Below are 141,108 nucleotides of genomic sequence, written 5' to 3'. Positions count from 1 at the left end.
ACCTCATTAACCATAACTGCCTCTAAATTAACCCTTAAGACTCAATCAACCATAACTGCCCCTAGTAAGTCCAAGCAAAACCAACCTAAATCATCAGCCTTAGAAATGAGAAACAGAGAATCAATCTATGATGCAAAAGATTACACAAATGCAGCAGTTTGGGAGTTTTCTTGGGAAGCCGTTACCTGATCGTGATTCATCAGAGAGGCTACCAATAAGTTACAGAACAAAATAAGACACAATCAGAACCTTGTGTCAAAAATACCTTCATCCTGCACTATCCAGTAGACAATACGATGTTTAGGAATATATAATATATTCAGAAGGTGAGTCCAAAAAAACAATTTATGCCAGCCTGAACATATGAACCGGAAACCCACCAGAGTCCAAGTGTCTTCAGAAAACTGTAATAGCCATACATGTTCCTGTCTTGCAGATTTATTTTATCACATCTGAGCCCATCCACAGCACATTAAAACTTACCCGCAAGCTATTGAATGGAAAGTAGAATCTATTATAATTTCAGGCCCTAGCAGCTAGAGCTCCTGGCTTTAAAAAGCAAAGTTTGGCCCTCTGCCATTTTGAAGACACTCGGTTCATGTCTACAGACCAGAGATACGGATTCTAAACTTCTGCTTTGGGACTGCTGGCCTAATGCGCAGAGATTTACTGCCTAGGTTGGACAGATACATAGTTTGCTTTGACATCCCAACCAGTGCTCTCCCATATTAGGTCTGTAGTGGTGACCATGTGTTCACATGCAAGTGCAGGAGAAATGGCTCAGAATCCTGAAAAAAAAGCTAAAGTAACAAAACCAGAGAGAGAGAGGCAGTTAATACAAGTGGAAGGGCAAAAAGCAGATGAAGGAAGACAAGAGGGAGCCCAACACGAGAGAGGGGCTATTGCAAGGTCCAAGAGAACATGGAAAACCAAAACATACAACACGGATAAGCAAATCATAAAAGAGGGAATAAACATATGGGACATAGTACAAAATACAAAGTGTAAACAAAGACAGGCTAATCTTTAAACAGACACTAATAAAACCTAAGACGGGTGTGTTAATTGTCTTAAAGGGCAACACCAACCATTTTTTACTAAAATATATATTTAAAGTTCATGTTTTGTATGTTTTCAGACAGCTGTATGTTAGCCATTTGTACATGTTCTAGGGCGTTTAACTTAGGCCCTTTTTTTGGATGATTGAAAGAGGTAAAGCTTGGCGCTGTTTCCAGTTGCAGTGGTGTCGTATAAGCGGATTAAGCTCCCTCTAAGGGTCCTCACTTCGGCAGCAGCTTCTCTAGCAGCCACTGTGACTAATGTATATGTAGCAACATCTTCGCTAAGTTACTGTTCAGCAGTGTCAGTCCACGCTGCCTGACAGCTGTCAAATGTATACATTAGGTTTACACACACTGTAGTATGATGGCCGAAGTGTCCCTTTAATTAACTCTGTTAAATGACAAATGGTCTGCCTTTGCAGTCCACTATTTGGCAGGTAGGGAATTGGGCTTAACTTCTGGACCTGTCCTAGAGAGTAGTATTCACTAAATGAACAGCTTGTAGCAAAACGAAATTAATTTTCTACAACTACTAACAGCTTGTGTTTTGTTTTTTAATGTTTTTACCAATAAGTGTAATTCGTTTAAGAGAAAGTGACTATATGACCGTTTAGAAGCATTGATCTGTGGCAATGGATGGCAGAACTAAAATATATCTAGTTTCCTGCCCTGGTGTTATACCTTGGCTTCACCTACCACAGCCCTACAGCCACATCAAGGCATAATAATAACATAGCAAACGAGGAGAACAAACTTAATATGGAGGAATAGCTATATAGTTCCTGGGAATAGGAGTGGGCTAATGGGGGGGGTGAAATCCCCCTGGGCCAGTCCAAATTTTCAAACAAGGCTGGTCCAACAGAAGATGCAGGAGCATAGCTGGGTCACGTTTATTTGAGCCCCTGGTAATAGTGTGTGAGCAGCCGTAAAGAAAGGCCCTGGGAAGGTATGATAGAATAAGTGTAAGTGTGTATGTGTTAGAGCGAGTGTGTGTGCTAGTGTCCGTTATGGGGGGGGGCACTCGGCTTTACCTGCTCTTTGGACCCGAAGGTCAGCACCCTGCACAGGAAGTTAAAATAGCTGCTCCCATGCTATAGGTGTAAGGTAGGCTGATACAAATGCATTGTGAGGTATGAGATAAATTTCTATCTGACATGTTTACTGAATGGACAATTAATAGTAGGTTATATATGTTCTTTTTCCAAACACAGTTTTGCTTAAATAAAGGAATAAAACAAAAACATATGTCTCTAATTTGAGCACTCTGTGCCTTCTATGGCATAAATCCTGGAGTGTAATAGAAGCATGTTTGTTTAGTAAGATAAGGCACAGCATAGCTTTCTCTGTCCAATGACCAACAAAAGCTTATAGCAGCAATTGGTCTAATTTCTGTCTGTTGCCATGGTAAATTAATTACATGAGGGCTTTGTCCCTTGTGTTCATTCTATTCATAAATTCATTCTTATTTATTTCTGCAATCAACCTGAGCATTATTCTTCTAGGCACATATTTATCAAGGATGCTAATAATCTTCATATTTAGATTAATGCCATTTGCAGTGTAGCATTATGAATATATATATATATATATATATATATATATATATATATATATATATATACACACACACACACACACACACACTGGCTTCCGAAGGGGGGATGTGAGGGGTACTTGCCCCCCCCCCCCGGAATTCAAAGAGGCCCACTGGAGCCAGCAGGGGAGGGAGAAACAGTAGGATGTTTAGAGTAGGTTAACTAGACATAGAGACAGAAAAACACCTGGTAGTCGGCAAAAAAACCCCAAACTTTTATTAATTATGTACACCCCTTTGCTGTCAGAGTGGTTTAGTCTGCTCTCTTCCTCTCCCTCTTGCTGGTCTCCTCCCCTGTACTCGCCTTTACTCTGGTAGCTGCTGGTTCGTAGACACGGTTCCCGCTTGAGACACAGTTTGTAGGCCACATACACAAGGTAGTTTTATTTTAAACATGTATTGCTAATACTTCAGCCCCCACAAATGATAAGCATCATGGAAAAGTAAGTACAAGTTCTTTTTAAGTTAGTTTTTATATCATAATGGATTGGCACCACACCTGCTGTGGAATGCGCATCTCATGATTCTCAGCTATCCATTTAGTTGATCATGACAAATGAAATAACAACACTTTGAGTGCCAACTGTTACCACAACTGAAAATTACCAAGTAGTACCTCAAAATGTCACTTTACACAACACAACATTAACGTTCATTATTAATTAGTAATAGGAATAGTAGCTGGTAGCTGTAAATTTTATAGCAAGACAGGCTTCATATTTTGCATAATCTTCTTTACTTATTACCTCCAGCAGCAAAAGAGTTAACAAAAACCAATAAGAAACAACCAATCAAACACAAGCACAGGCTATATCAGTCTCAGCAAACTGTAGCTCCTCCTCTTTCTTTGCTGCTTGCCTCCAAAGGAGAGAACTTTCCATGTATGCCATTATTAATTAGATGTTTAGATTTTACTTTTTTTCTTACTATCTAATATATATATATATATCTAATATATATATATATATTTTTATTATTATTATTTTTTTTCATTTCTTATAGCATTGTTTCTATTATTTTGGGTACAGTTTTATTCTGTGTCCTTTGTCATTCATTTATTGTTCTATTTTAAGTTGTGTTATTTTGTACCTATTTGTTTTATATTGCACCTTTTCCTCTTATGTGCTCCGCTAACCTCACTGCCTTACCTTTGCCAGCCTCTTTTCTTAGGAGCTCGTCTCCCTCTGTCCTCGACCGGTGGTACTGCTTCACCGGACCAAGTGCTCTTCCCCCTTCTCGTCTTTCCTGCCGCCGCGGCTCTTCCGTCTAGCGGTGAGGTTTTTCTTTCCCCTCTTCCCTCCGTGTCGGCACCACTGTCCCTTCCGTGTCACACGGCGCGGCTGTTGGTCTCGGGCCGCGGTCTCATTTGCGCTTGTTTTCTCGTCACTGCGCTGCGCATTTTATCCGTTTCTTGATCCCATTTGAGGCTTGTCTGCCACCTTGCGTTCCCATTTTTGTCTACAATATATAGCTTATTTACACTGCTTGTCTCTATGCTTGGGTGAACCTCTTTTGTGCCTGCATGTGTCTAGGCCTTGGCCTAGATTTCACCAGAGGTTAACTCAGGTTTTACCTCCTCTCCTATTAGGGGGTGATCCCTCTACAATACCGTGGCTGCTTGCTATTGCTCAGCCTGGGTGAACCCCACGTATTTCTCAGGGGTGAACCCCCAATATACAACAGTTAACCCCTTTTTTCTGTTTGTGTTTTTCTATCACAGAATCACATTCGAGTAATATGGCTGATGAATCCAACATGCAGATTCCTGCCGCTTTTCAGGCCTGGCTCCGCTCTGCCTTGGCTGCCTCTCTGCCCGGCGCCCTGGCGGAAGCTCAATCCTCTCGTCCTGATCAGCCCCTTTCCTCCCCAGCCCGGGGTGAGGGATCTGAGACTACCGCCTCTCTCTCCTCAGCAGACCCGGAGGGCTCACGCAAACGGGTTTGGGCTGATGCCCCCTCCACTGCAGACAGGGGCAAGACCCCCCTGAAGAAGGCTAGGAGGGTGACTCTTCACTCTGCTCAGGAGCCTGATGTCTCGCCATTGAATGATTTGGCCGCAGAGTATGAAATCCTTGAATACCGTGCAGGTTCCTCGGGCTTGGCCTCTCCACCTATTGTTGCTCCAGGGCGTGATTCCGCCCTGGAACATCCCAGACCCTCTGAGACGGTCCAGGATCAACCTTTCGAAGTCACGGATGATGCTGGCGTTCCCCTATTCGACCCAAGAGCCTTACGCCATCCACGTTCAGCGGAGTGGACTCCTCCCACCCACATCGCTGAATTTCTCAAGTTCTGGCTTCGTCGCCCGCTCGACAAAGAGGTTCGCCAGAGGCTCCAGTCAGAGTGTCCGCGCCCTACCATCCCTGCCAAGGTGTCAAATACTCCAGAATTTGACCAAACCTTCGTGACCTTCCTATCGAGGAATGGCAAGGAACCCCGCAAAGGGATCGAGCTAGGTTTGCAGGCTGCTCAGGACAAGCTCCTGGATGTGTCGGGTCCATTGACTCAAATTTTCCAAATGGCTGATGAGGCGCTGGCCGATGGCTCCCCGCTAGACCCAAACCTGGTTCGTGAGTGGGTTCAAAGGGCCATTTGTTTACTGGGAAACGCCAACTGCGCGATTTCGACTGAACGTCGCAAAGCGGCTCTGTTTAAGATGGATGCAAAACTGGCAGAGCTGGCACCCAAAGAGTTGGGCCCCGACGCCAACGGCCTATTGTTCGGTGACCGCTTTTTCAAAGATCTGAATCAACATGTTGACATGTTCACATCCCCCAGGGCTGGTCGGCAGAGGGGTCGTGCCGCCAGCAGAGCTGCCTCGTTTGGCGCCAGACCCAGCTTCCCGGATGCTTCCACAACCTACCGTGCGCAGTACCGCTACCCGTTTCCACGAGGTGCTAACAGAGGACGAGGCTACACGTCCTTCCGATGGAGGTCATCGGCAGGTAAGCCTTGTTTCAGTTCTCCCTCATATCCCTGTTGCGGGTCGCCTGGCTCATTTTTCCCATGTGTGGTCCTTCCTCACCTCAGATCCCTGGATCTTTCAGACCGTCGTGGGTTTTTGTCCCGAGTTCTTTTCGGAACTTGCCAGCTCTCCCCTCCTTCTTTCCCCAAGCTTTATCGCAACGCAGTGGCCTTAGTGCTTTCAGAGCTTACCTGCGCGACAAAGGGGTGATTGAACAGGTGTCGGCCCCTCCTTGTTTCCTCAGCAACGTTTTTCTCGTGCGCAAGAAGTCTGGCGAGTTTGGCCCGTCATCAATCTGCGCTCTCGCACGTAGTGTACAGGCACTTCAAGATGGAGGGCATCCATCTTTTGCGCGTCATTCTCAGGGAAAACGGTTTACCCGCCTCAACCTGAAGGGGACTTATTTTACGGTGCCCATATAGCAGCTTGGTCAGAGCGGCTGTGGCAGTTCACATGCCTTCCCTTCGGGCTCTGTTCCATCATCTATCTCGCCGACGTGCTACTCATGGCTCACAACGCGAATACTCCGGAACACTTCCCTCACGGTCCAGCTCCTTCAGGACCTGGGGTTCATCATCAACGGAGCGAAGTCGATCCTGGTTCCCACTCAGTCCATTCGATTCTTCGGCTTTACCATGGATTCTGTGGCGTCAGTGCACAGGCTGCCTCCATCCAGGGTCCTGACCATCAAGAAGGAGATTCGGTGTCTGCTCAGATGGCCCCTGGTTTCTCTGTGACCTCGCCAGGGTGATATGCCTGCTCTACGCATCCATTCAGGCCATCTTCCCGGGTCCGTTGCATTACAGGGCTCTCCAGCGTCTGAAGATGCGACACCTTCGTGAATCGCTTTACTAAGACCGTGCGATTTCCCCTGTCGGACAAGGCCCGGTTGGAGCTTCGGTGGTGGTTGGTTCACATGGATGCCTGGAATGGCCGAGTCATTTTCGGGTCAGCCCCAGATTTCGTCCTCGATTCGGACGCCAGTCTTGGTGGCTGGGGAGCGGCGAGGCGGTGACCGGGGTCTCTGGACCCTCGAGGAGCATGATTTACACATCAACTGCCTGGAGTTGATTGCCGGGACTTTCGCGGTGCGCAGCTTCACGAAGAACCTTACCCACTGTTCCCTTGTTCTTCGCATGGACAACTTGTCCGCTGTACGTTATATCAATCGCCTTGGAGGTCCCAGGTCCAAGCTCCTTACGGAGCTTACCAAGGACCTTTATCAATACTACCTGGACAACCATTTGTCCATACGGGCGGAGTACCTTCGCGGCAAAGACTGGTAGAGCACTGGTTCTCTCGCTACTGGAGGGATGCGAGCGACTGGCGTCTCCTTCGCAGTGTGTTGCAGTCCCTTCACCTCCACTTAGACCTTTTCGCGTCCCAGGCCAACAGACAGACGTTTTCTTCAGCTGGCTGCCAGATCCCCTCTCCCTAGCAGTAGACGCGTTCTTACAGACGTGGCCTCCCCAGGGAGCTTATGCCTTTCCTCCCTTCGCAATGATCCTCGGGACTCTCCACACTCGCAGCAGACAGGGAGTGACGAAAGTTTTGGTGACTCCGCTTTGGCGGTCTCAGTCTTGGTTCCCTCTGTTGTTGGAGATGTCGTGCGTGGATCCCCTGATCCTTCCCGCGTCATGGGGCCTGCTTCTGGATCCGGAGGGGAATCCTCATCCCCTCGTTCTCTAGGACAGGTTGCTCCTTGTAGCCTGGACTGTTTCAGGGGATCCTGGAATGTGTCAGGCTTATTGGCAACGGCTCGAGATCTGCTCTGGGGGTCCTGGCACCAGGTTCCGCTCGGCCATCTCTGCGGCTCATGTTCCGGTGCAGGGCCTCGGGGTTGGGAAAGACCCTTCGGTTTGTTGCCTGCTTCGCGGCATTCGTGCCTCGCGTCCCCCGACCGCTCGTTACACAGGCTTCTGGGATGTTTCCCTGGTTCTGTTTTTGGAGGGTTGGCCGGATAATGATCGCCTGTGCGTGAAAACAGCGCTTCTTTTATGCCTCGTGTCTTTCAGGCGGGTGTCAGCAGCGGATTGGTCTCTGGAATCCCCGTTCCGCGCTTTTTACTTCTGTGCCAGTACGCACACGGCTTTCTCTCTTCTTTTGGGGCGTTAAAAATGCAAAATATGAAGCATCCTGTCATGCTATAAAATTGGGGATTAATCTAGCCTTGGTGTAGAATTAAACAGGAGGCGAGTATCCCCCTTTGTTACGTTACGTTACGTTTTTCCCTACCCTTGTTGTGTGGTTTCGTTTTTTGTGTGTGTTTGGAGTGTTGCATTTTGGGCTTGAGTTATGTGGGTTCTCTTCTCATTTTCACTGTTTCCAAATGTTCATTTATTTCATGCCTGGTTTGTTTTTCCAGTTTGCCTTGTGCTCTCATTCTGTGTTTCTCTTTTCAGGTCGCCCTTCCGCAACGTAGATTGCTAGCTGCGGGGTGTTGAAGTTTTCCTTCCGTTTCGATGGAACATGTTCCGGTCTTGTTCGGTTCCCGTTCGGTATCTCCGCATAGAAAGAGGAGGAGCTACAGTTTGCTGAGACTGATATAGCCTGTGCTTGTGTTTGATTGGTTGTTTCTTATTGTTTTTTTGTTAACTCTTTTGCTGCTGGAGGTAATCAGTAAAGAAGGTTATGCAAAATACTCGCCTCCTGTCTTTAATAACATTTAGATTCATTCTACACCAAGGCTAGATCAATCCCCAATTGTTCTTGGGAAGAAGGATACAATAAGTCCCAAGTACGAACACTAACTGTTGTTGAATGCATCTACAATAAAATTCAGCTATATTGCTGGCTGACCTTCAGGGGAATTGTAGTTATACACTGATGTAGTGTTAATCAGAAATGGTAGCTGCGCAGTCTGAGTTGCTGGCTTGACACACAATCCTCGGGAGACACAGTCTTTGCAAACTATTTGTAAAGACTAAACTGTGTAATGGGCCCTGGTGGCCTTTGACGTATACAATTATGATACCAGCAACAGAGATAACATTCCTGCTGTAGTTTTAGCACAAGTACAAAGAGACTTTTCAGTGCTTAAATTGTCAACAAAAAAATGTATTTGAATTTTCCTTGTACTCACCATAAGCATAACATGGTATGTATACGTATATTTTTATTGTTACCTCTGAAGAAGCACCCGCAGGGGTTGGACATATGTTGTTGTTAGATATATATTTTATCAACTTGTGCTTTTTGTGATTCTATGATATATTTTTAGAAAAGAGATTAAATTGTATTTAACATATACCTGGACAAGGATTTAGACAATCCCAACAGTGAGAAGGGTCAGGTGTAGGCAGGTATAGTAATATAGTAGGCAGGTGAGTGTAGGGCTGCAACAACTAATCGATAAAATCGATAATAATCGATAATGAAATTCGTTGCCAACGAATTTCATTATCGATTAGTTGAATCGATTATTTTCGATTATAAAATGAGGATTTTTTCAGAGCAAACGCTCTGAAAAATACCCCTCATTATATAATCCGTTTCAGTGACTCACAGCAGCAGCTCCTACTTACCAGTCCCTCCCTGTAATCACTGTGACAACTGGCCCCGCCCCTTCCTTCTCCCAGAAGGCCAGAACCACATGGCTGTGACACTCATCTCACTGTAAGTATAAAATTAATATTTGGGCTTCTGAAAGTTAGGGGGGGTGGGGGTTAATTTAGGGGCAGTTATGGTTAATGGGGTGTTTAGGGTTAATTTAGGGGCAGTTATGGTTAATGGGGTGTTTAGGGACAGTTATGGTTAATAGGGTGTTTAGGGTTAATTTAGGGGCAGCTATGGTTAATGGGGTGTTTAGGGTTAATTTTGGAGCAGCTGTGGTTAATGGGGTGTTTGGGGTTAATTTGAGGCAGTTGTGGTTAATGGTGTGTTTAGGGTTAATTTAGGGGCTGTTGTGGTTGACAGGGTCTTTAGGGTTAATTTAGGGGATGCTGTGGTTAATGGGGTGTTTAGGGTTAATTTAGGGGCAGTTATGGTTAATGGGGTGTTTAGGGTTAATTTAGGGTAGTTGTTTTGATGGGGTATTTAGAGTTAATTTAGGGGTAGTTATGGTTAATGGGGTGATGAGGACTGAGGGTTAATTTAATACAGTTAACTTAAGGTGCAGTTAGAGATAAAGGGGGGCAGACTAAAGGGAATCTAAATCCTGGGGGCAGTAAAGATTAACCCAGTACTTATTTATAAAAGTATGGTGTCAGTGTGCTGTGAACGGATCTGTGACTCTATGAGGGGACTATGAGATATGGGGTATATGTGGAGTGGTATATGTGGGAGGCAGCGTGGAGTGGTATATGTGGAGTGGTAAATGTGGGAGGCAGTGTGGAGTGGTATTTGTGGGAGGCAGCGTGGAGTGGTATATGTGGGAGGCAGCGTGGAATGGCATATGTGGGAGGCAGCGTGGAGTGGCATATGTGGGAGGCAGCGTGGAATGGTATATGTGGAGTGGTATATGTGGGAGGCAGCGTGGAATGGTATATGTGGAGTGGTATATGTGGGAGGCAGCGTGGAGTGGTATATGTGGGAGGCAGCGTGGAGTGGCATATGTGGGAGGTAGCGTGGAGTGGCATATGTGGGAAGCAGCGTGGAGTGGTATATGTGGGAGGCAGCGTGGAATGGTATATGTGGAGTGGTATATGTGGGAGGCAGCGTGGAATGGTATATGTGGAGTGGTATATGTGGGAGGCAGCGTGGAGTAGTACATGTGGGAGGCAGCGTGGAGTGGCATATGTGGGAGGCAGCGTGGCATGTCTGGGAGGCAGCGTGGAGTGGTATATGTGGGAGGCGGTGTGGCAAGCCTGGGCTCAAATGTGCATAAATTGGGGGGGCTGGTTGGGAAATAAAGACAAGAAATGCATTTTATCAAAGTTTTTTTTTATTCTGCTGTTTGTATTTAACATCATTTGTTTATTAAATTATTTTAAATAAATGAAAAATTTACATTCATTTTTTTTATCCGATTAATCGATTAATCGACAAAATAATCGGCCAACTAATCGATTATGAAAATAATCGTTAGTTGCAGCCCTAGGTGAGTGTAATAGGCAAAGCACAGATGGATCCAGATACCTATATAGATAAACTGCAGGCAGGGATCACTAATAAAATACATTGGATGCCTAGGGTTAATACAGGACGGATGGACAGACATAGAGAGGTTCGGTACTCTAAACTGGTTATCATAAAAGCCAAAGGTCTGTTCACGAAGCAGGTAGTCAGACAAGCCAGGTACGGTGCACAAAAAGATCAACAGAACAGAATCATAAAGCATGGGAGTAGTCAGGGAAGCAAAGCGTCAAATATTGCCAATCAGAGTCTCAAAGAATAAGACTGTTTCACTGAACCACAACAGGGTACCTGAGAACTGCAGTTCCTGACTTTTATGGTGACGTGTATGTGTATATATATATATATATATTTATATATATATAAACACACACTCACTGGCCACCTTGCTAGCACCTGGTTGGTCCCTCTTTTGACTTCAAAACTGCTTAATTCTTTGCGCCATACGCATCTACATGCCTAAATGCATTGAGTTACTGCCATGTGATTGGCTAAATAGCTATTTGTTTGTATCTGATTAGCTATTCGTGGGTATCAGGTGTCCCTAATAAAGTGGGCAGTATATATATATAGTATCTCACAAAAGTGAGTACACCCCTCACATTTTTGTAAATATTTTATTATATCTTTTCATGTGACATTACTGAAGAAATAACACAATGCTACAATGTAAAGTAGTGAGTTTACAGCCTGTATAACAGTGTAAACGTGCTGTCCCCTCAAAATAACTCAACACACAGCCATTAGTGTCTAAAACTTGGCAACAAAAGAGAGTACCTCCCTAAGTGGAAATGTCCAAATTGTCGAGTGTCAATATTTTGTGTGGCCACCAATATTTTCCAGGACTGCCTTAACTCTTTTGGGCATGGCGTTCACCAGAGCTTCACAAATGACAACATCACGGAGCTGGTGGATGTTAGAGACTTTGCGCTCCCCCACCTTCCATTTGAGGATGCCCCACAGATGTTACGTCTGGAGACATGCTTGTCCAGTTGATCACCTTTACCCTCAGCTTCTTTAGCAAGGCAGTGGTCGTCTTGGAGGTGTGTTTGGGGTCGTTATCATGTTGGAATACTGCTCTGTGGGCCAGTCTCCGAAGGGAGGGGATCATGCTCTGCTTTAGTATGTCACAGAGCATTTGCTATGAAAAAAACCTTTTTATAATCAATAAAAATCGATTCGACCAATCGATAATGAAAATCATTGTCAACGATTTTTATTATTGATTATTATCGATTTTATCGATTAGTTGTTGTAGCAAATATATTGATGCACACCCATAATGTACTCTGAACTCAACTAGCATGATTAAACATTTACCTGAAGGAAGAAATTCCTGACATAATGTATACATGAAATGTGGTGCTGCTCCCCTGCCCTGAGATTAAGCACACTGAGTCAGAAACCCAGTAAGTACTTTTAATCTCCAGAGTCTCCAGTGACAGATCAGCCATAAACTATTTTCTAGGGAAAAGGATAGCAACAGCAAGTGGGAGATGGGAAGCATACCAAGGACTACACCAGACAACGTTTTGGCGGGAGTGGGTGCGTTCTCGAAATGCGTGTACTTGCAACACTTGATCCCACCAAATTTTTAGAAAGCCTGGAAGGTCACTGTTGCTAGGTGGCAATCCTTTTAACTAGACGAAATGATGTTTGCAGATCATGGGTTCCTGTAAACCCTATTTTGTTCCCCGGGAGGTTTGATACCTAGCAACAGGTAGTGGGAGAATAGCAGACACCTGGTGGTTGCTTTCATAAAGGTGATCCTGTCCAGATCTAAAGGACTCTAGTCATGTTTGATGAAGCACCCCATGAAGAATGGCCTCTAAAGAAAAAGGTCTTGATACTGGCTGAGGACACGGCCATAAATATTCAGCCCCTTATAGAGTTGGTTTAAGCGGGCGGGTAAAGGGGCGAGAGGTAATAAGGAGCTGACCTGGTTCCTGACAGAGTTGAGCTGTCCTCTTGAGACATGATCAGAGACAAGACACTAGACAGAGAGTCTCATCTTCTGAATCCCTAAGTCTAACTCTATAGGACGTGAAGAAAAGTCTTTGTGTGTTCTTGGGTGAGCCTCGGATCATGAGTTAGGGTGAGCTTTGATGTCCCTGCTGGGAAGGCGAGGGCTAAGAGGCAAGGAAGTTTAATTGAAAGAGAGCGAAGGGAAACAGAAGAATTATCTATCTGGCATAGGACAGTAATAAGAGGATCAATATCCCAAGCAGAGGGGTAACAGGGACTTACTCATCTGGAGAAAAGCTGCAACTCTAAGGAGCTTGAGGTAGAGACAGAAACATAAACCCCCAACATGGATGGAGCCAGACCCGAATTGAACTTCTGGGCTACAAAATCGAGAGCTGGTTGTATACAATGGATACATTGAATACAATAAAAAACAAGATGTCCAAGCAGTAAATTTGTCAGTAAAATTAAAAATCACATAGCAAACTGAAACAAAAGACGAAGAGGGCCCTGTTCTTGCAAGTTTACAATCTAGTTGACGGTGGTACAGCATAACTTCTATATACCACCATCAATGTTTGTTTCATTATATATAGAGGTAGGAGTTATGCTGTACCACCGTCAATGTCTGCCTCAGTATATAATGATAGCAGTTATCCTGTACCACTGTCAATGCCTGCCTCAATATATAATGATAGCAGTTATGCTGTTACACTGTCAATGGCTGTCTCAGTGTACAGTGATAGTAGTTATGCTGTTCCACTGTAATGGCTGTCTCAGTATATAATGATAGCAGTAATGCTGTACTGCCATCAATATATGGCTGTGGATAGTGACAGTAGTTATGCTATTCCACTGTAATGTCTGGCTCATTGTATAGTGAGGAGAGTTATGCTGTTCCACTGTAATGTCTGCCTTGGTATAAAATAATAGCAGTTATGCTGTACCACCACCAATGCCTTACTCAGTATATAGTGATAGTGCTGAATTTTTACTTTGTTTTGTGTACTAATTGGTCATTATTATTCTAGCAGCAACCCGAGAAACTGAATTGAAAGTCGCTTGATTGGAAAGATTGCAGATTTCCTTTTGTCATTGGCATACTACCCTTGTGTCATTTTTTTGAGTGAAAAGTTTCATTTTTTATTTTGTGTTGCCATTTGTTTATCCTCTTTTCTATTTCTGGTTTTGTATCTTTGTACAGAAAAACCGTAAATAAAATGCCATTGATGATGTGTGTGCAGTTCAAGCAGTCTCAGTGATTGGAGTAGGCAGCCATCCATTAGAGGTTGCTGAAATAAACAGATATCATTACTGCCAGTTACGTGAGTACCTTTGGTCCATTATTAAATTTGGTTACCGGTATGCTCTTTTCTCCCGGTCCTACATTGAAATAGTTAAGAAGTTAATAATTATGTTAAATAGACATTCAATATGAGCTAAAGTTAAGGGTACTCAATTTGACTCTTGCAAACTCACATTTGTGCCAACTCACATGCACTTGCAATAGACATACTTCTCTCACAAGAAGGGCTGAACTGGTGCTGCACAATGCACATTTAACCATGGTAGCTGCTTTATACAGGCCCAGTTTGATACATAAAAAAATAGGAGTATTATTTGCCTACTTTGGTGCACCCTTGATTACCACAAGGAAATGTTATCATTTAATTTAATGTTTGGAATTGTTTATGCAGGTGTGTTCATCGTAACTCCTTCAGTATGGAGGAGAAATGCCTTCTAAAAGTAGTAACCATCACAAGTATCATAGTTTTTGCATGTAGAAGGTATAGTCCTGCTCAAAGAAATTGACCCATCTTAATATATACGGTAATGAATGTATTGAGAATGTTCAGTTTTCCATTTTTGTGAATATATCTAAGTATTGGCGCATTGCCTGCTCTCTGTAGAGAACAAAGCTTGTTAGAGAGAAATATGGAAAAACAGGGGAAAGTCCTTTTTGTCTAAGCAATAGTTGGAATGCATTCAAAACTGCAACCAATATCTCTAGAGGGAGTTATGAAAGAGGTATTCCTATAAGTGGAAACATGTGTTTCCTAAGTCTGTAAAACACACAAATAAAATAAGGAAAAAATTATGAAAGAAATGTGGTGCAGAAAAGATGATTATGTCAAATAAAGCAAGTCTTGATAATTTTTCTTTCTTTACAGAAAAATAGTTGGGTACACAATTTGTTTTACCAGTTCTCCCCTGTGTCAATAATCACACAAACAGGTGTATTTCTAAGGGATATGCAACCTGAGAAAACACATGGGAGGTCTATTCACTAAACAGCGAGTGAATGCAAGTGATCAAAAAGTATACCTTTGTAGCTGCCGGTTGGACCAAAATCCAAGTTTACAAATTTACCAATGCTAATCCATATTTGCAAAATCCTGTAGGAGGCACAGAACTCAACCTTTACCTCCCCTTACTCCCAACCCTGGTGAACTAGGAAAATACCCTCAGGTGACAGCCCATTGGCAAGGGGGGTTGTTAAAAACAGTAACCCCTTGGAGAGGCATGGATCCCATCTGGTACAACTCCCAGTATATAGTACTGCCACTAAAGATAATCTTCATAAATACCGGTGTTTGTATATATATATATATATATATATATATATATATATATATATATATATAAATATAAATGTTTTGTGCGAAAAAATGAAACCCAGCATACCATTTCCTATGAACTAACCCAAAGTGTATATGCACACTACATACTTTGGCATATTCTGGCCTAAACTCACTAGCCTAGGTCCAGGGGGCAGCAACTGCTCTGCTGTGTTACCAAGTGCAGATCAACCTATTCAGCAGTCAGATCTCCAGTGTCCTGCTGCCTCATGGGCCTGCTGATCTTCCTTTTTATCCTTTACATTTGCATTATAAAGGTCTGTATATAGCCAGCACAAGCTCCGTAGCACCTCGTACCGTGTTGTGTCCTGCCCTAGGCAGCAACCCCCTTAAATGTTTCACTGGCTTCATATACAAACAGCCCTGGGCGTACACAGGGTGTTAAGTGGAAGGTTTCCTCCCTAATTGGTGCTTAAGGTGCTCTGGTGCATTAGATTCTACCCATACTTGAGCACAACATCAATTTAACTGTTTTGAAGCTTGATTATTCTAGCAGAGCTGGAGGACATGTCTGGGATCCCTTTTCCTGAACTAATTTAACCTTAGCTCTTGGCACTAAACCAGCAGGGAAAATATGTCTGAGCAATGCTTACATTTTTATATGACTATGTGCTCATGGAAATTACATTCTCTCTTCTCCAAGGTTTGCATTTAGAAGCTATTAAAGGACATTATTACGTAAACATTCTATCTAACAGTATATACGATACAAAAAAAATTCTTGAAGAAGGTTAATGAATGGTAAAGGAAAAAATGTAACAATACTATTTATGTACTATTTATAAATATAGTATCCATCTGGTAGACATCTATATGTCCGACGTGACGGACAGGATATAAAGGGTGTATTGACACCTGCCAAAGGGTCCTGGCATAAATCAGACCCATCTTAAGGCTCTAGCCAACACGTGAGGCTTTTAATGAAACAAAATGATTCTAATACATTATCATTTCATTATTATGAATTGTGAATTTTAAAATTATACAGTTGTGTATATCACCTGGCAGAATCTCTGCATATTCCATGTGCCATGCTTGGGAGGTTGACATAATCTAGTGTAATGTTCTGGTGACACTGTTTGCACTGTGTTTCATTAACTGCTTTTCACAATGCAGAAAAGCCGCTTGCCTTGTAAGGCAATCTCTGCTACAGCCTGTGTGGTGAATAGCTATATCAGGGGTCGACAAATTTGGTTTGGATCTAGGAGCCAGCCAAAAAAGTTTTTTTTTCTTCCACAATCATGTTTTTATTTTCCATGGTGCCTGTGGTTTGTCGAGCCTTGCCTTACTCTAACATACATTTACACACTCTAACACTGTACAGTAACAGACACTAGCATTCTTACATTCATGTACACACATGCTAACACCATACACTAATACACAAACTCTAACACTAAATGCTGACATGCACATTCATGCGAATGCCATACTGTAACATAAACAACACCATACACCCTAGCACCACACATATGGGCTAACATTATACAAATATAAAATGACACACTCTTAACACTATGGACACATACACACTGAATTTGACACACACATATACACACACAAACACATTGATACTACTGTATACACACTCAAATAATATACATACTATACATATACACACTGACTCTGACACTACAGTATACATACCGCTGCCTATCTTCTGCCATCGTGAATATGGCACCCTATGTATTCCTGCGGGGGCGCAGTGAGGCGAATGTTGGGAGTCACCCAGCAGGGTCACGTAGCCTCACAGCACCCACCACAACATGCCCCAGCAGGAGAGCATAAGGTGCCGGATTCATGATGGCAGCCCTGAAAAAACCTGAGATTTGTCGAGCTATATAATAATCTGTTATATTTGGTTACACTCAAGTATTTGGAATTTAGACACAATTGTTTGTCTTTCTACTTTCCTTGGCTTTTGTGGACACAGGAGCACAGGCCATAGGGCTCATTGGCAAATGACTCGTGGACCAGTGGCTTTTATGTCTCTCATATGTCTCTCAGACTTTTATGCCTCTCATACTTTCTTGACGGCTAGCATAACTATAGACTAACTGTATTTATCCATCTGGCACATGCACAGGACTGATGCAAGGATTTTTTTCACCTTAGGCAAAATCTAATTTTTCTACCCCTTGTATTCTGTCACCTTTGGGCACGCCCTAGGGGGAGGGGTCATGTGAGCACCCAGTTGACAGCGCATAGGTCTCCAGTCCTCCTCAGTTACAAAATGGAGCAGCTGGAGCAAGGAGGACTTATGAACATAAAAAAGCAGAAGTTCAGGTATAGCTCAAATAAATATAGCACAAAAATTATACAAAGAGAGAGATGCGTACAACGGAAGTTGTATACGCGTATTGCGTAGATGTCCCCCGCCGGCCCAGCAAGACACCCGGGAGTCTGCTCTGGTAAGTCGGGGGGGGGCAGAGTGGCAGCATATCTCGGGGGTGGGAGGATAGGACAGTGGCAGCATATCTCGGGGGGGGACAGTGGCAGCATATCTCGGGGGGGAGGAGGACAGTGGCAGCATATCTCGGGGGGGAGGAGGACAGTGGCAGCATATCTCGGGGGGGGGGAGTGGCAGCATATCTCGGGGGGGACAGAGTGGCAGCATGTTTTTTTGGTGCTTTTTTAAAGAAAAAAACTTTTGCTTTAAAAAAGCACCAAACTTTTAGGGTGCGGCCTATATACGGGGGCGGCCTATATCCGAGCCAATACGGTATTTGCAAATGTTGATATGACCCTTTTGATAATAGAAACACCTCTTAATGTAGAGTTCAACAAAGAATTTGATACATAGTAGAAATTAATTTGCTTGCCACACAAGATGATAATTGGAGTTTATGGAACACAGTGGATGTGAATTCAAATGCTATGTGATAGCACCCTCTATTGACAGGATTATGGATTGCATTTTTTTTGTGGGAAGCCAAAGAACATACTATATACTTTTTCAGGTAAACTGGGATTCTGGTTATATATCTGCTATGTATCATCTTGTTCTCACCTAGGATGTTACAGGATTTGATACACAATTCGAACCAAGTACCAGTATTTAAGAAGTTACTGCTAGAAAATTTAGATTTTATAATGTTTTTCCACCAAGGGAGCTATCTGGTTAGTCTTTAAGATAATGGCACTCTGTAAGTCCCAGAATATTGTGTTCTACAACTTTTCTCGATACCATGCAAATCATCAGGCCTTGCGGGCATCAGGATTTCTAAAAATTATAGCAGAATTTTAATAATATTTGTATTATGTTCTGAATTCTGTAAAAATATCTATCTTTTTGTATCTCAAATGCAATGGAGGGCTGGCCACTTATAACGCATGGACAACCCCAGCCAAATTGAGCAGCAACCGATTTGTGGAATATTTTTTAATAACATATTTACTGGACATTATAATTAATAATTGTTTCCTAACAATTACATTGTTTTTTCATGCAAGTGGATATAAGATTCCAGGGAATTCTCCCTGTACATTTTTCATTTTTCCAAATCCCTAGCTTTTGTGGCTGAAAACATCTTTTGTTCAGGTCTGCCTTGTTATGGGGTACCCACCTTCAACTAGGTCCACCTATTGTATAATGTATTGTTATAATTTGTAATATAATTATTATATATTTTTGTAACATATCAAGATCCTTGTGATTATTCCTTCCATTAAGTTATTTCTTCATTCTTGTGCAAAAAAAAATAGTAAGGCAGCCAATGAAAAAAAGCACAGATTTTAATATAAAATAATAAAGTACCAAGTGTCAACAAAATGCTGCAAAAATCACCTATTAAAAACAGCAATGATGAACAAGTCAGCAACGCGTTTCACCTCTAGGCTAGCCATATAATACTATAATACTAAAACAGGCAACTTATACGGTATTTGCTCAAATATAGGCCGCACTCTCCCCCCCCACACTTTAAGTCTTTAAAGTGGGGGTGCGGCCTATATTCGAGGTCCGACGCCCAGGACATGCAGTCCCGGGCGCCGGGCAGGCAGCGGGGTTAGGATACAGATCCCCCGCAGCGGTGCAGGGGACCTGCATCCTACTCTCTGATACACTGAGACAACCTCCCCTGCCAGCAAGATGCGTTTTACCTCTGCCCCCAAGACTTACCGGAGCAGACTCCCGGGTGTCTTGCGGGGCCGGCGGGGGGCATCTACGCAATACGCGTATACAACTTCCGGTTGTATACGCGTATTGCGTAGATGCTGCCCGCCGGCCCCGCAAGACACCCAGGAGTCTGCTCCGGTAAGTCGGGGGGGGCAGAGTGGCAGCATATCTCGGGGGGAGGAGGAGGACAGTGGCAGCATATCTCGGGGGGAGGACAGTGGCAGCATATCTCGGGGGGGGCGACAGTGGCAGCATATCTCGGGGGGGACGACAGTGGCAGCATATCTCGGGGGGGGGGACATTGGCAGCATATCTCGGGGGGGGGGACATTGGCAGCATATCTCGGGGGGGAGGACAGTGGCAGCATATCTCTTTAAAAAAGCACCAAACTTTTAGGGTGCTGCCTATATACGGGGGCGGCCTATATCCGAGCCAATACGGTATATACACAAAATGTCCTCAATTATACCAATAATTAGATTCCATTGTGTGGATTGGTCCTCCAAGGCTTCTGTTTTACTCCAGCAGTGGTGGCTAGGGGATATCATGTTTCTTCAATTTCTTGCAATGGCCGAACGTCGACTTAAGGTAAAAAGCGATATGTATGATAGAATGGCTACTGCTATTCAGCCAGTGGTGGTGTGGTAACCGGATCATTCTCCAGACTTCTTTTTTAAGTATCTGTTTTGATAAGTATCATTTGCTTATTGCCAAAATGATAGTTTTACAGACTTTCCAGGGACAATAAAATAGTTTAAAATATTATTCATCTTTTTGTAATTATTATTTTTGTTATGTGGCATATTACAAAAGCATACATTTAATCATAAGCAATTTAATAAATTCAGTTAATACAATTACTCTAGTCATAAGTTCAAGAAAGAGTAATTTCATCTTTTATCCTTTAATCACCCCTATACAGGGCTGCGTTTAACACAAGATAAAAGGGACAGCTACCTTGGGCCCAGACTTACCATATGGGTTTGTTCATTGGTCGCCTCAGCACTTACCAGGGACTAGAGCTCTGTAAAGCATACATAGAGTCTACAGCTCTGTAAAGCATACATTTACACTACTGATTCTTTGAGGTTTTTCACTGCCTGATGTATGTTGCAGAGCACCAAGATATGGCAGCGAGCAGCATGAGAGGTGCACAAACCCCAAAGAAAAAGTCACTAGTGTGGAGGTCTGTGTTGATGTCAGTACTATACCACCAGCAGGTACGCCTGAGTTGAGGAGGGCACTATGACTAAAGATGGCCCAGCCATTATATCATATTAGAATCCCAACACAATTACAGGTTGATCTAATTTCTTGAACAAATTGCTTTGTTTTAATAGGATTTCCTCTTTGCCCTAAATGACCACTGGCCTAGTGGTAAAAGGCCAACTTGTGTGCAACCCTATTTATACTTACTTCTAACTGTTATATAACTTAAATGTGGCATAAATAATGTTACAGTTCATACACACATGGGCGTAGGAACCGGGGGACAAATCCCTTCCCACAGGAAACTCGCCTCTGGTGCAGCTGCGAGGGGGCACACATCCGCCCCATCAGCAGCCGCAGTCTGCAGGACCAAAATGTGCCCCCCTAATCGAAATGCTGTACGCCACCCAGGCGGAGGAGAGAGAGGGGCGTGGAGTGGTCACTCATGAAAGAGTTTTCAGCAACTGCTCGGCGCCCTTCTGTCTCCTCCGCTCCCCGCTACCACCCACCTCCCCGCTGCCCTGACTGCGGTGGTGGGAGCGCCAGGCCTCTGTCTTGGTGCCAGTACTTCACGCTGAGTACCTGAATATGACGTCATATCCCGGCGCTCAGCAGTAAAGCGACAAGCACCGCGACAGAGCAGCGAGACAGAAGCTTCGCTCTCTCACACCACAGGACTTCAGCAAGGTAAGTGAACTACAAAGGGGAGGAAAGGGGGTAGATAATGAGATGGGGTAGATAGTAAGAAACGGGGTAGTAAGAATATTGAAATAAGTAAAGAGTGAGAATGAGCGAATGGATGATTTATTATGTGGATGAATTGTGTGACAGAGTGAGAGAATTAATGAATTCATGTGTTGATGCATTGTGTGAATGAGTGAGAGAATAAATAATTGTGTGAATGAATTGTGTGAATTAGTGAAAGTGAGCGACTGTAAAAGTGTTTGTGTGTATCATAGATGTTTATTACTATTCCAATAAAATGTAAAACTCAATACAAATTATTTTTACTACTCATATATATACATTTTATTGTGTTTAGTGCAGACACTTCAAATTTGTATTTCTTGATATGTATACAAAAGTACAGGTCATGAATAAAAAATATGTGTATGTTAACCATGCTGAATGACATACTTTGATCTTATTGGTAAAGATAAAAGCAGTAGGTTATGTCATGACATATGGGACAAACAGCAGCAAAAAAGAAAAGCTATAATGCTGTGTCTTAACCAAAAATTACTTGAGTCTGTGCCAATCTGATCTACTTGATTCATATTTCTCAATACATAGTTTAACACTGTTGCAATGGTCCCTTTTATCAAAAGATGTGGTATCTTGTTTTAAGCTATTACAACTACCGTATTTGCTTGATTATAAGACGAGGTTTTGTTCAGAGCAAATGCTGAGCGGCTTTTTGCACCGGCGAAAAAGCGGGAAGCAGCGGAGGTTGTCTATGCGCATCTCGCATACCTTCCCTGGCAGCCGGCCAACATCCCCTCGATGGACGCAGACTACCCCTCCTAAAGCTGGCACTTCCGCTAAGGCTTCTATGACGGCGCACCCTCCTCCCGCTGCCCCCACCAGACAGCAGGGAGTCAAAAGCACTGGTAAGTCGGGAGGGGGGTGTTATATGTGGGGGCATAAGGCTTTTATGTCATATGCATTTTAACCCCCTTTATTCTACTCTGCCTTCAGAAATGCATTTTAACCCCCTTTATGCCACTCTGCCTTCAGAAATGCATTTTAACCCCTATATGCCACTCTGCTTCCAGAAATGCCTTTTAACCCCCTATATGCCACTCTGTCCCATGATATGCCTTTTAACCCCCTATATGCCAGAGTGGCATATAGGGGGTATTTGGCATGTCTGGAGGCAGAGTGGCATATAGGAGGGTATAAGGCACATCAGGCAGGCAGAGTGGCATATTGGGGGGTATAAGGCATTTCTAGGGGCAGATGTGTATAACTGGGGGGCAGATTGGCAAATAAAAGGAAATAAAAACCAAAAAATATTTTTCTCAATCCTAGCTTTTATTAAATATGAAGAAATAGTTTACATGAATTAATATTTACTAGTAAAACTTTAGGGTCATCTTATATTGAGGCTTTCTTTTTTTCCTAAATTAATATTCAGATTTTGGGGGGTCGTCTTATAATCAAGTAAATACGGTAATTTCCATCAAAGCATCTGGGATGCTATAAAGAGATACACTGATCAGCCATAGCATTATGACCACCTGCCTAATATTGTGTAGGTCTCCCTTTTGCCACCAAAACAGCCCTGACCCATCCAGGCATGGACTCCACTAGACCTCTAAAGGTGTGCTGTAGTATCTGTCTCCAGGACGTTAGCAGCAAATCCTTTAAGTCCTGTAAGTTATGAGGTGGGGCCTTCATGGATCACAATTGTTTGTCCAGCATAGCCCACAGATGCTCCATTGGATTGAGATCTGGGTACTTTGGAGGCCAAGTCAACACATTGAACTCGTTGTTTTCCTCAAACCATCCCTGAACCATTTTTGCTTTGTGGTAGAGCACATTATCCTGCTGAAAGAAGCCAATGCCATCAGGGTATACTGTGTCCATGGAATGATGTACATGGTCTGCAACAATGCTTAGGTATGTGGTACGTGTAACATCCATATAAATGTCAGGACCCAAGGTTTCCCAGCAGGACATTGCCCAAAGCATCACACTGCCTCTGCCGGCTTGCCTTCTTCCCATAGTGCATCCTGGTGGCATGTGTCCTCCAGGTAAGCAATGCCAACGCACCCAGCTATTCTTGTGATATAAAAGGAAAAATGATTCATCTTCCATTGCTCTGTGGTCCAGTTCTTATGCTCAAGTGTCCATTGTAGGCACTTTCGGCAGTGGACAGGGGTCGGGATGGGCACCCTGACTGGTCATAGTGCTCCATGTGTAAAAAACTGGGATGCACTGTGTGTTCTGAGATCTTCCTATCAAAACCAACATTTACCTTTTCAGCAATTTGACCTACAGTAGCTCAACTGTTGGATTTACCACATGGGCCAGCCTTCACCCCCCATGTGCATCAATGAGCCTTGGCCGCCCATGACCCTGTCACTGGTTCACCACTTTTCCTTCCTTGGACCACTTTTGATAGGTGCTGACCGCAGCAGACTGGGAACACCCCACAGGAGCTGCAGTTTTGGAGATGCTCTGACCCAGTTATCTAGCTATCACAATTTGACCCTTGTCAAAGTCGCTCAGATCCTTACATCCATTTTTCCTGTTTCCAGCACATCAATTTTGAGGACGAAATGTCCACTTGTTGCCTAATATATCCCACCCACTGACAGGTGCCATGATAACAAGATCAGTTTTACTCACTTCACCTGTCAGTGGTCATAATGTTATGGCTGATTGGTGTATTTCTATGTTCCTTAATGTCATTTGTTGCAGTGGGGTATTTTTTTGTCACACAGTTCTTAGTTGCAGTACTGGAAGGTCTCCAACAGGAGGAATAACGTATCGCTCCTGCCTTAGTAACCTCAGAATAATTTCCTCACGGGATTCAGGCCACCGGTAAATGATGGTGTTTCTTAGCCAAACAGGCACATCTTCCTGTAAAATAAAAATAAAAAGCAAAAACAAAGCAAAGTGTTCTCTTTAGATACTAATGCAGTATGTGTATTTTAATATTGCTAATTTGGAAAAACAAACAAACTTATCTAATCTTCAAATAGTAGGGAACCATATGGCTTTAAATATCCCTTAAGAGAAGAATTTAGATAAAGGCCATTGGTTGCCTCCTTTCTGCTTTTGCATTATCTTATTACTGTTCTTATTTATGATTACTCTTCATCTTCTTATATATTTTTTATATATGGGTCAAGCCTCCTGTATAAAATGTACCAAAATGCAATTTTAACTGGCACCCACACACTGTGGGAAAAAGTAAAGGAACAGTCATGCCATTTTATAGAACTCTTCCTTTAGCTGAAAAATGTTAAGCTGTCTAACTTGGTTATACCACTTTTAGCTTGATGGTCCTCTTAGTCTGTTTAAAAGGCTAGTGTGCTACTGGATGGATGGATGCCTGCAACTGTCAATGACGCTAGAGAAAGCCATCACAAGTGTGTACCCTCAATGGCTGTGGAAATGTGTGCAGCATTGTTTGTGCCTACGTTGACCTGGTGATGTCTTCCGCCTTGAGATAGCAGCCACTAGGAAACTAAACTATCTGTGTCTCTGAGTGTATCACAGCTCATTTCTGTCATTGAAGCGGATTAGTGAGGCAAACATTTAAAACGTTATTGTCCCCACTAAGATATAGCCGGTGCATTGTTCCCTTCGCAGCAGGGTCCAAGACTAAGCAAAGATGGCAATGTCATGTGAGTCTAGACAATGCATTTTTTACAGATGTTTTGTATTATGACTTACCTCACAAGCATTAGGAAACAGGACAGGAATGAATCTGAAGTTCATGCTACCTTGGTTAATGAATTCAATTTGCATCTGCACGAAATGTTTAAACAATTAAAACATTATATTTTCAAATACAAATCTAAATGTTCTAAATGCAAACCACCAATTCATATAAGTGCATGGCAAGTTGGTAGTCCTATTATTGGTTATGTTGACAACCCGGCTGTTGTTGCCTATACCAACGCCATAGGAAGCACCATTTCTAGATGTACCATATTCCATATTGAAATCCTACTGTTTCCATGTTGAGGCTAAACTTGCCTGTTTTGAGGTGCCTTATCAATGTTAGCCATAATGTTTTTTTCTATGTGTAGCCATGAGGTGGGTGGACTTATGTCTTAACAAATTGGTCCTTGGGAAAACAATATGGCACAGCTTGAATGTGCTATTCATTAAATGGAAAGTTCATCCCTGATAAATCATTTTAAGCTATGAGTTTCAGGCAAGTTTACATGATCTTTGGTAGTTATCAGAAAGCAGAGACATATTCATATTGCTTACCATTCTATGGATGTATCTGGCATGCAAACCATGGTTATCTGTGATGGGAGATGCATTTTCATCCACGTCCATCTTATACTGTGGGCTGATCGCTATTATTATAAGGGTGTTAGCCTATTGGGAAAAAGATATGGATTGATTACCATCAATTATAGCAATGAATGTGCAAGGATAAGTGCTAGATAAAATACAGATAAGACATGTTATATAAAATATTCAGACATTTAGACACACAGTTTGCTTTTTTCAGTTAGCTGTAATGGATGGTAGAGTCATTTTAGAAGAATAATACTGATGATAGTTCTTCATATCATTAGACACGATTGCCAGTGCCTCATATTGGCAATCATCTCAAACAAACATGTCAGTTATGCAAAATGTATGGAACAAAGCGAATGATTGGGGTTGTGAAACCAATCGAATCATGTGGAGCATGTCCAGTAGCACCCTCAACTTAATGCTGCCTCAGCTCTAAGCCAAGAAAATCAGGTCCCCCAACAAAATCTGCAGCTAGATGTTCCTCTCATATGTGGCATGGTTCAGATTTACAAGACTTAAATTGCCTTTTGGCTAAGATGAAATGAGTACCTGTGAGACGGGGAGAATGCTTGACCATCTGGCCTTAAGTGTTAAAATGCATTGAAGCCCAGGGTATATTTTACCAGGGCCAGTGTTAGTTAGTATAGCATTGACCAAAATGTCTTGCTATGTCCCCTTCAGCATACCAAGACATACCAGGGCAAGGAGAAGCCCTGAGGAAAACCTCCCCAGACACCACACAAAGGCTCACTTGGCTCAGGGATGGTCTTCTTCAGGGCCTCTCCTTTCCCTGGGAACACAGGGAAACTTTCTCTTCCCCCAACAGTCTCTCTGATTATCAGGCATCAGGGGTTTTTAATGCCCAGCACCTCTGCCTGATGCCGGCCCCATAGGAATCCCGGACAAGATCCTGCAGACTTCTAGCCTCCTGGAAAAGCCAGCATGGAATTTCCACAGAATGGGAGAACGGAGCATTGGCCCACCCTGCTCTCCAATTGCTCCACCCCAGGGACCCATATTTACAATCTGGATAGCACCTGTACCCAAATGCCACACTAAGAATTTCCCTGGGGTTTACACTGTCACAGTATTTAGAATGCAATGTCGTAAAAGTCACTGCTGTCCATAGTATATTCCATGGCAGTAGTGTGGTCCCAAAAAGAAGATTGGGAATCCAGGCCCACTGTGGCTGTAACTGCTGGCACCCTTGCTTAATCCCATGACCGGATGCCCAACACCCTAGTCTTTGGGGAAAAAGGCTCATAGAGATAATGTTCAAATGAGATTGAGATTGCCTGCCCCTCAAGGGAGTAAATTACTTACATTAGTTAGGTTCCCTTCCATCCAGCTAATGATGTCCACACCTTGTAATGATCTCTGAAGTATGTCAATCTAAGAGAAGACAACAAAAACACAGTATGGGTTGTTGAACATAAGGTGAGATAATCAACATAACAGTGTCTGAAATATGTAATCAAATTACATCAATGCTATTTGTATGCCATGTGTGCTTAATCTATATTCAAATATAATCTTTCCACTTGATATTTGAGACATCGGCGCTACAGTCGCAAGACACATTGGTTTCAGGGTTTTCTAAATTAAGCACAGATGGAATGTTCAGGAATATGAATAATACAAAATGTTTAAAATCTGGATTGTTACCAATTTACCAATTTTTATTTTGTAACTATTTAGAATGCCCATAACAGTAGGACAGAAAACTTTGGAAACCTAGGCCTCATTAAAATATATTTACTCACTGCTGTCTTGAACCCATTGGCACAAAGAAAATGTGCAAATCGCAAAACCTCATCCCGAGTGTCCATGGAGTAGGTGATGAAGACCTGACCTATAACATAACACTAAACTGTTACCATCAATAAAAAATAAGGCCACCAAATGCTCATTTCAGAAGGAAATGTCACTTAATTAAGCACATGTCAAGCTAAACAGAGTCTATTTAAGATCATTACTACACATTTCATTGTTGTCTTTACTAACTTTATGGTTGTACAACTCAGTTGTAGGTCAAGGAAGCATCCAGACCCTGCATTTTGTACATACACACTGCTGGTACCAGGCCGGACACTTTTATGAAGCGTTCCGGAGCAGGATAACCAGTTTTTTGAGAGCCACATTTCTTTGTGTGCGTATTTAGGAGCAATGCAGTGATCAATCCAAAAGGATCAGTATAAAAGAGCACAAAGATTTTTGTAGTAGCGGTAAAATCTTAAGCGCCCTGGCTGTCCAGCTACTGGAATTTGTTCAGCCTTTACAGGTATTAAGTAGGATAATGTACACGGTTCAATATCAAACTCATTTTAGAATGGATAGTAAGAAAATGTTGATGCACATACGCTGCTCTTCTGGTAAAGCACTTGGTCTAAGTTCTGTCCTTGGATCAGGTCTTGGGTTTGGTCCATCACGAGGCCATTGATGATCATTGCGGAAATTGTTACCATGATATGGGACAGCCCCTACAGGTACAGTATTCCCTCGCATTGATCGTCTGAAGAGTAATAAAGTTTTATTTAAATTTGGATGTACTCTTTGAGACCCATTCAGCCATTCAGCATGCTTTGCTCTCACCAATCATATGCTTTGTATTTCTACATATGACCTGTCTGTTAGTCTGCATGAGCTGGTGATTGGTTGGTGGGTTATCACGTGAGTTCTTGTACAGACCTACAGTAAGATTCTATATAGACCTAGCCAGGGCAGCATCTTAGGCAACATACATTTTCATTTAAAAAATGAAGATCCCTATCATTCCCTATATTAGAAACACTGTATAGTGGTTAGTAGCCTCTTATGCCAATGACTACTGAGCCATTGCTAAGGGGGGAAATTCCACAGGGCGCACATTATTTGTTGTCTACAATTGCAGACACTCAATTTATCGAAACCCTACTCTACTAAGAGACATGGGATGCATGAAATGTACATCTACATGTGCACGTTGAGCTTATCACTTACATGTAACATGACTTTCATTTTTGCATCATCTTTCTCATTCCTCTGAGCATTGGTTCCTACCTTAGCAAGCACCTGCTACTTTATACATAAGCTTGGGCATTGCACATGGTTAAAGATATATCTATAAATACATGATTTTTACAATATTTTATGTTCAAATATTTTTTTGCACATACCCAATGACTGGTTGCCGAATTGTCAAACAGCGGATGGGTTGAGGCGTAACTGGGTGGACATATGGTTGTTGAGGTGGATAGTAGTTCACAGCTATGAAGTAGAATACAACAAATATTAGACCACAGCCTATGGATTGTAATAAATTCATTATAAGTAAACATATTATGCAATTAGTGTGATAGAATGTGGATTAATGTTGTAACCTGGGATCATATAACCGTCTTTTGTTTGAAACACGACACAAGTTTGTATTTCTGATAAAAACAGTCTTTTTTTTTTAAATAGGTCTGGGAAACAAAACAATTTAAATAAAGAAAATGAAAGAAGTGTCTTACTGTTCTGAGCACTAACTAGTTGATTATAGTTAGGTGGCTTATCTGCTGCCAACAAAAACAAAAGAAATTAAATCACAGATCTTTTTCTTCTCAGCAGGCTTTTTGGAGAGAAATGCAGTCTCGCTTGTCTGCTTGTGCCCTCTCTTTTTGAATCCATCACAGAGAAATGTAGTAGCCGCCTTCTTCTGACCCTTCCTTCTCTCCAAACACTCCACCCCAGGAACCCAAATTAAATTACAGAATGTACTTTGTCTTGCCTGAAACAAAACATTCTCCCTGGGGCCATCACACCATCGACTGCACTGCACTAACAATGCCCTGCTTTCTGTCACAATGTGTATTAATGTGTATTAACCCCAGTGATAAAGTCCAGCCAAAAGCATCCAGTAAGCACATGGAATTCCCACAAAACCAGTCTAGCCATGGTGAAATGGTAAATCTCATTATCAGGTTAGTTCCCAATTTGGTGTTAAACCAAATATAAAAATATAACACAAAGGTTTGTCTACATTAACAGATATTTAATAAGATACAAAACCACAGTAACATACAATAGAGTGACAGCCCAACATACAACGCAACACTTTCCAAGACTAACCTGCAACCTAAAGGCCCAACATAACCCAGCACACCACAGATTGCCCCATCCATGCAGGATGGTGGGCAGAGAGAGACTGAACTAAGATTTTGCATTCGACAGGAGACATGTAATACAGGAAAAGTTCAACTGGCAAAAACATTGACAACAATACTTGTTATGTCACCACACCCACGATGAAGCAGATGATAACCAATGTAATGTTGGTACCCACTTCACTTTATTTTTGCATTCTCTAATGTTGGTACCCACCTGGCTTGTTTGCCGTCAAAAAGTTGTAATTATTTCTGCAACCCTGAACTGATGAAAGTGTGTCTGGTTGCTCCAACTGATTGAGACCCATCATATCTTGGTGCTGATGGCTGTATTCGGTGGCCCCAGTAGGCTGATGCATCTGCTGTCCGTTTTCCATGGAATTATGAGATGGAATTGATCCCAAACTGATGCCATCAAATCTATTGGCAAAATTGTGACCTTCTGGAGAGAACTGTTGTTCATCATTCTCCTCTGGAATACTCATGCTCATTTTAAATAACCTTGAAGAAAATGTGTGGTTTTGTCAGACAAAACATATAGAAAGAGTCTACACAGTCGCTAACCAAATGAAAGAAAAAAAGAATGGGGGCAGGAGTTTAGAGTGAGATGGAGAAAAAACTGATGGTGAGAAAGGACGCTTCACTAAATGTAACAGTTTGTTTTAATTTGTCAATTCTGACAGAGCACACAGAGCAATTGCTCCAGGGCCTTGGCATTTTTTAGAACATCATCTGTATAATTAACTTTCCATACCAATGATTTCAAACTTAAAACTTAAGCCACTAGCTGCATTATAAATGTTATAACCAACATTACAGTAGTCACAGTGGTCACAGCTGCAATGGGGCCCTTGCCTCTAGGGTGCCCAGTGCGACCCCTTGTTCCTGCCTCCTCATACCAGTTCAAAACAGTTTAGAAAGGGCCCTTCCAACCTGGAGCCTTGTGGGCCCTTCCTAAACTTTTTTGAACCGGCTCGGGGAGACAGGAGCGAATCGGGGTCATGGGACGTCACATGCCACAGGAGATAAAGCAATGTAAATATATCCTGATTGAAATAAACTAGTGTTTAATGCACTTTGCTACAAAGACCCGTGAGTGCCCAGTTTTCTTTGGTTACATATATATATATATATACACACACATATATATGGATGTTTAGGTGTGTATGAGCATTTATGTGAAGTGGGCAGGGGCGGGCTGGGCAGGGGGGCAATTGCCCCCCAGGCCGCCCGAAATCTAATCTAAACGGCCGCTGGGTGCTGATGTCGCCGGCCGTTGCTACTATAATACTTTTTTTTTTTTACTTACTTACTATGGCAAGCCGATCCTTTAAAAAAAGGTATTAAAGCAGCGCCGGCCGGCAGCATTAGCACCCAGCGGCCGTATGCGATGGCCGCCTGGTGATGGGAGCCAGGGCCGGCCCTATAATGGGGCAGACTGGGGCAATTGCCCCAGGCGGCACTTTAGAAGGGGCGGCACTTTGCCGCCCCAAGCGCTTTTTTTTTTTTTTTTGAAACGGAGGAGAGAGAGAGGGGCACCAAGTGGTTTTCGCTTACCCGCTCGGCCCCCCCCTCTCTCTCTCCTCTGCGGCGAGTCTCCCTGTTCGGTCCCGGTGCCGGTTTGTAATGCAGAGCGCCGGAAGTGACGTCAATTTCCGGCGCTCAGCATTACAAGCCGGCACCGTGGCAGAGCAGGGAGACTCGCCGAAGGACTCTTTAAAGGTAAGCACCAGGGGGGGGGGCGTCGGTGAAGTTTAAAATGCCGCCCCCCCCGGCGTCGGCGGGGGGGGGCGGCATTTTAAACTTCGCCCCAGGCGGCGTTAAGTCTTCGGCCGGCCCTGATGGGAGCAGTGCCAGCGTGAGGGTTGAAAGCTCCGCCCCCTCGCACGGAGCTTTCACCCCTCACGCTGCTCCCATCACTATGCGGCCAATCCAATCTAAACGGCCGATGCGTGCTGCTGATGCCGCCGGCCGGCGCTACTTTAATTTTTTTTTTTATTTAATATGGCAAGCCAGATTGGCTTGCCATAATAAATTAAAAAAAAAAAAGTATTAAAGAAGCTCCGGCCGGCGGCATCAGCAGCACGCATCGGCCATTTAGATTAGATTGGCCGCCTAGTGATGATGGGAGCAGCGTCAGGGGTAAAAGCTCCGCCCCCTTGCGCTCAGACTGCTGGAGCACCGGATGTTAGTGACACAAAGTAGAAACGGCAGTCTGCAGCTACCAGGAGACCTAGACGAAGAAGTGGAAGAAGTACAAGGTTATTAAACCAATCTTTGTACGAATTATATATTATTCTTTTGTATTTGTGAAAAAAAAAAAAAAAGGTAATGTCACCACTAACATACCACTTTCATTCATCAACAACGTGTGTCACCAATTAGCCCCTCCCAGTGTCACCTCTGTCCCCTTTCAGCTCCCCATGTCATTGCTGTCCCCCATCAGCCCCAACCAGTGTCACCTCTGTCCCCAATCAGCCCCCCATGTCATTACTGTCCCCATTCAGCTCTCCAGTGTCACCTCTGTCCCCAATCAGCCCCTCCCAGTGTCACCGCTGTCCCCTTTCAGCTCCCCATGTCATTGCTGTCCCCCATCAGCCCCAACCAGTGTCACCTCTGTCCCCAATCAGCCCCAACCAGTGTCACCTCTGTCCCCAATCATACCCTCCCGGTGTCACCTCTGTCCACAATCAGCCCCTCCCAGTGTCATTACTATCCCCATTCAGCTCCTCACTGTCACCTCTGTCCCCATTCAGCCCCCCATGTCATTACTGTCCCCATTCAGCTCTCCAGTGTCACCTCTGTACCCATTCAGCCCCCATGTCATTGCTGTCCCCATTCAGCTCACCAGTATCACCTCTGTCCCCAATCAGCCCCTCCCAGTGTCACCTCTGTCCCCTTTCAGCCCCCCATGTCATTACTGTCCCCATTCAGCTCTCCAGTGTCACCTCTGTCCCCATTCAGCCCCCCATGTCATTACTGTCTCCATTCAGCTATCCAGTGTCACCTCTGTCCCCATTCAGCCCCCATGTCATTGCTGTCCACATTCAGCTCTCCAGTGTCACCTCTGTCCCCATTCAGCCCCCCATGTCATTACTGTCCACATTCAGCTCCCATGTGTCAGCTCTGTCCCCAATCAGCTGTTCCAGGGAATTAATATTTGAGAGTGTATGGGCCCACTTGATCCTGGTAGGGTACTCATATTAGCCTTAAAAACACTTTCCCTGCTGCTGTGTACTATACGTCCCATAATTCTCAGCCAGTATCATGGGGGACATTTACCTGGCTGAGCATCAGGGGGACATTAGGTTTTGCGTTTTTTTTTACCAACCTTTGTTGCTATTAAATTTACTTATGTTAAACCACATTTGAATCATATTTGTATTTTTATAATCAATATGCGTTAGAAAATCAGGAAAAGATGGGCTGATTCGGTGGCACAATGGGCCACTTGACTTGACTTGCCCCCCAGGCCTTAGGCTGCCAGCCCTCCCCTGGAAGTGGGTGAAATGGAGTGAGTGTTAGAATGAATATTTATGTGTGTTTATGTGTGTGTTAGTGAGTAATTTGTGTAAGTGTGTTTACATATGTGTGCCAGAGTTATGTTGGAAGGGGGGCAAGGGGCAAAAGAAGGTACAGACAAGTTGTGAAGTTGGGGGGCCCAGGAGCAATTTTCGCACCAGGGCCCTGTGGTTTCTAGTTATGCCCCTGGTTATAACAGCAGTGAGTAATTTGTGTAAGTGTGTTTACATATGTGTGCCAGAGTTATGTTGGAAGGGGGGCAAGGGGCAAAAGAAGGTACAGACAAGTTGTGAAGTTGGGGGGCCTGGGAGCAATTTTCGCACCAGGGCCCTGTGGTTTCTAGTTATGCCCCTGGTTATAACAGCAGTGAATTTATGATGTTCCTATTAGGGGATAACAATTATTTTCATATGGTTGCCCTCATGTGGATCCAGATTCATCTTGGACCCCTATCAACCTGCCAGACTCTGTTCTACTTACTGTAAGGGTTTAGTATGTTGCACCCCCTCCCTGCTGCTAACTCAGTGTCAAGTACTGCCTGCAAGTCGTTCCCAACTCTCCTCCCTACGAACCAGTTAGGATCTAACAGACAGTTTCAGCTACTGGGCGACAAGGGTTGTGTTTAGCCCAGGAACTGAGTTGAGGAGCAGGAAAGACAACAAAGGCATAGGGGGGATTCTGATGAATTTGTTAAAAACACATTAATTTAAAGCTATTGTATTCCTTAACCCCTTCGCGACCTTTGCCGGTTCAGGACCGTCATGACAAGAAGGTCACTAAATGACCTTTGACGGTCCTGAACCGTCAAAAAGTTAAATAAGCTTAGAAAGTGATCAAGGATCACTTTCTTCGCTTAAACGGCCTTGCTGCAATGCCTCGATGTCGAGGCATTCAGCAAGGCCGAGATCGGCATCGGGGGCCATGTCTGGCCCCTCCCCGGGGCGTCAACAGCCGCCATACATTGTATGGCGGCGGACGCCCGTTTTAAAAGCGTTTAGGAGGCGATCAACGATCGCCTCCTAAACTTAAATGGTGTCGCTGGAATGCCTCGATCAGGAGGCATCCAGCGACACCAAACACTTACCTTTAGGTGGGCTGTGACCGCTCCGGAGAGCGGTCACAGCCGCAGCTGCCGGTGATCTTCGCCATCAAGTAAGATGGCGGCGGCCCGGGAACTACAACAATAAAGACGAAAAAGTTCGCTAGAGGGTCTCCAGACCCTCTAGAGAACTGGCTCCACTTGCTGGTTGAAAACAGGTACTGCATTCAACCATGCAAGTCAATGGAGCCCAGCTTTCTAATCACTATGTGATTAGTAAAATATTCAAAAAAAAAATAAAAAAATGGAAAAAAAAAAAAAATGTGCTAACATTTAAAAATAATTATGCAGTGATGTCACTAGATGAACCATCCAGTACCAGCACAATGTGTAAAAAAAAATATAAAAAAAGTATTAAAAAAATAAAAAAATAAAGTTTATTATTTTGAGCAAGTGCTAAAATTTCTCAAAAATCTCAGAGTTAAAATAAAAGCACTTCAAATACCCAAGGGGTGTCTAATATATAAAAAAAATGGCTGATGGGGTAAATTGGAGTGGCCTAGCTCACAGATAGGGCATAGGTACAGACTGACCAAAATGGAGAAAAAAAGCGCACTTCCCAAATGTGGCATTTTAAATCTGAAACAACCCGACAAACCCATGCATGTCGGGTATCACTGCACTCAGGAGATGTTCCTGAACACATATTGGGGGGTTGTTTGACAGTGACATATACCAGAACCTGTATATCTATAACTAAAGTACAATTTGTGTGAAAAAAAATTACTATTACAAAGTTTGACAAAGTGTAGTTCTATAATTGGTGCATGGAAAGGGTTAAAATAACAGCATTCGGAATACCCTGGGGTGTCTAGTTTTCCAAAATATATGGTTTGAATGGGTTAAATTGAGTTAACCGGCTTCAAAGATATTCCAAAGAAGAGATGGAGGCAGAATGACCAAATGACCACCTGGATTACGCATGCCCCAAAAGTAGCCTTTTACCAGCCAAACAATCTGACAAACCCATGCATGTGGGGTATCGCTGTACTCAGGAGATGTTCCTGAACACACATTGGGGTGTTGTTTGATAGTGGCATATACCAGAACCTGTATATCTATAACTAAAGTACAATTTGTGTGGAAAAAAAAATAAAAAAAATTACTATTACAAAGTTTGACAAAGTGTAGTTGTATAATTGGTGCATGGAAAGGGTTAAAATAACAGCATTTGGAATACCCTGGGGTGTCTAGTTTTCAAAAATATATGGTTTGAGGGGGTTAAATTGAGTTAACCGGCTTCAAAGATCTTCCAAAGAGGAGATGGAGGCAGACTGACCAGATTTGTTAAAAAAGATTTGGAAATCATAAAACGCTGCTTGTACTTATTGCCCTATAACGTACAAAAAACAGCAAAAAAACATAAAAACATTGGGTATCTCTAAACTCAGGACAAGTAGTAGAATCTATTTAGCTAGTTTTTTTACTTGCTTTTTTAGGTGAGTAAAAGATTTTTCAAATAAAAGTCATAAAATGTCTTTTTTTTCAATTTTTCACCATGTTTTTTTTATTTTTTTTTATAGTAAATAAGATGATACGATCAAAATAATGGTATCTGAAGAAAGCCCATCTTGTCCTGAAAAAAACAATATATAACTTATGTGGGTACACTAAATGGGTGAGGAGAAAATTACACCTGAACACAAGCACCACAAAAGTGTCAAAACAGCCTCGGTCCCACAGGGTAGAAAACGAAAAATGAGCCCGGTCCTTAAGGGGTTAAAGTGCATATGACGGCTGGAGTGTCCCTTTAGGAAAGTGGCAGATACTCTGACATTCACTCTTCACCTTCATTCTCTGTTCCTTTTCTTTCATTATCTATCGGGTGAAAATGAAAGTTCTGACTACAAACTATGTTACTGTTTTTTTTCACAAACGAGAGAAATGTGTCTCTGAGGGTCACTCGAGCTTGTGTGTTGTTGCTAGATTCAAACAGTCCTATAATACACATATACTTAAAAGTGTGTTACATATCCTTTGATCGCAGATATGCTAACAACACTTCCGGTATTGAGCTCCTACGCACACACAGTATAACTCCTAAACATAGCTTTTACCCGAGTTAGACACACTAGGGAGAAAACCTTACAGATTAAAACTACACATATAATATATAGATATTATGTCAGAGACGTGACTGTTTTCATGGTACTAACCTTGTGGTGAAATATTCCTAAATCCTGCAGTTCTCACAATCTGTGTTGTTTCTACGTATGTCTGGACTGTGGCAGCTGAAGCAGGAAGTAAAGCTGTTTTTCGACATCATGCAAATATTATGTAAATAGTTTCCTCCCTGTATATGGTGATAACATCATAAAACTGGAGGCAGAAGGAGTGAATGGGCGTGCATCTACCTGTACAGACAATGCATAGGTTGCTAGCCTATGAGCACACATGCATCTGCACGTTGATTCATCTACACAAAAGAGAGGGAAGATGTATTTACAATGAAGTCAGAAGAGTGTGACATTTATTGGTTTTATAACGCCCAAAAATTTATGACATTACAATCGCTTTAGAACTTGTAGTGTTTAAACAAACCGATAACTAAATCGAAGAAAAACTCAAAATGTTTCCCTACAGCTAGTAAAGCTGCGTGGACACGGGCACATTTATGTAGTGCCTACTATACTACGAACAAAACATTAGGCTTGTCGAGATAACCAAACGCCCGTGCTTCTGTAGGGTAGGGCTGGCAAGGAGGGCACAATGGCTACTCGGATTTTTTTTTGTGTGTGTGTGTGTGTTTTAAAATAACATTTAATTTTCTATTGTGCTATGAATGAGATCCTCTGCTCTATTAAACATTTTAAACTGGTGTCTCACCCTAAGATATTTGTGACTAAAAACTATACTAATGCAATCTTAACCGAAGGATCCTAGATAATTAAAACTTACGTTTAATGCCCTAAGACATTGGCTTCTGTTATTTCATTTTCTTGTTGCTGCCTCACGGAAACAGTTTGGTCCTTGTTGCTATGGAGATAGCCTTGATTCTGCTCTAAGGAACATTGTATTGTCTCAAACAAAACATCCATAATCTTTTTATGTCTTTTAACACAACACAACAATGAACAAGCACTATGCAAACTCAAAATACTTCTTGGTCTAACACATAAAGTACACTATATGGCCATATGTATGTGTATGTGTATGTGTATGTGTATGTGGACACCTGACCATCACACCTATATGAGCTTGTTGGACATCCCATTCTAAAACCATGGGCATTAATATGGAGTCCCCCCACCCCCTTGCAGCTATAACAGCCTTTACTGTTCTGGGAAGGCTTTCCACAAGATTTTGGAGCGTTTCTATGGGAACTTTTGCCCTGTTCATCCAGTAGAGCATTTGAAGGGCCAGGCACTGATGTTGGATGAGAAGGCCTGGCTCACAATCTCCATTCCAGTTCATTCCAAAGGTGTTCGATGGGGTTGAGGTCAGGGCTGTGTGCGGCCAGTCAAGTTCTTCCAGGCTTCACTAAATGTAACAGTTTGTCTTAGTTTGTCAATTCTGACAAATTGCTCCAGGGCCTCTGTGTTTTTTTTTAGAACACCCTCTGTATACTTACCTTTCCATACCAACGACTTCAAAGTTAAGCCAATAGCTTAATTATAAATGTTATAACCAATAGCGTAACTACAGGGGTCACAGTGGTTGCAGCTGCCAAGTGGGCCCAGTGCAACCCCTACATCATGGGACAGGAATTTGCAAAATTAATCAAAAATCCATTTTAATCTAAATTAAATAGAAATAATAAGTGTATTATATTAAACAATGTTTATTATAATACACTTATTATTTCTATTTATTTTAGATTAAAATTGATTTTTAATTAATTTTGCAATTTTGTTTTGTGCATGGGGGTTCACGTGCGCATGTGCTCCAAAGGAGGAGCCTCCACTGCGATAGTCTGTCTGTAATAGAGTGTGAGAGCTGCAGTTTATGGTTGGTGAATGTAAAATAATGCACTTAAGATGTGACAATGTAAAGGCAAAATAAAGTATTCAGGGGGTAATTATTTCTGAGGGGTTAAAGGTAGGTGGGCAACATAGCAAAGCAGTCGAAAGCTGTGCTGGGTTGTATAGCTAGAGATATTAGTAGCAGTCCTAACATAGAATATTGTGTACAGAGGGGATGTGATTGAAATATTTAAATATATATAGGGATTCAACAAAGTCCAAGAGGAAAGTATATTTTTATATTGATTAGATATATATTAATAATCCTCCAGTTTCCATTCCTGTATTTGTTTCCTCATTCGGTTGCATTTACAAAACAATTTTAGGTAATAGCAACTAGAGGTACCTTTAGTTATGGTAAAAAGAATCTTACCCTTATTATGAAGTGCAGTGATTTTTGGATTTCTGGAAGTCATTATAAGGTCCCAATCATATCCCCTTTAATAATATTTAAAAACCACTTCCAGCTTCCTTACCTTTCTAGGGAGGGAAAGACTCTTCTTCTGATAGTGTGATCGTGATTTCGTTTTCTGTCCATTGCTTTATTGTACATGGTGGATCGGTGATTCTCATAGCCTTTGGCTACAGACTTTTTGGCAATAATATACTCTATCACTAACTAATTTTCTACACTGGTAAAATGAACAAATCAAAATGAATAGCTGAATCCCCTTCTTCAAAGCAGGTGGTTCATTCAAGGCACCAAAATTCTAAACTCTGGAAAGACTATGTTTCAATGGACTTAACACAACTAGAATGTCTCTAGGTAGAACCCAATGCTATTCTATGACTAATATTCTGAAGGACATCAGAACTGACATCAGGATTTAGCCAAGATTTAAAATGTATTTCCAAAATACTAAGATGAATTAAAATTATTTACATGGGTTATTTTCCCCCCAAGCGTCAATTCCATACTGGTCTTCGGACAGGTCGTGTCCAAAATGCCTAGCTGCAAATGCTGACTTGTATCAATGCTTCTGGTCCTGTCTTTTTCTTTTTGGAAGGTCTTGCAGTGTGGGTCACAAAATTATTAACTTTTGGTTTACAGCCAGAATCAGCTCTCTCTGGAATTCACTTGGGGCCAGCACAAACATCACCAAAGAGAGATTACAGTGTGATCTCAGTAGCAAAAACAACATTTTACAAATTCTAGCGCCAACCGTAAGGGGAGTTCAAATAAGTTATTCCACTTGATTCAAATGGATTGGGTAGAGGCCTCTCTATCCAAGGAGGCTAGAACCAAAAACCTTATATTACATCATCAGGCACCAAATCAGGAATGTAAATCCACAATATGTATAAAATACTTCATGTTATGCTTCTCAAACTTTAATTAAACCAATGTATTTTACAGAAACCGGGGACCTCCTACAACCAAACCCAGTTCTCAAAGCACTCCCATAATTAAGCATTAAGCTTTAAACTGACCAATAGGGATGACTGACAGGGCAACAATGGATGGGGAAAAGGGGAATTGGGGGTTGGTAAGGGATAGGAATAAGGAGGGAAGACGTTCACTAGTTACATTTAAGTTTTTATTTGTCATTTGTTCATTTTTCTTTTGCCTAAACATTGTCATGGATGCGCTACATTTTGCTGGGTCCTTGGACCTGGATAATCTTTAATGTATATAACCCTTTATATACTATGACTGTAGGTTATAAATCTTGTTATTTTGTGTTCCTTTTCTTTTTAGAAAAAATATTTTAAAAATAAAAAAAGTGAATTGATCTTTGCAATCACTTTTTAGTTATGTCAAATTTAAGAAAAATGTCTGAAACAGCATTTTGCTGTAAATGCAGCTAACAAAATAATCTGGAATTTGAATGTGAGGCAAGTTAATTCAAAAATGTTTCAGAGATAATTAAAGAACAGCATTCAACTAGGTCAACAGAACAGCAACCTATTCTCATGTTCACAAAAAAGTTGTCTTGCTGTCACCAAGTGTTACCAAGAGTGTCTTGTTGAGTTGGGTTGAGTTTAAATGAAGCTCAGCTGCGCTGCCGTCATGGGGAACTTGTTGGTCAATCAAGGTGGCCAGTCCTGTTGAGATTCATAACCTTCTGTGTCAAGGGTGTTCCTCACAGTTGGCAGCACAATTGACTTTAGCTTGTAAAGAGGTTTCTCATTTTCAGTCAAGTCGTCCTAAGCAACTAGGCTCTACTGTCAAGTCTATGCAACTCACAAAGCCGTAATAATGTCTTATTTTTTAACCCAGCAACACTGGCTCTGTGTCAGATGGCTTATCAGAAGAAGTGATACATAAGCTAATATTATGGAAAATAGGTGAATTGCCTTTAGGAGACCAGCTTTCATAACTGATACTTCTCCTTAACAGACTTGATAACAAAAACTTCCAAGAGAGCCACACATTTTTTTAAAAATCGCAAGTTAATAACAATAACAAAAAAATCAAAATAAAGATGTAAAATGCTCAGATTTAATTACTAAATTAATAAAGTTAAAGAGTTTTCCATGAAAATTTGCAAAGAAATTATAACAGGAAATTAGTCAAGATCTTAAATTTGATAACATGATTGGGAACAAAACAAAAAGCAAACGTAAAGGACCTTTTTGTTAAACACAGTATGGTACAAAGAGACACTTTCTTTGTGCACTCCCCATGAAATGCATAGTGCATAGTTATTCCACTGGAGAACTTCTAAACATGATTAGAAGTAAGTTTCAGTATCAGTACATAACATTAAAGAGACTCATTTTACATCAGTAAATGATACATAGAAAAAAAGTAACTGGTTACTCTTAATAGTGAGTGATTTACTGAGATAACATACCAGGGTATTTAAACTAACCGGGAAAGTAGAAATAAACAAACACTAAAAAACCCCAACTATTAGCATATGTATCTACAGGAACAAAACATCATTTCCCCCCATTATGTATTCCCATTAATAAATGCTAAAGTCAGTTTGGCTGTTAATATCAAAGATACAGCAAACATTGATTGAAGATACTGATACTCTTTCCAATTTTCTTTGTTTTTTTTTATAAAATATAGCTTTTAACAGAGAGGCATGTTAGATTCTGTGGTACTGTTAACCATTTTCAGGTGCCATTTTGTGTGAAGCTTATTAAACAAAATGGCTACCACAGCACACTGGGTTTACATTCTAGTATATTTTAAATCTAGGGAAATGAAAAAGTGCAAGAAATTTATGAATAAGAAATGTCTTTCTTGGCCCAACAATTACCACACAAAATATTTTCCACATTTTCACAGTTTTCAGTTTGAGACCATTGTTCCTTTTTTTTTAAGTATGTGGTAATAATCCAAAATTCTCTCAAAATTCAGTATGTCTTTTCACAGAGAATGATTTCAAATGATTTAGCATTTTTGGAATTATAATTCTGTTTGTCAGTCTTAAATAAAAAGTGCAAAAAACATGGATAAGAAAAAATTAGTATAAGCATAATTCTCAGATTTGCAATGTTTTCTTGTTTTGTTTGAGAATTGTTTGATTTCGTCACTTCTTACAAGTAAGGAAGGGCACAGGTTGTAATTAAAAAATCGGCGCCTATGTGTAAGCACGGATGTATGTACAATATGTACTGGATGTTTTTTTGTATGTACAATTTCACTTATTTATAGGCACATGTACAGAAAGCAGAACAAAAAAATGCATTTATATTATAAATAAAATGGTAGCTAGAGGGCAGCTTTCTAAACGGATACTTGTGTATGGTCAATAAAAGATGGGTTAAATCACAGGGGTTTTGTATGTAATAAAAACAAAAGCTAAACAAATGGAAAGCTCTAATTTGGGGAATTGGCACAAAGTTAATATTTACAGTGAATAGAGGTTCTGCAGTTTACATAACAACAATATAATGCGTTATCAAAGTCTTTGCTTGAGTAAAGTAAAGTTGTTTGTTTCCACCTCTTTTTATTTTATTTTCTCTGAAAAGAGGACCTTCAAATAATTATAGTAAGTGGTCAAGAAAGATTTTTTTCCTGGAAGTGTTTAATTTCACATCTGTGTGCAGTTTGCACTGGAAGAAACAGCAGTCCTTAACGTGGAAGTGAATTCTAAGGATTGAACCCAAAGTGGTGGATACGCAGGCAGGACTTTACAGGTTGTCCCCGGGTTGGTACTGGGGTTCAGTGGCAGTAAAGTAGTCTTCCAGGAAACTCTGTAGATACTCAAAAGTAGGACGCTCTTCTGGGTCCTTTTTCCAGCAGTTAAGCATGAGCTCATGCAGTGAATTGGGACAGTCCTGTGGACACGGCATTCTATACCCACGCTCCACTTGCTCCAATACCTCACGGTTATTCATACCTAGAAAGGAAAAATAACTTGTTATTGAAAGTTAGTTTTACAGAGAAATTCAAATCTTGTGAATGTACAAGTCAGTATTAGGCTTGTCTACAGCAGGGCTAGGTTACAAAATGTTGCACAGAATTGCAAGCAAATGTATAGATCATAAGAAAAAAAATGTCATAAACTGGGCTTTTAGAGGGCCTTCTATGTAGTATTATAGTGGTAAAATAATTATAATATAACTAATAATTACAATATTAATAATAGTGATATTATAAAAATGTTTTACCTCCATTTACTTTCCTCTAATTAGTCCCTCTAGGGGAAACAAAGGGACACTGCCCCCCCCATACATGGGGTGGAAAGGCAATAGCGAAGACCACACTCAATTTTAATATTGCAGTGCCCAGGCTACCCCAAATGACAACCACCACCAAGACATGCCTAGTCGGTCCAAGCTCTCTATACACCACTGCTAGAAAATGTAAAACATACCTCCTGTTTTCACTGCGCTAGTAGTACTGAGGTCTATTTGTTAAATAAAGAACATAATGCACTAATCATTATAATAGAGCAAGCAGAGACATGGAACAGGGGAATGTGTAACACACAAATACGGCACGTATCAGTAGACCTTTTGTTATTGCTGTTACTAGCTCAAGGTGAGAGAATTTCCACACTTACCTGGATAGGGAACTCTTCCCTTTGTCACTAGCTCTGTCAGTAAAATACCAAAGGACCATACATCAGATTTTATTGTAAACCTTCCATACAGTGCTGCTTCTGGGGCTGTCCATTTTATGGGGAACTTTGCACCTATGGACAAAACAAACATAAATATTAGTTCTACAGGTATGTTCTAAGTGGTGCAGTGTTATTTTATTTTATGACTTCCGTCATGTTTCAGGTAATACGTACTTTCATGCTATCATTATCTTGACAGTATGTGCAAACACATGTCATGGCTATTAGTACCCATCAAGCAGTCTTATGGACCTGATTGACTATTTACACAGCATTAACTCGCGCGTAGATTAACAGTTACCCAACAATTACCCCTAAGTAAAACATAGAAAAATAATTAAAATAAATACTGGGGGAAATCCCAATGAACAGTTAACCAGGGGAAACTGGCATGTCCTCTCCTCACCCATGTGCGGGGTGGTATTAATATTAACAGAGGCCGCTGATACGCCTTAGCCATGGGATGCCTGTGTCCCCTTAGATGTAATAAGCCCCGATCCCACAGCACATGAGAAGAGACTAGGAGTCTTGGAACTCCTTAGTTTATTTTACAATGTACAACTGTGTAGGCATTTGACAACATGCTCATTTGTACTTGAAAACGGATTGCACTTGACTGTTTGTGAATAAACCCCTAAATTTATGTGTTTTCCGGACTTGTTTTAGACGGGTGTTTTTAAAGTAACAGAACATCCAAATTCAAATGGTTATGATGCATAGGTGACAGAAGCTTTAATGAATTCTTGGAATGATGGCTGCTGTGCATTGAGAATACAATGAGTTTTAATCTAATATTTTTAAGTGTTTTCACCATAATATATACGTTGTATGCATTATTGAGAGGAGGAATGAATGTAGGTTTATATGGTGTACCCTGAAAGAACTAGCAGCTTTTCTATATAGTTTATATATAGGTGTCACATCGTTATCTATGGACATATACACAAACATGTTTTTTGTGTAAGTCATTCCTTTTTCATTCAATTTCTCGCAACAACATCTTTAAATATTAAAATCTAGAACTAATCCTAGAGCTGAAAGACAAACTGTCTATCGCTGCACTGATACAAAAGCTAATCTTACAATGCACAGGAAAGTAACAAACACCATCTGTCAGTGGCAGACGGTGGGGTCCTACGTGGCAAATACAAAGACACATTTAATGTTCACATGCTGCAATGAGGTGTGAGCTGGAACATTTAACCCTGCAATTACTAATATCCAATTTCATAAGAAAAATACCAATTAAACATTCTATTACTTGGCATAAAACACACTAAACATCAAACATAAATTCCATGAGCAATGTATTTATTGTTAGAAAGTAACCATGATTATTTACTGCTTAATTATCACCGGCCCACGATGACAGCCAAGGATTGCCAACTTTCAGTAATTTGCTGCCAGTCAATAAAGAAGTGTCAGGAGCATGCAAAGAACATTTGCATTGCCTTTGGCAAATCTGGAATTCCTGCAGTGAGGGGGTGTGCAGTTGGCATTCTCCGTGCCTTGCGCAAGTCAATAGTGATCTACCGATGGCGTGCATGAGGGCCACCTTGTCCAGTTGACAGCTGCAGCCACTATCTCTGTTGTAGAAGTGTTCCACAATGTGCGTGCAAGCCTCTTAAAGGGGATGCTTCCACATGATCATGTGATCCCCTTTAATTAGGACATCCCCTATTAAATGCAACCTGCCCCTTACTATTTGCTCGATATATTGTACTAAAGCGTGTTCTTGCTATTGTTCTGATTGAACTTCTGTATTAGTGACCCTGCTTGTCCTGTCGTTCATGAACCTTGCTGCCAGCCCTGTCCTACTGTTCGACTGTCCTTCTGTGCCACAGGCCTCCTAGCATTTTGGACTCCACACGCCTAAAGTCCTCACAGGAAGTAATACATAAAAAAATATTCATTAGCAAAATAAGGTATGTTGAAACCTCTTAATCACTTATAAAAGTTTAGTTAGAAATGGAATTCTGTGGTGCTGCAGGTAGGCCTGTGGGTGACCACACTGTGGTGCAAAGTAGTAGAGGGCACAGAGATAACAGGGAAACTATTTTCTTAACTTTCTACCTATGGGTTTGCTAGAAAATTGACTATTACATTTTTCTGGTTGAACAACATACTATACCACATACGTACTTGATATGAAGACAATGTCCAGCATTAAATGTGAAAATGAAAAGCAGACTAATAGCATCACTTCATAGTGACATCATGTGATGAAGTAATAATGTTGAAGGGGAAGAGATGAGATGTGACAGTGCTAGCCTTGGTGGCATGGTGATATATCTAGTCTAGCATGCTAAACTTAAGCCCTGTAGTCTAGCTGATGTTTATTCTTAATATTCTGGTCTAAAATGGAGGTATAGGCATTAGTTCCTCATATCCAATAGTGTATCATATCTCACATTCTTTCCTCAACATTACAAAATCATGATACCATTATGAAGCTTTGTGATGTCACCTGACTGCTTAACCAGAGAATACTGAGCTTGCTGAAAGGGACAGATTTTTAAATGCTACAAAAATAGGATAAAGGTAAAAGATTGCCTGGTTGATTGTTGGCGGGCGTTCCACTCAGGGGAGCGGGACTACACCTGCTATTCTGCCCCGCATCGCACTTATTCTAGGATAGACCTTATCCTTATGGAATACTATCACTTGGGCCTTGCTGAGCAATGCTCTATTGCGGTGTCTACAATTTCGGATCACTCCCCAGTGACTCTGCGTCTCCGGGCTTGCCTTTATCGGCCCACTGTCACCTCTTGGCGTCTGAATGATTCCCTACTTTCTGAAGCTGCCTTTGTTCAGGAGGTATCCGATCAATTAGCGTTGTATTTCCGGGATCATGTTGACTCGGAGGTGGCTTTGCCCACGGTGTGGGAAGCTCACAAATGCACCGTTAGGGGCCTATTTATTGGTAAGGCTTCAGCCCGCAAGAAACTTCGAACCCGTGAGATCGCGGACCTCACTCAGAGGATAGCCGTCCTGGAGACGCTTCACAAGCGCTCTTGTGATGAACACACCTACCTGGAATTGAACGACCTGCGACGTCGTTTAACATCGCTGCTTAACCAGGATATTCAGCGGACGTTCCTCCGTACCCGTTCCCTTTTTTATGAGCACGGTAATAAGAGTGGGCGGCTACTGGCCCGGGCCATGCGTGCCAAACAACAGTCGTTGTTCATTAGTAGGATTAAAACGCCCGAGGGCCTTACGTCCTGCTTACCCTCTGACATCGCCGACTCCTTCTGTCGATACTATCGTTCACTGTACAACCTTCCCGTCGATACGGAGGGTGCAAGTCGGATGCCTCTCATACGCGCTTACTTGGAGGAACACGTGCGCCGTAAATTAACTGCGGACCAGTCCGCGGCATTGGAGGGGGAGATTGGGGAGGAGGAGGTGTGGGCGGCGGTGAAGTCGATGGCGGCCGGGAAGGCTCCGGGTCCGGATGGCCTCCCCCTCCGCTACTACCGCACGTTTTGGGGGCAGTTGGGGGTTCCTTTCACGAAGCTCCTTAACGCGTTGCGGCTGGGGGAGCTCCTGCACCCCCATTCTCTGATGGCCACAATCACTGTCTTGCCGAAGGAGGGTAAAGATCCGCTGCTCTGCCAAAGTTATAGGCCCATTTCCCTTTTGAACTGCGACTTGAAAATCTTCGCAAAAGTGCTGGCCACTAGGCTGCAGGGGGTGCTGGGCTCTCTGATCCATCCTGACCAGTCGGGCTTCATGACGGGGAGGGAGGGACGAGATGGGACCTATCGAGCTCTTAACACGATTCACCTGGCTCGCTCGACCGGACAGAAAATTCTCCTCTTGTCTACTGACGCGGAGAAGGCGTTCGATAGGGTCGCTTGGGACTTTATGTTCCAGACCCTACGCGCCATGGGATTCGGGCAGGCCTGGCTCCACTGGATAATGGCGCTGTACTCATCCCCTTCGGCGTGTCTACGACTGAATGGGGCCCTCACGGCCTCTTTCCCCATCCACAATGGGACGCGGCAGGGCTGCCCCCTGTCTCCGCTTCTCTTCGCTGTCTCTCTTGAACCTTTTTTGGAGGCAATCAGGAACAATCCTAGCATCCGCGGTCTGATCTGTTCTGGCCGCGAGTACAAGGTCTCTGCCTACGCGGATGATTTGTTATTCACGATCTCCCAGCCTGTCGTTTCCCTTCCCCACATCCACGCTGCACTGCGGACCTATGGATCCCTCTCCCATTTTAAGATTAATACCGATAAATCGGAGGTTCTGGACGTGTCTCTGTCGGCGGCTGAATCCCGCGCTGTATGCGCTTCATTTCCCTACAGGTGGTGTCCGGACCATCTTAAGTATCTAGGGGTGCAACTTCCCAGGGATCTTGCGTCAATCTACAGGGTAAACTTTCCCCGACTTCTCCAACAGTTACGCGCCGATCTTGCTCGATGGAACTTCCCTCATTTCTCTTGGCACGGGCGGGTCAGTGTGATCAAAATGAATGTCCTCCCGAGAGTCCTGTATCTTTTTCAGACCCTGCCGATTGTCGTCCCAAAGTCTTTTTTCTTGGACTTACGTGCGCTAGTGACGCGATATGTTTGGAGGGGCAGTCGTCCTAGGCTCAGTTACATGCTGCTAACGCGCCCGAAAGATAGAGGGGGTCTTTCTCTGCCCGACTTCATTGGCTACTATCGTGCTGCCCATTTATTGCGTTTCCTTGAGTGGAGATTCCGTCCGGCCTCCAAGCTTTGGGTGGCAATGGAACAGTCTGATACGCGTATACCCCTCGAGGGCAGCTTGGGGCTCCGCCCCGAGGCGCTTCAGTCCTCCCTCAGTCTGAACCCCTTTGTGCAGGCGACCTGGGGGGTGTGGCGGAGGCGGTGTGTTAGCGGCGCTCTCTCCTCCTTTCCGTCGCCGCTTACTCCACTTGCTGGCAACCCGGACTTTGCCCCGGGTATGGAGGTCGGTTATCTTCCAACGTTGGGACTGCCCCGTGACGCCACAGTTTCGACCGTCTGGGATGGTGATGCCCCTGTGGCTTTTGACCATGTTAGTCCTACCATTCAGGGCACCCTGGTACAACGCTTTCGCTACGCCCAGATGGCGAGATATGTACGGTCTCTCCCAGGCAAACATCATGTTACTCGGCCCCTCACCCCGTTCGAACAGCTTGCTGGCCGGGATCGCCTCCTTAGAGGTGGGATCTCTGCAATTTACCGCCTTCTTCTGGAAGTGGACTCTTTGGTTCCTCCGGCGTTTATGGGGAAGTGGGAGGCTGAGCTTGGTGCGGTGCTTACAGCTCAGGAGTGGGAGAAGATTTGCGTCTTGGCGCACAAATGTTCTATTGCGTCGCGGTACCAAGAAACCGCTTATAAACTGATGTCTCGTTGGTATAGGACTCCGGTTGCTATCAGTAGGGTTATGCCGGGGAGTGATCCGCTTTGTTGGAGGTGTGGGGTGGAGAGGGGCACTTACCTGCACATCTGGTGGAGCTGCTCTCGACTTCAGCCCTACTGGACTGGGATATTTCGCTGTCTGGAGGAGGTGACGGGTGAGCCGCTTCGGCCTTCTCCGGGACTGGGCCTCCTTCTTCACTCGGAGCGCTCCTTGGGGCTGATGAAGCGTTCTGTCCTTCGCCACCTTCTCAATGCGGCTCGCAGCCTCATCCCCCTTTATTGGAAACGTTCTGAGGTTCCCTCGTTGCGCCAATGGGTCACTCGTGTGGAGGAGATTCGGGGCTTGGAGGAGATGGTACATCTGGCTTCGGACAGGATGGAGTCGTATACTGCGGTGTGGGCTAGCTGGTTGTCCTTCCAATCTTCTCCCGTTTTGGCCTCCCTGCTTCGGGAGTGATCGCCCACTGGGCGTTTGGGTGTTTTTCCCTCCCCTCTGCCATACTTCTTGCTATTGCACTTCTTCCCTCCCGTGTTTACTGTTCCTTATCCCCTTGCCGTTCCTTCCCCCCCGTCTCCCTTCCCCTCCCCCTTCCTCCCTCATTCTTGTTCGTGTCGGTCTGTTCCTGTTATCGTTTTCATGTGGGTCTCTCACGGAGGCACGCGGCACCTTGCCAACGCGGTCTGACTGACCTTGCCCTCACTCCGCATTGCTTCTCAACCGAGCGCTACTCAGACTTGTGTAAACATGCTGTGATAGAATATTGCCGCTGCTCTTAAGATCTCGACTTTTTGTCTGCCCCATTACCCCACCCTCATTAATATGTCTTTCCCCCTATTGTCTTGATGTATTATGTTTATCCATGTTTTCAAAAATTTTCAATAAAACTTTAATTCACCTAAAGGTAAAAGATTTTCTGCAGATTTGTTTCTTCCGAGCTCATGAGGAGACGTAATCCACCCACACATGCCCTGGTAGTAATGGAGATACAAGCCCGGTCATTACAAATCATGCAGTGGAGTCGCCTCTCCATCCTCATGCTAACACGAAAAGTGTGAAGTATCCCACTAAATTCCACCATACATGGGATTAGGGTAAGGGATTTAAGGATTTTAGTATGCCATAAAGGGGGGTGGAAACACATACAAAAAGGAGTAGAGATTAACTCCATATTGATATTTTGTGTGTATATGTGGACTGAAACACATTGCAAATGCAAATAATAAGTTTCATACATTATATCACCCTGAAATCAAGTCTCACGTGTCACAATTCTCACGAGTCCTAAATGTCATCTCATTGTGGACTGGAACAGGGCCGGACTGGGACTGAAAAGCAGCCCTGGAAAAATTTGGAGACCAGCCCCATATAGTATATCTCACGGTGAAGCTCTTATACCCACACGCACCCCTTATACACACCCGAGTCACACTATGTGCCATTCTTTTTATCTCATTATTTGTATTAAAATGCCAGAAAGCAAAAGTGTTAAAAAGCCCTAATAAATGAAATACATTACACATAATGGGATCAAAACATTTACTGCTGCCAACATTTTTAGATGAAAGAGTTCCATTTTAACACTGATCACATTATTCTTCACGATATTCTGGTAAGAAACTTTTATTTCTTTATTAATTCATGTAGACTATTTTTTCCATATTTAATAAAAGCTATGATTGAGACATGTTTGGTTTTTATTTCCTTTCATTTGACCACCTACCCCCGAGTTATGCACCTCTGCCCCCAGGCTTGCCACTCTGCCCCCCTGATATGCCTTCTAACCCCCTATATGCCACTCTGCCTCCAGAAATGCCTTATACCCCCTATATACCACCCTATATGCCATATAGGGGGTTAAAAGGCATATCATGGGACAGAGTGGCATATAGTGGGTATAAGGCATTCCTGGAGGCAGAGTGGCATGAACGGGGTTAAAAGGCATATCATGGGGCACTCTGCCTCCAGAAAAGCCTTATGCCCCCCTATATGCCACTCTGCCTCCCTGATATGCTTTATACCCTCCTATATGCCACTCTGTTCCATGATATGCCTTTTAATCCCCTATATGCCACTGTGCCTCCAGAAATGCCTTTTACTCCCTATGTCACTCTGCCTCCAGAAATGCCTTATACCCCCCATATGCCACTCTGCCTCCCTGATATGCCTCAACCCTCCTATATGCCCCTCTGCCCCGTGATATGCCTTTTAACCCCCTTTTTGCCACTCCACCTCCAGATATGTCTTTTGACCCCCTATATGTCACTCTGCATCCAGAAATGCCTTATACCCCTATATGCAACTCTGTCCCATGATATGCCTTCTAACCCCCTATATGCCACTCTGCCATATAGGGGGTTAAAAGGCATATCATGGGACAGAGTGGCATATAGGGGGGTATAAGGCATTTCTGGAGGCAGAGTGGCATAAAGGGGGTTAAAAGGCATATCATGGGGCACTCTGCCTTCAGAAAAGCCTTATGCCCCCTATATGCCACTCTGCCTCCCCAATATGCTTTATACCCTCCTATATGCCCCTCTGCCCCATGACATCCCTTTTAACTCCCTTTATGCCACTCTGCCTCAAGATATGCCATTGACCCCCTCTATGTCACTCTGCATCCAGAAATGCCTTTTACCCCTATATGCCACGCTGGCATATAGGGGGTTAAAAGGCATATCATCAGACAGAGTGGCATATAGGGGGTATAAGGCATTTCTGGAGGCAGAGTGGCATAAAGGGGGTGAAAAGGCATATCATGGGGCACCCTGCCTCCAGAAAAGCCTTATACCCCTCTATATGCCACTCTGCCTCCCTGATATGCCTCAACCCTCCTATATGCCACTCTGTCCCATGATATGCCTTCTAACCCCCTATATGCCACTCTGCCATATAGGAGGTTAAAAGGCATATCATGGGACATTTTTGTTTACTTTATATGGCAAGCCGATCCAGCTTGCCATATTAAATAAAAAATAATATATGCCACTCTGTCCCATGATATGCCTTCTAACCCCCTATATGCCACTCTGCCATTTAGGGGGTTAAAAGGCATATCATAGGACAGAGTGGCATATAGGGGGTATAAGGCATTTCTGGAGGCAGAGTGGCATGAAGGGGGTTAAAAGGCATATCATGGGGCACTCTGCCTCCAGAAAAGCCTTATGCCCCCTATATGCCACTCTGCCTCCCCGATATGCTTTATACCCTCCTATATGTTCCTCTGCCCCATGATGTACCTTTTAACCCCCTTTATGCCACTCTGCCTCCAGATATGCCTTTTGACCCCCTATGTGTCACTCTGCATCCAGAAATGCCTTATACCCCTATATGCAACTCTGGCATATAGGGGGTTAAAAGGCATATCATGGGACAGAGTGGCATATAGGGGGATATAAGGCATTTCTGGAGGCAGAGTGGCATATAGGGGGACACACTTACATACACACACATGCCGATTTTTTTTGTTTTTAACAAATACAAAAAACATTATACAGTACAAAAAATACATTATTTTACTCACCTTCTACTTCTCTTGACTTCTTGGCAGCTGCACACCGTTCTCCTCTATGCTGACAGGATGCCACTGACCTGACATCCGGTGCTGCAGCAGTGCGAGGGGGCGGAGCTTCCACCTCACGCTGCTCCCATCACTATGCAGCCATCAGACTGCTGGGAATGTAATCTAAACGGCCGGTGCGTGCTGATGCCGCCGGCCGGAGCTACTTTAACATTTTTTTTTTATTTATATGGTAAGCTGGATCGGCTTGCCATATAAAGTAAAAAAAAAGTATTAAAGCAGCGCCGGCCAGCGGCATCAGCACGCATCGGCCGTTCAGATTACATTCCCAGCAATCTGATGGCCGCATAGTGATGGGAGCAGCGTGAGGGGTGAAAGGTCAGTGCGAGGGGGCGGAGCTTTCACCCCTCACACTGCTCCCATCGCTAGACGGCCATTGCACCCAGCGGCCGCTTTGATTAGATTTCGGGCAGCCTGGGGGCAGCTCAGCGGCTGTCTTCAAGGTAAGTCTGCCGGCCGCCCAGCCCACGGACCTTCCGGCCCACCGGGAAATTTCCCGGTATCCCGGTGGGCCAGTCCGGCCCTGGACTGGAAATACGTCTTGATAAAGGCTGCAAGGGTTGTCCAAAAGGAATGGCAACTATTTTGGATTAAAGTCCTCAGAGCACCAGTTATTTTGTATAATCGAGCTTTACCATCCAACAAGTAGATACATAGATTTCTAAGCTAACCGGTCAGGGCCTTTCACATATTCTCTGGTTCTGTAAAGTTGACAAGCACCTTCACTTTTTCAATTCTTTATCTGAATGTCAGAATGTGCTGGAACTGACATACAAGATGAGACACAAAGACAGAGTCTAGCAGCATAATCGCTTAACTGCCTGCAGCTGCACATTTCTGTATCCTGGCACTTAATCAGAGAGACAATTCAAGAGATTACTTCTTCCGTGTTATCAAAAAGCGGCAAGACAACAGGAGGAAAACTGTTTACGAACCGCTGATATGCTATGCATTTAACCCCTTAATGACAAAGCCTGTACATGTACGGGCTCAAAATGCATTGTTTTCAATGGGTTTAGGGACCGCCCATTGTCCTTAAGGGGTTAATCACAGTTTCATTCTGAAAACAGGCTGCAGTTCCTCCTGGAGTTTAAGAGTCTTTGAGATTTCAGAATTCCAGTTTCACAGTAGTTAGGTAATTTGTATTTTTTCAGATCACCTATGGAAGGGTTATTTTTTTTGCTTGGACTTGCAAAGACATTCTCAAAAGATTGGCAGTGGTGGACAAGCTAGTATTATGCCACATGACAAATGTCAATGTAAAGAACAATATAAAAAGACACATTATCCATTTCATATTACATATATATGAAAATTAAATTGTGATGATGACCTTACCTTGCCTTGCTGTGTACTCATTGTCTTCAATCAACCTTGCAAGTCCAAAATCAGCAATTTTGCAAATTAGACCATTGCCAACCAAAATGTTTGCTGACCGTAAATCTCTGTGTATGTAGTTCATTCGTTCAATGTATGCCATGCCTGCAGCCACCTGTACACAGAAAGCAACTTTCTTAGAACAAATAATCAAAACTCAGAGAAGTAGCAAATATTTTGTATGTAACTCTACCTGTGCAGCCATATCTACTAAATTAGGCAACTTCAACGCTCTTCCTTCCCCATCTTTCAGAAAATCCAGCAAACTTCCTGCAACAGAATAACACTTTATTATCATTATTATTACTATTATTATTTATGGACTTCACCTTCCCTTTTAAAATCATATCAAAGTGATTATTTACCGCCTTACCATTGCTCCCTAATGGTTTCTACCATAATATCCCACACAGATAAAGTGTCTGGTTTACTATTTATGGATCTAAAGGGTTCTATATACTGTTATAAAGCATATTAAAGAAAAGCCGCAAACAACACATAATAGAATTCAGCTAAAAAAAAACTATGCTACAAGCTCATTGTCCCGGTGTCATTACATTGAAACCTATTTAAAATGAAGAAAACAAAAATGTAATCCACTGCTAAAAACACATGCTCGAGGGGAACAAGCAGGACCTAATGTACATAGGGTCTGGTGGAGCTTCAGGTCCATGGTTGTTGGAGGTCAGTACCAACAGTATGAAAGTGTGTTGCTTCCCACAGGACACCACCATATCTCATCATATCAAGATTATATTAAACAAAATGCACACTGATAGGAATACAGATTTTATATACCCCAAGGAAAATGTATGGTGAAATAGTAGGTATGCTTCAGAATTCACAGAGACAGGTTCCTTGCATACCCATTACCCATACATTCTAAGCAGGCTAATTTTTTCTACAAAAAAAAAAAAAAAGTATACCGTCTGTTTTGGACTATGATGTCATTACGTATTTAGATTGTTTTCTTTTGAAAAAAAATGAGTTTGCAGCAGCAGGAACAGTGGGCATTTGGACAGTGTATGTTCTACGCCATCCTATTTAATCACATAAATCGAACACAACAAAGACATTTTTCTATCACTGCTAGCTTTTGTGTTTCATGACAATTAAGTGTTTCCAGAGGCATGTGTTTGTTAAAAGGGCATTTGAAATGAAAAATGAATGGCGTGGTGCGCCCTGACCTTTGCTCATATATTCTGTGACAATGTAGATGGGCTCCTCTGACACCACGGCATAGAGTTGCACAAGTTTGTCATGTTTCAGTTTCTTCATAATCTGAGCTTCCTCCAAGAAGGACTCTGGAGACATGGTTCCTGGCTTCAGGGTCTTTATCGCCACCTTGGTGTTTCCGTTCCATGTACCTGCGAGCAGGGAAACTCATTTTAAATCTATATTAGCAGGTAACATGATTTAAGGCCAAATAAATAAAGCCCATGCCATTGGTTGGTGTATTCTGAAATATTGTGGTATTTTTTTCTGTAATAAAAAAAAAACATGTCTGCCAAAGCACACTTGAACTACATCTCTAATGCTCCTTATAATATAACAGAAAACGCAAGCAATGGGCAGACTAGACGGGTTCTTTGATCAGCCATCAAATTTGCAGTTTCCATTTATATGATGAAACGTGGCAAACTACATCTCAAGTTATAACCTTACTTAGATAATAGGATTTATAAATATGTATATTTTTTATATATTACAATTTGGTTTATAATCTGTATATCTAATGCACTGCATACATTATATAATGGTCCAATGGAATATATATCCAAATCCCCTGCCAGATACACATAGAAGTGTGCATTAGCTGTAACTATACAATAAACTATACTTCTATTCACTGAAAAAGTATTAGGAAGCCCTTGCAAAATCTTTTATATATATATATATATATATATATATATATATATATATATATATATATAAAGTCCAATAAACAAGTAATAAACAAGACTGAAACGTTGACTTGAAAACAGAAGTTGTTTGTGTGGTTATTTGGAAAGTCCCTGAAGTGCCGGTAACTATTTTTGGACTTTATATATATATATATATATATATATATATATGTGGCACAGGATTTAGTGAAACACGTATGATACTGTGTTTGCTAAACTATATGCCTGGTATTTAGTGCATTAACAGTTAAAGAATCCTGGTTCAGGGACTATACCCCACTGTGCCTATAATGCAGTTATATGTTCTAGACACATTATTATTGTATTTATTGATTTATATAGCAGTTATATTCCACAGCACATGTTATATTACTAAACTCTTATAATAGCATCACCACCAATGGCATGGGTTTGCTTTACTGGCTAACATGCACCACATCTAAAGCATTGGACACATACAACACAACAGGAAAGGTCAAACAGTTGTGACAGCAAAAACAAACACCACACACATTCATTGTTACACAGTAAAGAAGAAGAAAACTACAATTACAGGACAGAATTACGTACAGAAACTTCAGTTTAGAAAGTAAGCAATTAAATAAATAGGCCAAATAGACCAGACATTTACTAAAGGAACATTAAATTAAAATATTTCAAGGAACATTAATGATTAAAAATGAAAACACTCTTATAAATTGATCAAATCAGTCCTGTGATAATTTGTATTTGAGTTTAAAAGCTAAATCATTTGAAATGTATGTTAAGAATGTAGACGTAAACTCATTGTTATATCCAGCAATGTATAAAACAATGTTGAGAATTACCCCTCATTAATTTTGTGTTTAATAACATTGTGTGGTTAAAATAGCACATCTGATTATAGTACATCTAGAGATACTTAATTTACAAAACAGTTTGAGATCAACTCATCTGAGAACAGACAGCTGCGAAAACAGCCTGCCCTACGGCGCATTCTGCACCGGTGCACCTCAAGTTTCTGTTCACGTGTACCATTATCGAAGAAAAGTCTGTTGATATCGTAGTCTCACCCTGCATACAGCCCAGAACCAAGACGCAAGGCAAGTTTCCTCTGCACAAGACAGACAACAACCCTAAATATGTATTTAAGCCTTCATAGATCTCATCAGTGGGGTGCACTCGGTATACCTGTAGGCACAAGTGAGCAAAGAGGTCCATGTCTGAACACAGTTTTACATTTGGGGTTAACCCAAAAAGATCCTCAAAGGGTGAAATAACAATTACAAAATGCTCGAAACCAATCGAGAAAGACATATGCTTAATAGCCTGCCCTATATTATGCCCACATTAGAAAGAGTCTCAAATTTTAGCTAACTTGTTCTCAAGTCATTTTTGTATGTATTTCTACCCTTGAGGGATCTCTTGGGGTCAAGTTTAAAGGGTCTAGACGTGAACCTCTTTGCTGATTAGTGCCTAGAGGGATACAAACTGGACCCTAAAGATGAGGCCCATGAAGGCTGAAACATATGTCTTGTTCTCTCACGCAGGGAAATCTGCCTTGCCTTTTGTTTCCAAACTGACCTTGTGATATGCCATTGGAATTTTTTCCCCCTCTGTATAGTAGTAAGTAAAACTTGAGACACTCACAAGCGGGGATAGAATGTATGGCCAGATCTTAAGCCTGTTGTCTGGTTTCGGTTGAGTTGTTCTTACCCCATATATGTATGTAATTTCACCTTTTAAGGATTCCTGGGGTGCACCACAAGTGTAAATGTGAGTCTAGATGGGGACTTCTTTGCTCCCTTGCACCTAGAGCAATACCAGCTGGACCCCACTGATGATGCCCATGAAGGCCAAAATATACATCTGGGGTTATTAGTTCCCTTGCGCAGAGGAAATTTGCCTCACAGTTCAGTTCTGGACCGCCATTGTGGGTAGGATCTAGATGGTAACGGTCATGGAAATTTTTCTGTAATAGCACAAGCAAGCTAAAACTTCAGATGCTCCAGAGCAGGGACATAGGGCAGGCGTTTAAGCATCTGCTCAAATCCTTGTTGTATGAAATACTTAGATTTCTTTACATATACAGGTAAACAACGTGTTCAGTCACAATCCTCTGCTTGCAATTCCACACTCATGACATGGGGCTTTGTATGGTACACCTTACCCTTTGCTTCTAAACCATCGTAATAACAGATTACATATTTATGTTGATGTAAATTTAATATGAATTATAATCATTAGATTTCATGTCACACTACTTGTATTTACTGTCTTCCGACATAAACCCATAGGTACCAAATATTTGTAAAAATATTTAGTAACAAGAGTCAACACCCCATGCAGCGCTAGAATAATGAGATAAGTAGAAGAAACTTTTCTTACAACCCAAGTGTTTAGTTCATTACAAAATTTAGTTATTATTATTATTATTTTACAAAATTCCGATTCTCCCTAAGGTGGGAGCAGCATATTTTTAACGTGTTTTCATTTTTAACATTAATTAGCCTTTATAGTAGACATTAAACAAATGTTGAGTTAGTACAATTAGGCCTTAAAAGGATTTTAAAGTATGTTATGGTGTACAAGAAAATGGAGGGCTTTTGTGAATAAACTAAGCTCTGAGTGAGGAGAGAAGCCACTTATTTTCAGAGTGAGGTCAAAAGGTATCTAACATTTTTTCACATAATCAGTATCTCAGTCTGCCAATCTTAATTGTGAAGGTATTAAAGCCATTACATTTTAACAAGCAAATAGTTTATCTGTTTGAAATGGTAGCAGCCTGTAAGGATATGTGTCATATATATGACGGGTAAGCCATCCATTTTCTAGCAATGGTCTTGAGACATCAAGAAGAATTTACAGTCAGACATTATTCTTGATGCATTACTAGTAAATAAAATGTGAAAATCCCCAAAAAGGTTTAACTACTATAGGGACACATTTACCAATAACGGCTGGAGAAAATGTGTCTGGCGGAATTGGGAATACAAACCCTTGGGTCGGAAAATCCTTATAACATCTGGACTGACTGAGCCACTCTGGTCATGTTATATTTAAATTTAACTGGGGACAGAACACACAGTATTCAGGGCCGGCCCGACAATGGAGCCGAGTGGGGCAACCGCTCTTTTGAAGCGAAAGAGAGAGAAAGGGGTGCCGAGTGGTCAGTACCCGCTCGGCGCCCCTCTCTCTCTCCTCTGCGGCGAGTCTCCCTGTAAGGTCTCGGTGCCGGCTTGTAATGCTGAGTGCCGGAAGATTTCCGGCGCTCAGCATTACAAGCCGGCACCGAGACCGAACAGGGAGTCTCGCCGCAGGACTGCTGAAAGGTAAGTTTGGGGGGGGAGATAATGGGGCGGGGGGGGGCGGCAGGGACGGAGGGAGAGGAAGGGTAGATAAGGGGGGGGGGCGGCATTTTAAAATTCGCCCCAGGCGGCATTTTGTCTTGGGCCGGCCCTGACAGTATTGTCTCTTTACCACTCTCAACACTTTCTAGGGGTTTTCTAACTAATCAGAACTGGTTAGCTAATTACGGAGAAAACAATGTTTTGGCTAAACATTTCTTCTCTGAGTGGGACCTCTAGCACACCCCACCTCTGAGGAAACTTTTTATCCACCTTACCAAACCACACTTCAGCGAAACACCCCTGACCGAGCTTCTGCAGTAGTGATATTGTATTCCGTGTTACTTCCCATGCATCTTTAGCCAATCCAACAGTTTGTGGAGTATAATTCGGTGCAATCATTGTTAAATTAAAACACAAACCATCGATTTTCTCTATAAGAAAGGGAATTAATAAAAACGGAAAATACATTTAATTCAATCAACAGCATGCAGTAAGAAAGATGGAAGGTGGCTTTGGGTAAATTCATTGGGATATTTTATGGAAAAACGTCTCATAATAGAAAACCAGAATGACATACATGATTTTTGGTTTGGGACCTAAAAGATATTGGCTGCCCCAAAATCACTTGGATAGAAAAGGTGATTCTGGTGGTCTTACAACCAGAACAACAGATAGAAAGTTCCCGCTGACTGGAACATTCTACTGGTTGCTATGATAAGACCATGCAGATAACCTTGGAATAAAATCCATTTTTTTACATGTGACCCAATGATGACTAATTATGAGAATCCATAATAATTTGCCCTACATTTTTTCACATTCCATCTTTCCCGTTTTTGCTCTGCACAAGAGCAGGTTACACAAATAGTATTTTTTATTCTGCGTACCCATCCATACTTCCCCAAACTGCCCATTTCCCAGTCTCTTGATCAACTGTAAGGATTCTCTTGGGATTTCCCAGACATCTTTGGTTTTGACAGACAGGTCAGTAAGTCTTGGCATTCCTTTATGGCAGGGCACTACCAAGCGGCAGCAGAGACCGGCAGCTCTCTCTGAGAGATGCGAAAGATGGCAAAGGAGAAAAGGACATGAAAAACACAACAAGAGCAAGGCAAAGCATCTCTGAAGACTGGGAACAGCCCAATAACACATTAAAAGCTGCACCACACATATCTGAGAGGCAAAAGCAAAATCATAAGAGTACTTGACATTAGATCAAAACCTGAGAAGATGTTTGAACTTTGGTGGCACACATCTGATCTTACACAGTGTGCATTATATGAGGACTACTAGCCTGCATAGAAAATTGCCCGGTGGACCTCCTTACCACTGAACTGTTATAAGACTTGATTGTATGGCCTGCTATTCTACATTGGCAGGGGCATAATTGGGGTTAATTACAACAATGCTGTTCCATCTACGTTTCTTTAGAATCATCATTCCTAGCATTGTTCAATGTACAAACCTTTGCCAGAAATAACTCTAAATGAATTTATAATTTATAAACTTTGCTAGGAAAACTTGCACTGTGACAAAAAAGCAGGCACTGAGAAAAAATACGCTTCCATCCCCATTTACATCTGTGGCAACATCATAATAATAATGAAGCTGTTAACATATATACGAATTATAAATTAATGATTATTTTCTATTTATCAGACTATGCTGTGTTTACAGATAAACTATGATTTTTTTTAACTTAATATTTTTTTATGAAACAGTTGAATACACCGTTAAACTTGGTGACCTGAGAAAAGATATGATTTATTATTCAGTTTTCTACAACAGCCAATTACTCTGATGAACCAAACTGCCTGTTTAAATGGCTACTGTGGAACAAGAGCTCAGTGACAGCCTTGACCTCTGGATGGTGATTTTGAAACGAAAGAATTTAATCTTAAATAAATATCATTTTCTCCATACCAAGTTAGAAGAACAAATGATGTGCTACTGGCAATGTCAGATTTCATGAAAAAAAACCCACTTTAATATTTAAAGAAACATTCCTTTTTAGTGCATTTACATCTAATTTTCCATTTGTTACGTCTTTCTATTGCTCTTCTCTGCCAAGAGCAAATTAGCCACTAGATGAACTTTTCAGTCCCCGGATGGCCTGAAATACATCTACTGGAGCAATCACTTCCTCCGCTACTGATTCATGGGCTATGCGGACATGTCTTTGGCAGACATGGTATCGCAAGCGCTTGCAATATGTCTGAAGTTGCCAATTAAAGATGACTGGAGAAGGAAGTGAATAATTGTGCTAAACTAATCTGGATGAGGTTCAAGTGGGTACCCTGACATGTCCAATTAAAATGTATTGATTAGTGAAGCTAACTAGACTGGAACTAGCAAAACTTCCACGTTGCATTTGCTGTTATTATACTCGTTTTACGATTTATGGCATTAGTCTTATGTTTAAGGACTTTTATTTGTTCCACTTGAAGACACAAGCAGTAAACCAAGGAAACCCAACACATCAGACAGGGCTTGCAGAAAGAAAACAAATCTAGTTGGCAGAAAGAGGGCGATTGCAATGTGCACATAAAAAGATAAAGATTTCCGGTCTGGTTGGAGATGAAGAGGCGTTTTTTTTTTTTACTGATTTAACCATGTCTGCCCTAAACTAGTTAGGACTTATAAAATTGCTTTTCTGGCCCTCCAAGGAGATACTGTCTCCGAGCAGGAGAGCCATATTTATTTGAATCAATTACAGTTAATTTAAGGTCATGGACGTAATGCACTTTAATACAATGCAATATTTGCATGATTATAAAAAGACATTTATATCGCTATCTTGGAGTTTATGTGATTGTTAAAAGTTAAAAATCATTTCGATGTATTTCCTTTTTGTGTTTCCAACACAAACAAAAGTGATGATTTTGCCAAACAAATGGGTGAAATGACAGTGGAAGAAAATAGAATGTAACATAAAAAAGCATAGCGATAACGTATAAATATATACATTCATAGCCTCGTAAATACATTTTCTATTCACTGAACACTTTCTAAAACCTATACATATATGTACGCATTAAAAATTGGTGATTAGCTAGAATAATCTAGGAAATGCAGTTCTAACATGAGCTTTGCCTTTAATATAGAAAGATATAAAGTTTCAGCTCCAGATGTACAAATTGATCAAAAACAGCCTGACTCTGCACACCTATGCAACATGTTAAATATAATCATTACTGTCCCTGTGAAGCTCCTATCTTTGTATGTGTATATATATATATATATATATATATATATATGACTATTTTAAGAGCCGTCATCATACCTGAATAGTGGTGAACCAGCTGTTGAAGAGTTTCAAACTGGGCCCTAGTTGTGATGTAGTAGCCACCATTGTCGAGCTTTCTAATCTTATAGTGCTTCACATGATCTCCTTTCATATCATCCCAATCACGAATTGACAACGAATAGGCACCTGAAATAGGTCATTAAGGTTATTTTACATATTTTGTTTGACCAACACAATATACAAAATCATGCATAATGTATACTGTTACCATGTTAGCTACAGGCAATTATTGTTTGTGGGAACTGTATAATGTCTTGATAAGGGGCACATGAGAGAAAAGGAATAGTTTTAAAGACAGACACTGAAATACGTTCCTCTTAGCTGGTAAAAGGGTACCAACGGATCCTAGGGGATTGACATTTGAGAGCTGTCCCCTTTGGGAAGGACAATTTTTAGATGAAGGCGTTCGGTGCAATAAGTTGGGGCCCGAGATACTAGTTTGTAATGTGAAAGCTGGAGAGATTTGGAAGATGTATGTTGGAAACACGGCTATAAATTAGTATACCATTCTATTATTTACACATTAGCAGTTTCTTTGTAAAGGACACAGCAACAGTTTCCATTTGTAAGCCAGGTCAGGGCTAAAAATTCCAGCCATAAAAATAGCAAAGGCACTAATGTTACTTGAGTTGCTTCATCCTCACCACTGCAGATGTTAATAAATGGCAATAAGTAGCAACTTACCTTTGGTAGTTTCACTTTCTCGTATTAAATAAGTACCCCTAGGGTTTCCAAAAGATAACAATTGCCTCTCTGCATCTTTCCTGCCAAGTTTGCCAAAGTACCATCTAAAACAAATAACAGAAAAGTTAACATAATTAAAGTAAACATGAATTGTTGACATAAACAATTGGATGTCTGTGAACAGGAAGCCTTTAAAGTTAACATGGATTTCTGTGGTTTTCCTGTAGCCTCTATACTACTTGCAAAAAAGGGATTCAGCCAATTGGCATGTGTATATAAAGATCCACTGATAAAGTTCTAATGTACAAAGGAGATTAGGTATGGAACCACTTAATAAATGCAAAACGTTGGGTAAGTAAAGTTCTTCAGGGTGCTAACCGATGTGGAGACGCATGAACGTGCAGATAAATATTTGTGGCACCTAAGGCACAGGGTTGAAATATATGTTGGGGAAGAGGAAAAAAAAGCATTGAGAGGGGGGCAGATCTCAGTTTCTTTCACTTATAAAGAAAATAAGTCAGCTGGTGTAATATGACACCACTACCATAATGGTACCAAAACACTTTGAAACCACTCACTCCTCAGCTTGAATGGAGTCCACCGGCGCCACATAGTTACTTGGGATATAGCCCGTTCCACCAGTTGTCAGAGACCGAGCTTCCCACCAATCTCCTTCACTGTAGAGGTTGAAATCATACAAGCGTTACTTAACCATAACATTTTGATGGACATACAAACACAAAATGCAACATTCTATTGAACTTTGCTGTAAACTGTATGCCCTTATCGTCATCTGCATTTTTGCATATTTAAGCCTTTTTAATGACCAAGAAGAAGGTCTAAATTGGATCAACTAATGAAGAGGTAAGTTATCTTAAGAATTGGTTAATCTTAATATTGCTGGGCTCAAATGTGTCAACTCACCTACATTCTCCCAGTTAAGTAAAGGAACCCCTCTATGTGATTGTGTCTTAGCATTTCGCACATTCTTAGTATTTGTTCCACTATTTGTGCGTGTTTTAGGGGCAGAAAAAAAGAACATGACTGAGATCCGCATTAATTAGCATTAGAATACATATTAGTGCACTGAAATATACAGGCTATATTTCTTCAACCTCAACAAGCATTTAAATAAAAATAAAACTTTTATTCATTTAAAATCTATGTATAGTATATATACTTCAAAAACCCAATAAAGAGGTTTAGGGTCTCACCAGTAGATGTCACTAGTTTACTATGAACTTGGTAAGGAGCTAGCCAGACCGGAACTGATGTATAAAAGCTGGTACAGAAAACATGTCACTATTCATACAGAAAACTAGGTTTAACATTCAGACAGCTGAAAAACGGTACAATGAACACGATACACATTTTATATACAATGGACACAGAGTGTGTGTGTCTTTTAATTTGATTTTAGATTTGGTTTATGTAGGAAGCCGGTGCTTGGTCATTCTTTAATTAGACAAGGATGCAATTCAAAGCATTGCCCCTTAACTTCTAATAGAATCGTCAGTCAATGATTGCAGGGCTGCTCCTTGTTTACCCTCAGGTATTCACAGAGAGGGATTGGCTCTCATCTCCACTGCTTCCTACAGTCATACATGAACAGAGAAGAGGTGGCACCTTTTGGAATTTTGGGTAAATACAGGTAAGTTTCTTATTTCCGGTATGCCACCAGCCCACCAGTCCCAAAGCATTAATGGTGTTCTAAACATAATTTGCTATGGCTAACACTGGATTTTTAAATATAATATGGGCTTGGTCTGGTGAAAGATGGTTCTGTAATCACAAGGTGACAGGAGCGGCAAACAACTGTGGAGAGAGAGGCACTTGAAGCACGGAGCAATGATGTAGGGCAGTAAAAGCTCCCCAGCCCTTTCCCTTTTTTTCTATTTAACCCCTTAAGGACAATGGGCGGTCCCCAAACCCATTGAAAACAATGCATGTACGGGCTTTGTCATTAAGGGGTTAAAAGTTTAAATGTTTCATCTCACTGCAACCAGGACCAGATTTCTAGATAATGGGGCAGAGGGATGCTCTCCTTAGGGACCCCTGACCCCCCAGCCCAACCATACATGAGTGTGCGCAACTGCTGCACAGTACCTGAAACCCTGTGAACCATTGGCACAGACCTCCCTCCTTCACGATCTATGTGCTGTCTGCTGCAAGGAGATGGCATCATATGTAGATGCTGTCTACCAGCAGGTGATGCGCAAGTAAGCGTTGGTCAATAGGTGCCAGTGGTTGCACAGACGTGTACCATTCACTAGTTCTGCTGACTCTAATGGCTGTTAATGGGGGCTAAGGGACAGCTGCTGTGGGCCCCTGAGCTATACATGAGCCCAGGGCAGCTGCACCTTTTGACCCATGTTAAAGAGGTTAAAGAAATATAGCCTGTACATTTCAAGGCACTAATATGTATTCTAATGCTAATAAAAGCCATAAACTGCTGATCTCAGTAATGTTCTTTTTTTCTGCCCCTACAATGTTTGACAGAGAAGTACAGACATACACAAATAGTGTAACCTATACTAAGAATGTGACGTATGCCAAGACACAATCACATAGGGGGGTTCATTTACTTAACTGTGAGAACTTTAGTCAAGAAACCCTAACTATGGAGGATGAACAGCAACAGGCGATTTGATTCTCAGAGTTGACCTTAGACCTTGCTCAGCTTTAGAAGGAACTTAATAAGCTTTGTGGCGGGTCGGCTTACATGTGTTACTGACATATCTTAAAAAATGCATCCGCATTAAATGTAATAATTGCTGTACTTAAATTGCTATCGTTTAAAGAGTCATATTTAAGTCATTTACCATGACTAATTTGGAGGAAATCTGAAGTTATTTAGCTCATAGATTAACACCAATTAAAAGAAAATTGGTTATTTAGCTAGTGTTCCACAAAGCAGAAATCCACCCAACACTTACGAACTATTGAGTATCTGAAATTTTTCTCCTTTCTGAAAACTTAAGTCATCTTCTGTTCTTGCTTCATAGTCGTAAAGAGCCACAAAAAGTGTTACTCCTAAAGGGAAAAACAGATCATTTACCGAATGGAGCATGTGATAGACTGAATCATACACGGATTAATTCTGGCGCAAGGCTACAAACACAGTTACAACATAACCCAATCAAATTGAATCCATATGGTTGTGTTAGCATCAGCGTTTGCCAGTTTTCTGCAAGCATGTAACGAACATAATTTCCACTTTGATGGAGACATTTTTTGTGCAGAGAGCTAGGAATGTATGACCACTGTGCTTCAAATAATCAAAGCTGGATTTTACTCTTAACATATTGTTAATGACGCAGATATTACTTGTCTGTTTTAATATTTGCCGGGGTACCAGAAGCATTATTATACACTCTATACAATCTATAACCAGCAGACAGGGTGGAAACTTGCTTTTCCCACAGAAACCTTGTAGTGCTATCACCACAGCAAGGGATCCCGAATAGGCGTGCGCAAAAACCGTTTGCCTTTTTGACCACCTTTTTGAATCTATATCCACTGTACTAGACAGCTTTTAAAAAAGCCCGGGACAGGGTTGCAGAAGCCAGATCACCACTCATGGACAGCTGTTTCGTCCTTAATGGGACTCAGCATGAGTTTGAGTACTGGAACACAATGGTTGATGGGGGTGTGCATACAATATTGTAGACAATACTTATCTTTCAGGGAAATGTTAGATAATGATATTGCACATAAAGAGAAAAAAAATATACATCATATAGTATGGTCAAATGAGGAACCCAAATGTACCCCCCTTTATAAATGCACTCAAAAACATGGAGCCTTTGGATGAGGTTGGATAATGGCTTACTGCTTGTGGCTTGGAGCAGTACGCTTATCTGCCATCACTTTCTAAGTTTTTTGCACTTAGCATTTTCATTATTATTTATTATATTCCAAAGAGCTGTACAGTGGGTCAACACGACATAAAAAGTTCTACATCACGTAAGAATTTGGACTGAAGAGCCCTAAAGGAACAAGTTGTAATAAAGGGCTTCAAAAAGATCTGACTTGGCCATGCATAATGCATCATACAGGAATAACAAGACCCTTCTTGAAACGGGAATCTCACTGGGATTGCCTCTTCATAATGCATCGTTAAGTCAATGACTTAAATTTATTTGGGCAACCCCTGTTTGTAACAACACCATGATATGCAAATTAAATTCTGCATGATAACTTAAGAAAGAAGCATAAGAAGGATACCGTCCTGAAGAGTAGAACCTCCTACACCAGAAGCCTGTGGTGCTAGTAAATTGGACCTTATTTATTATGTATTTGCAAATATCAATGAACAGCTGAGCTGTTATGATTAGCATGCTTTTCAAATATGCATTGCTCATTCACATAAAATAAACATTAGGTCCATCTCTACAATTCTTCCTACAGCGGAAAGGTTGGGTGAAACTTTTTTGGTAAACATTCTCTTTTTTTATGGCTTTGCACATGCATAATACTGAGTGGATGAGATGTTTTTGTACAAGTGAATGGTTATAAAAAGACATTATGGTCAAAGCACCTAATGAACAGTAACTGAACATGAGGAGAAGTTACGGGGCTGTCATACCTGTTCCACCTCTTGTGCGCAAGGTGCCTGTGTGGGATGAGGAATTCACACCTCCAAACACTGTAAGTCCCTGTCCTGCAGATCCATGGAAGTTGTTGTAATTCGGAATGGTGGTCACAGTGAAGCTGGGATAGTGTTGTGGGGTGGGATCCGTCCCATAGCGGTATCCCAAACTCTGAGTTAAACTGTTGTCCCTCTCATCTGTTAGTTTGGTTGCTTCTTTGTCCTTGCATTGCACACAGCCCATTATCTATATTCCTGGAAGGAGAAGAAAGAGTATATTTGATAACGCATTGGATTTAACATCATATAATCTATTGGTCCATGGACCACCTACTTGAATACAAGTGGTCAAAATAGATTAAAAAACTGCATCAATATACATATAATATATATAGGTGTATGTGTGTTAGTTCACACTGCATCTCTGTATCATTAGAAGGGAGGTAGTTAAATACTTTGCCTGCACTGAGGTAGAGAGATCCATTTTGTTCCCTGACATAAGGGAGCAAACATCAAAAAACATGTGGTTGGTGATTATCCAGATGAATTGCATCTTGGCAAACTGCAAGCTGTCCAAGTATAGTGAGAAGAAAAGAATTGTTTAGTGGGTGCTCAGCAGAGCAAGGATTTGGTAAACTTGGATTAGCGAACACATCAACACAGGAGTGATGGCTGCTGATAAAGGGCCTCTGTACGCCTATGAAGACACACTATATTTCTAATTAATGTTATTTTTATGGACAATTTTGTGTTTCTTTCAAAACAAGGACATTTCTAAGTGACCCTAAACTTTTGAATAGTGTATATTGGCTTTGTTTTAATTTGCATAAGATAATTGATAATTATTGACAAATAAGAGAGTAATACTCTGAGACATGGACACCTGTTTATGCTGTGATGATTGTTATCCAGTCCGCTGCTGAGTGATCCAATTAAACACTGCATGGTTTAAAGGTCTCTGCTGCGAGGGAGCGAAAGCCATTTGTACAAGCATCTGTGTTATTGATCAGTGTACGCTTTCAACCCGGAGTTTATTACCTTGTATAGAGATCCAATATTTAAATGTCAATGGATGTTGATGCGTAAAAAAATAGCAAAAATTGAAGGGAAGATTCAGTTAAAAAGTCAACAAAGCTCAAATGATCACATTGATCAGTATAATCTGAATATTCCGGGTTAAAAAAACAACCAGTATTAACTGCCAACAAAAACAGGAGTCATCAAAAAAATATAAATCACAGCACTGATGGCTTTTTAATCGGCAAAAAGGTTCTGCATTTCTATGGGTACGGAGCGCCTTTATTGCCTTAATTCTTGCATTCATGTCGTATATAAGTTATATTTTTTCATGTAAAAAATTAGGTGATTTCCAGGCTGCAGCAGCTTCACAAAATGAAGTAAGGGAAGGAACTTACGTCCCTTCAATTTTCATCATATATATTTGTATGTGTACTTTCTTCAGCAATACCAATTTATCAGTAATAATTAAAAGTCTCTGTAAAGCACTAACTTCAATATATTGAAGGAAAAAGGGGTTAAACTGCTGTAGTGTGGAAGCCACAATTTATAATAATTCTAATGGATTCTGCTTGGAAGCGAATGAATAATAATAATGGAAAGTTTTGGAAAAGTCACTAGTGAATATAAATAATGCATTTGCCCCAAGAAGAATAACTGAAAATGCATTTGTTACTTGGCGAATGTCTCTGCCAAAGAATTCTGAATGCTACCAAGAAATAAAAAACGCATTTCTAACTAACATCTGGAAAGCAGACACAGTAAAGAAACACACACACAAAAAGCAGTGTTTCAGAGATAAATTCTTAGTTCTTCAGAGATGCTTCCTAACGAGCACCTTCCAAGGGAAAACAAGTGCAGATAGATATTGCACATAGATGGCAGAAACATGTTCTGCCCTAATGTATCAGGTAAAACAAAAAGTATATGTATGTTAAGTAAGTACATATTTCAGAAAAGCATACCACCCCAAGATTTCAGGTGTCCAAATCCAAATACCTTCAACTGGATGATCGACCAGAGGCTGGGTTGAAGTAGGACAGGAATGGGATCGCCTGCCTACCCTACACAACCAGCTACCTTGAAATACACAACAAGGTGGCCATGTCAAAGCTGTCAGTAAAAAGCACAGATCTCTGCCAATGTCACAGCTTGCTGGGAAGGACAGGGGAAATCAGAGGATGTCCCCAACCGGCACATGATCCCCATTGCCTCCGGGAGCGGGATACTGAGATTGCCTGAAAATCAGGACTGTTTAAGTGGTATAGAATATGGCAGATACATTCCAGTGCTGCCTGGCAGAATCTTCAGTCACCATTCTAGTTACATACAACGATCAGCCATTACATTATTACTACCTGCCTAATATTGTGTAGATCCTCTTTTGCCGCCACAACTGCCCTGACACGTCAAAGCATGGGCTCCACTAGAAGGTGGGCTGTGGTATTTGACACCAAGACACTAGCAGCAGATCCTTTAAGTCCTGTAACTTGCGAGGTGGATGCATCCTGCGTGCCATGTGTTCTCCAAGTAAGCGATGCACATGCACCCAGCCATCCACATGATGTAAAAGAAAACGTGATTCATCAGACCAGACCACCTTCTTCCATTGCTCTGTGATCCAGTTCTTATGCTCACGTGCCTATTGTAGGCATGTGGACAGGGGTCACCATGGGCATCCTGACTGGTCTGCGGCTACGCAGCCTCGTACGCAACTGGCTATGCGTCTGACATCTTTCTATCAGAACCAGCATTAACTTTTTCAGCAATTTGAGCCACAGTAGCTGGTCTGTTTGATTTGACCACACAGTCCAGCCTTTGCCCCCATGCGCATCAATGAGCCTTGGCCGCCCATGACCCTGTCGCCGGTTCACTGCTTTTCCTTCCATGGACCACTTTTGATAGGTACCGACCACAGCAAACCGGGAACACCCCACGAGAGCTGCAGTTTGGGAGATGCTCTGACACAGTCATCTAGCCATTACAATTTGGCCCTTTTCAAAGTCGCTCAGATCCTTACACTCGCCCATTTTACCTGCTTCTAACACATTAACTTTGAGGATTAAACTTCACTTGCTGCCTAATATATCCCACCCACTGACAGGTGCAATGATAACAAATGTATCAGTGTTATTCACTTCATCTGTCAGTGTTAGGGCTGATAGGTTTATATGCCATGCTTCAAAACCAAAGTGCTCAAAGAAAATGGTCTTATATAAACAGCAGATCTAAATGTATGTTACTGCGCCTTTAAAGCAGTGTAAATTTCACAACAAAGCAACATATGTAATACATGTATGCTGTGGAAAAAAATATGCATTAATAGGGTCTGATATTATTTTATTTTTCCTAGTCTTGCAAAGTACAAATGTTCCCTAGACTGATACGCAGATTACCAACAGACAAACACAATCCCACATGAGCTCAAATTCACACCTACACAGACTAATACATTTTCAACAGATAATTCCACTTGGCATGTTGGCAGGGAAATACCCACGAACACAATGAGACAAATGAGACTCATATAATCTGCAATATTTTTTCTCTCGTACACCCTCGTCCTAATATTTTCCAATGTGCCAAGAGAAAAGCAGCCAAACAATTTAAATCTGTCAGAAAAATGTTCTTTGCCACACTCCACGCTAGTAAACGTGGGAGAAAGCATGGGAATGTTCTGTACAGTTCAGTGTTACTCTCCATCAGGATGTCGTTATACGGTGCTTTTCACAAGAGCAGTGAAAGCCATCACAATCACAGTGAAGAGTTAGCCAAGAAATGTTTCAACTTGAGTCAGCTTGTCTCGAATGGGGTACTGTGATGTCATAGCCTGTTTAAATATTGAACACTCAGCTGCTCATACCTGACTAGTGCTATGAGAGAAGGAGTTTGAATTTTAAAAAATGGAGAACATTTTTCTTAGTCCCCTTTCAGGCTCAGACAACGATGGAGTAGACATGTTCCACCTACATGTGGCATTAGAAGAAACTGAGATACCAAGCTTGTCACTTGGCCATGCGAGGATATGGTCAGGGGGTAGCAGCTGAGTCATGGTACATTGGGATCAGGTGAGTTCAGGAACATCAAAAAGGAAAAGAGAGTGACAGATGAGACTATCCGACTTGTTTTGTGCTACAAATGTACTCTCTTTAGTAAAATATTATTAATGTAATCAAATGTGATATTGGATGTCTTATTTTTGTAAAAGCTACTAATTCAATTCTGAATGTTCCTGTTTTATATAGCTATTCTGCTGAACAAATCCATAAAACACATTTGGAACAACAAAATGAACTTAACTTATGAAAAATGTATTGCGGAACATTTCTAACACTACCGAATACCTAAACCTTTGACACTAATACATGAAAATTCATTAATCATGTACCATTTTGTTTCATTGATATTTTTTGCCAGGACAACTTAACTGTCACATGCCAAAAAATAAAGTTCTGGTTTTGCATCTCGATTGTGGAATTAAATCTGATCTGCTAAGGATTATCTGAATAACTCAATTAAGAGTACAAGTAATGTTTGTCCAAGGGGAACAGCACCTTTAACCTTGCAGAGAAAATGACTATGTGGTAGAATTAATGTTAATGTAGAATGCAGACACCATTCCTATATATTTGTTTGTGGGAAAAACATGATGTCATGAGATACCCCTGATTATTTGTAAAGTACTGGATGTATTGAAGTATCTACTGCTTCTGTATATTAATGTATGCATGCATGGGATGTGCCTGTGTGTTGTATATAGAGCACATCTATGGGTTAAAGTTCATTCTAAGCTCATTATGGCCTCATGCCCCAGACATGCCAATGAGCCTAGCAACATCCCATGTTTCAGCTTTTAAGCTGATATGCCACTTGACTTGACTTGCGCCAGTGAGTCTGTCCATTGATGTAAATCACTATTTAACATAAATCTATTAAACACATAAATTAAGAGAACATAAACTGCACATATGGAATTTCCATAACGCTGGGAAAAGTCATGCAAGCCCTACCAAAAGCTAAGAAATGAAATCATTATGATCTACAGGGAATTTGGTTGTTTGCAGCCATTCTCTCTTTATTCACTCTCCAGACAGACAGGAATCTGTCTTGGTGACCTTGCGACTGGGTCATCTTCTTCAGCATAATAACCCCTGTAAATCAAAAAGTCCTCAACAGAACTTCTTGTCTTGCCTGCCTCTTTAAGGGCACATTTAAATTTCACTAGAGATCAGGAATTTGCGTCAAGAAGCTGCAGGCCGGTCTTAAAGTTACCAATGAATGGTTTCTATGATATCTATGGATCAATTTAGGATGATGTATTAGCTTCTAAGAAGCCTTCCTCCTGAATATTCATTAAATAAGAGCAGGGCTCTCAAAAGCCCACCATTCCTGACTAGGAAGCTTATGGGCAGGGTTGTCAACTCCTGATGTGTCTGTATGTATTAATGTATATTTCCTATGGGTGTTAACGGCCCCATTTAAATTGTACAGCACCGCGTAATTTGTTAGCGCCTGATAAATAAAAGATAATAATATTAATAATAATACCACCTTGGATTATATCTGAAGACAAATTCGTTCCTAGGAATGTACACTTTCTATTTTGTTTTAATCACTTGATGCAACAGGTCATTTATGAGAAGTCCACATTTTTAGACAGACTTGTTTTTAGGTTGCCAAAGAAGAAATCAATATATGCAGCTAAGAAACTGCACTTTGTTCCCCTATTCCCACGTTGTTTTAAAGACTTGTACAATTAGTCTTCAGCGTACCATTGGAAAGCTTCTTCTCATAATACAGTGGCTAATGGACTAGAACAGATCTTCTGTGTTTGCCAAGTATCTTTAGAGAACAGAACATCATTTCTCCTCAATTTAAATGTGCTGTATTCGAGTCATAAAGGGTACATATAATACAGAATTTTCTGGTTATTAAATGTAAGTGCTATCTCGTTCAGGAGATTTTCTTCTCTCATAGAGTGGAAGGGATCCCAAAATCTCACGTGAAAGCAATGTGTAATGATCAAATCCAAAATACTTTCCCACAAAGTTCACCAGGAGCATTAGCAACTATAAGACATTGAAATATTTTGTTTAAATAAATCTTGATTAAAAAAAATGTTCGATGAATGATTGGAATAAGTATCAACATGTCCAAGAAATGAATAAAAAGTACTGTGTAAAATCCTGGCTACCATATAATACATTAAGCATTTTACCAGGAGATTCTGGGTAAATTCAGGGACATTCCTTGGCAGGCTTACTGAAAAGTGTATTAGTCTCTCAGAGAAAAAAAAAGGCTTCATTTTATATTCAATTCAGATGGTTATATGGCCTGTTTTACAACTAGAGTTATATATCCAAACATTTGAGAACATCACAAAGACCCCACATGGACTCACAACAGGGATATCCATTATGGTTTTAATATTCACAAGAATATCAATCTGTGAGAACCTAAGGGCTTTCTTAATCCCTACTAGTTTCAGTTATGATATAGCAGAAAATACATTGCCAGCCCGTTTTTATGAAATTAATGTGGGTTAGCTCAGGGTCAGCGCATACAGAAAGTTTTCAGGTATAGTTATATACTGTATCAAATGCAATTCTGGTGCCAAGTGGTAAATGTGGTGTAGTCATCACAGCAGCAAATATTGAAAAGGTCCTTGTATGTGTGCTACTTATACCATTTCATAGCATAAATGACCTGTATGCATAGCCTCAAATGTACAAAGTAAAGCTTTAAGAAGCAATCTCCATTAAAAACTGACATGGAGTCCTTTAGTAGAAGTTGATATATTTTATTGGGCCAAGATAGATAGATAAGGATGGTACCATCTCATCACCAAGGAGTGATCTCCAAACCCTCAACTGCATAGTGAATGAATCAATAATGGTAATTTGAAAAAAGATTTGTAAAATAAAAAAGGAGCACTTTCCACCCTTGTACCTGTGTCTGAGTTTCTGCCGATGAGCATTGTGACATGCATCATGTGACTGCCACAAGACCCGTGTGGTCAATTAAGACCCCTATGACATTTAAGGAAACCCCATGTAAAATGTGATGCCAGAGGGACAGAAACTGCCTGTTTCTACCACTGTTATGGCAGATTCAGAAGAAAAGGTGGTAATCCTTGCAAACACATTTTTCAAAATATATCGACCCTTCTAATATGATCTTCTAAAAATAGAAAGAAATCCCAAATTCACCAAAAGATAAAATCTGAACTGTAGAGACGGTAATATTTTGACTTGACTGGTGTTTTCTTCTGTTGAGTGACATGCTGGGATAAAGATTATACAGATCTTTGCAGATAAAGATCTAATCAAGACATTAGCTTCACTGCATTAAAAATCAGTAATTAAATGGGAGCAAACGGCAATGCATGACACATCCACTTATTAAGAACACAAAGGAATCATCTTGACATTGCTGGCTGCAACAACTTGGTATGATAAAGTGCCAGCGAAAGAACCACCCCACAATCTGTTGGAAGCCTTATGATTTACGATCAATTGAAGAATAACAACTTCCATAGAAAGCATTGTACATGGAGTTTGACTACAGGGTGATCAAGAGACAAGTTTCACAAACAAGCAAAAAATAAAAAAATACAGGAACGTTTGTGGTCATGAGACTAAGACTGGGAAAGGATTCAAGGACATTCGAGATACATAGATGATGCATGAAATTAACAGTCATGTTTTTTTTATGAGACTGTTCCCTTATATTAAATATACATGCCCCAGTCTCCCCTGCAGTGTATTTCCGTGTAAAACACCCTTCATGGTGACCTGTCTCTTTCAGCTTGACGGCATATTAGCCTGTCAACCAGGCTGGTACCCCAACAGCATACATTGATTTCAGGAGGGCCCCTGGACCCTGCCGCCAGGGATGAAGAATGAAGAGGGAAGAAAGAATTGGCAACAATAGGGGCAGTTTACTAAAAATGAGTTAATCTTTACATTTGTGGTGGCAGCTGCTCACCAGACACAGTGTAACTCTGATTCTACTTGCTATTCATACCAAAAATCTGGCAACTCCCTTTGTATGCTTGGCTACATTTATAAGACTTAATTGAAGAAAGACCAGCCATTAATCACAAGGACGCTAAAATGTGTTTAGGCTTTATTGTGAACTATAAAGCACATTTCAAAATACTTGCCAAAGGACTTATTATGCACTAACGAGTATAGCCACCAAATGGCTTTTTTTGAAGGTTCTTTTAATGACCATAACTGTCCAGGAGGCTAGTCTTAATAATTACATGATGACAAGTTCAAGCAGACATTTCAGCTGCTCTACTGGTGAGAGAAGTACCATTTGTTCAGAAATGAAATTATGAAGGAGGGATTTTCAGATTATAGGACCTTGTGGTGTATCAGGTATACCAGTGATTCATGTGTGTTCCTTAACATGCATCAAACCTTAGATTTCATGAGTAATCAGTGATTAAGGGAAGAACATAACTCTGAGTGACAGCCCTAGGTATCGTCACCGGCAGATTCGGTTACATTATTTCAATGAGGTCATTAAGAAATTGTGATCGAGGCATTCCCACATTCTCACAATGCTACCCACCATTTCCTGTTCCACATTGTATCTGAGGTGCCTTCATGTGGTCTTTTTTTGTGGTGTGCTACATCATAGCAGGCTTTTCCTCTTCTGTAGACCCGCACTGACCAATGTTTGGCAAATGCCTGGTTGTTCTTCATAGATGAGCATTCACATTACCTTATCTGTTATTAAAAGATTGTAAACTCGGGAGTGCAAGGCTCTCTTCTCTTTCTGTCCTAGTATGCCTTAACATGCCCTACTTTATTGTCAATTTGTTATTGTTAATTTTCCTGTCCTACTAATGTACTTTGGAATCTGCTGACGCTCTACAAATAAATGTAACATAATTACTATTCCAAAGACACTGAAGTCTGAGGCATGATAAAAGTTCTGCATCAGATAAAATGGAACAAGCTGATTTATAATGACGTCCATTGCAAATATATCGAAAGTGAAAGCACTGTCAATTTCCTGGAGACTTATGGGGCAAATCAGGGCTACCTTCTCTCTTTTGGGCATCTGGTCACATGGACAGTTACACCATCTAAGCTACTTTGCAGTTTGCCCTAATGCTTGTTTCGAGATGTTATCCGATAAACTATAGACATAGCATTTAGCACTACTCCATGGTCTCCTTACAGCAGACTCAAAAAAGTAATTTTTATTAGTAAAAAAAGTGACAAGACAATATGATCTCTGAAAACAAAATATCACAGAAGGTATCTGGAATTGCATAGGTCTTATTAAAGCAAATAGTTGGTGTGTACGGTGTTGAACATTAGTTTATTAAGTGCCACAGTGCATTGCTTTCAACACTCCCTAGGTACCAGAGTAGTTAGTTTGAAAGCTTAATTATTGTTATACGGCACTTTAAAATAGGAAATCCCTCTTCTGCAAGAATTACTTTGCTGACTTAAGAGCATAATGTAGCTGTAGGCAGCACCGCTACCAATTAATCCAATCACACTAGGATGCACAGTTATTGATTGCCACTAGAAACATGTCTCTCCCAGTTATTCTTCTATTTGTAAGCTGCACCGAATGGTCTCCGGGCGACAAAGACTCATATCTATTTGTTTTTTGCTGGGTGGTAGACTGTATTTCCAGCTTTAGATACATGCTTTTTTATTGTATTTTTCTATTTACAAACCAGCAGCACTTTCCGCATATACTGTACAAGTAGCACAAGTTAAAATAAATATTCATACAAAGGAGTCGGCCACCCTGTCCATCAAAGCCGACAATATTTCATTATCTTTTTTATATAGCATCAACAATTTGCGTTACATACAATTAAAGGATACAACAAAACAAGAATTGTGGGCCTGTGATTGATTAGTGTTTCCATTGCCAAATGATGATTATCCATATTTGATGCTTATCATTTTGGCTCGAAGGGGTTAAAGGAAATATCTTTTTGAGATCTGCATGTCTTGTAGCAGACGAAATATCTGCACTTATATTGTACATAGAATGGAGTTATTATGTGGATCTGAAGATAACCTACTAAAAGTCACTCTACATCCGGGCTGTAACCGAGGTTTACAATGACTTCACTTGCAGAGATTATTTAAGGAACGGTTGTTGTGGCAGAACTGGCCTGCTGCCGAAAGGTCACGGGGTCGTCTGGCAAATCCGCACGGAAACACATTAGCACAAAGCTGCTGTTTGAGCATGGAGTATCGAACCCCCCTCCGCAATGGAAGGAATGAAAGAGGAGCAGATCTGCCCTCCGGAAACACAACAAAGAGCCACTCTGCCGTCTTTTATTTTTTCATTATTACTTTCAAGGAGTTTCCTTGTCAGGGGATTCAGGGGATATTATGGCCTCATCTCATCTGAAACAATGCATTATTTCTCATACTCTGTGGTATATCCAATGCTCTCCAGAAATCCTCTAGGCATAATGCTGACTGCTGTCTTCACGGATATGGCCCTGATAAGCTCTTCTATGAAATAAAGCTTCAGAACATTACCCCCCACTCTCAAACACAGCATGTGTCCTAACAGATCAAACGAGGAACCTGCTCATGTCATAAACATCAAAAAAATACACATTGGCCTTTTCACATGGTTTCCATGGGTTTAGAGAGAGGTCACATCTTAATCTTTAACCCGTTTCTAGACTTTTCGAAAGACAAATCCTTTAATACATTTAACATATTACAATGTTGAAAATGCAATTCCATTGAGAATAGATGCTGATGTCTGGGAATTAGATTGTGATACTTTTATCGCAGTCACTGATTAAAAATCATAGTAAATTGTAAAGCAATTTCAACCTGAGGATGCTTACAAAAAGGTGAAGAAAGGTCCTCATTTGTGTCCACAAACAAGTTTATTTGTGCTACCTGCTGACAATTCCAATGGCCAGAGGTTTCTTTCTTAAGGAGGCATGGTTGGGGTGGGGTGATTATTTCTAGATTGTAGATGTAATTAGCTATGACATTCACTACAAGACCAAAGTATAAGCCAACTAATTTGAACTAATGTTTGCTGGAACATGAACCCGTATGAATGTGAGTTTATTGTTGAAGAGCACTCTGATACATACCACAAGCAGACCTATGGGGAATAGGGTCATAGGGTAAGAGAGGGGACAAAAATCGACACTTTACATTTTACATTCCTTGCATGTTCATCCATTACAAATATTAAGTCAAATACTCTTCTTCAGGAAAACATGCATGAAAAAGACACCTGAGCAGTCTTAAAAGCTTGCAATACAGATGGCCAATAAAGGTATCATTGTAAACATTTTTTTTCTTTCTAATTTCTTTCCTTATCTAACAGGCATAGAAAAATACAATAGTTCTACCTGTTGTGTGATCTCAAATGTTATTTGGTATATACACCGGTCCAAAGCTTTATCCCTTTTTCTGTAATGCCATACCATGTATACGCTACTCTCTCAGTGAAGAAATATCTCCTTGTATTACTCATAAGCCTTTGAACCTCTAGTTTTAGGATATGAAGTCTTATCTGGAAACCTAAGGCGTGGATTTAACCTAAAAAAGAATAACTCTTTGGCTGTCCCTTTGCCTCCTGTACTTAGTTAAACTGCTTTATGTTTTAATGTCTTTCCTCCAAACTACACATGTCAAGATCATTTAGTCTTTCCTGTTATGTTTATACACTGTAAACCAGGCAACATCTTAGTTGGACTCTCTCCAGACTATCTATATCCTTCTGGAGATGGGATGTTCAGTACTATACAGAATACACTAGATGAGGTCTAAGCAGTGAGCTGTAAAGTTACGCATCAAGCCCCCACTTTCTGATTCTTTACAACCCAGCATCATGCTTGCATAGATGACCATAACTGGGAATTTTGTCTTTTGAACAGTCTCGGGATACAACTTGTACGGCATTTAGACTTCCATTCGTGTCTTTATTTAGAGTTTTATTATGTAAACTAATATAGTTTACCAGCTCATCTTCATTTCAATGACGAAATATTAACTAACCTTATTTATGACGTATATTATAGACTTTTGTAACATGCATCACCTTACCACTTAGAAAATGGATAGCAGCATAGAAAGTCTTCTTCTATATTAACAATAGATTGAATAAATTGAATATCCAGGAAATGGTCTTCCATACTAGATATATCACCATGTTTTCCTGTTCTACACCCTAGGATTATTGAGCTTCATTCAATGCCGTTAACCTTAAGTAACTGAACAGGAACCCTTACACTGACTGCAAAGGGACAAAATAGACAAGAAACTTTTATATATGTTATAACATTTATATGTTTTATTTCACTGTCCCACTGCAATCTTTATAGGGATTTAATTATTCAATTACTTGTGAAAGTTTTATGTCCCGCATGAAACCAACCTATTGCATGCCCAAAGTTTATACATTTTTGTGTTTACATGCCTGACACTATTATGTCTTCTTTTCCCCGTGTTTTTTTTATTTTATTTTATAAATGTCATCTTCTTGGCCAAGTCTCTGAGACTCACAAGGAGATGGGAAGCTGACATTGTGTGACATTGTGATATTAGGGTGACATTCACTGCTTATACACCACAGTGAGCTGATTCTTTATGACAATGCTAGAACAGTGTATTGTGTGCCATGGGCATTATGATAAAGGGTAAGGGGGTTTGTCTAGTAGATTGGGCTAAGGTAACAGAGCTGGAGCAAATCCAACATGCATTTGAATGAGCATAATTCTTATGGTATGTATAAGTGTTTAAAGTATTAATGTACCTAAACACTACTCAATCGATTATCACTAAGGGCCAAAAAAGCAGGCTTAGGTTTCTAGAAAGGGGGCAAACTATCCATATACTTTAGGGGCTGCCACTAACTGATGATTGCATCCCAAGGCTTTCAGACACATAAAGGAGCCCCTTTGTGACGTTCATACCATAGGGCAGCACTTGTCTTTAAGCACTCTTTGTGCCTTTATCCCTTTAACCAATTTAGAAACTGCACAATCCCCATTGCCTTTCCATCAGCTAGTGGATTAGACTTCATTTATAAGGCAGTCAGAACTGGAATTTAAATTGAATTAGTGTCAGACTGGACTTGACATAATATAATGAAGATACAATGGAAAATATATGAGATTTCTATATGTTGCTTTTAATACTGGAAAAAACCAATGCAATCCTTCTATAAACAAATAAAAACTGACTAATTGATTATTTTTGTCAGTCCACTATATTCAGTGATACACGTATGGAAAAATACAATCAGAATTCCGGTTACAGAGGAGGCATCTAATAAGACCCGTAAGATAAAGTCCTGGGCTGCTGCTTTGGCTGGAAAGGAAAAATAAAAGACGCCTCAATAGCAAGCCGGAGCCAGCTCTGTGCTGTTCTCGGTTAGCACCAAACAGTGAATCCAAATAAAATAACGGACCTGACACTCACGCTTTACTCTATATTTTCTTTATTCAATCAAATAATCCAGAAATTGGTAAAAATGATAGCTTATGATGCAGCGTTTTGTGTAGCTGAGATACACCTTCAACAGTGCTGTTAACCTTTTTAACACCAACAGATGGATTATATGATTGAATAAAGGAAATTTACACGAAAGTGTGAGTGCCGGATGCATCTAATAAGACCCCCATACTCATTTGTGGAAATCAATCCAGTTGATTTTAGATTTTCACAGAGGTGTTGCAGCTCCTAAAGTAATTTAATTTTTTAACTGTTTGAAGAATGCACATTAAAGTACTTACTTGTATTATTTTTGTTGAGGAGTCTTATCCCTTTAACAATTCAGGGTTAAAAAAAAAGTCCGCCTTCTGTTGACTGTAGCCTCTCCTTGGATAACTCCATGGGTATTACTTGATCATGACTAAAATTGTATGGAGGGGTGCAGCTGAGAACCATTACATCCTGGAAAACGGCCAAGTACCAGCTTCCTGGCCACAAATAACCCCCATGACATACACTGCAGATGCTGAGACTCTATTTAAACATAGTTGGTCCTCTCCTGCTTTGGAAACCCAGAACTACAACATTCCTCAAGGCAAAGCTAATTTTATTATGGAGCAACAAAGATTATCCCAGCAAAACACTGACAGAGTCGAAAAAGCAGAGCTACATTAGAATATATGTGGAATGATGACTCTCAATATCTGCCTCTGGATTGAGTAGTGGATATTTTCCACCCATTTTAGACGTTATTGTGATAAAGTGCATGCATTAATGGATCTATGCATATATGGAAACACACAACTAAACTGGGCAACCCTTTGACTGCTTTGTGAACATTTCAATGTTAGTGTACTGCTCTGCAACAATGAATGACCAATTATGGTACAAAGTGCTTCAATCACTATAGCACTCGGTAGAATGTCCCGCTGGTTCTTCTTCTTTTATGGCTGGATCAGAAGTATTTTTTTATGAAGGAAATCTGAAGCTTTGTGAAGTGAAAAGACTTCTACTCTGTCATAACATTTTCATATAAGAGAATGTAATAAAAGATGACCAAACAAGTTAACAAGAAAGAGACTATGAGACTGCTCTCCTGTTGTGATGAACCAGATAAAGTTACCATAGGGCAGAAAGAAGGCCGAATCAGTTTGCAGTTAGAAGGCCAAAGAAGATAGCCAGAATGGCCACCTATGCACAGCTATTGGAGGGAATACACTCTACATTCACTGTTATTCCCGTATAGATCTTTAACATCTGTATATAAGATAAGGGTATGCAGGTATGGACAGCCTCTGGGTCCCACACATGGCTGCTCTGCATTGCCTGTGAACCTCCTGCCTAGTGGTCTAGAGGGCAATTCTTTGCTGTTAAGAACTTTGCTTGCCAAGGCCTGGCTATGACCTGAAGGAACTAGGATAATTACAGTTAGTTAAAGGAATTAATGGAAGACAAGCAATTAAGGTGCTCTTCGTCGAAATGTGTTCTAGTGTGGTTTATCAAAACCTACATTGTGCTACTTTTGGACATCCTTCATTATTCCTAGACTGCTAAAGACTCTAGACTGGGTTTGCTCCATAGATAACCAATGTTCCCCTCCTGATGTAGTGAAGTCAAAAGTTAAAAGGCTACAGAACAACATAAAAGGGTGGAGGCAGGGAGCTAAGCAAAGGGAACTAGGTTAAGGACAGGAGGCTAACATCTGGGTGACTGGCAGGCAGGCAACAGGAGGCATCAGCAAAAATATCATGCTGTAAGAGGGAACTATTATTATACATATGGATCATGGCACCATAACATATATATATATATATATATATATATATATATATATATAAATAATCTAACAAGCTAGGAGCCATTGCATTTGTCAAGTCCTGTGATTGATAATATATATATATATATATATATATATTATTTACTCTTTATTGATATAAAATATCTTTCTGAAACAAATTGTGTAAATAAAGATAAATACAATATTTCTTAATATATTTCTGAGTGAAAATGTTTTTGCATGAATAATTTGCACATTTACTGTTAATCTCATAAACATAACTCGTACACAGCTTCTTATCAATAGATCAGTTTACTGCCTCGGTGCAGCATGAAGAGCCTTGTCCGTGTGATGTGCAGATTAACTGTACTGTATCACATTATGACCTATTAGTTAGATATTTACCAAGAACCCTGTTTGCCCAATTGCTGGGATGGCTAACGTGTTCTGTTAATGTAATGTGTGGTTCGCCTCTTCTGGCATTAAAAACAGTAACCAGACATGACACTGATGATGTTTAACGTTTCTTTCCAAAACGGTAATATCATAGCAGGTGGCACAGCCTGAAAGGCAGGGAAATCTTTTACTCAGCAGCACGCATCTGCAGTAACAGGACTCATTGGCTCTTCTATTGACATTTAATCATATGAATCATATGCCACCTCTGCATAATGACAAACACAGAAGAGGTGGCAGAAATAAGACCTGGGAAAACACCACGACATCAAGCGTTGAGACTTGTTGGAGAAAAAACAGACACTACCAGACATGGCGAAAGATGCACCTGTTATAATCATGTACAATATTACATGGGTATTACATTGCTCTATTTTGTGGACACATGGAACGGTTTCATAAGTTCTGTTTAGAACAAAGCTAAGAGGCATATAACAAATATCCATCTTCTGACAGGGCCTTCTTATAATAGAAGACATAGTCAAGACACACAATATGATGCAAACTGTTAAATTCAAAATACAAAACATAAAAGGAAGTTTCTGTCCGTTGATCAAGCATTTACCAGAACTCTTCCAGCTTTAGACTGATCAATACGTCTTAATTCTCCTTCTGCATGTTTTGCGCATATATTAGATGAACATACAACTAAAGCAGAAACTCACATGGGATGCAAAAATTGTTTTTTAAGACTATACGATGACAATGAAAATAAAAAGTTTCCCAATTAAGTAATTACGCTAGTAATGACCACATGCCAACTGGGCCAGGCAGACCAACAGATATTTGGTGGCATCATTATTGTTTCCATTATTGCCTCACAAACCAACTGGTAGGTAGTTGAGTCATGTGACGCCCAATGACAGTGATCATTGCACGTATTGCATAAGCCAGTGTACTTAACACATGCTGTGTCTCCAGCTCCTCGCCTTACACTAATGGATGTCGGGACAGAGTCTGAGAAGCATTTCAATATGGAGCTACACTGTAAACCTTCTGTAATAAAGTTAATCCCCTGATTGTCATTTTACAGTAATCAAGGTTTTACAGCCTTTTCACGTTTGTTTTTTTTGTAGGTGTTTAGTTTTAGGTTAGTGGCTAGGTTTGGTGCATTAATGTTCGTTTTCCACACGGAAATTCTTATAAACAGCCATCCACTAACATACCCGACTTTCTGTTACAATATATTATAGTGGTGGGAGCAAGTAGGCATTTAAGATGTTTGAGGTTTCATGTTAGGCAGTGAAAAATATGCCTATATCAAAAAACATGTAAAAAATATACAAAAATTTATATTTTATTTATTTAAATATCGAGAGCAAACATGCTGGCTGCCAGGGTTGGGGAGATCTAATATGTCTCAGACAAATATCAAATCCTTGATGGGTAGAAAATGTCCTCCTACTAAGGTTATCCTGTTCTTCAGAAGCATAATTGGCACGTATGGTGTCCTCTGATTGCGATTGGGGTGGCGACTTGGATGCCTCATACTCAAAACAGGAAAGCGAAATATTCAAAAAGACATAAACCTTGAATTACTTAACACGCCTAAATGTTACAACATTCAACAATGCTCCATTACCATATCAACACAATCTTTAAGAAGCTCTTACTGAGCTACCATAGAAAAAAAAGCCTTCAGAACATCTGAGGTCTTTTCTTCAGATGAAATCTTGGCCCAATAAAATGTATCGCTTACCACTAAAGACCCCACAATTAAAACAAATATCTGTATACACTAGGAGAAATGGAATATGTATTCTTTTAAGTGGGTCCATCAGGAAAGGTCCAAATGACATGCTGGAATCAATGTTTTAAATTATTCTAATATAATTACATCTTGCATGCAGAACTTCCTTGATTATCAAATGTGCTCTCCGTTATTTGTTTAGATTTTATAAATTGGTATCATTTACTAAACACGACTGTTGCATCTTTATGGGCTATGCACAGAACTCATGATGCTACTGGCTGTCTTCCCAGTAGCAATTTAAAAGAACACCGTGTCTTTTAGCAGAAAAGATGTATGTTTCATTTTGACTAAGTGTATTTAAGAGAAAAAAAGCTATTGATGCACTGCTACCAGACTGTATTGTAGTTTATTCTGATGTTCAGACATATTATTATACCTAGGCACAGAACCATCGCCTGCGGTACTGGACTGAGGTGGTAAAATTGACGCTGTCATTTTAAGGCTTGTGGCCAATGAATCATAGGTGTACGGCTGAACGCTAGGTATGTGAGATGATGGGGCAAGAGTCCACTGGGAATTTGGCTAGTCTGGGCCAGATCAGCTTGTTATGACACATTAAGTTAGAAAGGGCCATCTTTAATGTGGGCATTATGATGTTCAGTCTTCTCATGAGGTTTGCTAGTGTAGGGAGTAAAACTACTTTAAAACACGTCAGATAATGTAGCGTATGATGCCTATAAGATGCCTATTTGTTAGCACTTCCTTTACATGTTAACTGCTCACATGAGTTTATGAGGCTTGGCTATTTATTTATTTGCAATTTCTAGGTGAGTTTGCTTAAGTTATTCCACTGAGTGATTTATGAAGGTACCACAATTACAAGGTGGCACAATATGTAAAATTAAGCTTGTGGGAAATATTTATGTATATTTTTGTTGCAGATGCACCATTTAATTGTGAAAATTTGGACAGATTTTTGGCATGAAATCCCACATATATTTAGTAATCAACTCCTATGTCTTATGAATAACTATATACACTACCGTTTAAAACATTGGGGTCACTTAGCTGTTTTCATAGACAACAAGGAACTTTCTTGCTGTGCTAACAGTGATGGTTGCTGATAAAAGGCCTCTGTGCACCTCCATGTTCCATTAAATATAGTTTTCAGCTACAATAGTCATGTATAACATTAACAATGTCTACATTGTATTTCACATACATTTCATGTTATTTTAATGGAAACATTTTGCATTTCTTTCAAAAACAAACATTTCCAGGTGACCCCAAACTTTTGAACGGTGGTGTGCTTGTATATGTGTGCGTGAATATGAAGATAGTGCGGGTTAACAACTGGCATACTGAGGCAGCCAAACCCAGACCACAGTAATTAGTGTCAAGTATTAGCCATCACTGTACCATGTTCTGATGAAGACGGACAGAAGATATCCCCCTTGGGTAAAAATGGCAAGCAATAGACAGTGTACTCCACACAAGCCCTCATAGTGCACGAGTTTGTGGGAGTGTCGTGGTTAAAACTTAATTTTAACCGTACCAAAGGCTAGCCACAAGGAGCTTCTACTGCTAGATGGCACCGTGTAATACATAGTTAATGTAGGCATTCTTAGAGAGTCTTTCTACCAGTATTAGTATGCAGGGCAAGTTTGGGAGAAACTTGTCAGCATTGGTTCTTCATAATGGATAGTGAAGATGGTGAGTTGAAGCTGCAATACTCTCCTTAAAACGCCTGCTTCAGTGAATAAACCCCAGAGGATCGCCAAAGGCTCGGATAGCCAATGAAAAGTCTATTTTCTAAATGACTGTTCTTGGGGGGAAAAAAGAAGGCTAGCAGGAACATCCAAATGGTCCATATGATGTCTTCTGAAGAACCACCAAGGTCACCAACAGAACAGGGAGTGGATGATTACAAAGACTCTATAAATGGTCACTGAAGATAACACAAGATAATGCTGCCAGGCAACAGCGATCAATAAACACATTCAATCCCCCATTTAGTTATTACTTCCGAGATTCAGCTACCAAGCTTTTGAACAGGTGAATTCACTACATGAACCTGGACATGGCCAAAGCTAAAACTGTTATAAAGAAAAATAAATAATTTATCTCAGCAGATTAAAGTATTACACTCCCTCCTATATGGGTACCTATTGATGTTTAAGTCAATTCTTGCAAAATATCAAAATAGCGATTTAAGTTTGGAAGGAACTTGCTCCTTTCAGCACAGCGTCCTGCAGCTTTAAAATCATTTAAGTAGTCCATACATAATAAAGTCTACAACAAAGGATTTAGGGGAGAAACATATAAACAAGTCACACAATTATCATAATGTGAACACATGTTGTATATATATATATATATATATATATATATATATATATATATAGCTTCTGTATAACAGAATCATAAACAAAACACAAACAACACTAAATTGACTGACATTTATGTGCAAGACCTTCAGTAACATAACAATACTGTTAGGATGAAATCTTGACCTTAGTTTACAGGATATCTTACCTCATCTTATATAAAAGCAAACCCTTACATTCTCTCCTCTCTGCACATTATTATGTTGCAATGAAGTAACAGCTATTGTGAAGTCACCTGCCTGTTAGATTCTAAATACTAAATCTAGATAAATTACATACTAGAGCTATGATAAAGGGATGTCTACTTAAAGATAATTTCCATAGAGGGCTACGGAGGGCACTCATGGCATTAGTGGGAATGGAGATACCTGGCTGGTCATTACAATCCAGCCAGTCCCTTGAACTACAGCAAAACTAACAGGTATGAGAGGAGAAAGCTAATGGTTAACCATTACACATATTGTGATATCTCCTTTATGCACAAAACGAAACACATTTTTTTCCCATAAAAGAACTGTCATATGTGTCATATTGTCTTGATGTCAAAACTGGCCTAATCACTCAAATATAATACCTTCCACCAATATATAAAACACCGTACAAAAGGGACTGCAAAGTAAATGCAATACAGAAACACATATGTGAGGCTGTCTGTACCATAATATGAGACACAGAAGAAGAATAAACTCGTGGCCCTAATTAGCGCAATCAATTAGGCAACTTACCTCTGAACCTTCTTCACCACCCTTGCAGGCTCATGAAAACACTATTTAAGATAGTAATAAGACCCACAGTAGAGTTGAACATTATCAGTTGGCTTGAGAGGGATTCTAATTTTATACAAAAAAAAATGAAACAAAAAACTTACCAATAGTTCCTTAAGCTATGGTAACTTGACTTCACCACATTGCTTCTGACACAGCTTCGGTAAAGACCCTGAAACATAACAATAAAAGAAGCCACATAAATACTAGAGAATTGACACTTCTCGGTTTACAATCTAAAAGAAGAACTAATATGGTGATTTTAAAAAGGAATCTGTCACCAGGGAGTTTCTTAATTTCAGTTACTTAAAAAAAATCTACTTTAAAAAGACCTGTCACCTTACAAATCTTTTACTTTTTGTAACCATTTTAACAAGACTGCATCATTCAAGAAATACAACATTTCATAATATCCATTCATAAACTCCTAAGTGATCTAAAAGAAATTAAAAGTCCACCCATGGGCAAAATTCATCATCAGTGCAATTTGTTTTATACTGCTCACCGGCCCCGGCATGCAAGATATAGACTGCATAGATGAGCAACTTCAGATGGTTAATCAACAAAACTAATTTAGCTGAACTGGACATGGACAAATCTAATAACTGCAACACACCTCTTTGGCCATCTTCAAACAAAGAGGGGCCCGGAGCAGGCTCTCCTCATCTCCCTCTACTTCAGCCCAACTGTAAGTGGAGATCTCTGTCACACCTCTCATCTAACGCTTTCTCTGGAGTATACTGTCAAACAGCAGGGGAGCATAGGATGTGAGGAAGGAGCCTTTAGGTAGGTGCACAGACATCCACCAATGAAAAGCAGACATAAAACTAAAGCACAACTGTGATTTATTTTTAAAATGTGCCCCAGTGCACAAAGCAAGGTCCATAAAGACATGGTTGGTTGGATGGGTTTGGTTTCGAGGAACTTGACTGGCAGCACACCTCACCTCAATCCCATTGAACCTTTGGGATGAACTGGAATTGAGGTTGCGAGCCCGGCCTTTTAGTCCAACATCAGTACCTGACCTCACAAATGCTCTACTGATTGAATGGGCAAAATCCCCACAGAAATACTCCAAAACCTTGTGGAAAGCCTTTCCAGAAGAGTGGAAGCTGTTATAGCTGCAAACGGGGGACCAACTACATATTAATGCCTATGTATTTAGACTGCAGTGTCATCATAGTCCCTGTTGGTGTAATAGTCAGGTGTCCCAATACTTTTGTCCATATAGAGTATATATATATATAACAGGCTATTCAGAGTGTGGAAATGTCCACAAAAAAGTGAGAAAAACGATCATATGCTAGTGAATTAATGCCAGCAAATGGGTATTACTAACACCATTGAGGGCATCAACAGATTTATCAAGGAAGGCAGCTATAAAATATGCAAAGCTTTATGTACTCCAAAACACTCAGCTTAGTCATTAGCTGACGTATCTTTTTCCAACAGAAAAAATACAGGATGTGATATTAATCAAGGCCTGCCGAAATAATACAGCCATCATATTTTATTGAGAAAAACATTTACTGTACCAACACAAAATACTGTTTCTTTCAGTACAAGAAGGGCTTTCTTTAGAGATCATTATTTTGCTCATGCCATACAATGTATAATTCTCCAGAATTCGATCATTCCTCACACAAGAAAAAATCAAAATACTAATACACTCCTATGTGATTTCCTGTCTGGATTATTGCAACTTCCTATTTCTCTTTCACCGTTCATCTGCTGCTCCACTGTGCCAATCGCTCCATTGGCTCCCCATACCCTTCAAAATTAAATTCAAATTCCTGACCTACAGAGTCCTTCACAACTCTGCACCCCTTATATCTCTAACTTCCTATCTAAATACACCCCTAACCACCCTCTACATTGCTCTCATGACCTGCGTCTCTCTTCTACCATCATTACCTCCTTCCATTCCCGTATCCAGGATTTCACCCGTGCTATAACCCTTCTCTGGAATTCCTTTTCTCATCATATGCAAATTTCAAAAGCTCTCCTTTTTTTCGAGAAGCGTATAACCTTTCTTCCTAACACTCTCAGCCATCATCCTAATGAATTCACCTGAACGGCCAACGACCTCTACAGATCATCCTGACTTGATCAACAAATCCCTATCCAAGCTCTACTGTTTCACTTCTTTATGAACCACCAACTAGACTGTAAGCTCCCAAGAGCAGGCCCCTCTTCTCCTTTAGTACCAGTTTGTTGTCATCTGTGATTTTAAAATATTCTGTTGTAGCAGAGCGACGGAATTTGCTGAGGCTAAATAAATAAATGTAATGGTTAATTTAAAAAAATATATAAAATATGGTGAGAAATTGAAAAAAGAACACTTGTTGAACTTTTTCTCATTTCAAAAATATTTTACTTATCTACAATTGCAAATTAAGAAAAACCTGCTAAATAGATTCTAATATTTGTCCTCAGCTTAGAAATCAGGGAGGCAGAGTACTGTATAGGGGGGCATAAGGCATATCTAGGGGTCGGATGTGTATAACTGGGGTCAGAGTGGCAAACAAAATGCATTTTTCTCAATCATAGTTTTTATTAAATATGAAAAAAAATTTACATGTGAATTATTGTTTACTAGTAAAACCTTTTTCCTATAGCGTAGTCTTCAGGCTTTTTCTTTTTTTCCTAAATGAATACTGAAATTCTGGAGGTCATCTTATAATCAGGGTAATCTTATAATTGAGCAAATACAGTATGTTGGTTGGTTTAGCTATGATTCCCCTTTTCATTTTTTCTGCCCATACAAATTATACATTGTTTCCAGGACAGATAGAGCTTTCTTTTGATACCACTTTTAGATGTATACTCTAACATTTAGTATGACTGCTGAAAAAGCTGAAAAGGGCCACATTTTTGTATAGTTTTGTATAGAATTCCTATATGTTTTCGGTAATTACAGGGCAAATATTAGTAGGCGTACAGTGCTGTACCAAAGTCTTATATTATCTAAAACAATAAATAAATGCTTTCTCGTTCACTAAAATGTATTCAGCTACACCTCTAGATAGCAAAAATACCCCACATGTATATATTATTGTATATTTCTTTTTAATCAACAGGGCACGCTATATAACATGCTCATTTGACAGCACCACAGCTTAAGGCAAATTTAAGAATAAAGAGTTAAATTACATAATATGCCACACAGTCTAGATTAAAAAAATATATACATTTTCATCTTTTGAAGTGCACCCACTTTTGTAGGCTAAAATGTAATACACAGGCGTTATCAGCCCATGTCTAAAATAATACCGTATTTGCTCGATTATAAGACGAGGTTTTTTCCAGAGCAAATGCTCTGAAAAATACCCCTCGTCTTATAATCGGGGTCGTCTTCTAATCAGACCCCAAAAAAATGCTGGCGCCATGCTGCTTACCGGTCGCGAGCAGCGTCTCTTCTGTTAGAAGCAGGGCAGGAAGCTTGCAGCGTCCTCACAGAACTCTATCTCCCCCCTCCCTCCTCTGAGGGCGGGGCCAGAGAAGTTGCTACAGCCGGTCCCCTGCAGAAGTCTGCGAGTGGGAGATCTGCAGTTCAGGTGAGGGGGTGGGGGAGGGTTTTTGAGTATGTGTGAAGTGTGTGTGATTAAGGGAATGAATGAGTATTTAAATGTTTGTGAATGAGTGTGAGTGTGTGTGTGATAGCATGGATGTGTAAGGGGGGTGGGGGTTGTAGCATGGCATATGGAGGCTGTAATCCCACTGCTATCATCCCCAGGTTCCAGCATGTACTGGCTGCCTTGGCTTGATAGGAGTGTGATTGCTGTTAGCAGTTTGATATATATATATATATCAAACTGCTAACAGCAATCACACTCCTATCAAGCCAAGGCAGCCAGTACATGCTGGGTTAAAAGGCATATAATGGGGCTGAGTGGCATATAGGGGGTTAAAATGCATTTCTGGACCTCCAGAAATGCATTTTAACCCCCTATATGCCACTCAGCCCCATGATATGCCTATATACCTCCAGAAATGCTTTATACCCCCCTATATGCCACTCAGCCCCATGATATGCCTTTTAACCCCCTATATGCCAGAGTGGCATACAGGGGTATAAGGCATATCATGGGGCAGAGTGGCAAATAGGGGGGTATAAAGCATTTCTGGGGGCAGAGTGGCATAACTGGGGGGGGCAGGTTGGCAAATAAAAGGAAATTTAAAAAATATATTTTTCTCAATCATAGCTTTTATTAAACATGAAAATAATTTACATTAATTAATATTTACTGGTAAAACTTTTTCCCTATAGGGTAGTCTTATATTCAGGCTTTTTGTTTTTTTCCTAAATTAATATTTTGATTTTGGGGGGTCGTCTTATAATCGGGGTCGTCTTATAATCGAGCAAATACGGTAATAATAATATGTTTATAAAGTGTGGGTGTAGGATATATTTTATTTATTTGTGATTATTTTATTTCTAATTTGCAGTTGAGAGGGCTGGCTGTGGTATAACATCTTATCCCCTCCATGACCGCAGAGATCATACAGTTTTTCCAGTGTGCCACCCAGCGGATCTAGCTATAGATTGGCTGCCAACCTGTTGGCATGCTTTTTTTATTTATTTTTTTACTTTTGAGGGGATGGTAGTAGGCAGCCATAGTCCCTGCTCCATTTAATGATTGCTGCCTTATAAAGGACCTCAGGATGTATTTTTTGTCTAAAAGGCTGGAGTGCACCTTTAGCAAAATAAAGTATTCACTTTCCCAATGTAGCTACATTTTCAGCACCACGTTTGCTAATTTTAAGAAAGTCCTTCTTCCATCTCCAATTATTTAAGCATAAACGCTCCAAGGTTCTCCAGTTGTGCATGCCACCAGTTCTGCAGTTAGGAATTTCTCTGGGCAAAGAATGCCGTTAAATTAATTACAAGTAATTAGCATTTTCACTGAAGGGAACAATTTAATGGGGAAAAAAATGTGGCGTGAGCCGTTTTTACTGAAAAGACTCTCTCTTATAACATTAAGTCTCTTTACTGTAATGACCTCTAAGTTGGCCCCGAAGGGTGAAAGAACAAATGCATAGAACGTTCAAAATCTTTTAAATAGATTAGAAAAGAAAGGGAAATAAAGTTAGTTGGGTAAGAGACGTGCTTTGGCCCGTTACCAAAGCAAATTGCAACATAAGCTATTTCATACCCCCGCCCAACAAACTCAGAAAAGTACCAGATGGGGGCTACGTATAAAACGTGATGCTGAAAGAAAGTGTTGTGTATCATGGTAACTAAGGCAATGGCTATACCATTAGGACCATTTAAATGGTTGTGCCAAAATCCTTTTTATGTAAAAATAAAAAATGCCTACGTGTGTCCATGCCCCATGCATCCAAACTGCCTTCTAAAGGAACATAGTTAGTTGGTGGGTTCCACAAAATTGGTAAAAAAATATCACAGGTTATTCTTAAGATGCAGGAAGGAAAATAATCTGTATTCTTTATTGCATAATAATATATTTTAAGACAATGTGTCTTATTAGTAATGGACTGCTAAATTATTTTCACTGATTAACATTAATGCAAATATACGTGTTTAAATGATATGTATTTTCTTGGCGCCTGACTCCTGATGTTGTGTCAATGGGCTCCCATATTATTCTCTCCTTATTGCTGGATTCAGTTTAAACTCAGCAGTGATCCATCTGTGCTGCTGGCACCTAGCCTGCTGGGCAGCAATTCATCCATGCCACTGGCAAGCTAGCCTGCTAGACAACGATACATCCATGCCATTGGCAAGCTAGCCCGCTGGGCAGTAATTTATCCATGCCAATGGCAAGCTAGACTGCTGGAGAGAGATTTATAGATGTCACTGGCAAGCTAGCCTGCAGACCAGTCTAATGTGCTTGTGTATGGAAATAGGAGCCAAGTGTCTCTGCGGCGTGTTTAACACAAGGACAGGGAGGCTGACGGGCTTTTGTTTTTATTTGAAAGTGACAATAGGCAGCAATTAGGAAGCTCACTTAATTAGAAACAACACAGCAGAGCACTCACCATCTACATACATAGGTTTACACAGTCCCACTTATGACTGCTGAATCCGTGTCACATAATATGCAACATAGTGGGTCTATTCCATACGAGGTGATGTTACTGGTGCACATACCCTTCTGAATGATCTGACCTGAAGGCTCTTCAAAAATATTAATGGTCCATACCTAAGATTCAACCTTAGTGACTGACCATTGGTTCTAATACTGTCTCTTATGAAAGCCATAACTTGTCAGGAGGCAAGTATATTATGAATTCCAGAAGGGGTTTTAACACTGATATATCAGTGAGAATTCCAACAGCTGGGATATCAGATATTATAAAATCAGAGTAGAATATGAAGGAGTCAAGTTCAGAGTATGTGACTCACCATCAGTTTTATAGACAATGTAAGTATGTGTAAGTATGTGTGTGTGTATACATCTGTGTGTAATAATGTGTACATGTTTATATTTCGGAGAGTATACCCACCAAAAATTTCAAATGGTCAAAGAAGGGCACTTTTGTTTTTGGAGTGCAGTTACATGCATGGCAAGGGGACTGGGATTTATCATCAATTTTTAAGTGACTGTACTTGTGTCACGTGGTAAGGCATTCACAACAATAACAACGTATTTTATTCATACAATGATACACATTAATGTGATATTTAGGGTTGTGGATTACTGTGATAGACTCATAGCCACCAATTCATTCTGATCTAGAAAAATGACGGAAATCAGGGGAGGAAAGAGGCTTGCTACCGACGTTAAAAGAAATTAATCCTCTAAAAACCACTGCATTATTCCATCGCCGCAATAGAAACTTCATACATATAACGGAGTCTGAGAGACAGAGAGGTCTCCAGATGCTGATGATAAGAACAGTGCTACAGTGACTTTGCTTAAATGACCCGTGCCAAGCTACCAGCTTTATATTATCAGCTCCTCAGGCATCATTAAGTTACACATCACGTACTCTGGCTTCTTTCTGATTTTCAGAGCACCACGTAGCACAGACTTCCCTGCCAAGACATCAAAGCAAAGAATGTCTCCAGCATTAAGTGGGACACTCATACAGATGCAGAAACTAAGCACACTCAGCATCTGTCTCATCACAGCTAGTTTCAATCTGTATGAAGCTCTATAACTATATAGTTGCAATTTTACAAATGTTGGATGTGTTTTTCCCATACAAAATATAAGGAAGCATTGCAGACACTTGATTGAGGTATAGTAATGCTGTATTATTACTGGTGTAACTACAGGGGTCGGTGCGGTGCAACCCCTTCTTACTGTCTCCTCGTACTGTAATTGTTTAGAAAGGGTCCTTCCGACTTGGAGTGCACCGATCCAGGTCGGAAGGGCCCTTTCTAAACTATTTTGAACCGGCAATATTTTGAACCAATAAAATGGTTCGGTCAGCAAGAACATTCCTTTGGTTGCTATATTGACAGGACGACTTTTAGAACTTTGATCAAGAATGACTATTGATTCATAATTCTGAAGAGTTTCTAAAAGAATTTTACAATGGACTTTACCAAACCAATTTTATAACAAAAAAAACAATCAACTAATGACAGCACACAAAAATGGTAGTGCTATGCAACAACATACTTCATGCAGGTTAACAAACTAAATAGATAGAATACTTTTTGTAAGACCTAAACTCAAAAATATTCTCTATTACTCAGAGTATGTGTGAATCGACAAAAACCTCTTTGGGAGCAGTTGTGGGTGCATACACCCAAGCTAACCTCATTGAAATATTTAAGGAGCAGCCACACCACTTCTTTACCTCAAGGGACTTTGCACTGAAATCAGTAACCACTAGTCAAATACCAACTCTGATTAAAGTACACCAAAAGGGTTAAACGGATTAAGAAATGTTTTCATGAAAAAACATAAAAAGTATCATAATCTGCACTAAGAAATCCTTGTCTTTCAACCTAATGGTTAACTATTACATTACAACCATTGAGCTGTACTAGAATCTTCCCTCCTAGCTTACATCTCTATAAAATCTAAGGTTATTAGTTTAGTATGAGTTAAGTGTTAATTAGGCATAACTAGATACTTTCATATCCATGATAGCTGCATTTCATCTTTAAATTTGCATTTTTGGGTACAATGTAAGGATTCAGCAGAATCCTCTTCTGTGCCCTGCCTTCCAGCTTCTTAGATTGCAGACAATGCATTGCTTTATTTGCTCACCAGAGATCTGGAGCTGCAGCTTCTTCTAATATGTATTCTATTCTCTATTGGTGGGGATGAATGGGGCAGTTGACTGTGACTGAATACAATGATTAAAACACATGGTATAAATTGACTGTTTGTGACAGAAATGTAAACAAACACACAAACATATTTACGCACCTTCCAGACGTAGCAGACTGTCAGGAATACATTCTCAATATGCTCTTTATATTTAGTTTCTAAAAAATATGCCATTTGTCTTACTATGAGCAGCACAGGGGTTAATTCTGATGAGAAAATTCAAGGGGACTCCCTGTTGTGTTTGGAGAGTCCTTTATAAAGAGATGAAATTAAAAGGCATTAAGAGGTCTGGGATTTGGTTATAACATCTGGACACTTGGGTAAACAACAGAAAAGCTCAGCTTCACATAATCTGAGCTATTCAATGTACTATCTCTAAAGTGAAGCAACAAACACAGCTTTCCTATAACATATATCCCAACAGACTGAGTTTTTATGGGGCTGTCACCTGAAATGTTGGAGTGTCATCATGGTCTATAATATGCATCACAATAATTTATTTTGGTTAGAAATGACGTTAAATATTGTCACCCCAGGCATTATTAAATGTAGAATAAATGAAACAAAGCAGAAAGGAACACCACCAATGTGCGGTGAGTTTATACATATGAGTTAGCATTTAAAAGTCTCTCCATCTCTTGTTGTTACCATTTTTTTAATTATTTTATTATTTTTCATTATCTATAGGACAGACGGCATTGCAAGCACAATATGTAATCTCAACTGATTATTCTTTATGAGAAATTAATCATTCTACTTTGCGCCTCACATGAGTAATCAACATGGATTTCATGTTATGTCAGGTACATTCAGGCAACCTTGAAAAAAATAATCATTTACAGGTCTAAGAGTTGAAGAGTCTGATTGAACAAAGCACACAATTTCATGGAAGAAGCAAGAGGGCTACATGCTGTGCTTTCAACGTCTACGGAGATACCACACTCTGAATGATGCATTCATTTAACAGTAAATGGCAGTCCGTGAACATCTCCCTTCATAGCCAAGTATCCACTGCTCTGTCTCAGGCTGATACCATTTCTGTCCTCAAATTTCTTCTCTGCATGTTGTATACAAAAAAAACGAATTCAAAGGCTACAATATGTAAACTGAACTCTAAGCACCAAACATATTATTATGTACTTGGCAAAAGAAGCTGTGTCAATCATTTGGCAGTTCAGTCCACTAAACAATCTTTGTTTAGTGGGCCCGAGAACGTGCCAGGCCATGAAGGTTCTGAAAACCTCAGCTTGCTGATCTGCATTCCATGTAGGCGGAACACAAATGAACACAGCATCTTCTACTGCTCACATAAAACAGCCTGGGGCCGTAAAAGGCACTTCATGTAATGGGCTTGTGAGAAGCAAATAGCTGGAGGAAAATAATAATACCAAAGGGCTCCATACTTTGTAGTCTTGAAGTCATGTTCTTCATTTAAAAGGTACACTGCTGAAAAAGGTCAGAGGCACTCAAGAAAGACCATGCAATTCTCATTAGTTGGTTATACGCATTATATCGTGTGCCTATATATAAATATCATTCCGATGTTGTGCACCATACCAGGCCTTCCAAAAAAGAGAAGGCAATCCTCATCCGAAGGCAAAAAATAGACCCCCACCCGTGCAAACTGTGGCTGTACATTCCTTTACCATGACTTCTTTCATGATTTTTTTCCCCGGAAACAATTCAAAGAAAATGTCAAATGCGCCCTTTCTTATTTCGTTTTTCTGTGATGTAAGGGTGAGATTCTTACGTAAGATAGATTCCTTTTAAGGGTGGAGCCCTGGAGTATGTGGCGATACTGCTTCATATCTCACCTATTCTTCTGTAAACTAAAACCAGTGTTTACACGCAATTTGTGGCGTGAGGTTTAACAAGGTTTGGCATTTTACTAATGCTTATTGCTACTACAGTTTACTTGTAGAGTGCTTTCACATTCCAAATAATAATAAATGAACAATAATGTGTACAAGTACACATAATGGTACAGAAGAAGAACGTCCCTTTAACTAAAGTACTCAATGTTAAGCAAAGCACAGACTGTACGGGGTTTCTTTGCAGTTTTACCACACGTGGCTTCTTTGCCCGTTTACTTTTCTATGAGTTTTTTGTTTCCAAGGGATAAAAGGTTCAGTTATACCAAACAAAAGCTTAATATGCCTACATATTAAAATGTCCTGCTTAGCATTCCCCTAAAATGGGAGTCGTATCAATAACACACTCATAATGGAGGTTAGAATATAAAGTAAGAAAAAATAGATATAAACATATTATATACTGTATGTTACATGCTTATATATAAACATTCTGTTCACGATACATATTGATATTTTTAATCAATAATACAGTTCTCAGTGTCCTCTAGATATCAACCTGTCTCCTTTCCCAGATCTCAGATAAGTAATGGGGTAATAAAAAGACAACACTCTGATCATCAATATTTACATCAATGTGAGCCTAATGGTTATTGGTTTACTATACTTCTCACGCACTGGGATTACATTTGAATGATCATGTCGAGGAAATGAATGAAAGATGTCTGGCATCCTCAAAAGACTGGTTATCATAAGTATCTGACAGTACAGGAGATTAGGAAGGAGCACACAAACCAGTTGGACTTCCTTAAACATGTTTCGAAGCAGAATTGCAGTTTTCAGCATGGTGAATGAAACAACATGCAACATAAAAGCATTAAGCTTGATTTTTTGTGTGAAGTTGAGGCATTCTGTTGGAATTCTTCCTGCTAAGCCCATCAAACTTCTAACTAGCTGGATCACATCCATTGTACACTAGATTATGTCATTTTATCATCTACTGTACATAAGACTAAAGCCAGTACTGTTTTCTCCATGCACGTTGTCCTATTTTTCAACTTAAGCTATTCACCCAAGTAATACATTATTATTTTATTTTAAAACATGCTATATATATATATATATGTGTGTATATATATATATATATATATATATATATATATATAGATAAAACACTCATGTTTAATGTGCTTGTCAGATGTAAAACTAGACGGAACATCAAATGTTGTGAGACAATGTAATGGTAGGCAAGACTGCTAGATTGCTGAAAAATTCTGTAGTTTACATTTACTGAATATCCATATATTTTTCAGAAAAAAGGGTACCGTAAAAGGTTTGACCCTTTCACTGCTGCCATGTACATTACCATTCTCTTGCAGAAAATAGGCAATGTTTCTGTAGCCTAATGTGCAATCATTCGCTAAGTCAGGCTTGGGTGGATACTGTAACCCTCTGAATACCAAGGGGCCAGCCTTGTGCGCTATCTCACTCCCTTTTTTGTCTCCTACATGGCCTGGGAAGTAAAGTTGCTGCTATTAAAGGGTTTAAATATCAAGGGAGTTCCACGGCTGGCTTCTCATTTTTCTCTTTTTATCAGATTTCCACAGGAAAAGCATTTCCCTTCTGCAGCTGAACATTCACACCCGGTCTAATATGTTCTCTGAAGCCATGATGATGTCACAAAACTCTAGCAGTCGGCTCTGCCAGCAGATGCAATTGAAACCTTTCAAAAAAATGCAGATCAATTTAACAATAGAGGCAAAATTCCTGAGCTGAGAAAACAACAATCAGGCAGCCATTATGCTTCCTATTCAAGTCTGACTATATCAATCACAGCCCTATAAAAATGAGCAACTAAGTCTAGAACGGTAAAAGTCTACATCTGTCAAAGAATAGCTTCAGGCACATGGCGTTGCCTTAGCCTTACAGCTGCATTGATTCCAGGCATGCATTTAAGACTTTAATTTTCCATGATTACGCTTAAACATGATGATGACGATAACAAAAAAAAATCCAAAAAACAGAAAATCATGTCTCAGGAAGGAAATTGCACCTTTGAAACGGTAGCTTCCTGCCCAAAATAGCTTACAATCAAGGGCATCTGCAAGAGGAGGCACTTGCCTCCCCACCAGAAATTGCCTTACAAGACCACCCTCTTCTGCCTATGCCCCTTGGAAAGGGCTAATATTTTACCCCTCTTGAAAACTTTCTGTGGATAACCACGGTTACAAAAAATACAGTATATCAGCTGAAGATATTCAGAAATTATTATTATTATTTATTTTATTATATAGCCCACCATATTCTGTAGCACTGTACAATGGGTAAGCAGGACATAACAAGTAGTGTATGACATAACAATTAGATTTACAGAAACAATGGGTGAGGAGGGCCCTGCTCTAACAAGCTTATAATTTAGAGACATTGAAATGCCTATAAAACTACAGTTGTTGTTATTTTTATATTGTTATTATGTATTATGATCATTTGCACCAATATTTTTCCATAAATGTGCCAGGAAACAGTGCCACGATGATGTAGTTGTATTGTATCAAGTATCTACGGTGAATCGCACAACGTGAACATAGCATGATCACGGCCTGTCCTGAACCAAGGAGGGCATGAAATTCTAGTTTGTTTGTTCCAGCTAGCAGTAAAATCTCATGAACTCTCTGGAGAGACTCCATGTAAACTGATATACTCAGCAATTATTTAAACATTCCCATAACTGTATTAAATGTGGAAAGCTAATTTGTGAGGCTTGTGAAGGTTATTTTGACCACAGACAACAAAAGCAAATCTTAAAAGGATGCTCCTGTCTATGTACTGTATGTGTACATACATACATTTACTGTATACTATATATATATATATATATATATATACATACACACACACAGATATCTCTATCTATCTACAGTATATACAGATACATAGCCGAGGGTCAAACAATGCAAGGTACCTGCAGCTAAGATTAGCTTTATGGAAATAGGAAAAATAACACATTTTTAGTATTATGCTGCTGTTCCGCATGCTAATCACTAGGGCTGCAACAACTAATCGATAAAATCGATAATAATCGATAATGAAATTCGTTGGCAACGAATTTCATTATCGATTAGTTGAATCGATTATTATCGATTATAAAATGAGGGTTTTTTCAGAGCAAACGCTCTGAAAAATCCCCCTCATTATATAATCCGTTTAGTCTGACTCACCGTCTCACAGCAGCAGCTCCTACTTACTCCCCCTCCCTGTAATCACTGTGACAACTGGCCCCGTCCCTTCCTTCTCCAGGCCAGAACCACATGGCTGTGACACTCATCTAACTGTAAGTATATGTATATATATATATATATAATATGTGTATGTGTATATATATATATATATATATATATATGTGTATGTGTGTGTATATGTGTGTATATATGTGTGTGTATATATATATATATATATATATATATATTTGGGCTACTGAAAGTTAGAGGAGGTGGGGGTTAATTTAGGGGCAGTTATGGTTAGTGGGGTGTTTAGGGTTAATTTAGGGGCAGTTATGGTTAATTGAGTGTTTAGGGTTAATTTAGGGGCAGTTATGTTAATAGGGTGTTTAGGGTTAATTTAGGAGCAGCTGTGGTTAATGGGGTGTTTGGGGTTAATTTGAGGCAGTTGTGGTTAATGGGGAGTTTAGGGTTAATTTAGGGGAATCTAAATCCTGGGGGCAGTGAAGTGACATATCTGGGGGTATAAGGCATATACAGTATATAAGGCATATGTGGGGAGGGCAGTGTGGCATGTCTGGGGAGGACGGAGTGGTGTATCAGGGTGTATAAGGCATATCTGGGGGTAGAGTGGCATATCTGGGGGTAGAGAAGTGGCATGTCTGGGAGGCAGGGTGGCATGTCTGGGGAGGATGGAGTGGGGTATCAGGGGATATAAGGCGTATCAGGCACAGTGGCAGATGTGGGAGGCAGCGTGGAGTGGCAGATGTGGGAGGCAGCGTGGAGTGGCAGATGTGGGAGGTATTGTGGAGTGGCAGATGTGGGAGGCAGCATGGCGTGGCATATGTGGGGAGGGCAGGGTGGCATGTCTGGGGAGGATGGAGTGGTGTTTCAGGGGGTATAAGGCGTATCAGGCACAGTGGCATGTGGGGGGTAGAGTGGAGTGGCAGATGTGGGAGGCAGCGTGGAGTGGCATATGTGGGAGGCAGCGTGGAGTGGTATATGTGGGAGGCAGCGTGGAGTGCTGTGGTAGGCAGCGTGGCATATGTGGGGGGGCAGCATGGCATGTCTGGGAGGCAGCGTAGCAAGCCTGGGCTCAAATGTGCATATATTGGGGGGCTGGTTGGGAAATAAAGACAAGAAATGCATTTTATCAAAGTTTTTTTTTTATTCTGCTGTTTGTATTTAACATCATTTGTTTAGTAAATTATTTTAAATAAATGAAAAATTTACATTCATTTTTTTTATCCGATTAATCGATTAATCGAAAAAATAATCGGCCAACTAATCGATTATTAAAATAATCGTTAGTTGCAGCCCTACTAATCACAGTACGGAACTGTGACCTCAATTTCAACTGTCTACATATGAAAATGGTGGTGCATACCTTGCAAAAAAGAGCTATAGATAGAGAAAGAAAAGACACTGTGTTTCCACCTACAGAAAACCACAATGAATAAGATAGTGTTTCTGTAGGCGACATAATGTAACCTCTGACAATATATATGTTCCAGATTGTAATATGTAACTGCTACATATGTAAAGACAGCCACTGCTCCCGGAAAACAACTCCAATCATCCTCAGCCACCCTCGCTAACTTTGTTTCTTTTAACACATGGCCTGCACAGCTACCAAAGGCTTCTCTTTCTAAAACAGTATTTTCACTGTGGTCATTAGCGTCCGTGAAAAAACCTAATTAGCAGAAAGCATGTGATGCTGATTTGCACATCTTTACCCACTGTACAGCACTGGGGAATATGGTGGCGCTATAAAAAAAAACAATAAATAATAATAATAATTGCCATTTTAGCATTGTTTTTGCTATGTTTCATATTTCTGTAATAGTAATAATTTAATGCATCTGTTAATGTATGTCTAACAGCCCTCCTGCTGTGCCGGTTGTATTTCTTCTAAAGTCAGCCAAAAACTATGCTATTATTTGCATAACTGTAGGTTTATATATGAAAATGACCTGTTTGCTCATTGGATTATAACAATCCTCCCATGGATTACAATGGAAAAAATAAAGATTAAAATCTGAATGTGGACCTATGTTTTTATATCATACTTTTCCATTCCAATCTTTAGGAGGATTATTATTTAGTTATTCATGATGCATTGAATGCATTTGTTTTAATGCATTATTTAAGATGTTCCTCCATCAATTTTTTTTAATAAAGGGGTTCTCTTAATTAACCTCTGCAAGACAATTATTAAAGCATTACTTCTGCGGTACAGTCCTCCATATTGTTAATAGGCTGATTAAGGAGATCTTGCTTTGTCGAGGGTTGTTACAGGAAGCGTCATCATTATTTGAATGAACCTATGGCTTTCCAAGGTATATTTGTGTATGCTATGTACGGCTAAGACATATGACAGTTGGTTAATGTGACTAAATTGTGGTATGAGGTTGTCAGTAAGTAACAGGTTATCACTGACACACCGGTCACTATTGTATCCATCCCAGCAAGGCTCACTGGGTGTGTTTTTGGGATAGAGAACACACAGGGGATGGCTCTGTGTGCGTGTGAGCAGTTTGTCAACCAAGTTGCAAGTATGCTTGTAGGTTTAAAGCCTTTTTGTTACCCTACGGACATACAGGTACATCCACAAAAGGTGTGGCAAGATTACCTTTAGGATGTATCTGTATATCCTGCATTTTTCTCAGGAGCAGGGACATTTCCCAGCCACTGTAGGGAGATCGGGTTGTCTTTTGACAGCCTGGACCCCTCCTGTCAGCAGAAACCAGCGTGCACCGGTACACCGTTATATAAGAAATGCCTGATTATGCGATCAAGCATTCTCTTCTGGTAAGCGGCACCTTAAAAAAATAAAACAATAAATAAACAATAAAGTGAGCTCAATAATGTAATTGTGACATCACTGGCATACATGAGATGTACAAGAGATCCCTTAAGGGATCTACATCAAAACTGCATGGATAACAATGGGAAAAAATATTAAAAAAACCCATTGCCCTATCACTACATGTAAAAATAATAACCCCCTATGTTCACTACTCTCAAACCACTTAAGCCAGGAGTATTAAAACATACTAACCTATAGGGTACAATTAAGGGATGGATATAGCCTTCTAGGACATAAAAAAATATGTATGTGGGGTATGTCTCTAATCAGGTAATGTTGCCGAACATAAACTTCATCAGCGGCATCTACTGTGCAGAAGAAATTCTGAGCAAAATTGCTTTTTTTGATTTTTTAAATTTAAGAATATGTTTTTTATAATTCTTATTTTTTTTTATGTTTCTATAGTTTCAAACGAAAGCCCATTTTCTTCTGAAAAAAAAAAGGATGTATAATTTGTGTGGGTACATCAAACACGACAAAAGGGAATTCTTGATTAAATCCACATATTTAAAATTGACAAAAAACATACGGTATGGTACATATGGTACTAAAAGGCCTTGGAAAGGAAAGGGTTAAAGCAGCACCTAATACACGGCGTAGGCACCTGCTATAAACTGAGAAAAAGCGTGTTTTCAGCATAACTATTATCTTGAGGGCTCTTGCAAACCAAAAACAGGATTACTGAATAATACTGATGATTTTTACCAAAGACGTTATACAAAATACAGCTGTTCCTTATTGTGTGTATTAAAACGCACAAGGACTTCCATGGTGTTCATGGTGCAGAATGATGCAAATGAAAAGAGGAGATCTCACAGACGTGCTGCCAGTATTATTTTCTGTACATACTTTAGTTAAACAACGTTTATTGCAGGGATATTAACACAATATGACGGCAAGAAAACCATACTGCTAAACCACTGCCCTGGGCACGCTAGAACGGACTGGCAAATCACCTTTAAAACATGTCGGGAAAATAGCACTTAGGTGATAGGAGCTGTGACACCTAATTCATTAGCACTGGAGTGACCTATGCCGAGCAGTCTCACATCTCATTAGCCTATACACCACGATCGGTAGCACATCCAATTATCACAAGTGGCAACTAGATCCATCATCTCAAATATAGGTCTGATACAAAAATAAGGAACTTTATTTAAAATAAACACAGGGAAAAAAGCATTATTCAAATGCCTTAGGAGAAATGCCCATAAACACACTGTATACCAGCTTCTCCTTTTGCGTAAAAATGTTGGGATAATATAACCAAAGGATTAGAAAAATGTATAACAAATACAGAGGTCATTTTATATTATAAGATACAGCACATAGGGGGTCGGCCATCTTTGCCCGTTATGTCTAAATCCAAAATGGATTGCTGAAGATTAGCGTGATTTTTAGGCATCAGCACACAAACCCCGTTTCTATTTTTAGAAAGGCTTCACGCATGGGCTTATGTATCCAGACTATGCCTTCGCTTCCTCCTCCTCCTTTCATCAGACCCCGTTATTTCCTACAATAGAATTCCCTTCATTTTCAAGGGTGAACCTGGCATCGCCTCATGCTCTGCTACACCAACGTAATGGCGTGTCATGTATCGAGAAAATAAATTGGCGGCCTGAGGCCGGCCAGGCGCTAGCTGGCTCGTTCGGGCCTAATCCGCAGATTCTTGTTTCCATTGGGGACAGTGTGCTGTTTGTTAAAGGGTTTTATTCCTGCAGCCTCCTTTAGTGACAAATAGAAGAACAGACAATGGAACACTGAGGCTGTCACCAAGGTCTCAGCCACCCAAATCGCTGTAATCACACTGAGGGGGGTCTCTCTAATAAAAAGCATGTTATATAAAATCCACGCAAAAGAATACACACGCTTTACAACATGCCTTAAACACAGCTCCTTATTGCTTTAACCCTTTCGATACCAGAATAAGAACATCCAACTGATTACTATTATCACTCATTGACTTGCGTGGCTCAGCCCTAATTAAGAACGTCTGGAGAAATATACAGAAATAATTCTATTGGCATCTGGCAGACATTTGTCGGTTTATAAAAATGGAAGAATCTGCTCCAAAATGGCTCCTGTTCTGCACTGATCAGCAGGATTTGAAGACAGTAATGATGTGCAAGAATGAGTATAAGTGTAGACCAAATGTATTATAGAACAAAATGCCAACTGAAAGGATTTTTGTAAGCTTGCGGTTCGTCTTAGTCTGTCAATTCATGTCTTGTCATACCCCTTGAATTTATGTATTGTATGGAGCGCTGCTTAAATTGTTGGCGCTATATAAATAAAAGAGAACAATAATTTTTCATGGTTCCCTGTTGCAGCAGATGTCTGCAGTCAGTGGTCAGTATACACAACAGGCTGAGGATAATGGGAGCTGCAGTCCAGTACGGCGTAGAAAAGCATAGTAATTACGTCGTTATTTGAATGTGTCTCTGAAAGCGACTGTGGCGGCCGAAAGGATTGACAGCAGAATAATTGTCACACATCACTCACATAGCACCATAAGCACACATAGTCTTAGTGTGTTTTCTCCATTACACCCATTGCAAACCTATTTCCTGCTAGAAACCACCCTCCTCCCTGCAAACATGTTGTGAATTTCCTGTGCTGTTCCCAGGCTCTGCGCGGCATCTCATCATCTGAACGCAAAAGACCCCACACAGGAGTATAATCACAGATACAACTACAATGGATACCATAGTTACTTAGTCCAACAAGTTTGACCCTTTCAAGTACCCATACTTGATCCAGAAGAATGGAAAACAACAGATAAGACTTTTATCCAGTATTATCTCAAAGAGGTAAAAAAATGCTACTTAACGCCAAAAGCACCCATTACACGGCGCTGTAGAATATGATGGCGCTATATAAAACAATAAATATTAATAAAAGAAATTGGGTTTTCCCGTGGACCAACTTATGTCTATTACTATGACTATTTCACCCCAGTGAAGCAGATATGTGTAGCAAAAGTGGCAAAGTTAGCATAATAATTAGTTTTTTCAATAACTTGTAAAATGGATGATCTGGGTAAGTGACAGATTACCATTCATTTATTTCACAGCAAACATAAATGGCAAATACCAACAAATCTACTGTATATCAGATACGCTATAAGAACTACTTATTATATAAAGGACAATGTGGTTTATTCACTAAAAGGAGCAATTGTAGGAGAGTTTGTAGGAGAGTTGTAGTTTCAACTCCCTTACTACACTTTTCATTAAAAAAAGGCCTACACTGCCAAGAGTCTCCACCAAGAAGGGATGAGCTGGCCCTGTATAATGCATATGTCAAAGGACGAAGAAACCTCACTATAAATTAATCAGGACCAGCCAAGCTCTTCATCCAACAGAATGGAGATGGGCTCTCATAATGTATAGTGAAGTCATGCAACTCAAACACATCTCTCCAGCAAACTCTCCCATCAACTCCCCCTTTAGTGAATAAATAGTGAAGCCCAATACTCCTTCTACTGTATGGAACACCAGCTAAAAATTACATTTCATTAAGCACTACCCTGAATTCCACCATTAACACAGGTTCCAAGTAAAGGAATATGTCCGTAATGTGGAATAATCTATTGCATGCCCCAATGCACTTACAGCCAATGCCTGAGATCATGCCTTAAGAACTCACTATTTAGGACCAAGTATTAAGAGAGAATTAACGATCACTTAGTTTTGTTCTGTTTGCCTTTGGGTATGTAGCGAATAAACGCATTATATACATGGAACATGTTACATTATTAAGAAGAAACGATATTTACCGTACATAGGCATGCTTGATGGGACACACACTTCTTATGGCTGAACGTCTACTTAACCTGTACATGTTCATGCAACTTCCCATGTCCCCTACTATTTCAAATAGCTAAATGGTGATACTTTTGTTTAAGGGGGTCTGGATAGAGGTATTATTTGGTAGATCTATTGTTAGCCATTTATGGAACTAAATAAAACATTCAGAAGAGCATCAGCTATTACAAACCATTTACTGCTGATTCTATACACATGGTTTTGACATGTATGGCTGTAGAAAACTGCAGTACATGTACCCGTTCTGAGATCTTAGATTAGACATCAGACAGGAAAAGAGGGACTTTACCTTTTATAGAGTAACACTTGGATGGTATTACCGTCAATGGGTAGTATACTACTACTATTACTAATACTACTGATACTATTTATAATACCAGTAATAAAAGTATTGATCTTGAAGGGTTTTTTTTTTTTGCCAGTGCCACCAAAATATACTGGCTAATGTGATCCTCTTAAAAAAAAGTGATCGATAACCAACAATTACCGTATTGGCTCGGATATAGGCCGCCCCCGTATATAGGTCGCACCCTAAAAGTTTTTTTGAATAGACATGCTGCCACTCTGTCTCCCCCCCCTGAGATATGCTGCCACTCTCCCCCTCCCCGAGATATGCTGCCACTCTGTCCCCCCCCAGATATGCTGCCACTGTCCCCCCCCCGAGATATGCTGCCACTGTCCTCCCCCCCGAGATATGCTGCCACTGTCCTCCTCCTCCTCCCCCCCGAGATATGCTGCCACTCTGCCCCCCCCCGACTTACCAGAGCAGATTCCCGGGTGTCTTGCGGGGCCGGCGGGGGACATCTACGCAACACGCGTATACAACTTCCGGTGCCGGGACTCAGCGGATGTGCCGGCATGGGAAGTTGTATACGCATATTGCGTAGGTGTCCTCCGCTGGCCCCGCAAGACACCCGAGAGTCTGCTCTGGTAAGTCTTGGGGGCAGAGGTAAAATGCATCGTGCGGACGTTCACCGGCTGTGGCGATGCGCGGAAACAACCTCCGCTGCCGGCACGTCTGCACGATGTGCTTTGTGCATGTCCCGGGCGTCGGGCATTTGACCCCGAATATAGGCCGAATTAAATCATATCCTACACTTAAAGTGGGGGAAAAAAATGCGGCCTATATTCGAGCCAATACGGTATTTCCATCATTTAAGGGGAACTGAGTTCTTACACGTGCAGCCTTAAGCCACGCATTAGACATGCAAATAAAATACACAATACTATAATAATATAAAGACCACTAAAATATATCATATATGGCAGTTTTTATTTCCATACATATGAGAAGAAATTATTGTTTCACAGTCCATTAGTGGTGACAGGCAATTATACCTAATTATGCCTCTGGCAATTACTACTCCTCATCACGGAATCTAAAATATACATTTATGCTCTATAGTGATGGATATAAATGTCAAATAGCATATTTTATAACTTTAATTTTAACTCTGTCCTAGATACATTCCTTTAAAATAATTGCTGATATTGGGAAATGCCAATAGTAAGGCAAACTGTATAAATAGGAAATAGTTTCAGAATGGGTAAGAAGAAAAACACATGCATATAAAAAAAGTTTGGTTTAATGAACTATATGATAAACCTTAATGGTAAAAAAAAATACAGTTTTATCTGCATATCGCACATTTCCATCAAGTACACTGATGAGGGCGATAGGCCGAATTAAATCATATCCTACACTAAGATTATGTGTAGACAATAAAAATATCTGTGAATTATTGGGCCATCTAAAAATAACAGTAACAAAACAATGATGTTGTCAATGTAGTTTCATTTCTTTCTAACGTTTCATTCTCATGTGCTTTTCACGTTATTCTCTTCCTGACCCCAGGGCCATATGAACTTGGCTTCGTTTAAAACACAATCCACTTGGAACTGATCTGCCTCTGTAAACGGGGCAGGACAAATCACACTAAATAAACATGTTAAAAGGCTTGATTTTCAAAAGTGTATATACAGATCTAAAGTAGAACCACCAAAGAGGTCACTGCACACTGTGTAAGCATCAAAGGCAAGAACAATTCTCAAAATGCTCCAATGAGTTTGCATAAGAAATGCTAGGCAAGTTGACCGGTCAAGTATTACTAAGAAAAACAAATACACATTCTAAAGGTATACAATAGTTCAGACACCTGTGGTATTATAAAGAAAAAACGCACCAAAAACATATTCTGATTTTAGGAGTTCATATGAATGTTGGCTTATTGTTACCTTTTTTAAAAAAATCCAAATGCATTAAGGGATTCACCTAAATCCTGTCTATACATTTGGTTTCGCTGCCACCCATCTCCTTGCCTCCAGTCGAACGCATCACCTGGCCCTATCATTGATTTCAATCTCGAGCATTTCCCTGAACTTTGTTTGTCAAAATATTTCCAATCCGCTAAAGCTAGACAGATGTTCATATGGTTGAGGTTTACCCTTATCTTGACCCATAGACCTGCCAGGTATAAGTCCACAGAGCAAGGTTTCCAAAGTGAAAGGTTCTGTGTCACACAATATTGGGCTGTCACTCGGTTTAGGTTCAGTTTGCAACTTTTTGCAACTTTGATGACCAAAGTCCATTAGGATCTGATGTGTTTCACAGACCATACATAAATCACTAGACGGCACTCAGCAAAAGACAGTGATGTTCTTCAGTGCAACCTTTGCCACATTGTCCCTAAAAGGAACCTGACATGACCCTACCACAACTAAGTACTGCAAAGCACATGTTTTCCTTAAAGCACGTTGTAAAAATCTGGCTACGATTAATCATCAAAAGTCAAACATACTTGGAATACTCAAATGCAAATTCTGAAGTGATCATGTAAATTTCCAACTGCTGTAACTCCAAGTTGACAATGGAAATCATTGGTGCATGATACAAAGAAGTAAATAAACATAATAAGAACAGGAAAATTAAGTATTCCAGGTCTCAAAGATCTGTTGCTAACGCAGTAGTTAGCACTAATAGCCTTAACGTCTCAGTCCAATCACAAGATATTTAATTCCAGCCGGTACATAACCACAAACAGCTTTACGAATCACTCTGGCTACATTAAATGTAATCTTTTTTTGGCAGTTTGCACTGTGTGGCTCTACCTTGAATTAAGTGGAGGGCTGGTAGGGAGGACTATAGCCCCTTGGGCTGGGTAAGAGTGTGCTGGATGCAAATCTAATCTAATAATATCAAAGAAATTTGATATTCTAATTGATACTTGTGCAGGTTGTTACCACAGCAGAAGCTCATTACGCCAATACTTTATGGATATTGTTTGTTTGATGGTGTATTGCTTTAGAAACTAATAATATGCAAGTATTATATCTTGGGTGATCAGAATGATAGAATGAAACTATTAATTGCCTCCTTCTATGTGCTGATTGCATAACGAAGAAACCCTTACACAGGCATAGCAGGATGTTGGTTAGCAAAAAACAAAAAGCACATTTACCCTATTTACAGGAAGAAAAAAAAGTTAAGTCTAGTCTCACCACATACCACAGAGTGATAGGTCGCGAATGGAAAAAACTGGTTGCACAGCATGTCTCAAGAAAGTACTGATTCCACTTGTCGCAAAATCATTATGAGTTAATTATGTGTATGACTTCCTGAGACAATGGAATTTGTTGTCATACATGATCTTCCACTCAGTTCTGTAGCTCAGTTCTAGGGCCCTTCCGTTCACTCTTTACACTACTTTGGTTTCATCCTTTGGCTTACAGTACCACCTGTATGCTAATAACACGTAGATCTACCTTTTCTCCCCTGTACTCTTTTATTACCTCTTTAAAATTGTGTCTCTAATTACCTTGCCTCTGTTCCTAGCTGAATACCTTCATGATTTCCGAAACTAAAGCTAAACCTCTTATCTTCCTTCTTTAAAAGTCAAATGTCAAGGGTGCAACCATCACTCCTTCCCCACATTCTTGTTGTCTTGTTGTCACAATTGACTCCAACTAGAGCCCTGCGCTGGACTGCTTTTTTAATCCCGCTCCCGCCCGCTCCTGCTGACCTTTTGCCCAATCCCGTCCGCTCCCGCCACATTTGTGGCCAATCCCGCCCACCTCCTTACTTGAACTGCAGATTTCCTGCACAGTCCCGCAAGGCTGCCCTCGAGTTGCTCCCTCACAGCACACAGGGGCGGCTTCCCCTGGGCAGGTCCAATATTTCTCACATAGGGTCACTGTGTGCCAGTGAAGCACCCCTGACAAGTGGCACCTGCAATCAATGGCCTATAAGTACCTAGGCATGCTCCTAGCTTCCTTGCAAAGTATTGTGTTCTTGGTCCTGTTTGTATCCCATGGATTACTGTATTGCAGATTACGTTCTGGATTTTGACATTGAACGTGGTTTGCCCTTGGTAGTGTGATTTATTCCAATCATCTGGACTCAGACTTCGGTACTGTGCTATTATTCCCCAGTCTGCTCATTCTACAGAACCCTGTGCTGCCTGCTCGTTCTACAAACCCTGTTGCCATCTGCTTGTTCTACATACCCCATTGGATTTTGCCCGTACCTGCCTTCTCTAAAGGCCCTGTTTTTGTGAGCCTGTTCTTAGACTCCCTGTTGTTTCCAGTTATGTCTACAGATGGTGCCAAAGAAAACGCCTATGACCACTGCAAGCAGCCATCTGCAACCCAACACAGCAATAACTGTCTGCCTCCAGCGAAGTTCAAAGCTCGATTCCGCCCCTGCACAGGGACTCCAACCTGACCCAGCACCCTTAACGCTGGCAGGGAGCTCATGTACAACTGTATGAATGTTAGTCTGTGTATGTGCATTGTATGTATGTGTCAGCAAGAATGTGTATGTATAAGTGTGTGAACATGGATGTGTGTGTGAGACCATGGATGTAACATAGTCGGTTGAAAAAGACCTAAGTCCATCAAGTTCAACCCTTCTACCTATCCTCTCTTCTTTTGTGGTGTGTGAAATATTCGCTCTTCCAGTCTCAGGATGACCTCTTGTTCTTTGTGCATTTCTGTCAATGAAAAAGTCACTGGGCATGTCTTTATATTGGCCCTGCAGATATTTCTACAAGCTATGAGCATGAATGTGTATGTGTGTGAGGATTGATGCGTATGTATGTGTGAGCATGAATGTGTATGTGTGTGATCATTGATGTGTATTTATGTGGGAGCATGATTGTATATGTGTGTGAGCATGGATGTGTTTGGGTAAATGTGTCAGCATGGGTATGGGTGGGAGGTGGCCCAATATTATTTTTTTGTGTCCAGGGCCCACAAAAACCTTGAATCGGTCCTCCTTGTTATATAACAATGTCTAACCGCACCTAAATCTTTTCCAATGTTGGCTACATAACAGTATCAAATTCAAATCCCAACTATAAAACTATGAAATATAACAAACTTTAATTTGCATGTAGCTAACGCTCATATTTTCACACTCACTTTGATTGACAGAGTCTAATGCAATCTGCTGCTCCGAGATTACTTAAAGGAATCAAACACTATATCCCTTTCCGATGGTTCTCTTTCCATTATTATAATATTTTTCACTCCAGGTATCTAGAATGACTCCCTTCTTAGACATATGTTTAAAAAAATACTGTTGTATTGTACTACATTCTTTCTTACATGTGTTTCCATGCACATAAACAAACAAAATGTGTAACATTGGTTTTCCTTATGTTAAAAAGTGACGACGACAACACATTGGATACAAAGTATTCGAAATATTTACTAATGAAATAACTTACGAATTGCAATAAGGTTTCACAAAATAAAAGATTAGTCTAAAAAGGTATAAGCCAGAATTATTTTACCGCATCACTACATGAATTTTGTAATGTTCTCAAATTAGAACAAATGCCAATAAGAACACAATTTCTTCTCTACTGCAATCTAATGTTACCGCAGAGCTTTTGTGGAAGGAGAAAGCATCATATGGACATTTACCGAAATGCTGTTTTGTAGCAGTCAGCAAGTCAATGCAGACTCTTTTCACCATTAGATGTAAAAAAAATGGCTTTTTTTGTTTACTACAGAATAGCTTGAAAGATGCTTCTAGGAAGCAGGAGACAGCTGCGCATATCAACTGTCAAGAATGGACTGATAAGTAACCCCCATCCAAAATAGCCGTCAGCAGAGCTTAAAGGTACAGATGCTGCCAACTGACAACACAACCCTTATGAACAGATCGCTATTATCAGCTACATCAGGTTAACAGTTCTAGTCCATGTTAGGATAACTCATATGTCAGGGGTCATAATGAGAAGAAATAATGAACAAATAAAAACATCCTCCATGGGTAACACTTGGGTAGCTCCGTCTCAGCAAATTACAAAAAATATGAATATTGAGGTTATTCTTAGGCCAACTTGCTCCTTAATTAACACAATCAATGCTGTAAAGAAAACTCCAGGTAGCTCTATATTTAAATAATATTGGTAATAGAATATTTCTAGTTTACAAACTGGGATGTACAAAGTCTGATCAAGTTGTATTCATTGATAAAACTGTAGGGGCCTTTCAGATCATGGTATTAGTTGAATGAATTGTGTTTATACGCCCGAACGGCTTGCTACTGGTTACCTTTAACATAATACAAAATCAGATAAGTATATATATATATATATATATATATATATATATATATATATATATACACCAATTACAATTGTTATTGGTATTTCTCATGCTACCCCAGGCCTCAAGTATTAAGCCAGTATCACAACCTCATGCTGACGAGTCCCATTAAGGACGAAACAGCTGTCCATGAGTGGTGATCTGGCTATAGCACCTCTTCCCGAGTTTCGTCTAAAGGCTGTCTTGTACAGCGGGCGATTACTTTCAAGGGATCCATGTATAAAGTGGATATAGAGGCAAAAGGTGATCATTATTGACCTCATTTGCATGGGCCTACCCAGAATCCCTTGTGGTTGTGGCAGCACCATGAGATTTCTGAGGGAAAAAGAAGCCTTCTGGCATGTCTGGTGTCTGTAGATGAGTGTTTAATAATGCTTCTACTATATAGTAGCCACGAAATGTGCAGTGCAGTGGTAGATGGCTTAGCGGTAAAATGTTTATTAGAATGAAATCCTAGATACTCCTAGTTGCACACATTATAGACATCCTAACCTCAGACACAGAACCAATGCATAGCTGTTTAAGATTAAATTAGGGAAATAATATAATATTTGATATCAGAAGGCAAAACTAATTATACTCAATACTGAAATAAGGCTTTTATTCCGTGCCTTTTGCTCACATGTCTCCAGCTCTCCTTTTCCTTTATACACTCATGTATAAAAGAACCATTTTGCCCGTATATATTTCAGTTTGTTTAATATGCATTAAGGCAAACATTTAAAAGGGGTAAAGGTGGGTGGTTAGTTGAACAACGTTTAACAGCTGTAAACCACAATCATGAACCCAAAACTACCACAGCTTCACAGTGCAAGTACGAACGTTAACTAAAGACGGATGTTGCAGTAGATATTTATCTAGTTTAATAATAATTTAAGATAATTTAACTGTGCCATGTATGAATATACAGATTATTAGATAACAATCTACAAAATATAAAAAGTATGCAGAACTAAGGATGTCTGTATACAGCAAAACAGAAACCCCAAAACTCCATTTATCAGAGTGCTTATAGTTACCCCGTGCTGGACGCGATCACTTATTGCATCAGATCTCAAAGGGCATAAGGGTGCATTTGATCATTTCGATGGGTTTCTGTTCTGTTATCACAGATGGGGTTTCATATCGTTCATGTATACAGTAATTAATAAGGATCTTTCCCACTGTATGTTTCTATAATTTGTCACTAAATGAAAAAAGGTGTCTAATACCCTACGCCCAACATCCTTCTACAGCAGTCTTCTGGTATATGACATCACATTTTGGTGATCAGCGCACACATACAGTGCAAGGAAGATGGAATGCTGGTCTTAAGGGGTAGCTTGGGGCACAGCCCAGAGCCAGGCATAGGGAAGCATCATAAGGACCGCTGGCTTTTGTGAGCTCATCACATTTGAACTTGCGACAAAATCATTATCATCCAGAAAAATGGAAATAAAGTATATTCAATTATAGTAAACATGAATACTACAGATGATCTGCTAATCATACGCCACTTCCAGTATCTATACATATTATTCTACTAAACGTGTGCCTTACTTGGATATCAGGCCATCTTAAGCATAGTGGACCACATTTCCGGTAGATACTGCAATGGTATATATTTTGTTCTAAAACGTGCTTCCTACCATTCCGAATCTCAAACATTTAAAGGTGCTGTTTCACAAAACATCAATGGCAATGTCTGTTATGCCTAGAAGGGTTTGGATATTCTGAAATATTACTTCTAATGCTGTTTAATTACAAATATGTTACATTCAGCAGACTAGGTGGGCCAGCACCTTGACACATTTCTAGACTGAATTCTATTACCTAGTAAACTGCTCTAGAATAAAGCTCGATCTGGAGGGGTGTCTTGGGAGGCGCACTACAATCATTACTAGATTTATGGCGGAGTTTTAAATTCCCACTCTGTTATCTGAGCAGAAAGGCATAATCCACTCAAAGCGTTCCAGAAATAAGACAGCCCAGTATGCAGAATTATTATCACTATAAAACCATTCACAGGGTACTTACAAGGCTAATAGCCTGGTTTTATTTGGTTCTTGTGGCAAACAAAGAAAACATGACTTGACTGGTCACAGTGAGCTGGCACTGAATCGCTTCAAGCAGAGGCACTAGAGACAGACGTGTGTTAGCTTGTTACGAAAACGACAAAAAACACAATCATTGCAAATGTTATTTCTGAACCTGTTATTTTGGACATTGTAAATACTTCTGCCTCCATTCATTACTGAGTGCATTCACTTGTGAGACAGGGTATCTTATATCATAAGGGACTCTTAACCTTAACTGTACTCACCCTTTGGTTTGCAACATTAGTCAATTATACCTTGACATTGATTAGTGATGCCCAACTGGATGAAGAACTCATACTTTGGGCTCATCTCCGTATGAATTCTACATGTCTGCAACATGTTAAATTCACATATTAAGTTCATTTCTCACTTATTTTTGTTCTTTTATTGTAAAGATTTATTTGCATATGGAGCATCATAATGATGTGGAAACAGCTAGTTTAAACCCCTTCTACTGATCTTTTTATGGGTCCTGTAACTTGTACAAACTCCTTGAGCAATCTTTGATCTATCGTCCAACAGAAGTGAAGCTATCTACAGCTCCTACAACATGAAGTTATATGGTGCATATATATATATATATATATACCGTATTTATCGGCGTATAACACGCACTGGTGTATAACACGCACCCCCATTTTAACAAGGAAATTTGAGTAAGAAAAACTAATTTTAACTTGGAAGCTATGAACTTAATGTTGGAATAATATTTATTACATTATAACATTTATTATAACATTTATACCACTTATAAGGCAAATATGAAAGAAAAAGCACCTCTTTGAACAAAAAAACTGAACAAAAAAAACTTCATCAGAATCACTGCTATCTGGGAAACCACACACACACACACACACACACAGTAAGACACACACACTCAGACACACACACACTCAGACACACACTCAGACACACACACAGTAAGACACACACACAGTAAGACACACTCACAGTAAGACACACACGCTAAGACACACACAGTAAGACACACACGCTAAGACACACACAGTAAGACACACACAGTAAGACACACACACTTAGACACACACACACTCAGACACACATACTAAGACACACACACACTCAGACACACACACAGTAAGACACACTCACACTCAGACACACACGCTAAGACACACACAGTAAGACACACACAGTAAGACACACACAGCCGCCAGCAGAGGAGTCCTGGATTTCTGTCAGTCAGGGGGGCCCGAGAGTTGCCGAGCGGTCGTCTTCAGCAACCGCTCGGCACCCCTTGGGCCCCCCTGACTGGCAGAACTCCAGGGCCCGGTCGCAGTTGCGACCCCTGCGACCCCGGTAGTTCCACCACTGGCTCTAGGATTTATCGGCGTATAACACGCAGGTAGGGTTTCAGCTTCAAATTTTAGTTAAAAAAGTGCGTGTTATACGCCGATAAATACGGTATATATACACCAGATAGATAATAGATAGATAGATAGATAGATAGATAGATAGATAGATAGATAGATAGATAGATAGATAGATAGGTAGATACAGAACATCCTGCAAACAGCCTTGTACCTTGTAATCATGCTTTTGTGTACATCCCAGTACTTAAACTTACATTTTAGCTCTATATATACATCACAATTTCTGTCAAAAAAACAATTTTCAAGTGGTGGTTTCAAGCAGATCATTTGAACGATAACATGGCCAGAAACAAAATTACAAATTGTTGAATCTATGTGATTCTCTGCCAGACATAGTCTGGCTGAAGATAGAGGGACTTGCAGTTCATTGAGATATAACTTTTAGCCAGGCTTTCCTCCAATATGTTAGAAAATGCCAATGCCTCGACACAGACATAACATAAAATAAATGTAAAGACAGTATAGGCAGGTATGTTTGTGTATATCACTATAACCCTCAATCTGCATTTCTTGCTATTGTTATACACACGTTTTAGTACATTTTCCATTTATGTTAATTCACAGCTATCATTAGCAATTGTGTTTGTTTGCTCTTATGTTGTGGTTGACGCTACACATTAAATGACAGGTTGTAACTGTGAACTGATTTATGGCAGAATTTCCCTTAACAAGAATCAGAATCTATCCACAAATACGAACACCCACTTATTTAGCACATACACTGATGGCAAGGGAAGCCTTTCTGCGGTATTTAGAGCCTTGTGTTAAAGGTCCAGGGTAAGATACACAACTAGTTACACATCCATCAAAGTACATCCCTGAAAACACTGCACATAGCCTTCTGGAAGCATCCAGGTGCATCCACACGCCGGCAATCATATAGTTAAGTGATGAAGAGTACGGTTAAATGTCAATTTTTACGTCATTGACTCTTCAATAATGGAATTGAAAAGAATCCCAAGGGTTTTACAGCGTTATGCAATATGCTTCCACCATGAATGTAAGAGGAAAAAAGCCAATCAATATGCTCCATGTGCTGGTCTCTTCATACTGTATGTTAGCCATGTACTCTTTTCCTAGTGTGTGTGATCCACACTACAGGGCTATCAACAAATTCTGAATCCATGCATAGGGGCTAGATCTTCTCATGGTTCCAGAGGCACCTAGCTCTTACCATGAAAATCCCTTCCAAATTTCCATAAAATACCTTGATTTGGGCAAAGTTGGGGCTGTTGTTTCTACTCTATCGCATTAGCTGTAGCTGTCAACACAGAAGAACTGCAAAGATAGAGGAGAGTAAGTAAATTGGAGGGACGTCTCAAGATGCAAGTCTGTAGAGCAAACCAAGCCAGCTTGCTTTAAAATGAGTTTTCTTGTTGACGCAACTATAGTTAATGCAGCATGTGCAGGAAGAAATGTACATTATTAAAACGTAAACATGAGTGATCACAGACATAAAATCAATGCAAATTACACAAAAATGACAGCATGAATTTTGTTCAGCTGCATCCTGGCAGGTATGATTCATAAATGCCAAAGATCTGCAGGGTTTGGAAAAGTTCATGGACCATTGGACTAGGATTGCATCACAGAGAATGGCCTCTTGATTGGAATGCAGAACCCATGATGAATTTCCTCTTTGAGGACACTGGCTTTTAAGGCTAGCAGCCAACATATGATATCCATGTGACTGGCTCCAGGCTGCGCAGAGCTACATTTTACACTCTTGCAGTTTTGCAGTCTGCGGCCAGACAAGCAACAATAAAAAGTACATGGGAAGTGTCTCAAGTACCACCCTACCAGGCATTTGCCTGGTATGCCTAATGACCAGTACAAGGTTGGGTGAAGTTTTGGATCTTTTCTCAAGTCACAGTGAATGGACTTCCCGAAGTATCAAACATCAAGAAGAAGGTATACTCCCCATCATATGGTGAAACACCAAACACATAGAGGTTCTCACCTTCTTCCCTGTGTTGTATGTGTTATGGCTTAAACTATTAAACCAGGAATTCAGCCTATAGTCAGGGGAGGGTTTTAATTGGTACAATACATAGTTTGGCTTTAGGCTGTTAAGGAATTTGGAAGGTTACAAAAAACCTATTACTTATTATTTAACCTATACCCTCCAGTAATTAAAAAGTTTATAAGAATTTCAGCTCAGCACATTATTAAAGAGGGAGTTGTGACATATCCACCTGCTGTATAGATGAGAACAAGCTTGTCTTTGCCACATATTCTACCACAGTCCACCCACGTGCAACAAAAGCAAGTTTTTTCAACTCCTCCTACCCCACAGTGCTGCAAAGGAAAGCAATTTTCACATCGAGACATCAACATCTAGTTGTGTGAAGCTGAAAGCCCACATTCCAACCACTTAACTGCAAAAGAGGCCAGTTGGGTGCTGCAAAGTACAGGCACTGCTGACCCAGCTGTCGTTAATGGTACACCTAGAAGTTTAATAAAATGCTTTTGGAAGACAACTGTTAGTCTTCCAACATAATGTATAATATATGAGCTGTGAGCCTCCACTGTGCCTATATTTTACCAGTTGATGCTTTTCTTGTCTGGCATAGGTGGCATCACATGCTTTCAGCCAAGACATGGGATGTGCAGTAAATGCCCCAAGTAAAATATTCATCAAATATACATCGAAAAACACCCCACGTAACATTCAACATACAGTGTGGGACACTAATAATGAACTATCCGAATACTCTGGGCATACATGCCATAAGAAGTGTTTTCATCACAACCACCATCCTCCATTCCATTCCTTGGTTAGACAGGAAACTAGAAGTGGAAATACTAGCAGATACAATAATTTGCCAGGATGATTGTTGAGCAGGAAGAATGCTAAGAAATGTAAGCTGCTAATTTATTGCATCCTAAATGAATGACAACCACAATAAAGTTCAATATTTCACTCCTTCTCCATATCATTTAATTTCAAAGAAGTTTCCTCTTCCTTTTAACTTCAACTAAGAGCTTCCTGTTTGTTTCATGACATCATGAACCCAATAGGATGTGACCACATGGTAGGTATAACAGTATTTTCTAAGAAATGAAAAGCCCTTTCTTTATACAAAAATAGGTCTTACATCTCTATTTAGAACAAGACAATCCAATCTCAAAATTATTAGAATATGTTGTTCCTTTCAACAAGGCAGGCAAAGATACGTGAGGGTATATATAGATGATGGTTTTCTTGAATCAAAGCACAAGATGGAAAAGCCGTAGGGAGAAGCTGCTCGATTTTGTTGGTGAAAAGGAGCAGACTATGTGGAGCTCTTCATTTCATTGAAACAGATTGCCTGGCATCAGTTCTTAGTAAAACGCAATTATCGAAACACTTTCAAGCTGAAAAACATATTCTTATCCTCTTTTATAACAAATAGGCACTTCAAGCAAAAACTAGCTTTCCAGAAAGCCTAGAAAGATCCTTGCACCCTAATTACAACATGTTCTTAGTATAGAAAGCCGCTGCATAGATAGATAGATAGATAGATAGATAGATAGATAGATAGATAGACAATTGTGTATCATACCTGGACACGGGAGTTTTAGAGCAGAGCTAGTAAAATGTAAACCCCCACTCCTGGATTATTTCTGCTGTTATTAGCATCTCTTAAATAAACATCATAGACCAGGTTGCTAAACCTGAAACAATACAAGCCACCTGTCTTTTTGCAGGCACGGACGGTTTTTTGTCTTGATGCCAAAACCATACTGGGACGTTTTCCCAGTGCTATTCTGGTTTTCATTTCCACAGTTTCCTTACTGCAGCGTTCTCTGAGATCAGCATTAGTCGTAATGAATGATGTGATCACAAAAGTAGTTGAAGGCTGACAGTTGTACGTGCAGTGGCTACACTGGATCCACAATACTGACACTTTCTGCAATGGAGAGGCTAGGAGCCAACTGCACAGTGTGTCCCTTTACAAACAACATGTGGTTTTATAAGTACACACTAGAGCAGCGATTTCCAAATATAAGCCTCGAGGGCCAAAAACAGGACATGATTTCTGGATATTCCAGGTTGAACACAGAAAAAACCTACAATACATGCTTTCCAGCAAGGATCATGTGGCCCATTATGAATGGGGTTGAAAACCACTACCCTAGAGGAAAACATTCATATTGAGGTTAACTGATGTTCTGAAGGGGGTCAGAAAGGAACGTTTTACATTCACAATGCTTCTTGCATTCAATAACTTAAAATGGAATATAAATTACCCAAATGATCTCTGTAATATGGTTGCCTATTGGGCCCTGTAGTTCTACAGGCAGTGTTACCCACAGCACAGCTCACTTATCTTGCACTCAAACTGTCAAAATGTACACAGCTGTGATGGATTTGAATGAAAATCTTAATTACATACCAAAATCATATTTGTCTTATTTTTTTTGGATTTATTTAAATAAAAATCTAAAGGTGACTTATTATACATGCATTCTAGTAATTGGTCTTCGTTTGCACTTTTTGAGGTCTTTTTTTATATCCACCTCTAGGGTGTGCACATCAATTATTTCACAGACAGCACACTTCATTACATCACAAATGGCATCTCATTAGCCTGCATTAAATCAAGGAAAAGGGCGAAGGAATGTCAGTAGTCACAGATGAAAAGGAAGACCATTATTGGCACAACAGAGTAAGGGGAGATTGGGCAAGTGTCACCAGTCAACCGTCTATCTCTGTTACTTTTGTTATTCGATATAATTTAAAAAAATGCCAAAATAGTATATGGTAGATACCCTCAAGCAGCAGTTAATTGGGTAGCCAATCACCATTGAGCTTGTCGGAGTTGACCCAGACTGCAGTATCACATCAGATACATTTAGGACTTTGCCATGAACTGTTTGATGAACTCTCTGGATGAATACATTTGCAACTAGTAAGAAAAATGGACATGCATTTTAGTTATGTATACAAAGAAATTCTAATTTAAAAATCTAAAACTGTTTTTATCACTATAGGAACCAATAAGTTTCCATTCCATCAAGTGACCACTTTTCACATTTTGCGCCAGGATCACTCTCTTCGTACATAACCCTTATTGTTCCTTTATCCAATTTTATCTTTATAAATTCTTCTTTTTTTTTGTAAACAACAGATGTATATTTAAAAACATGTTTCAAAAGTACCTAATTCTTTCTGTGCAAAAATGTAATTGACCTAGATGTATTGATAATCTGATTTAAACTGGAACACATACCTGGAGGGCCAGAAATCAAATGTTTTCAGGGACATGATAGTCTATTATGAGCCTTTTCCACTTTAATTCTCATATTAGAAATGTTCAGTCACTCATACGCAACCTTCTCGTCAGATTTTATTGGACGCATGTCCTTCAACCATCACTATTTTTCCAAACAGATACTCGTACAACTAGAAGCTTCGGTAGTAAAGATGATGTCATCACATGGGGCTTGTAGACAAAGTCTCGTCAGATCTACCCACACTCCCTGGTGCCCAGTAGACTGGACTCAGTTCCCAAAGACCGAGAATTTGGCTGCGAATCACAAATCAAATCTAACAATATGACAGATATTCCCAGTACCTGTTTTTAATTTTTTATAAAATATTTTTTGATACCAACTTCCAAAAAACTACACGTTAGAACGTTTTTCAAAGTTTAAAAATATGAAGGTAAGGTTGTGAAACCCTTCTCTAGAGTAATAAAGGATGTGTCATATTTATGTCCAATTATGCGGTATTAGAGTTAAACCTCACAATACAGTCTGGCTGGCCTGGTGTCAGTCATAATACAACCAATCCTAAATAAATACGAGATCATGCCAAATACCAATTAGTGGTCACTGCATTAGATAAGAGAAATGTGACTGTTAAATGGTTTTTTGTCTGAACACACAATCACATGTTTGCGGATTAATAAGTGAACTTCATTAGCAGGGATAGTTCATGACATCTCTCAATTAAAGCAGATCTGTCGCCTTTCCCCATATCCCACATTTTATGCTCTATAGACCCCATAAACATATATGATGGTGTTTCCAGATTCAAATAAGTATTACATAGTAATAAGAGCATCGGGGAAGGGTGATGAGAATGAAGAGGCGTTTACGGTATTAAAATCGATTAGATAATTCTGGCTGTTGTCCCAAAAATAGTTTTAGTCCCTGTAAATTAAGGTTGCCAAATTTTCTGGAGAAAAAGATCACTCCCATAGGGAAATTCTGCAGCATATGCAAGACCTGCTAATATTTGACTAGCTTGCTGGTAGAGTACATGATAGGCGGCAGTCCATATAAAGGTCTGTAAAGCATACTGTGTTCTCTGCAATAGGTCCATTGCTTTTGTTTGGGGTTAAATAGCGTAAAATTTGCCTAATGTTTTCCGATCACAGCACAGCTCTACTGATTTCTCCTAAACGCTTTTTTCAAAGGTGCTCATTTTAGAAAGTATGGCATATTGCTTCTTTGGATATGCCCTGAAGCTCATGGGTAATCAGAGGATTGCAAATACACACATCAAAGAGGGTAATGTCAGGAGATATCATTTTATATCATATGTTTGGAGGATTATTTTTTCCTTTAAAGCGTGATCAGAAAGCACACTAGGAAACCTAATAACCAAGCCCTTTAAACAAATCATTACTTAAAAAATGGGTTATTTATTATCATTTAACAATTACTTTTACTACACAATTACAATATATAACAACATTTAACATGCATACCTATATAAAGAAATATCAAGGAAACATGTTTTACGTTGGTATTCAAGTACATGATAGGAATGAAAAAAATAATGATGATGACATATTAACCGAATAGGAAAAATAACTGCATATGAATGGTGGAACCACTTCCGGGAAAGAAAATACAATAGTAAGCTATAGACGGCCTGGTGGTAGGCTTCAGGTGCCCAGTAACATGCCCTTTATTCTATATTTGCATTCAGCAGTCACCTGTGGTTGTTACAATAAGCAAGAAAGAGGGGTGCAGCACCCAGGAGATACTGCAAGATTACACTACACTAGTAACACAAGCAGGGAGAGCGTTTTTGAGATCCATGAAGCCTGAACTGAAGACCTAGAGCAACAAAACCATCATCCGACCACTTCATGAAACAAAATCAAAGCGTATGCCGGTATGAAACGCGTGTGTTCAATATCTAGACCACAGGAATCAAGACGATTAACAATAACATCTGAGATAACCCTAAGTGTGCTCAACAACGAAAAGCATCACTTGCATTATTATTATTTCGTATTAATGTTTTCCATCTTTGCCAACTTAGCCTTCGGACTGGTTTTGCAGACCCTGGCCTCTAAGATTAGATTTTAGTTTTATCTTTGTGGCTCACAAACAACAAAATAAAATACAACAAAGCAATGATAAATGTGTTGTATGTGAATGTAAGAATTAGGATTTGAGATAATTTGCGGCAATGTATGTCAATGTCTATGGATCAAATAATGACCATTATTCCTACTCGATTTAGCCATGGTGGTGAATTGTCATTAATATTATTAATCTGGCAAAAAATCCTGAAGAATCAAGACTATCTTTCTATTTTAACAGTACACCACATTATCAATTTAATCTAGAGAGAACTTGTAGACAAGGTAGGTCCTGACCATCAACCCAGTATGAACCCGGTTAAAGTAGGGTGAAATACTCAGGCCTATTCGCATAAAAACATATGATGGCAGCTCTCATGGCCTACCAATGTGTGCACCACAGGCTATTTCCTCTTTGGATTTTCTCTTCAAGAAATGGATCAATGGAATCCACAAATATTGTATTTTAAATTATATCATTAAAAATAGACAATAACATCAACTGTAATAACTGTTCTTTTTTTTTTTTATTAAAATACATATGACAGACGTGTCCCAAAGGTCAAAAGAGCATGAAGAAATTGAATTAGTCATAATCTGTGTTAGCTCTTACAGATATTAGTGCCATCTGACGCTTCTGATTGCCAGGGGCTTTCCACAGTAGGTGGTATTAGAATCCTCTGTGGTTGTTGATATGGGTCTAGGCCTCCTGCAGACATCTTTATTCAAGGGTTGACAAAACTGAGACAATTAGAAATGCAATAGTGACTTTTAGCTGGTACTTTACTATATATACATATATGTGGGTACATATGAGACTTTTTTTAAGACTTGAAACACAAACCTCCGCAACCATACACTGCTAATAACAAGATATGAGATGCTACTTGGCCAAAGGTCAGATGCTCTGCACCCCTTGCTCCTGGAGATATATAGCAGGGAGCAGGTATATGTGTGCTCCCACTAGCACAAATATCACTATTCAAGCTCTATGAGCTGTGTGTGTGTGATACAAAAACTCCTGGGTATGATGTCATAAACCTGCACTCCGTACCATCAGGAGAAGAGAGATATGAGCCAGCAGAGGTATCATTTCTATGCTACCCAATAGACCACAAGGAACTCAGAACTAGACTCTCCTGCCTAATGCATAAGAATATGACCTGAGTTGCAACGAATCGGTGTTTAAGGGCTCACAATTAAAAACCAATACTAGCAAACAAAGCTGTATTTTATCAACAACCAGAGACAAGGAGTTTGTCCAACCCAAGTATAATATAAAGAAGACTAATGGATTGGTAACACAACTTCACAAAACCATAAATGATTATGTAGTAGATTGAGATGCACTAGCAGAATTTACCATGTTTTACCGGCAGACGTTGGTGCGGAAAGAACCAAAGGAGTTTGCAAAGGAAAAGTGGGGCTGGAAAACATTACTTATCTGAAGGGAGGAAGGATGTGGGAGTTGATGAGGTTGAAAACAAGCAGGAAAAGACAAGGTCTCAACAGATTGTTTTCAATGTTTGTGTTGCAAGCTTTTTTTTTTGTTTTCCGTGACCTACCATGTGGCAAAAAGCATCTTAATCCGAATATATATATATAGTATTTTTGGCAGGCACATGGTTTCAAATCCTTCTAAAATGGATGATGCCTGCTGACTCTAGAAATCCAAGTTTTTTTTTTTCCCAGGAAGCCAGGTCTAAAATGCTAAGAGGGGTCTAGAATTTTTGAAATCTGCCGTTAAAACGCATTCCACGAACCCACCCTGGTGGGCAGACGTTTCATTCAACCTAAACAGGGATTCGAGTCATTTGCATGAATAACAGCATCCACATTGCAGATGGGCAGTGGCAGCTAACGAGAAAAAAAAATAATAAAAGGGAATCCAAAGACAAAAAATCCTTGTTTTGTATCCCACCACACTGGGCATTTTGTTGCTGTTTTGTGCAGTGAAATGAAAGAAGGCTTTGTCTGGCAGTGGGTTTTTTTTTGTTCTTTTTCTGAATATTTTATAAGAAAATAAATCTGAAGCTTGTGCTCAGCGAATTTGCATAGATAGCCTGAATGTGCTGATGAGACCGTATAGAACCCATGCCTATGGTCGACGTGGGGAAAATACTGCAACGTGGTGCTTGTCCGTGGCAAATCCCACGCAAATTGCTTGTGTACCACCTGTGACGCCACTGGCACTGTACCACACATGCATGAAAATCAATGTACGCACACTGTACATTCAGTGTGATTGCATATATAAAATGTGACTGTAGCCAAAATAACAGCGCATGTAAAAAATAAGCCAAATAATATAGATATGTAAAAGCCAAGAAAAAAACATCATTTACATGTTGACTGTATATATATATATATATATATATATATAGTGAAATTATTATTTATCATTATGTTTCAACACATAACCTCATTGCAAGCATAAAATATACAATAAGTATACAAAAATACACAACTATTGCTAGACATTGAAGTGACGCAAAAATATGGATCATATATATATATATATATATATAGTATATATGGATATATCTATATAAATATGATGATGCAGAGACACAAGGCACATATAGCTGGATTAGTGTGCATTTATGCCCCGTGAACACGTCTGTCTGTACACACGAACAAGGCAGCTGCCAGGCACCTCTTTCGTATTGTACGAGGCTCACAAAGGCTTATGGAACAAATGCAGAAGACAGGGACACGCGAGAATACATTCATCTAAATCGGGGAACAATGAGACAATAACCCACCCACAGACAGACACATCCCGCAGGGCCCGGAGATGCTGTGCCCTGCCATCTACTGCACTCACTCTACGGTACAGCAGTGCGATGAAGAGCCATGCATGCAGATTATTACATATCCATGCACGCAGGTTTACAGGGCCTGGACACACATACACCTATATGTCCTAATGTATACCTGCGGCAGCCGGCCTCGGTGGAGCGCTTGATTCACATCATCATGTCTTGATCCGGTTGCGGTGTTTGTACCCGGGGCCGGTGTTCTCCTTTGTTGCGGTAGAGGGGTATTGTACGCCCGGAGACAGATCACACCAGACGGCTGCTGCTCACACCCGATGTGAACACAAATCAGTGCACCGAGAGGCCGGTCGTGCACAGGAGCAGTATGTGTGTGTGTGTGTGTGTGTGTGTGTGTGTGAGAGAGAGTGTGTGACAGCAGCACAGCCTCCTCCTCTGTGTGTGACCAAGAGAGGGGGCTGCTCACAGTACAAGCCGGTGACTCCCTGCCTCCTGATCTCTTCTCGCTGTGCCCGCACACACACACGCACACACACACTCACACTGACACACTCTCTCCTGCTGGGGCTGGGAGGAAATCCCAGGATTACAGGGCTGAGATAAATTCACTGACTGCAGAATAAGAACGTGATGAGAAAATCTCCGGATTTCCAAGCTGATTTTTCTCCTGTCTGCTTTTCCAAATCTCTCTCTGTATTGAAAAGCCAACCAACCCTTGCTTGACCTACTTGTTCAGCCCACAGCTAGGGAGGATCCTTCTCATCCTCTGATTCACATTACTCCTCCTCTGCTACTCACTGGAGACCACCAGACTTCCCCCATCTCAGCTCCTTTCTCCTCCTGATGCCCAAAAGAAGGAGAGCTGAGCCTTCTGTGCTCACTGGCATGCACTAAGAGTACAGGAGGGCTCTTGGTCTACACATGATCATCACTGGTGCTGTGTCAGTGATCTGCACTGTGAAATACCCACATTTAAAGATAACATCAAGGGGGAATCTAGTCTGGAGGAATAATACTGGTGCAATGCTAATGGAAACCACATGGGTGAAAATGACATGATAAAGAGTTAAATAAAGAAACACATTGCTAGCGAAATTATTACAGAAAGGCTGCAGTTTTTTTAAGGTTAGGGATTCAATGGAATCTATTTATTGAAATGTATTTCGAGTGTATTCACGAAAGGGAGAGTTGTTGTTTCAACTCCCTTGCTTCACTGTAGATCTTAAAGGGCAAACAATGGCACATTTTCCCAGCTGAATGTGCCTAGCTGGCCCTGTATCAAAACCAGATTAAGGAACTTTGGGGCCTGGGGCCTTGTTGCCAACCGTGGTGTGCGGTGTCAGTGAGGGAGGATCATTGCCGGACTACCTCGTGGGACCCGATTGGATCTCAAGCTTCATAGGTGTCTAGATTGTAAGCTTGCGAGCAGGGCCCTCTCTACCTAATGTATTGCTTTGTCTTAGTCCGTCAATTCTGGCCTTGTCAGATACCTTTTTTTTTTTTTTTTTTATTAAATTTATAAATGACAATACAGACATATACGTAATACATAAGACATTACATGCTTACATCGTACAGGTAATATTACTATTATATTTTTACAGCATTCAAAAATCCAGACCGTGGCAGAACCTCTTTTTCGAGGAGGGAGAAAGAAGAGAGATAGTAATAATATTTTTAAACCTATTAAAAATATAATAATTTAATAATTGCCAGGATTGTGTAGGAGGAGTAAAAGAATAAAAAAGCAGATAAATAAATAAATATAATAAATAAATAAGTAATAAATAAATGAGTAAATAGTAAATTTTCTTTTTTTTTTTTTTTTTTTTTTTTTTCCTTCCCCCTTTCTCTTTCCTTCCTTTCCTTTCCTTTATTAATATATTTAATTATTTGAAGAGATCCATCTATGCCATGGAGACCATATAGCATCATAGTTCTTAATATTATTATGGATTCGATAGAAGTGTTTCTCCATTGTATATTGATAGTTTATCTGGGCTATGATCTGGGACCATGATGGAGATTGATCCAATTTCCAATACCTTGCTATACAAATTTTGGTTGCTGCCAAGATATTAATTGCCAAGTATGATTTCGCTTTATTTTCCCAAGGTAAATCGATGTGGAAAAGAAAAGTTTGCGGAGACAATGTCAAGTCCGTCCCAAATAGACATTTAAATAAACTAGAGATTTCAGATCTCATATTTATAAGTTTGTCACAGTCCCACCAAATATGCATCATAGACCCTAATTCTACTTTACATCTCCAACACTTATTAGAGGTGGCATTATACATTTTATGTAGTGAAGTTGGAACATAATACCATCGATGAAGGAGTTTATAGTATTGTTCTTGAAGGTTTATACAGTGTATCGCCTTCCTTGAATTATTCCAAGCTTCACACCAAGTATCAAAGGGATAAACAGCCCCTAGATCTCTTTCCCATTTCAGGATAGTATTTGGTTTGTCTAAAGTAAGCTCTTGATCCAATATATTATTTAACCGGGAAATTAGGTTTTTTTTGTAGTGCTTACTTATAAACTTATCTAAGTTAGTCGAAGGATTTAACGAATTAGTTTTAATATAGTTTCTAATCCTTAGATAGGAAAATAGTTCCTTACTTGGGAGATTATATTTAACTTGAAGTTCTTTAAGTGAAATCAAATCTGGAAAAGAGCTAATATCCGATATTGTGTCAATACCTTGCGAAAACCAGGATCTTAAGTCAATGTCTTTTATCATATTTTGTACAGCTGCCAATGGAGTAGACAACGAACAGGGTTTCGTGGTGCCAAATCTTTTCTTAAAAACAATCATATTTCTCAATATGTTTAAGATGATGGGGTTAGAGATCTTTAAACTATTTATATCCTCCATACTGGTCCAGTATAATAAAGATGGATCTAAATTGTGGCATTTCCACCTTTCGTAATTATACCATGGTAAGTCCAAATTCCGTTTAATATCCCAAGCTAGAAAGTGATTAAATAGGCACGTTTGATGTAAATTACTTAGCTTGGGAAAATTAAGCCCAACTCGCGAAAGAGTTCTGGTAAGAGTGGAACGTAGAATTCTAGGTTTTTTACCCAACCATACATAAGATGTAAATAGTTTTTCAAATTGATTTAAAATTTTCAATGGGACTGGTAAAGGTATTATTCTAAATAAATAAATCAGTTTTGGGAGAACATATGATTTTAATGTATTAAGTCTGCCCATCCAGGAAATTTCCAAATTCTTCCATTGGGTAAGTTGAGTTTTAAAGGAGTCTAAAAGAATCGTATAATTATTAACTATAATGTCTGTGAGACTCTGATATATTTTAATACCCAAATAATCAATATGTTTTTGGCTCCAATTTATTGCCGACATATTCTTAATATTTTCAAACCGAAGTTGATCCATATTAAAATCAATAATTTGTGATTTATTTAAGTTTAATTTGTAGTTAGAATATATTGCATAGTTATTGATACATTCCAAAGTCTCTGGAAGAGAAGTTTCAGGGGAAGCTAAGGTAAGGAGAATGTCATCAGCATATAGAGAAATCTTATGCTCATAGGGGCCTGTTCTTATACCGGTAATTTTATCCGAACGTCGTATTGCTGTCGCAAGAGGTTCAATTGAAAGAACATAAAGTAAGGGAGCTAGAGGGCACCCTTGTCTTGTTCCATTGTTAATAAAGAAGGTGGCTGAATTAAGATTGAACCCTGAAATTTTCGCTTGCAGGTTCTTATACAGCGCCATAGTATAGTTTAAAAATTGACCGGTCAAACCAAAGGTGATTAAAGTTTGTTCTAGGAAGGACCAACTTACGCGATCAAACGCCTTTTCGGCATGAAGCGCAAGAAAAACAGCAGGTGTTTCGTTAAGATGTAACTCATGAATTAAATTTAAAGTTCTGCGTGTATTGTCCTCACCGCATCTTCCCAATAAAAATCCTGTTTGATCTGAGCAGACTAACTCACACATGACGGAACTAAGTCTATCAGCTAAGATCTTAGAAAATATTTTAATGTCTAAATTTATCAACGATATAGGGCGGTAGTTTGTAACTTTAGTTGGATCTTTTCCACTTTTCAAGATTGGAGTTATTGTAGTTTGTAACATCTCAGATGGAAAATCATTCCCTAAAGATAACCCATTAAATACCCTCAATAGTATTGGAGAAACAATAGAATCTAAACTTTGATAGAAACGAGACGAGAATCCGTCTGGGCCAGGAGCTTTATGCGGCGGTAAGTTCTTTATAATAGTATTTACCTCAGATATTTGAATCGGTAGATTTAAATCTTGTAGTTTTGCCTCAGATAGTTTAGGTAAGTTTAAAGTATTAAGAAAAGAATTAATCTGTGTTTTATCTTTCCCAACTGAAGGTAAATTGTATAATGTATTGTAGTAATCTCTAAAGGCTTCGCTAATTGATTTTGGAGTTAAGTGCGTTCTGCCATTAAACAGGATCTTATTTATTCTATTTTTCGCATTTTTATTTTTGATTTTGTTCGTTAAAGTTTTACTGGCTCTATTGCTGCTGTAGTACCAGACTTGTTTCAGAGATGTTAAATTTCTATTTATCTTTTCCATTAATCTTTCTTTAATTTTAACTTGAGCTTCTTTAATATCCTTATAAGTCTGGTTTGAAGGATTTATTTTATTGGCAGCCTCTAAGTGAGCTAATTTAATATAAAGATCAGTAAGGGTTGCCCCTTTCAGTTTCTTTATATATGCGCCTCGTTTTATGAGGTGTCCCCGCATGGTGCTTTTAAAAGCACACCAGAGGGTAGTCTCTGAAACTGTTCCGTTATCATTTATCTCCATAAAATCTGTAGCTAATTTACGGAGTTGTTCTTTAAATTCTCGAGAAGACAAAAGAGATTCATTTAACCTCCAATTAGATCTTATATTAAATTCCTCGTTGTTTTTAATTATTATGAAAATAGGTGCATGATCCGACCATGACAAGATTCCTATACTAGGCGACTTGTAAGATTCAATAGAGTTAGAGTCTGACAAAAACATATCAATTCTTGAATATGAATGATGTACCGCAGAATAGAAAGTAAACTCCTTCACAGATGGATTGTGTGCCCTCCAAATATCAAATAGTTGATTTCGAGCAAGACAAAGAGAAAAAGATCTGGCTAAAGATTTCAATTTTAGATTTGGATATGAACCATACGAGAAACTTTTATCTAACTTAGCCTCCAAAATACAATTCATATCTCCACCAATCAGTAAGAGACCTTTTGAAATAGCTTGAGCTCTATCAAAGGTTTTTTCCAAAAATCTTACTGTAGATACGTTGGGTGCATATATGTTAACGAGCGTGTGTGTTACATCATTCAGCTTACATATGAGATATGTATATTCAAGGTAGCCTTGTCAGATACCTTGAATATATGTATTGTAAGAACAGCTGCATAAATTGCTGACGCTATATAAATAATCAATAATAAGACAGATAAGAGGTACGCCGAGGCCCTTGAGCAATTGCTCTGTGTGTTCCGCCATTAATCCAGTTGTGCCATGTATAAATCATAATGCAATAAATAAAGAACTATGCGTTATACATGCGGCAGAAGCTTACTGGGATTGGCCCTTTAATATGTATACTGAACTCAGGGAGTTGAAACCACAACCCTTAGGCAAACTGTCCTTCCAACATAAACATAAATTTATTAAGATTTCATAATTCTTCCTGGTCGCCATTTTGCATTAAAAACCCTTCAATAAAATACCTCCTTATGATCCTGTTATTGACGATTGAGAATAATTGCATGGGGGCTTCACTAAGACCTACTACTATTCCTATATACAAATCAACTTAGGGCATTAAAACATCAGACTGGGTGTTAATACCAGACCAGATGTTCAGCCTCAGAGATTATGTCAGAGTAAACAATAGCAGATAAATGGAAGTAAAGTACCAAGGACTGATGCAAACTCATGAACAAGAAAGAGGACCATGCTCACAGGCAAACAGAGTTCAGAGAACCAGCCAAGGTCACAACAAGATATTTTTTTTATATTGGAACACTGACTCCAAGAGAACCATGAGTATGTCATATCTACCTGTTACATCATTCTACAAGCGCACCTGCAAATGCTGCAATAAATTTGATATGTTCCATGGTCAAGATACAGGCACGTGGAGCGCTGGCCAAATGCTAAGGATACTGTGATATAAATTATAATTAAGACATAAAGATATAAATTATGATGGCTTTGTTATATTGTTTTATTTAGATGATTTCAATCATACAGGACCCCTAGTACCTAGATTTTTATTATTTACAGGAAACTGTTCACAGATTAAAGTTAAGTTAACCAGGGGTTGAAGGGTTTCTAGCATCCCAGGGGAACTATATCTCTGGTGCTCCTCCTAAAGGCACTAGCTCCAAAATAAGAAAGAACCTTACCCTGGTAACCCCATAAGATCAGCGCCTTTGGGTTCCAAAAAGCTGTATCTGAAGAAGCCACACTATCAGCTAAAGGTGAAGACGCCTCAAGTATCATGAAGAACCAAACCATAGTAGAACTAGCCTTTGGTCCTAAGAACAAGAGGACACAAGTGAAGATGAAAACAATGTTGTGTTTTTTTTGTTTTCTGTTTTTTTTTTTAAATCAAATTCCCTCCTTTAACAGCTTAATTTAATTCATCCCTAGCCCAGCCCGACCCCGGTGATAGCAAAATATCTGCATGATTTTAAACACCGATGTCCCTTAGATATACTAGAGTAAACATGTCCCTGAGTAAATGGTCCCTGGAAACTGGCGTAAACGAACGCACTCAATACAACCTCTAATTAGCACTAAATGAACCATATAGCAAATAACTACGTGGAGTAGACACCTGTATATGACTGTGGGTGAAGGTGTACAAAAGCAGGTAGCTGGTTATGCATGATTTCAGGTAATTGAAGGTTAGAGTTACAGAAACGTGACAATAGTAAAGTCAATTGTGAGAGTTATTACCCATAACCTTGGTAATGATCCGGTTTCCTATCTGAATCCACCGTTACATACCGCAGCCATCCATCACTACACAAGTTGTTATTCTCACCCTAGGCAAATCATTTGTGTTTCTAAATGTACATTTCTGGATTCTTCAAAGGAATGAAATATAGTATTTGTTACAAAAATTTCCAGGGCAACATTTTTTCCTTTCTAAAAGTGTGAACTTGTTCCAAGTTATGTGAATGGTGGGTTAACGCCAGGACAGCAATGAGGTACCACTATCCACTAATACGATTGTTCTATGCAGTACTCTGATTGTACCAGCTGGTAGAGAACTCAGAAGTACGGTAGGGACCACAATACAAATAAGATGATGTGGGAACAGCTTATTCTGAAACACAGAATTTGCGGGGCAAGCTTTTCGCTGAGCAATTTGTGATATTGATCTGCGCCTCTGAAGTCTGTTCATAGATCCTGAGAATGACCTGAGCTTTGAAGTTTATTTGATTTTGTTGACCGATGTCAAGGAACCAAACTCCTAGCTGCCACTAGCCTTATTTCAAAAATAGAAATACCTTTAACTGAAAATTTGTATAAAAGTATATACTGCATGACTTCACTAAAATCTTGATCATTGGTAACCATCATTCAAGACTGCAATGTGTATTGCAGTTAATAGGTGATGACAATTTTAATAAAAAAAGATTTAATATAAGCCCAAGTTATGCAGAAAATATAAAATGCTTATTTTGCGATAACGAAGCTAGCAATGCTAAATTTTGCCCCCACCATAATGACATTTGAGCAATTTAGAAAAGGCATTTTTAAGCGATGTAGCAGTATAACAGAGACTGCATTGATTCTACTTAGTAAACACATCTTTTTTTAAGATGGCTGTTCCTTTTGGCAAGTGAACACAAGACATGGCTGTGTATATTGCCGGCACAGGCAAACTAGAATGGTTCTTATCTGCTGCCAAATTCTATGTTTTTAAGATATTGGATTGTCATATATCAGAATCTGTATGAGCCACAGTTAGGGCCCATTGAAAGATATAGGCTCAAAGGACTGGGAGCATGGAGACCACAGGATGCCAGAGCCCCAAATTTCTTATTCAAAGAATCCATGCCAGGTGTGTCAATGGCAGGCATCCACAAAGGAGCAAAAACAGGAGGCCATGCTTTAATACCTGCAGAATCCATAGGCATATAGTTACATAGTACATAAGGTAGAAAAAAGAGTCCATCAAGTTCAACCCATCTACCTAACCTTCCTACTCTTGATCCAAAAGAAGGCAAAAAAACCCTAATTAAACTACTTCTGCCATCAGGAGAAAAAAATCCTTTTTGACTCCAAAAGGCAATTGGATTTCTCCTTGGATCAAGAAGCTCTAAAATATTAATTCTATTTATAGCCCTGTATGTCTTTTGAATGCATCTAATGTATTTGATAACACCACCTCCCTAGGCAGTGAATTCAATACCTTTATTGTCCTTAGTGTAAAGAATCCCTTAATTTGTTGTCTATGAAATCTCCGCTCTTCCAGTCTCAGAGGGTGACCTCTTGTTCTTTGTACATTTCTGTCAATGAACAGGCAGACCAGGACTAGGTGATATATACTATATGGACATGGGACACCTGACCATTACACCAACAGGGACTTTTATTAATATATAGACATTAATAATTAGTTGGCCCCGCTTTGGAGCTGTAACAGCTTCCACTCTTCCGGGAAGGTTTCTGTGGAAATTTGTGCCCATTTATCCAGTAGAGCAGGTCAGGCACTGATGTTGGACCAGAATGCCTGGCTCGGAATCTCCATTCCAGTTCATCCCAAAGGTGCTCAGTGAGGTTGAGGTCAGGACTCTGTAAGCGCCAGTCAAGTTCTTCCACACCAAACTCATCCTACCATGTCTTTATGGACCCTGCTTTCTGCACAGTCATGCTGGAATAGAAAAGGGCCGTCCCCAAACTGTTCCCACAAAGTTGGAAGCAAAGCATTGTCCAAAATGCCTTTGTATGTTGTCTTGAAAAAGACCTCATTGTGAAGTTGAAACGTTGTTTCTTGTCTCAATAAATCTGCCTGACGTTGGAACTCTTGAGTGCCTGGAGCCTTTATTTATCTACCGAAGAGGACATACCAAGACATTTTGGACAATGCAGTTTGGGGAAGGCCCTTTTCTATTGCAGCATGACTGTGCTGTCATTTCTGTCCTGCTAGATCTGCCCGGTCCACTGTAAGTGCTATTATTGTGAAGTAATCGCCTGTACTCTGTAGTATCACTCAGTTCCAAAATGCCTCCTGAAGCAACACACAAGCCCTGTGCGTCAGGAGCTTCATGACATGGTTTTCCAGGCACTAAGTATCTGCACACAAGTTGAAGATCACTTTGTGCATTGCCAAGTATTAGCTGGAGTGATGTGAGAAGTGGAAATGGAGAAGTGGAGAAGTGGAAATGTGTGAAATTAACTCACATTGAACACATTTGCGATAAATTGGAACACCAATTACAAGGCAGGTTTTGTCATCCAACATCAGCTCCTGACCTCACAAATACTCTTTTGGCTAAATGGGTGCAAATTCTCACACACATACTCCAAAAACATGTGGAAAGCCTTCCCAGAAGAGTGGAGGCTGTCATAGTTGCAAAGACAGGGACAACCCTTATTAATGTCCATGGTTTTAGGATGGGATGTCCAACAAGCTCATATAGGTGTGATGGTCAAATGTCCACAAACTTTTGGTCATATAGTTCCCTGACTGGATTAATAAATGTGGACTACTTTTAGAATCCTAAAGATCCCTGAAAATGTCATATAGATCTTCACCTTATAGGTCTGAAAAACAAAAACAAAAGTATCTTAGAAGACATAATAAAACAAAAATCTCAAAAAATGAAGAGGCATGGAAACAGGGGTAGGCACAGACATGTTTTACGGTGGGCATTTTCAAATTACGGAGGACGCACGTGACCCCCGATTACGCTCTTGTCTCCCTGTGCCGGTTCAAAATAGTTTAGAAAGGTCCCTTCTGACCTGGATTGGTACGCTCCAGGTCAGAAGGGCCCTTTCTAAACAATTTTATACCGGTACGAGGAGACAGGAAGAAGGGGTTGCATCGGCCCCCTAGAGGCATGGGTCTGACCGCTGAGACCCCTGTAGTTATGCCAGTGGTTAAACAGGATATGATAACACATAGCCATTTGTACAGAAACTGCATGAGGAACGGTTCCAAAAGCAAGCCCTACTTGTCCTAATAAAAACAATATATAATTTGGGTGGGTACTTAAAATGAGAAAGAGCACAATTACCTTTTAAGAAAGACATGGTAAAAATGCTGAGAATGCATGTAAAAAAACCTTCATGCTTAATAGGTTAAAGATGTTGTTCCACCTCAAACCAAATGTAACACTTTAATATCTCAATGTAGCATTAGAAACATTGTTCCTAGTACTGTTGAATACCCACATCATCATCTGAACATTTGATTCAATTTATATTTTTTCAGGGAATGCTTGTCACTTGGCATAAAAGCAGGCACCGATAGGCTGTTGCCATAAAAAATGCCAAAACTTCTTCAACATTCAGGGGTGACCCTAGTGTGTAGTGGCTCCTGGGGGTAGTAATTATTTGGTGCTCCTTCCCATAACTAACACACACATGCTAACATGCAAACTTATCATTCACCCCAACACCATACACTAACACTTACACTTTCTCATGCTCTCTTTCCTTTTGCACTCTCTTGGACCCCACTAACACTAGACTCCCCCTATACATACACTCATGCTTACACCATACACTAACACCTACCCATTTTGCTAACACCAAATACTAACATACACTCACGCTTACACTAACATACACACACTCTAACACCATACACTGGCACGCACTCATGCTAGCACTGTACACTTACACTCATGATGATGCCATACAATAACACACATAAGCATCTTTTAGTAATAGACACACATACTTAAACACCGTACACCTACACACTCTACAACACCATACACTGACACTCACGCTAACACTATATTCTTGTTCTTATTCTTTCCTTCATCCTCTGTGCACCTCACACTGCTCTTCCTCCCTGTCCTTCCCTCCCCTCCTTTCCCTCTTACCTCTTGCAGACCTTTGTCTTTAGTGCGCTCACATTCTTCGAGCTGCTGCCTCAGTACCCCATTACGTGACTACTACTACTAGAGATTGTGATGAATATTTTAATGTTCTAAGAGCTGTCTTGCTTTGGTCAACGGGAGTTGGCAGTACATGGCCTACTACCACTGTTCTTCTGTGTTATTTACCAACCTCAGCCGTGATTCAGTATAACATGTACTGAATCACCAAGAATACTATTACCCAAAAGACATTATTTTTACATTCTGGCAACTAAGTCCTAAACTTAATTATGTGTTGCTTCTTCTGTTCATGAAGTCAAGTTTAATTTATACTGAATTAAAAGGCACAAGTAAAGCTTCTGATTTAAGACTAAATACTGCTTGCAAAGTGTGTAATTATTACAGTCACTTTCACCACAACTGACTGACCAGGCTTCTCATGAAGCTACAAAATTCTAAGTCAACGTGGCTTAATCTTCCTATATTCAGTAATTCAGAGGCTGCCAGAATAGCAGATTTCTTTTAAAAGCTTTATTGTGTTTTTCTATTGTTGTTTCCAAAAATTAACTATAAAGACCAGAGAAGAAGGACATTTTAAATTACTAAAGGTGTTGCCCACAGTTACCTGTGATCACCCATAAGGGTTTTAAGTCAGATGCTAGAAAATGCTAAACATGTTGACATTAAACCATATTTTGGTCAGCATTCTGTTTTTAGTTCTCTTTTCGGTAATTATAACACAGTGCTCTTTCTAACAAAGGTTTTGGAAGCATTTTACTGTACTAAATTAAAGGTGTTGTTCCACCTACTCTGCTGAAGTTAAAATGTTTATAGCTAATTGTAGTATTAGAATACTGTTGAAGGGCTACATGCTTAATTGTCATGTGCCAAAGCAACTAAAAAACTTCTTAAACACTTCTGTTTTTAAGTTATCAAATATTCAGAGGAAGGAATAAAGTGTTAGATCTGCTAAAATGTAATTAAAATTAGAAACATTCAGCAGTCATTGTCATTAGAGAGTTTTGTATATTTAAGTATAGTTTGTTTTTACTTTAATATGTTTTTACAAATACAATTGTATTACATATCTGCTATTACAATTACAAAATTATGTCTATGGTAGATCGTAATATGGTTACTTCAACCATAACAAAAATGGTCCATAAGTACATATGCCATATATTACTTTTGAATATCCTAAATATTGGTAAATTATTTATCTGTGAAAAGGGCACACACATTGCTAACACACTCACCTTTTACACTCAGAATGGTAAAAGTAATTTCCAGCATATTGTGTACATTTTAAGTATTGGTTTATTATATATAATATTAACTCTGTAAAGATTGAGGTTTACTGTTTTTATTCGGTTGTAATATTTGGGGTTAATATCAGAGCGTCAAAAAATCTACTTGAGGCAAGGAAGGAAATCTTACAGTAGTAGCTATAGAAGCTGTATAGTAGAAGCTGGCTATGCAGTCTACAAAGGAATTTTGAGAGAGCACCAAAAAATTAGCTCACAAAGGAGACCTACAGGACAAGCGGGACACAGTGCTCCTGATTGGATCTTTCACTCTTAGTGAATGGACCTGTAACTGTTCCATTGTATGTTTATATATGACTACCACTGATATTCCCACAACAAGCTGCTACTATAGCTGTTTCATTTTTATGTAATTTTGCCTATTATATTGTATCAACAAATGGCGATTGAAAGACAGTTATGTCAGGTCATAGAAAGGGGTTAAATATATACAGAAAGCTAAGGTGATGTCATAGCAGACTGTTACAACAAGGACAGAAAAAATTTAAATTAATGGTCT

At 40.1% G+C, this 141,108-nt stretch overlaps 2 protein-coding genes across 2 annotated transcripts; both read right to left on the bottom strand.

Moving 5' to 3' along the window:
- Positions 1-23,869: 23,869 nt before the first annotated feature.
- TRAF3IP2 (TRAF3 interacting protein 2) lies at positions 23,870-36,586 on the bottom strand. Its single transcript, XM_053460056.1, has 9 exons — positions 36,516-36,586; positions 29,956-30,239; positions 28,770-28,860; positions 27,975-28,126; positions 27,378-27,466; positions 26,938-27,006; positions 25,576-25,689; positions 25,030-25,104; positions 23,870-24,210 (listed from the first exon to the last, which is right to left on the bottom strand). The coding sequence occupies exons 2-9, from the start codon at positions 30,227-30,229 to the stop codon at positions 24,064-24,066; spliced, it is 1,011 nt and encodes a 336-aa protein (XP_053316031.1). The 5' UTR covers positions 30,230-30,239; positions 36,516-36,586; the 3' UTR covers positions 23,870-24,063.
- A 4,155-nt stretch (positions 36,587-40,741) lies between these two features.
- FYN (FYN proto-oncogene, Src family tyrosine kinase) lies at positions 40,742-129,172 on the bottom strand. The gene is made up of 13 exons (XM_053460051.1): positions 128,360-129,172; positions 88,153-88,220; positions 67,491-67,748; positions 65,839-65,935; positions 63,481-63,579; positions 62,903-63,006; positions 62,195-62,344; positions 59,799-59,963; positions 54,866-55,045; positions 53,872-53,948; positions 53,640-53,793; positions 43,289-43,420; positions 40,742-42,622 (listed from the first exon to the last, which is right to left on the bottom strand). Exons 3-13 carry the CDS (start codon positions 67,735-67,737, stop codon positions 42,414-42,416), a joined length of 1,614 nt encoding a protein of 537 aa, XP_053316026.1. The 5' UTR covers positions 67,738-67,748; positions 88,153-88,220; positions 128,360-129,172; the 3' UTR covers positions 40,742-42,413.
- Positions 129,173-141,108: the final 11,936 nt, after the last annotated feature.

This window comes from Spea bombifrons, chromosome 3, assembly GCF_027358695.1.
Source record: "Spea bombifrons isolate aSpeBom1 chromosome 3, aSpeBom1.2.pri, whole genome shotgun sequence".
Lineage (NCBI taxonomy): Eukaryota > Metazoa > Chordata > Amphibia > Anura > Pelobatidae > Spea > Spea bombifrons.
Note: the sequence above shows the minus strand (reverse complement) of the source record. Positions and strands in the feature narration are given on the sequence as shown.

Excerpts from the sequence above, each read along its gene's own strand:
- FYN (XM_053460051.1), bottom strand. The coding sequence starts at position 67,737 with ATGGGCTGTGTGCAATGCAAGGACAAAGAAGCAACCAAACTAACAGAT. Across the intron at positions 53,794-53,871 it reads TAGTAGATATGGCTGCACAG|GTGGCTGCAGGCATGGCATA; the intron begins GTAGAGTTACAT and ends TTCTGTGTACAG. Across the intron at positions 42,623-43,288 it reads GGGAAGAGTTCCCTATCCAG|GTATGAATAACCGTGAGGTA; the intron begins GTAAGTGTGGAA and ends TTTCCTTTCTAG.
- TRAF3IP2 (XM_053460056.1), bottom strand. The coding sequence starts at position 30,229 with ATGAGCATGAGTATTCCAGAGGAGAATGATGAACAACAGTTCTCTCCA. Across the intron at positions 27,467-27,974 it reads TGCTTTACCAGAAGAGCAGC|GTCAGGTCTTCATCACCTAC; the intron begins GTATGTGCATCA and ends GTTATGTTATAG. Across the intron at positions 25,105-25,575 it reads CCAGATACATCCATAGAATG|ATGCAAATTGAATTCATTAA; the intron begins GTAAGCAATATG and ends CATTTCGTGCAG.